The sequence below is a fragment of the Pleurodeles waltl genome, chromosome 11, assembly GCF_031143425.1.
Source record: "Pleurodeles waltl isolate 20211129_DDA chromosome 11, aPleWal1.hap1.20221129, whole genome shotgun sequence".
NCBI classification, from domain to species: domain Eukaryota; kingdom Metazoa; phylum Chordata; class Amphibia; order Caudata; family Salamandridae; genus Pleurodeles; species Pleurodeles waltl.
The window spans coordinates 448,883,405-449,027,583 of NC_090450.1; positions in this window are offsets into that span (position 1 = coordinate 448,883,405).

A 144,179-nucleotide genomic window follows, 5' to 3' on the forward strand; every position below is an offset into this window, starting at 1 on the left:
GAATGCTCTGAGTGGCCAGTGCCACCAGGTGACGTCAGAGACTCCTCCTAATAGGCTCCTTCAGGTGTTGCTAGCCTATCCTCTCTCCTAGGTAGCCAAACCCTCTTTTCTGGCTATTTAGGGTCTCTGTCTCTGGGGAAACTTTAGATAACGAATGCAAGAGCTCATCCGAGTTCCTCTGCATCTCTCTCTTCACCTTCTGCCAAGGAATCGACAGCTGACCGCGCTGGAAGCCTGCAAACCTGCAACAAAGTAGCTAAGACGACTACTGCAACTCTGTAACGCTGATCCTGCCGTCTTCTCGACTGTTTTCCTGGTGGTGCATGCTGTGGGGGTAGTCTGCCTCCTCTCTGCACTAGGAGCTCCGAAGAAATCTCCAGTGGGTCGACGGAATCTTCCCCCTGCAACCGCAGGCACCAAAAAGCTGCATTACCGGTCCCTTGGGTCTCCTCTCAGCACGACAAGCGAGGTCCCTCGAATCCAGCAACTCTGTCCAAGTGGTCCCCACAGTCCAGTGACTCTTCAGTCCAAGTTTGGTGGAGGTAAGTCCTTGCCTGACCTCGCTAGACTGCATTGCTGGGAACCGCGACTTTTGCAGCTACTCCGGCCTCCGTGCACTTCCGGCGGAAATCCTTTGTGCACAGTCCAGCCTGGGTCCACGGCACTCTAACCTGCATTGCACGACCTCCTAAGTTGTTCTCCGGCGACGTGGGACTTCTTTGTGCGACTTCGGGTGAGCACCGTTTCACGCATCCTCGTAGTGCCTGTTTCTGGCACTTCTCCGGGTGCTACCTGCTGCTAAGAGGGCTCCTTGTCTTGCTCGACGTCCCCTCTACCTCCTGGTCCAATTTGCGACCTCCTGGTCCCTCCTGGGCCACAGCAGCATCCAAAAACGCTAACCGCACGATTTGCAGCTAGCAAGGCTTGTTGGCGTTCTTTCGGCGGGAAAACACAACTCTACAAGGCGAGAGGCATCCGTCCTCCAAAGAGGAAGTCTCTAGCCCTTTGCGTTCCTGCAGAAACCGCAGCTTCTTCTGTCCAGTAGAAGCTTCTTTGCACCCGCAGCTGGCATTTCCTGGGCATCTGCCCATCTCCGACTTGCTTGTGACTTTTGGACTTGGTCCCCTTGTTCCACAGGTACCCCAGATTGGAAATCCAGCGTTGTTGCACTGTTGGTTTGTGTCTTTCCTGCATTATTCCTCTAACACGATTTCTCTGTCCTTAGGGGAACTTTAGTGCAATTTGCACTCACTTTTCAGGGTCTTGGGGAGGGTTATTTTTCTAACTCTCACTATTTTCTAATAGTCCCAGCGACCCTCTACAAGGTCACATAGGTTTGTGGTCCATTCGTGGTTCGCATTCCACTTTTGGAGTATATGGTTTGTGTTGCCCCTATCCCTATGTTTCCCCATTGCATCCTATTGCAACTATACATTGTTTGCACTGTTTTCTAAGACTATACTGCATATTTTTGCTATTGTGTATATATATCTTGTGTATATTTCCTATCCTCTCACTGAGGGTACACTCTAAGATACTTTAGCATATTGTCATAAAAAATAAAGTACCTTTATTTTTAGTATAACTGTGTATTGTGTTTTCTTATGATATTGTGCATATGACACTAAGTGGTACTGTAGTAGCTTCACACGTCTCCTAGTTCAGCCTAAGCTGCTCTGCTAAGCTACCATTACCTATCAGCCTAAGCTGCTAGACACCCTATACACTAATAAGGGATAACTGGGCCTGGTGCAAGGTGCAAGTACCCCTTGGTACTCACTACAAGCCAGTCCAGCCTCCTACATTGGTTGTGCAGTGGTGGGATAAGTGCTTTGAGACTACTTACCACTCTTGTCATTGTACTTTTCATAAGAGAAAAATATACAAAACAAGGTCAGTGTATATACACATAGCCAAAATGTTTTGCATTTCCTCTTTTCACTCTTTTCTAAGTGCAGAAAAGTACTTCTAAACTTTCTAAAAAGTTCTAAAAAGATGTACAAGTTTTTTTCTCTGTCTTTCTAAAAGCTCTGACAAACTTTTTTCTCTTTTTCTATCACTTAACTCTCTCTAAAAAGTCTGGCAGAGGCCAAAATGTTGATCTGTCCAAACTTGCATATGATCACCTTAGCTGGAAAGGAGCAAGGAGACTCTGCATAGAGAGAGGTTTGAGTGTAGGGAAGAATCCTTCCTTGGAACTGTTACTTAATATGCTTAGAGAACAGGATAAGGCTAAAAGTGCCCCATCTGTTGAAAAAGTAGCTAATGGTTCTCAATCTGATCCAGGGACTCCCCCAGGTAAAGGTTCAGGAAAGAAACTTCTTAGCCTTCCCATTACAAGACAGTCTAGCATAGTTGGTAATGATGAAGAGCCACACCATACAAATAGTGTTGTCTCACATCATAGCAAAAGCATTTATTCACACCACAGTGGTACTGATGTTTCTGTTAGCCAAGCTGTTAGGGTGCCCTCTGTAAGGGACAGGTCTCCTTCTGTTCATTCCCATCATACCTCTGTATCTAGAAATGTCCCTCTCACCAACCCTGATGACAGATTGTTAGAAAGGGAACTCAATAAGTTGAGGGTGGAACAAACCAGACTGAAGCTTAAAAAGCAACAGCTGGATTTGGATAGACAGTCTTTAGAATTAGAGAAGGAAAGACAGAAGTTGGGTTTAGAAACCCATGGTGGCAGCAGCAGTATTCCCCATAGTCATCCTGCAAAAGAGCATGATTCCAGGAATCTGCACACGATAGTTCCCCCTTATAAGGAGGGGGATGACATTAACAAGTGGTTTGCTGCACTTGAGAGGGCCTGTGTTGTACAGGATGTCCCTCAAAGGCAGTGGGCTGCTATCCTATGGCTATCATTTAGTGGAAAAGGTAGGGATAGGCTCTTTACTGTGAAAGAAAGTGATGCCAATAATTTTACAGATCTTAAGAATGCACTCCTGGATGGTTATGGCTTAACCACTGAACAATACAGGATAAAGTTCAGAGAGACCAAAAAGGAGTCTTCACAAGACTGGGTTGATTTCATTGACCATTCAGTGAAGGCCTTGGAGGGGTGGTTACATGGCAGTAAAGTTACTGATTATGACAGCCTGTATAACTTGATCCTGAGAGAGCATATTCTTAATAATTGTGTGTCTGATTTGTTGCACCAGTACTTGGTGGACTCTGATCTGACCTCTCCCCAAGAATTGGGAAAGAAGGCAGACAAATGGGTCAGAACAAGGGTGAACAGAAAAGGTCATACAGGGGGTGACAAAGATGGCAACAAAAAGAAGGATGGTAAGTCTTCTGACAAGGGTGGGGACAAATCTAAAAATGAGTCTTCATCAGGCCCACAAAAACACTCTGGTGGGGGTGGTGGGTCCAAATCCTCCTTTAATCAAAACAAAGAAAATAAATCATGGTGCTATTTATGTAAAGTAAAAGGCCATTGGACAACAGATCCCAGTTGTCCAAAGAAAAGCACCAAGCCTCCTACCACTACAACCCCTACTGCTACCCCTAGTGTCCCTACTAATAGCAGTGGTGGTGGGAGCAAACCTACTAATAGCCAATCCAAGGGAGTAGCTGGGCTCACTATTGGTAACTTAGTTGGGGTTGGCCTTGTTAGGGAGGCCACAGAGGCTGTGTTAGTCTCTGAGGGGGCTATTGATTTAGCCACCTTAGTTGCTTGTCCCCTTAATATGGATAAGTACAAGCAGCTACCCCTAATAAATGGTGTTGAGGTTCAGGCCTACAGGGACACTGGAGCCAGTGTGACTATGGTCACAGAGAAACTGGTCCACCCTGAACAACACCTACTTGGTCACCAGTACCAAGTAACCGATGCTCACAACAACACACTTAGCCACCCCATGGCTGTTGTTAATCTCAACTGGGGGGGGTTACTGGTCCAAAGAAAGTTGTGGTAGCCACAGATTTACCTGTAGACTGTCTACTAGGGAATGATTTGGAGACATCAGCTTGGTCAGATGTGGAGTTGGAGGCCCATGCAGCAATGCTGGGCATCCCGGGGCATATTTGTGCTTTGACAAGGGCTCAGGCCAAAAAGCAAAAAGGACAGGGAAGCTTGGATCCTGGAACAATGAACCAAGTGCTCCCTAAAGCTAGGGCTAGTGGAAGCAAACCACTTCCTACTATCCCTCCCTCTACAGTGGATTCAACTTCTGAGGAAGAAGAATTCCCTCCCTGTGCAGAACCTACACCAGAGGAGCTGGAAGCAGACACTGCTGAGCTTTTGGGTGAAGGGGGGCCTGCCAGGGAGGAGCTGAGTGTGGCACTGCCAACCTGTCCCACATTAGAGGGTCTAAGACAGCAAGCTGTCAAACAGGCTAATGGGGATGTCAGTGACTCTCACAGAGTTTACTGGGAGGAGAACCTCTTGTACACTGAGCATAGGGATCCTAAACCTGGAGCTGCCAGGAGATTAGTGATTCCTCAGGAGTACAGAAAGTTCCTCCTAACTCTTGCCCACGACATTCCCCTAGCTGGGCATCTGGGACAAATGAAAACTTGGGACAGACTTGTTCCCTTGTTTCATTGGCCTAGAATGTCTGAGGACACAAAAGATATTTATAAGTCCTGTGAAACCTGTCAAGCCAGTGGCAAGACCGGTGGCACCCCAAAGGCACCCCTTATTCCACTGCCTGTGGTTGGGGTTCCCTTTGAAAGGGTAGGGGTTGACATAGTTGGCCCCCTTGACCCTCCTACTGCTTCAGGCAATAGGTTTATCTTGGTGGTAGTGGACCATGCCACAAGATATCCTGAAGCAATTCCTTTAAGGACCACTACAGCACCTGCAGTGGCAAAGGCCCTCCTGGGAATATTTTCTAGGGTGGGCTTCCCAAAGGAAGTAGTATCAGACAGGGGAAGCAATTTCATGTCTGCATACTTAAAGGCCATGTGGAAGGAGTGTGGTGTAACTTACAAGTTCACTACACCCTATCATCCACAAACTAATGGACTGGTGGAGAGATTTAACAAAACTCTCAAAGGCCTGATTATGGGTCTCCCTGAAAAACTCTGCAGGAGATGGGATATCCTTCTACCATGCCTCCTTTTTGCCTACAGGGAGATACCCCAGAAAGGAGTGGGCTTCAGCCCCTTTGAACTTCTTTTTGGACACCCTGTTAGGGGTCCACTCACACTTGTAAAGGAGGGTTGGGAACAACCTTTAAAAGCTCCTAAGCAAGATATTGTGGACTATGTACTTGGCCTCAGATCAAGGATGGCTGAGTACATGAAAAAGGCCAGTAAAAACCTTCAGGCCAGCCAAGAGCTCCAGAAGTAATGGCATGATCAGAAGGCTGTTTTGGTTCAGTACCAACCAGGGCAGAAAGTGTGGGTCTTGGAGCCTGTGCCCCCAAGAGCACTCCAAGATAAATGGAGTGGTCCCCACACAATTGTTGAGAAAAAGGGTGAAGTCACCTATTTAGTTGACTTAGGCACTGCAAGGAGTCCCCTTAGGGTGCTCCATGTAAACCGCCTGAAACCCTACTATGACAGGGCTGATCTCACCCTGCTCATGGCAACTGTTGAGGGACAGGAAGAAGACAGTGATCCTCTACCTGATCTCTTCTCTTCCACAGAACAAGATGCTCTTGTGGAAGGTGTAGTTTTGGCTGATTGTCTTACTGCTGAGCAGAAAGACCATTGCATAAATCTCCTAGATCAATTCTCTGAACTCTTCTCTACTGTGCCAGGTACCACTTCTTGGTGTGAGCACACTATAGATACTGGAGACAGTTTACCTGTCAAAAATAAGATCTATAGGCAACCTGACCATGTCAGGGACTGCATAAAGCAAGAGGTGCAGAAAATGTTAGAACTAGGAGTGGTTGAGCACTCTGAAAGTCCATGGGCTTCTCCTGTGGTACTTGTACCAAACCCCCATTCCAAAGATGGAAAGAAGGAAATGCGGTTTTGTGTAGACTATAGAGGTCGAAACTTGGTAACCAAAACTGATGCTCACCCTATACCCAGGGCAGATGAGCTCATAGATACATTGGCATCTGCCAAGTATCTAAGCACTTTTGATTTGACTACAGGGTATTGGGAGATCAAATTGTCAGAAGATGCTAAACCTAAAACTGCATTTTCAACCATTGGAGGACATTACCAGTTTACTGTAATGCCTTTTGGTTTGAAAAATGCACCTGCCACTTTTCAAAGGTTGGTGAACACAGTCCTGCAAGGGCTGGAAGCTTTCAGTGCAGCATATTTGGACGATATAGCTGTTTTTAGCTCCAGCTGGGATGATCACCTGGTCCACCTATGGAACGTTTTGGAGGCCCTGCAGAAGGCAGGCCTCACTATCAAGGCTTCAAAGTGCCAGATAGGGCAGGGGAAGGTGGTTTATCTGGGACACCTTGTTGGTGGGGAACAGATTGCACCACTTCAGGGGAAAATCCAAACAATTATTGATTGGGTTCCCCCTACCACTCAGACTCAGGTGAGAGCCTTCCTAGGCCTCACTGGGTATTACAGGAGGTTCATTAAGAACTATGGCTCCATTGCAGCCCCTCTTAATGACCTCACATCCAAGAAAATGCCTAAAAAGGTATTATGGACAGCAAACTGTCAGAAAGCTTTTGAGGAGCTGAAGCAGGCCATGTGCTCTGCACCTGTCCTGAAAAGCCCTTGTTACTCTAAAAAATTCTATGTCCAGACTGATGCATCTGAATTAGGAGTAGGGGCAGTCCTATCACAACTTAATTCTGAGGGCCAGGATCAACCTGTTGCTTTTATTAGTAGGAGGTTGACCCCTAGAGAAAAGCGTCGGTCTGCCATAGAGAGGGAGGCCTTTGCTGTGGTCTGGGCTCTGAAGAAGTTGAGGCCATACCTGTTTGGCACTCACTTCATTGTTCAGACAGACCACAAACCTCTACTTTGGCTAAAACAAATGAAAGGTGAAAATCCTAAATTGTTGAGGTGGTCCATATCCCTACAGGGAATGGACTATACAGTGGAACATAGACCTGGGAGTAGCCACTCCAATGCAGATGGACTCTCCAGATATTTCCACTTAGACAATGAAGACTCATCAGGTCATGGCTAGTCTTATTGTCCTTCGTTTGGGGGGGTTGTGTAGGAAAGTACCATCTTGCCTGGCATGTTACCCCCATTTTTCACTGTATATATGTTGTTTTAGTTGTATGTGTCACTGGGACCCTGGTAACCCAGGGCCCCAGTGCTCATAAGTGTGCCTGAATGTGTTACCTGTGTAGTGACTAACTGTCTCACTGAGGCTCTGCTAATCAGAACCTCAGTGGTTATGCTCTCTCATTTCTTTCCAAATTGTCACTAACAGGCTAGTGACCATTTTTACCAATTTACATTGGCTTACTGGAACACCCTTATAATTCCCTAGTATATGGTACTGAGGTACCCAGGGTATTGGGGTTCCAGGAGATCCCTATGGGCTGCAGCATTTCTTTTGCCACCTATAGGGAGCTCTGACAAGTCTTACACAGGCCTGCCACTGCAGCCTGAGTGAAATAACGTCCACGTTATTTCACAGCCATTTTACACTGCACTTAAGTAACTTATAAGTCACCTATATGTCTAACCTTTACCTGGTAAAGGTTAGGTGCAAAGTTACTTAGTGTGAGGGTACCTGGCACTAGCCAAGGTGCCCCCACATTGTTCAGGGCCAATTTCCCTGACTTTGTGAGTGCGGGGACACCATTACACGCGTGCACTACATATAGGTCACTACCTATATGTAGCTTCACAATGGTAACTCCGAATATGGCCATGTAACATGTCTATGATCATGGAATTGCCCCCTCTATGCCATCCTGGCATAGTTGGCACAATCCCATGATCCCAGTGGTCTATAGCACAGACCCTGGTACTACCAAACTGCCCTTCCTGGGGTTTCACTGCAGCTGCTGCTGCTGCCAACCCCTCAGACAGGCATCTGCCCTCCTGTGGTCCAGCCAGGCCTGGCCCAGGATGGCAGAACAAAGAACTTCCTCTGAGAGAGGGTGTGACACCCTCTCCCTTTGGAAAATGGTGTGAAGGCAGGGGAGGAGTAGCCTCCCCCAGCCTCTGGAAATGCTTTCTTGGGCACAGATGTACCCAATTCTGCATAAGCCAGTCTACACCGGTTCAGGGGACCCCTTAGCCCTGCTCTGGCGCAAAACTGGGCAAAGGAAAGGGGAGTGACCACTCCCCTGACCTGCACCTCCCCTGGGAGGTGTCCAGAGCTCCTCCAGTGTGCTCCAGACCTCTGCCATCTTGGAAACAGAGGTGCTGCTGGCACACTGGACTGCTCTGAGTGGCCAGTGCCACCAGGTGACGTCAGAGACTCCTCCTAATAGGCTCCTTCAGGTGTTGCTAGCCTATCCTCTCTCCTAGGTAGCCAAACCCTCTTTTCTGGCTATTTAGGGTCTCTGTCTCTGGGGAAACTTTAGATAACGAATGCAAGAGCTCATCCGAGTTCCTCTGCATCTCTCTCTTCACCTTCTGCCAAGGAATCGACAGCTGACCGCGCTGGAAGCCTGCAAACCTGCAACAAAGTAGCTAAGACGACTACTGCAACTCTGTAACGCTGATCCTGCCACCTTCTCGACTGTTTTCCTGGTGGTGCATGCTGTGGGGGTAGTCTGCCTCCTCTCTGCACTAGGAGCTCCGAAGAAATCTCCCGTGGGTCGACGGAATCTTCCCCCTGCAACCGCAGGCACCAAAAAGCTGCATTACCAGTCCCTTGGGTCTCCTCTCAGCACGACGAGCGCGGTCCCTTGAATCCAGCAACTCTGACCAAGTGGCCCCCACAGTCCAGTGACTCTTCAGTCCAAGTTTGGTGGAGGTAAGTCCTTGCCTCACCTCGCTAGACTGCATTGCTGGGAACCGCGACTTTTGCAGCTACTCCGGCCTCCGTGCACTTCCGGCGGAAATCCTTTGTGCACAGTCCAGCCTGGGTCCACGGCACTCTAACCTGCATTGCACGACCTCCTAAGTTGTTCTCCGGCGACGTGGGACTTCTTTGTGCGACTTCGGGTGAGCACCGTTTCACGCATCCTCGTAGTGCCTGTTTCTGGCACTTCTCCGGGTGCTACCTGCTGCTCAGAGGGCTTCTTGTCTTGCTCGACGTCCCTTCTACCTCCTGGTCCAATTTGCGACCTCCTGGTCCCTCCTGGGCCACAGCAGCATCCAAAAACGCTAACCGCACGATTTGCAGCTAGCAAGGCTTGTTGGCGTTCTTTTGGCAAGAAAACACTTCTGCACGACTCTACAAGGCGAGAGAAATGCGTCCTCCAAAGGGGAAGTCTCTAGCCCTTTGCGTTTCTGCAGAAACTGCAGCTTCTTCTGTCCAGTAGAAGCTTCTTTGCACCCGCAGCTGGCATTTCCTGGGCATCTGCCCATCTCCGACTTGCTTGTGACTTTTGGACTTGGTCCCCTTGTTCCACAGGTACCCCAGGTTGGAAATCCAGCGTTGTTGCACTGTTGGTTTGTGTCTTTCCTGCATTATTCCTCTAACACGACTTCTCTGTCCTTAGGGGAACTTTAGTGCACTTTGCACTCACTTTTCAGGGTCTTGGGGAGGGTTATTTTTCTAACTCTCACTATTTTCTAATAGTCCCAGTGACCCTCTACAAGGTCACATAGGTTTGGGGTCCATTCGTGGTTCGCATTCCACTTTTGGAGTATATGGTTTGTGTTGCCCCTATCCCTATGTTTCCCCATTGCATCCTATTGTAACTGTACATTGTTTGCACTGTTTTCTAAGACTATACTGCATATTTTTGCTATTGTGTATATATATCTTGTGTATATTTCCTATCCTCTCACTGAGGGTACACTCTAAGATACTTTGGCATATTGTCATAAAAAATAAAGTACCTTTATTTTTAGTATAACTGTGTATTGTGGTTTCTTATGATATTGTGCATATGACACTAAGTGGTACTGTAGTAGCTTCACACGTCTCCTAGTTCAGCCTAAGCTGCTCTGCTAAGCTACCATTACCTATCAGCCTAAGCTGCTAGACACCCTATACACTAATAAGGGATAACTGGGCCTGGTGCAAGGTGCAAGTACCCCTTGGTACTCACTACAAGCCAGTCCAGCCTCCTACATTGGTTGTGCAGTGGTGGGATAAGTGCTTTGAGACTACTTACCACTCTTGTCATTGTACTTTTCATAAGAGAAAAATATACAAAACAAGGTCAGTGTATATACACATAGCCAAAATGTTTTGCATTTCCTCTTTTCACTCTTTTCTAAGTGCAGAAAAGTACTTCTAAACTTTCTAAAAAGTTCTAAAAAGTTTTAAAAGTTTTTTTCTCTGTCTTTCTAAAAGCTCTGACAAACTTTTTTCTCTTTTTCTATCACTTAACTCTCTCTAAAAATGTCTGGCACAGGCCAAAATGTTGATCTGTCCAAACTTGCATATGATCACCTTAGCTGGAAAGGAGCAAGGAGTCTCTGCATAGAGAGAGGTTTGAGTGTAGGGAAGAATCCTTCCTTGGAACTGTTACTTAATATGCTTAGAGAACAGGATAAGGCTAAAAGTGCCCCATCTGTTGAAAAAGTAGCTAATGGTTCTCAATCTGATCCAGGGACTCCCCCAGGTAAAGGTTCAGGAAAGAAACTTCTTAGCCTTCCCATTACAAGACAGTCTAGCATAGTTGGTAATGATGAAGAGCCACACCATACAAATAGTGTTGTCTCACATCATAGCAAAAGCATTTATTCACACCACAGTGGTACTGATGTTTCTGTTAGCCAAGCTGTTAGGGTGCCCTCTGTAAGGGACAGGTCTCCTTCTGTTCATTCCCATCATACCTCTGTATCTAGAAATGTCCCTCCCACCAACCCTGATGACAGATTGTTAGAAAGGGAACTCAATAAGTTGAGGGTGGAACAAACCAGACTGCAGCTTAAAAAGCAACAGCTGGATTTGGATAGACAGTCTTTAGAATTAGAGAAGGAAAGACAGAAGTTGGGTTTAGAAACCCATGGTGGCAGCAGCAGTATTCCCCATAGTCATCCTGCAAAAGAGCATGATTCCAGGAATCTGCACAAGATAGTTCCCCCTTATAAGGAGGGGGATGACATTAACAAGTGGTTTGCTGCACTTGAGAGGGCCTGTGTTGTACAGGATGTCCCTCAAAGGCAGTGGGCTGCTATCCTATGGCTATCACTTAGTGGAAAAGGTAGGGATAGGCTCCTTACTGTGAAAGAAAGTGATGCCAATAATTTTACAGATCTTAAGAATGCACTCCTGGATGGTTATGGCTTAACCACTGAACAATACAGGACAACGTTCAGAGAGACCAAAAAGGAGTCTTCACAAGACTGGGTTGATTTCATTGACCATTCAGTGAAGGCCTTGGAGGGGTGGTTACATGGCAGTAAAGTTACTGATTATGACAGCCTGTATAACTTGATCCTGAGAGAGCATATTCTTAATAATTGTGTGTCTGATTTGTTGCACCAGTACTTGGTGGACTCTGATCTGACCTCTCCCCAAGAATTGGGAAAGAAGGCAGACAAATGGGTCAGAACAAGGGTGAACAGAAAAGGTCATACAGGGGGTGACAAAGATGGCAACAAAAAGAAGGATGGTAAGTCTTCTGACAAGGGTGGGGACAAATCTAAAAATGAGTCTTCATCAGGCCCACAAAAACACTCTGGTGGGGGTGGCGGGTCCAAATCCTCCTTTAATCAAAACAAAGAAAAGAAATCATGGTGCTATTTATGTAAAGTAAAAGGCCATTGGACAACAGATCCCAGTTGTCCAAAGAAAAGCACCAAGCCTCCTACCACTACAACCCCTACTGCTACCCCTAGTCTCCCTACTAATAGCAGTGGTGGTGGGAGCAAACCTACTAATAGCCAATCCAAGGAAGTAGCTGGGCTCACTATTGGTAACTTAGTTGGGGTTGGCCTTGTTAGGGAGGCCACAGAGGCTGTGTTAGTCTCTGAGGGGGCTATTGATTTAGCCACCTTAGTTGCTTGTCCCCTTAATATGGATAAGTACAAGCAGCTACCCCTAATAAATGGTGTTGAGGTTCAGGCCTACAGGGACACTGGAGCCAGTGTGACTATGGTCATAGAGAAACTGGTCCACCCTGAACAACACCTACTTGGTCACCAGTACCAAGTAACCGATGCTCACAACAACACACTTAGCCACCCCATGGCTGTTGTTAATCTCAACTGGGGGGGGGTTACTGGTCCAAAGAAAGTTGTGGTAGCCACAGATTTACCTGTAGACTGTCTACTAGGAAATGATTTGGAGACATCAGCTTGGTCAGATGTGGAGTTGGAGGCCCATGCAGCAATGCTGGGCATCCCAGGGCATATTTTTGCTTTGACAAGGGCTCAGGCCAAAAAGCAAAAAGGACAGGGAAGCTTGGATCCTGGAACAATGGACCAAGTGCTCCCTAAAGCTAGGGCTAGTGGAAGCAAACCACTTCCTACTATCCCTCCCTCTACAGTGGATTCAACTTCTGAGGAAGAAGAATTCCCTCCCTGTGCAGAACCTACACCAGAGGAGCTGGAAGCAGACACTGCTGAGCTTTTGGGTGAAGGGGGGCCTGCCAGGGAGGAGCTGAGTGTGGCACAGCAAACCTGTCCCACATTAGAGGGTCTAAGACAGCAAGCTGTCAAACAGGCTAATGGGGATGTCAGTGACTCTCACAGAGTTTACTGGGAGGACAACCTCTTGTACACTGAGCATAGGGATCCTAAACCTGGAGCTGCCAGGAGATTAGTGATTCCTCAGGAGTACAGAAAGTTCCTCCTAACTCTTGCCCACGACATTCCCCTAGCTGGGCATCTGGGACAAATGAAAACTTGGGACAGACTTGTTCCCTTGTTTCATTGGCCTAGAATGTCTGAGGACACAAAAGATATTTATAAGTCCTGTGAAACCTGTCAAGCCAGTGGCAAGACAGGTGGCACCCCAAAGGCACCCCTTATTCCACTGCCTGTGGTTGGGGTTCCCTTTGAAAGGGTAGGGGTTGACATAGTTGGCCCCCTTGACCCTCCTACTGCTTCAGGCAATAGGTTTATCTTGGTGGTAGTGGACCATGCCACAAGATATCCTGAAGCAATTCCTTTAAGGACCACTACAGCACCTGCAGTGGCAAAGGCCCTCCTGGGAATATTTTCTAGGGTGGGCTTCCCAAAGGAAGTAGTATCAGACAGGGGAAGCAATTTCATGTCTGCATACTTAAAGGCCATGTGGAAGGAGTGTGGTGTAACTTACAAGTTCACTACACCCTATCATCCACAAACTAATGGACTGGTGGAGAGATTTAACAAAACTCTCAAAGGCCTGATTATGGGTCTCCCTGAAAAACTCCGCAGGAGATGGGATATCCTTCTACCATGCCTCCTTTTTGCCTACAGGGAGGTACCCCAGAAAGGAGTGGGCTTCAGCCCCTTTGAACTTCTTTTTGGACACCCTGTTAGGGGTCCACTCACACTTGTAAAGGAGGGTTGGGAACAACCTTTAAAAGCTCCTAAGCAAGATATTGTGGACTATGTACTTGGCCTCAGATCAAGGATGGCTGAGTACATGAAAAAGGCCAGTAAAAACCTTCAGGCCAGCCAAGAGCTCCAGAAGCAATGGCATGATCAGAAGGCTGTTTTGGTTCAGTACCAACCAGGGCAGAAAGTGTGGGTCTTGGAGCCTGTGCCCCCAAGAGCACTCCAAGATAAATGGAGTGGTCCCCACACAATTGTTGAGAAAAAGGGTGAAGTCACCTATATAGTTGACTTAGGCACTGCAAGGAGTCCCCTTAGGGTGCTCCATGTAAACCGCCTGAAACCCTACTATGACAGGGCTGATCTCACCCTGCTCATGGCAACTGATGAGCGACAGGAAGAAGACAGTGATCCTCTACCTGATCTCTTCTCTTCCACAGAACAAGATGCTCTTGTGGAAGGTGTAGTTTTGGCTGATTGTCTTACTGCTGAGCAGAAAGACCATTGCATAAATCTCCTAGATCAATTCTCTGAACTCTTCTCTACTGTGCCAGGTACCACTTCTTGGTGTGAGCACAGTATAGATACTGGAGACAGTTTACCTGTCAAAAGTAAGATCTATAGGCAACCTGACCATGTCAGGGACTGCATAAAGCAAGAGGTGCAGAAAATGTTAGAACTAGGAGTGGTTGAGCACTCTGAAAGTCCATGGGCTTCTCCTGTGGTACTTGTACCAAAACCCCATTCCAAAGATGGAAAGAAGGAAATGCGGTTTTGTGTAGACTATAGAGGTCGAAACTTGGTAACCAAAACTGATGCTCACCCTATACCCAGGGCAGATGAGCTCATAGATACACTGGCATCTGCCAAGTATCTAAGCACTTTTGATTTGACTGCAGGGTATTGGCAGATCAAATTGTCAGAAGATGCTAAACCTAAAACTGCATTTTCAACCATTGGAGGACATTACCAGTTTACTGTAATGCCTTTTGGTTTGAAAAATGCACCTGCCACTTTTCAAAGGTTGGTGAACACAGTCCTGCAAGGGCTGGAAGCTTTCAGTGCAGCATATTTGGACGATGTAGCTGTCTTTAGCTCCAGCTGGGATGATCACCTGGTCCACCTATGGAAAGTTTTGGAGGCCCTGCAGAAGGCAGGCCTCACTATCAAGGCTTCAAAGTGCCAGATAGGGCAGGGGAAGGTGGTTTATCTGGGACACCTTGTTGGTGGGGAACAGATTGCACCACTTCAGGGGAAAATCCAAACAATTATTGATTGGGTTCCCCCTACCACTCAGACTCAGGTGAGAGCCTTCCTAGGCCTCACTGGGTATTACAGGAGGTTCATTAAGAACTATGGCTCCATTGCAGCCCCTCTTAATGACCTCACATCCAAGAAAATGCCTAAAAAGGTATTATGGACAGCAAACTGTCAGAAAGCTTTTGAGGAGCTGAAGCAGGCCATGTGCTCTGCACCTGTCCTGAAAAGCCCTTGTTACTCTAAAACATTCTATGTCCAGACTGATGCATCTGAATTAGGAGTAGGGGCAGTCCTATCACAACTTAATTCTGAGGGCCAGGATCAACCTGTTGCTTTTATTAGCAGGAGGTTGACCCCTAGAGAAAAGCGTTGGTCTGCCATAGAGAGGGAGGCCTTTGCTGTGGTCTGGGCTCTGAAGAAGTTGAGGCCATACCTGTTTGGCACTCACTTCATTGTTCAGACAGACCACAAACCTCTACTTTGGCTAAAACAAATGAAAGGTGAAAATCCTAAATTGTTGAGGTGGTCCATATCCCTACAGGGAATGGACTATACAGTGGAACATAGACCTGGGAGTAGCCACTCCAATGCAGATGGACTCTCCAGATATTTCCACTTAGACAATGAAGACTCATCAGGTCATGGCTAGTCTTATTGTCCTTCGTTTGGGGGGGGGGGTTGTGTAGGAAAGTACCATCTTGGCTGGCATGTAACCCCTATTTTTCACTGTATATATGTTGTTTTAGTTGTATGTGTCACTGGGACCCTGGTAACCCAGGGCCCCAGTGCTCATAAGTGTGCCTGAATGTGTTACCTGTGTAGTGACTAACTGTCTCACTGAGGCTCTGCTAATCAGAACCTCAGTGGTTATGCTCTCTCATTTCTTTCCAAATTGTCACTAACAGGCTAGTGACCATTTTTACCAATTTACATTGGCTTACTGGAACACCCTTATAATTCCCTAGTAAATGGTACTGAGGTACCCAGGGTATTGGGGTTCCAGGAGATCCCTATGGGCTGCAGCATTTCTTTTGCCACCCATAGGGAGCTCTGACAATTCTTACACAGGCCTGCCACTGCAGCCTGAGTGAAATAACGTCCACGTTATTTCACAGCCATTTTACACTGCACTTAAGTAACTTATAAGTCACCTATATGTCTAACCTTTACCTGGTAAAGGTTAGGTGCAAAGTTACTTAGTGTGAGGGCACCCTGGCACTAGCCAAGGTGCCCCCACATTGTTCAGGGCCAATTTCCCTGACTTTGTGAGTGCGGGGACACCATTACACGCGTGCACTACATATAGGTCACTACCTATATGTAGCTTCACAATGGTAACTCCGAATATGGCCATGTAACATGTCTATGATCATGGAATTGCCCCCTCTATGCCATCCTGGCATAGTTGGCACAATCCCATGATCCCAGTGGTCTGTACCACAGACCCTGGTACTGCCAAACTGCCCTTCCTGGGGTTTCACTGCAGCTGCTGCTGCTGCCAACCCCTCAGACAGGCATCTGCCCTCCTGGGGTCCAGCCAGGCCTGGCCCAGGATGGCAGAACAAAGAACTTCCTCTGAGAGAGGGTGTGACACCCTCTCCCTTTGGAAAATGGTGTGAAGGCAGGGGAGCAGTAGCCTCCCCCAGCCTCTGGAAATGCTTTCTTGGGCACAGATGTGCCCAATTCTGCATAAGCCAGTCTACACCGGTTCAGGGGACCCCTTAGCCCTGCTCTGGCGCGAAACTGGACAAAGGAAAGGGGAGTGACCACTCCCCTGACCTGCACCTCCCCTGGGAGGTGTCCAGAGCTCCTCCAGTGTGCTCCAGACCTCTGCCATCTTGGAAACAGAGGTGCTGCTGGCACACTGGACTGCTCTGAGTGGCCAGTGCCACCAGGTGACGTCAGAGACTCCTCCTGATAGGCTCCTTCAGGTGTTGCTAGCCTATCCTCTCTACTAGGTAGCCAAACCCTCTTTTCTGGCTATTTAGGGTCTCTGTCTCTGGGGAAACTTTAGATAACGAATGCAAGAGCTCATCCGAGTTCCTCTGCATCTCTCTCTTCACCTTCTGCCAAGGAATCGACTGCTGACCGCGCTGGAAGCCTGCAAACCTGCAACAAAGTAGCTAAGACGACTACTGCAACTCTGTAACGCTGGTCCTGCCGCCTTCTCGACTGTTTTCCTGGTGGTGCATGCTGTGGGGGTAGTCTGCCTCCTCTCTTCACTAGAAGCTCTGAAGAAATCTCCCGTGGGTCGACGGAATCTTCCCCCTGCAACCGCAGGCACCAAAAAGCTGCATTACCGGTCCCTTGGGTCTCCTCTCAGCACGACGAGCGAGGTCCCTCGAATCCAGCAACTCCGTCCAAGTGGCCCCCACAGTCCAGTGACTCTTCAGTCCAAGTTTGGTGGAGGTAAGTCCTTGCCTCACCTCGCTAGACTGCATTGCTGGGAACCACAACTTTTGCAGCTACTCCGGCCTCCGTGCACTTCCAGCGGAAATCCTTTGTGCACAGTCCAGCCTGGGTCCACGGCACTCTAACCTGCATTGCATGACCTCCTAAGTTGTTCTCCGGCGACCTGGGACTTCTTTGTGCGACTTCGGGTGAGCACCGTTTCACGCATCCTTGTAGTGCCTGTTTCTGGCACTTCTCCGGGTGCTACCTGCTGCTAAGAGGGCTCCTTGTCTTGCTCGATGTCCCCTCTACCTCCTGGTCCAATTTGCGACCTCCTGGTCCCTCCTGGGCCACAGCAGCATCCAAAAACGCTAACCGTACGATTTGCAGCTAGCAAGGCTTATTGGCATTCTTTTGGCAGGAAAACACTTCTGCACGACTCTACAAGGCGAGAGGGATCCGTCATACAAAGGGGAAGTCTCTAGCCCTTTGCGTTCCTGCAGAAACCGCAGCTTCTTCTGTCCAGTAGAAGCTTCTTTGCACCCGCAGCTGGCATTTCCTGGGCATCTGCCCATTTCCGACTTGCTTGTGACTTTTGGACTTGGTCCCCTTGTTCCACTCGTACCCCAGATTGGAAATCCAGCGTTGTTGCACTGTTGGTTTGTGTCTTTCCTGCATTATTCCTCTAACACGACTTCTCTGTCCTTAGGGGAACTTTAGTGCACTTTGCACTCACTTTTCAGGGTCTTGGGGAGGGTTATTTTTCTAACTCTCACTATTTTCTAATAGTCCCAGCGACCCTCTACAAGGTCACATAGGTTTGGGGTCCATTCGTGGTTCGCATTCCACTTTTGGAGTATATGGTTTGTGTTGCCCCTATCCCTATGTTTCCCCATTGCATCCTATTGTAACTATACATTGTTTGCACTGTTTTCTAAGACTATACTGCATATTTTTGCTATTGTGTATATATATCTTGTGTATATTTCCTATCCTCTCACTGAGGGTACACTCTAAGATACTTTGGCATATTGTCATAAAAAATAAAGTACCTTTATTTTTAGTATAACTGTGTATTGTGTTTTCTTATGATATTGTGCATATGACACTAAGTGGTACTGTAGTAGCTTCACACGTCTCCTAGTTCAGCCTAAGCTGCTCTGCTAAGCTACCATTACCTATCAGCCTAAGCTGCTAGACACCCTATACACTAATAAGGGATAACTGGGCCTGGTGCAAGGTGCAAGTACCCCTTGGTACTCACTACAAGCCAGTCCAGCCTCCTACACGCTGTGTGAAGTGCTTTATTTGGAGCCCCTAGCATTCCCCCCGGTGCCTCTGCCTGTGAAAATCACAGCCGCAGCCCGGGTGCCCCATTTGGGACTGAGGCGCGAGGATCGCGCTGCCTCCAGTGCCCCCGGGCCACTTCCTGAATCCAAACAAAGGACCAAGACCGGAGCGAGTACATTCCAATCGTGCCCCCGGGGCGAGGCGCGCTTTATGACGCGCCCCCAGGGCACAGGCAGGCACCATCCTTGGTGCCTGCCCCACGGAACAGCCAAGGTCGGGCTTTACCGCAACGCGCACACCGGATCGGGTGCGGCCGCATCAGGGAGCAGGACGGAAACCTCATCGGAGGCCCCTGCTCCTCTCCCTTCTGTTTGGCAGCCGCGCAGCGGACAAGGGCGGCTGCCTCCCCCCCTGAGCAGGACGCGGGGAGGGAAGGGAGTTCCCTTGCCCCCCCCGGTCACTGCGCTAAGGGTGCGATCGCCCCCACCACTCGACTCTGGTGGCTTTTGGGCCCCCTCGGGAGAGGGCAATCCGAGGCCCAGGGGGCCCCACCAGGATCACGGGACCCCAGAGGGTCCCGTTCTACACACCAGGGAGAGGGCGCTGATCCACCCCCCTCACCCACATACACCGCGTGGCCCCCATCGTGCACCCAGAAGCGCCGGGGGGCCCCCGTGTTCATTTCTAGGCACTGGAAGTGCCTTTTCCACCAGCAAGCAAGTACTCTTTAGAAAACCTAGGCTCTTGGAGCCCAATACCAACTTACAGATGTTTGCTAATTCCTACTTGTTTACTGGTGATACATATATGTGCTAATGTTCCTTTTCTAGGCATGTCTAGCTGATATGTATGTATATGACTTGTGGTAGATTCTCTAATGTTCCTTTTTATGGGTGTTTAGGAATTGTTCATGAAAAGTGCATATACCTTTTACTATACTTCCTGACTACTGCTCATGTTGCAGAATCCTGAGTACTTACGTGTTCTAATGTGACCACTGCATATTCCTGCAGAGTATTAGTAACTTGTGTAACATTCTGACAACTACTAAGATAGCAGGGTATTATTCACGTGTAATGTTGGTCTAATTATGTTTTGTGCAATACAGAATATGTTTACATAAGCTCAGTGTTGTGTTTACTTTGTGGTGTACATTGTGCGTCACGTGTGTTGTGTGTTGTGCAAACGCTTTACACATTGCCTCCAGGTTAAGCCTGACTGCTCGTGCCAAGCTACCAAGGGGGTGAGCAGGGGTTATCTTGGACGTGTAACTCCCAAGCCCTGACTAGAGTGGGTAGGTTCTGCCTGGCTGAGGTGCATACCCTAGCCAACCAGAAACCCCATTTCTAACACCATCTGTATGTAGCCTTCATGGATTTGAGGGCTGCATTTGATCTGGTACCAAGAAATACTCTCTGGGAGGTCTTGACCCAAATGTGATTCCCTCATGACCTTCTTTTCCTCCTCATTAGGCTACACACTGCTGCCCAGGTCAGATAGAATGACCAGGGTGATTTGTCTCACAGAATTCCCATGCAGCATGGGGGTGAAGTAGGGGTGTGTACTGGCTCCTACGTTGATCTCTCTGTTTATGAATTGTGTGGTTGAAGCATTCAGCAAGTGTCAGCAAGATGCCCCCAAGATAGATAGTACTTGTATCTCTGTTTTGATTTTGCCGAAGATACACTGCTGCTCTCTCATACACCTATGGGCTTGCAGGAATTGTTAAATTATTTGGTGGTACTGATCAGGAGCAGGAGTCTAGAGATCAGCACTGGGAAATCCAAGTACATGGCCATCAATCCAAATCTCACCTTTTGGAGTAAAATGAACACGGAGGGTGTGACTATAGCTCAAGTTAGGGGCTTAAATTACCTCTGACATAGTCTTACAGATAAGCTCCCTGGGACCTACAGCTGCAAAAAAGTAATTCTATACCAACACATAGATCAGCAGCCATAGGGAAGAAGCACAAAACGTCGATTAATAGGCAGAGTCCCTAGCCCTTGAGGCTGATAGAGCTTTGGCCACAGGTGGTGCTTTATATGGGGCAGAAATCTGGGGTGCAAGTGTTGCTTCACAATTATTTGTCACCCAAAATAAATGTGTTAGATCTATCCCGAATGTACCTGCAAGCACACCACTTATACTGCTAAGATGGGACTTGAAGCTCAATAGGATTGACTAAACTGCCCATTTTAAAACTTTGACTTATTGGGCCAGAATTTAGCAATCCTGTGAATTGACCCCCTATGGAGCTGTCCTACCGGAATTAATAATGCTACATATGCGCAGTAACATACCCTGGTTGAAAGCTGTGCAGTGAGCTAAAGCTTAAGGGCTTGTGGCAAGAACCCGGTAGATGACGAGTAATTCAGCTATGCAGGTCAAGGAAATTTACTGAGAACATACTCACCAGAAGGTATGGTGGGAGGTGAGGCGATATGGCTTCACTGATAACTATCTAAGTCACAAATGTACGCCACATTTTCAGACGTTCATGGATAGAGTTATGACCACTGTGGCAAAGTTCTTGTATATTTGTTTTAGAGATGGTGCTTTACCCTTCAGGGTTTTTATCTCGAAGTGGGGTAATGAGGGAGAAAAGACAGGAGACTGCCCTTGTTGCCCAACACAGCAGAAACGAAGGCACACTTCCTGCTATTGTGTCACAAATTCAAAACCCTGAGGTCCAGGTGGATCCTCCCATTACATCGAAATACAGGAATAAGGCTATGTCTGTGTGCTTTGCGCATATTTAGATCTGACACATCAGAGCCTACTGTGTTTGCTCTTTCAAGATTCCTACAATGGGCATGGTCTCTTAAAGTAACGGCGGTGCAGGCCTCATTTAGAGGCACTATAACTTCCTAAACAGCCATTGTTTCTGCTGCTATGTAACTTCGGAACCAATGTGTGCTGCTACATTTTTCTTGCTTTGAAAAGAAAAGAGAATTGCCCACTGGCATTAGGTTTATATTTTGCACTTTTTCTCATTTTAACATACAATACTTCTGTATGATGAGTTAGATTTGTCAGGGGGTTCTATCTGTCTGATATTGACTCCCACGGGATGTCTTGAACCTATGTTTGATGCTATCATTTATCTAATGCATTTTTAAAGAGTATTGTCATGATCATTGGAATCATTTTTATATCATATTGTATATTGATTTTTATGAGTTCTATGAGTCTGTTTTACATGTGGTGTATTGTATTTTTTAAGGTTATTTGTAACCGAAATAAAGGATTTCTGATGATGAACTTGTGACATAAACTTGGCTACTGGACTATTGTACACTACAGTGACCGATGCCCAAACAGCATGGTGAACTGGAAGCAATATTAACCAATGAGGTAGTCCACATATCCAGTAAACCCTGGAATCTGGTAAAACACAAGGAGGGATGGTATGCCAATGGAATGGTGTTGTATGAGAACACAACAGAAAGAAGGGTCTGACTGAGAAACATAAGGGAAGCAGGATTGTTGGAGTACTCGCACTGAACATGGATGTTTCCGATTAGAAGTCATATGTCGATACTCTGCATGCACAAACTTCTCTTCTAGGAACTCTCTAAGTTTCAGAAAGTAGCCACTGACATGAACTTTACATGTTGGAATCAGGGTTCGATGGGCCTACTTAGAGATGTTTTCGTAAATTCATCACATTTCAAGAGGCACAGCAAATATTTGGAGTTTATGGGCATCCAGTATCTACGATATGTTAGACTACTCAGGGAAACTAAGAGCACATGATTCTCTTTTCCTGATATGGCAGCTACTGCTGACACATTGGGGGTCATTACAACCCTGGCGGACGGTGTTAAAGGTGCGGTAATACCGCAAACAGGCCGGCGGACAAAAAAAGGGAATTATGACCGTGGCGGAAACCGCCAACAAAGACAGCCACTTTAACACTCCGCCCGCCACGGCGGTAGAGACAAGCAGCGCGGCAGTCACCGCCAACAGACAGGCAGAAGACAATGTACCGCCCACAGTATCACAACCCGCCAATCCGCCACCTTTTCCGGGGCGGATTCACTGTGGATAAAAACACGACGGAAACAGCTTTTGCAATGGGAAAACGCTCACCTTAACACATCCCACGAGGAAGGAGGACACCATGGAGCCGGAATTACAAATCCTACCTGCCCTTGTATTCCTACTCATCTACCAACACCAGCGTCTGCGGCGGCGAAGACAACGGTGAGTACTGCACCTACGACATAGGGGAGGGGGAGGCAAAAGTCAGGGACACACACACGCAACACCCCCACCCCCACCCTTGCACATTACAACACACACACCAAGGCATCTCCAAACATCACAGTAACAACCCACAACCCCCCCGGAAGAATGCAAACACAAAAGGAAATCAGTCCAAATATTGTAATGTATCAAAATACATGTGTCAAATATATACAGATATATATAAACTCATACAAAAGTATATACATTACGAGAAGTAGTGCAGATATGCACATCTCAATGTCCGTGCACCACTGGTCCAAAAATGCATGGGCGAGGCCCACACAAGATACCTGTCCACAAACGGAGAGAACACTGCTGGGGCATCAGAGAGAAATACAACAGGCACCTCAGGGGGAAGGGAAGGGGAGGCACCTCAGCTGGATTACAGCACCACGCCAAATCCACGACGGGGCTCCATGCCCATTGATGTATCCTGGGGAGTGCAAAGCCACAGTCTCTCAAGTCTCTACAGTGGGTGGGTTGCCCACTGTTACATCCTGGGGAGTGCAAAGCCACAGTCTCTCAAGTCTCTACAGTGGGTGGGTTGCCCACTGTTCCATCCGGGTGAGTGCAAAGCCACAGTCTCTCAAGTCTCTACAGTGGGTGGGTTGCCCACTGTTACATCCTGGTGAGTGCAAAGCCACAGTCTCTCAAGTCTCTACAGTGGGTGGGTTGCCCACTGTTACATACTGGGGAGTGCAAAGCCGCAGTCTCTCAAGTCTCTACAGTGGGTGGGTTGCCCACTGTCACATCCTGGGGAGTGCAAAGCCACAGTCTCTCAAGTGGATAACAGTCTCCACTGTTTCTGGAGGGGGACTGGTGCCTAGAGTGCTTCGTCCTGTGCAGGACAGACAGAGTGGATGCAAGTCTCCACTGGTTCTGGAGGGGGACTGGTGCCCAGAGTGCTTCATCCTGTGCAGGACAGACAGAGTGGATGCAAGTCTCCACTGGTTCTGGAGGGGGACTGGTGCTCAGAGTGCATCACTCTCCCCGTGACGGTCCCAGTTGCGTCACTGCCCCTGCCGCTCATGGGCTAGCGGTGCTCGCCATGGCGGTCTTTGCCCTGTTCAGCGGTGCTTTGCCATGGCGGACTCTGGGCTGTTCAGCGGTGCTCTGCCCCGTTCAGCGGTGCTTTGCCATGGCGGTCTCTGACCTGTTCAGCGGTTCTCTGCCCTGTTCAGCGGTGCTTTGCCCTGTTCAGCGGTCTTCACCGTGGCGGTGATTCTCTTGTTCAGCGGTGCTTTGTCATGGCGGTCTCTGACCTGTTCAGCGGTTCTCTGCCCTGTTCAGCGGTTCTCTGCCCTGTTCAGCAGTGCTTTGCCCTGTTCAGCGGTCTTCACCAGGGCGGTGATTCCCTTGTTCAGGGGTGCTTTGCCATGGCGGTCTCTGACCTGTGCATTGGTGTGTGGCATGACGGTCCCTCATTGCCCAGCGGGGCTGTGGCAGCCGGGGCCCTCCTGGGCACTGACTCCGGCGGTGGTCTCCTGACCAGTCACAATACTTGTGCCCTCCTGGGCAAAGACTCTGGCTGTGGTCTCCTGACCAGTGACGATACTTGTGCCATCCTGGGCAATGACTCTGGCGATGGTCTCCTGACCAGTGGCGATACTTGGGCCCTCCTGGGCAATGACTCTGGCGGTGGTCTCCTGACCAGTGACGATACTTGGGCCCTCCTGGGCAATGACTCTGGCGGTGGTCTCCTGACCAGTGATGACGGTGCTGGCAGTGGCGGCCCACCCGCCGGGATGGATGCCGCCCTTCTCCGCCGTGCTGCTCACACCAGGCTGTGCAGACTTCTTCTGGCCCTTTCCGACCTTTGGAGGAGTCACAGCTGACTCTGCAATCCCCCTGGGACCCTTGTGAGTAGTTTTTCCTCCAGGAGTCTTCACCCGGTCCCGTCGGCCACTTTCCAACTTGAGATGCTTTACAGGGGGTGGACTGGCAGTGCCTTGGCTCCGTGTCACATTGCCTGCCCTGGTGGCCGGTGCACTCCACACACCTTGAACATGCACCACTGGTAGTGGAGTCTTTTTGGCTGAGGCGCTACAATGGGACTGATGACTTGGAGGGGTGGGGGTGGGGGCAAAGAGGTCAACGTTGCTGAGGGACAGTTTCCTAGCGAATACTGGGATGGGTAGCTGGAGGGGGTCTGGGAGTGGAGGAAGAGGAGGTGGTTGTAGGAGGTGTTACTTTAGGTGTTTTGGGTGCAGGTGCAGGTACTGGAGGCTGTCGTGAGGTGGATGGATGTTGGGTGTGTGGGTACCCGCGTTTGTGTACTTTGGGAGGGGGCGTAACAGACACACTGGGAGAGGACACAGGGGACGTGTAAATGGGAGTGGGGGTGGTGAGTGCAGGTGAGCGGGGTGTGGTGCTGGGTGTTCTGGTGCGAGTCCTAGTGCCTGTAGATGTAGTGCATGCAGGTGAGAGTGTAGACGATACTGGGAGGGAGGAGGGAGACCACGAGGAGGGGGACACAGTGGAGGCAGTGGATGTTGGTGTGTCTGCATGTGGGTGATGCTTGTGTGTGTGCCTGTGGGTTGTGTGGTGCCTATGTTTGCCTGAGCTACTTTTGGGTGTTGAGGTGTATGCATGCTTGTCTGATGGTGTGCTTGGGACAGGCTGGGGTACAGGGGACTGGGTCTGGGTGGAGGAAGTTGGAAGGGGGAGGCTAGACACAGGGACAATGGCTGCCATCAGTGCTGAGGCCAGAGATTGCAGGGTTCGATGATGGGCAGCCTGACCAGAATGAATGCCCTCCAGGAATGCATTAGTGTGTTGCAACTCCCTTTCTACACCCTGGATGGCATTCACAATGGTAGACTGCCCAACAGTGAGTGACCTGAGGAGGTCAATGGCCTCCTCACTGAGGGCAGCAGGGGTGACTGGGGCAGGGCCTGAGGTGCCTTGGGCGAAGCTGATGCCCACCCTCCTGGGTGAGCGGGCACGGGGCTAACGCTGAGGGGCTGCTGGGAGGGCGGTGCTGGTAGGGGAGGTGGCTCCCATCAGCGGACGAGTCTGTGTCGCTGGTTGGTGATCCGGTGACCGGCGTGTAGCTCCCCTCGCCCTCCGTCCCACTGGTGCATTCTGAGTCCGTGGTGTGGCCCTCCATGGCCATGTGGGATGCAGCTCCCTCGTGCCCCGGTGCCACTGTACCTCCGCCTGATGATGCTGATGCACAAAAGAACAGGGGGAGCACAAAAAGGGGGAGGGGACGACAGAAGAAAGACAGGTTGAGTGCATGGCTTACCGCTACCGTTGGCGGACAATACGGACACAGCAGCCCCCTGCACTACGCCGTGCTCTTGGCCTCTACTGATGCAATTGCTGGGATCTGGCCTACATGGCTATGGTGGACATCTGCACACATGGATGCCACAGGGGCACCTATACCTGTACTTGGCCCACTACTGAGGTGGGGTGGAGTGCCACATGCCCTGCATTACGGAGGGGCCTAGCCTACGTATATCTGCCTGGCCTAGGTACACCCACAGCCATCCTCCCCCACCCAGACCCCTCAACTGCGCGCCAAATCCCCAGAATGAGAGTGTACTCACCCCCTTGTGTCTGCTGTGATGCCCTCAAGTGCCCATCCAACTCCGGGTAGGCCACCAGCAGGATCCTGAACATCAGGGGGGTCATGGGGCGACGGGCACCCCTCCCACGTTGGGAGGCCATCCCCAGCTGGGCCTCCGCCGTCTTCTTGCTCCAGCGGCGAATATCCTCCCATCTTTTCCGGCAGTGGGTGCCCCGTCTCTGGTGGACCCCCAGGGTCCGGACGTCCTTGGCGATGGCACGCCAAATGTCCTTTTTCTGGTGGGCGCTGACCTACATGACATGCACAAGGGAAGAAGAGAAGTCATTACCAACTGCACTGCCCATGTGAGTGGCCCCCATCCCTACCCTTGCCATGTGGCACATGCATTTACAGTCCTTCATGTTTACTGCACTCTGCCCCCTTCCCTCTTACAACCAGCCCCCTCCACCCAGGCATAGCCCATACAACCTGCTCCCTGTGTACTTACCTGTTGGTCTGGAGGACCGTAGAGTAGCGTACAGGGGGAGGACCCCGTTGACTAGCTTCTCCAACTCCTGAGCAGTGAAGGCAGGGGCCCTTTCCCCAGATGCAGCAGCCATTGTCTCTTCCAGACCAAGGTCACAGCAGCACTTGCAGTGTAGGTCCTCTCCTGTCGAAGATCAGGTATCGAGTGATTGAACAGATAGAAAATGGTGGTCACGTCCGCGGGGGTGACGTCTGCGGCGGTGCGTATCATCACCGCCGGCGCACTTCGTCATTGGCTCCTGGGACCCAAAGGGTCCAATGTTAACCAATGCAGCATTGCGCCGCGGTCTACGACCGACTACCGCGACGGGGTACAACGCCAGCGCAGTGACCTCACATTCCCATTGTCCCAGTTTAGAGGTCAGGCAGCCGCCATTTCAGGGGCCCACATGGCTTCATTTACTACTGCGTCACACATAGCTAGGCCTACACTCAACACACATACAGGAAGTGTTTTGTGTCGTGTTCTGTCTATCTGTGGGTACATACCTGGGAATTTGTTGACTCTGTGGTCGCTGTTGCCCTTCCTAGGCACCGTCAGCTGGGACATTTGAGAAGATGGTGGAATCCTCCAGTGTACCGACCGCTGGTGGACATGTTGACAATGGAGGAGCGACATTTAATCGTCACCTACAGGTTTGACCGTGCCAGTATCCAGGAACTATGTACCCAGTTGGAGCCAGACCTGATGTCACCAATCCGCCATCCCATTGGAATCCCCCCTGACGTGCAGGTGCTGTCAGTGCTCCATTTCCTTGCTAGTGGGTCTTTTCAGACAACAGTGGCCATGGCATCAGGGATGTCCCAGCCTATGTTTTCCAATGTGTTGTCCAGAGTGTTGGCTGCACTGCTGAAACACGTAAGGAGATACATCGTTTTCCCTCAGGTGGAGGATTTGGCTACAGTGAAAGGTGACTTCTATGCCCTGGGACATATCCCTAACATCATAGGTGCCATTGATGGGACCCATGTAGCTCTGGTCCCCCCCCCACAGGAGTGAACAGGTGTACAGGAACAGGAAGAGTTATAATTCGATGAATGTACAGATGGTATGTTTGGCAGACCAGTACATCTTGCAGGTAAATGCTATGTTCCCTGGCTCAGTGCATGACGCCTACATCCTGCGGAATAGCAGCATCCCTTATATGATAGGTCAACTCCAGAGGCACCGTGTGTGGCTATTAGGGGACTCTGGTTACCCCAACCTGTCCTGGCTATTGACCCCAGTGAGGAATCCCAGGACCAGGGCAGAGGAACGCTACAATGAGGCCCATGGGCGGACTAGGAGGGTGATCAAACGCACCTTTGGCCTCCTGAAGGCCAGGTTCAGGTGCCTCCATATGACAGGTGGTTCCCTATTCTACTCACCGAAGAAGGTGTGCCAGATCATCATCGCCTGCTCGATGCTTCACAATCTTGCTTTGCGACGCCAGGTGCCTTTTCTGCAGGAGGATGGTCCAGATGACGGTGTTGTGGCAGCTGTGGAGCCTGTGGACAGTGATGAGGAGGAAGCTGAGGAAGAAGACATCGACAACAGGGAGTCAGTCATACAGCAATATTTCCAGTGACACACAGGTGAGAACATATTCATTTTTACCATTCAATTAACTTTCACACGTCTACCTCTCTCCTGTATGTAATTTGATAGCAGTATTTGGTCACTGAGTTGTACCTTTCTATTACGGTTTCACAGGTGTGGTTACCAACGTGTGTCATCTGCTTGCATCCTTCAAGGACTTGTGATGTGTGACTTAGGTATGTTGGCTTTACAATTGGAAACGCATTATGACACGGTCGTTGATAATACATATTTTCCAAATCACAGACTGACTCCAGATTTTTTTGTGGTTCAAGGGTGTTTATTGAAGTGCTAAAAAATGGAGTGGGGTTGTAATATGGTGATGGGGGGCGGTGGAGGAATGTCCATGGCAGAGTCCAGTCCATTGGTCACACAGGTGCACTGCCCATTTGGGCATATGAAGTGGAGATGGGGCAGTTTAAGTATGGACAGGGTAACAAAGTGGGACAGTGGGAGGACAATCAGGGAGGTCTCATTTCCTGGCGGGGGTCTTGCCATCTTGCTCTGTCCTGTTCCTGGATCTCAGGGACCGCTTGCGTGGTGGTTGTCCGTCTGCAGGGTGTGGGGTGCTGGTGTGGTGGTCCTGTGGTGGGGCGTCCTGTCCACTAGCGCCGGAGGAGGTGGTGGGCAGTTCATCGTCCATGCTAGTGTCAGGGGCCCCTTGGAGTGCCACAGTGTCCCTCATGGTCTGCTGTATGTCCTTCAGCACCCCTACGATGGTGCCCAGGGCGGAGCTGATGGTCCTGAGTTCCTCCCTGAACCCCAAATACTGTTCGTCCTGCAGGCGCTGGGTCTCCTGAAACTTGGCCAGGACCGTTGCCATTGTCTCCTGGGAGTGGTGGTATGCTCCCATGATGGAGGATAGGGCCTTGTGGAGAGTGGGTTCCCTTGGCCTGTCCGCCCCCTGTCACACAGCAGCCCTCCCATTTCCCCTGTGTTCCTGTGCCTCCGTGCCCCCTACCACTGCCCCCAGGTCCCTGATTTTCTTGGGGTGGTGGGTTCTCCTGGGTTCCGTGTAGTGGTGGACACACTGCTGATTGACGTGTCCTGGGTACGGAGGTATGGGCCCGCTGGGTGGGTGCTGTGCTGGTGTTACCAGAGGGTGGAAGGTCAGTGTTGGGCTGTGCCTGTGCAAGGGGAACCGACTGTCCCGAGGCCCACGATGGTCCGGGCTGGTCATCAGGATCCAGTAAGGCAGAGCTGCTATCGTCACTGTGGGCCTCTTCTGTGGGTGGAGTGGAGTTGTCTGGACCCTCCAGTGTGGTGACGTTCCTTAGTGGTCCTGCAGGGACATAAGATCATGATTATTGCATGTGTGTGTGTAATGGTGTGCAATGGGTGGGTGGGTGTGTACCCCAGTGCAAGCATTCCTGTGTGTAGGTTTGTGTGATGATGGTGAGGGGGTTGTTCTGGGTATGTGCAGTGAACATGCTTTGGTGAGGGGTGACCATGCTTAGTTGTGTCATGCAGGGCTTGGTGTTGGGATGGGTGGTTTGTGTTATTGGTACATTAGTGAGGAGTTGGAGTGATAGGGGTGGGGGTGAGGGTGGGGGCGTGTGATAGCATGCAGGTTGGGTGGGGGATATGATAGTTAAGATTTAACTTACCAGTGTCCCGTCCTCCACCGACTCCTCCGAGGCCCTCTGGATGCATGATGGTCAAGACTTGCTCCTCCCATGTAGTTAGTTGTGTGGGAGGAGGTGGGGTTCCGCCGCCAGTCCGCTGAACCGCAATGTTGTGCCTGGAGACCACTGAACGCACCTTCCCCCGTAGGTCGTTCCACCTCTTCCTGATGTCCTCCTGATTTCTTGGATGCTGTACCACTGCGTTGACCCTGTCGACTATTCTGCGCCATAGCTCCATCTTCATGGCTATGGATGTGTGCTGCACCTGTGAGCCAAATAGCTGTGGCTCTACCCGTAGGATTTCCTCCACCATGACCCGGAGCTCCTCCTCGGAAAACCGGGGGTGTCTTTGGCGTGACATGGGGTGGTGTGGGTGATGTGTGGGGTGGTGTCAGTGTTGATGTGTGTGGTAATGTGTAGTGGTGTGTGGTGTATTGTGTGTGTAATGTTGTATGTGTTATGGTGTTGTGTGCCTCTGTGTGGTGGGGTTCTCAGTTGCTGTGCTCTCTGTCTCTCTGGCCTTCGGTCATGAATTGTGGTCTTAGAGGTTTGTGGGTGATGTGGGTGGGTGTTTTATATTGTGTTGGGTATGTGGGAGTGGTGTTTGTATGTGTATCAGGTGTGTGTATTTGGAATTGTCCAATGTGGCGGTGTTTTGGAGATGTGTCTGTATTTTGAGCGCGGCGGTGTGTACTGCCAATGGAATACCGCGGTTGAAAGACCGCTGCGTGGATTCGTGGGTCGTAATAGCATGGGCGTGTTTCTGTTGGCGTGGAAGTGGAGGTTTTGTTTTCGCCAGTTTTCCACTGACCTTTGGTGTGGCGGACTTCTGTGGGTGTCTGAATTTTGGCGGATTTCGAGATGTGTGTCATAATAGTTGTGGCGGAATTCCTCGGCCGTGGCGGTGTATTGGCGGTCTTCTGCACGGCAGTAAGCGGCTTTTACCGCCGATGTTGTAATGACCCCCATTATGTGTAATATGAGTATGGATTTCAGAATTCTCCAGGACCACTAGATTTAAGCTCTCACAATTCGATGTATTGCACCATAGCTAGGTAGCCCTTGTGATTTTCATGTGATAATGAATTATAGAAATGGATATGTCCTAATGGCTTCTGCAACTTTCTTTTGTTTAATCGGGGACCTTCTGCAAATACTGCTGTACTGAGAACAACTAATAAAGGCATTTTCCTCAATCTCAAATCTATATATTGTGAAATCATCCAGGGCTTGTTTACTTGGCTTGTGACATTTCAAGTCCAATACAAAATGAAGAGGAGGTTTGGCTATTGGCATTGGTGCTAGTGTTAGCGCGCCTGATCTTAATAAATAAACTTACAAGGGGACACAAATAGGTAGATGAACCTTTTGATTCACAATTAAGATGTTCCTATCATAGCTCCAGTACATAATCAATACACAATCATCAATAATTATTGGTAATCACTAACATCAATAATCAATCGAGTCAGTAATTGTCACGCACCATTATCTTTCAGTCCTGAATAACCGCACCTTTAATAAAAGTTTAGAATGTTTATTTGCCTATATTAACAATTCTAAGGTCATATAGATTAATCTTAGTATCAAATGGAACACACACAGAAACAATACTGGTTGTCCGAAGTGGCGGAAGAAACACAATTTAATCAAAGCGTGAACTACAACACATTTTAAAGTTACGGTACAAATCAATAGCAAAGTCAGCTGCGTAAATGAAATTAATTACATGAAGTTGAGCAGAGAAATTCATCGAGCATTAGTCCCTATTTGTCATAAGTCAGGATCCTTAACTAATATCAGAATAGCATCAGCATGTTGGGCTTCATGCAAAACAATTTAGTGATACAAATTTGGAAAAACATCTAACTATAGCTCTTTCAAAACAGTGCAGTTGGTACCTAGAAAGAAAAAGCAAATATGCATAATAATCACAATTCACAAATAAACCTATACTTGGTTTGGATCAACAAAGCAGAATAAATCTTCGCCCTTAGGACATCAAGTTGATCAGCAAGGTATCAGTCTTCAGCATCAGAATATTAAAAGGGCAAAGTCATTAAGCATTAAAGTAAGCAGGTCTATAGTAAAGACGCTAAAGAAAGTAATAGTCTTTCGGTCAGTAATTGTGGGCAGAATGGACAGAATGTCGGAATGACCGTCTTCTCTCAGAATGAGCATTGTTATATTAAAGTCATTTAACTATCCACTTATTCCCTATTGGTCAATTAATCGTATGTTCACACTCTGTCCATTAAAACTAATATCCCAAATCTATGAATTCTAATATTTTCTCGTTCTCATATTGTTGATTGGTTCGTCTTACGATGTCCTCATCGTCCGGCTTGTCAGCTAACAAAATTGTTGCAGCTTCCACTCTAGTCAGTATCTTCATTGTTCTTGTCCTGGGAAAGTCAGTCTCACACACATTTCACATAAAATGTTGCATTAGCAAGAACATCATCTCCTAGCAATCGGTTCACACGAAAAGCTTCTGTTATGAGCACATTTAAACAATACAATAGACATTTCACAGTTTGATTCACTTGGTCAGCATTTGTATTAAATGCTCAGAAATACAGGGGCATATTTATACTCTGTTTGCGCCGAATGTGCGTCAAAATTTTTGACGCACAATCGGCGCAAACCCTGCCCCATATTTATACTTTGACGTCCGACCCCGCGTCAAAATTCCACCATGTGTGTCATTTTTTGGAAGGGGGAACCAGCCTTCGCGTTAATTATATGCAAGGTAGGCGTTCCTTTCCAAAAAATTACTTTAAGGCCTGTGCCCCTTATTTATACTCTGCCGTCATTTTGACGCACAAGAGGGGGTGGGCCTTGAAAAATGGCGCACAGCCTGATGTGCGCCGTTTTTTAACGCCTGGGTCAGGGCAGGCGTTAAGGGACCTGTGGGCTCGGAAGGAGCCCAGAGGTGCCCTCCCCTGCCCCAGGGACACCCCCTGCCCCCCTTTCCCACCCCAGGAGGACACCCAAGGATGGAGGGACCCATCCTCGGGTAAGTATTTTTTTCCGATTTGTTTTGTGGCATAGGGGGGCCTGATTTGGGCCCCCCTACATGCCACTATGCCCAATGACCATGCCTAGGGGACATAAGTCCCCTGGGCATGGTCATTGGGCAAGGGGGCATGACTCCTGTCTTTGCTAAGACAGGAGTCATGTCAATGGAGGTTGGGTGTAAAAAAAAAATGGCGCAAATCCGGTTTGAGGCCTGAATTTTGCCTCAGACCTGGCGTGCACCATTTTTTGACGCACAACCCCCATTTCCCCATACGCCGGCGCTGCCTGGTGTGAATAATTTTTTTTTACGCACACCAGTCCGCAGCGCCGGCTAACGTAATTCCATTAATAAGGGACCCGCATGGCGTGTTGGAATGGCGTTAGCCGGCAGTAAAATTTTTGACGCACAACTGCGTTGGCGCAGTTGTGCGTCAAAAAGTATAAATATGGGCCACAGTTTTTACATGAGGCCTGGCAAAATAGGCCAATACACTTGCTATGTTAAGGCATATAAATAATACAGCTAAAGGTAAATTCATAACCCTTAATATGACATATTACTGCGTTAGTCTAACACATATTCAATATTTCATAAGTATTAATCATTTGATAAGTATGTTTCGTTAACATTGGTGGCCATTCTTCGAGATCACATTTTCAAATGTTTGTGTTATTTTTCTAAGTTATTACTTTTTCTACATAAACTCATTACTTGAAATACATAAACACTCATTAAAAATTCTTATTAAAACACCTGCGCTAGCACTAGCTAGGCGAAGCACTGCTTAAGTTCAAAACCTCCTATATGGCAGAGGCGATGAAGATCTATCAGACCCCTTAGCTGATTGGAACAAAATCATGCAAGGGCCTGTAGTAGCTGCTTCTACCTGAGAGAGGACAAAAACTGGCTTTCGTGTGACTTCCCACTGGTGAAAAATTTCCAAGGGCTTGAATTGAGCTTGCCTCCTGTTGATGAAGACTCAGGGACAATAAAGACTTCTCTCTGTCAGCTCTTGGGCTTTCTGCTTAGAGTCCTGCCTTCCAAGTGGTGCCCTAACCTGTCTCTGGGCCATTGAAAGGTGCAACTGGTGGAAAAGGACAGAAATACACGCAAAGACGGCAGTACGGGGAAACATTTGAAGCACCATCCGATTTGTGGTTGAAAAATGAGGCGCCGCCGGCGTGGTGGCCAATATCGATGCTCCGCCTTCATTGCAGCTGGGAGATCGATGAAACATGGCTGGAGAAACAATGCGGAACACCCCCAGCGGCTGCTGTTAACGATGCAAGCCCACACGCAGTGTGGTTTCTTGACACTGTGCGACCAAATTTTGACATAATATCACTGGGTGCGGAAAATCAATGCAAAGCCTGCTCGGACCCAAGATGCCCGTCCGGATCGACGCATTGCTCTCTTGCAGTAGAGAAGAAACGACACACGCTGACCCGACCGGAGGAGGAACAACGCATGTGCTCGCCTCTGGGTAAGAAATCGACACATCGCTGGCCTTTTTCGAAACACCCTCGCCCATGTGGCTTCATTTTGACGCTACCCAGGTTCTCTAAAAGATGTAAGACTCTTTTGCTTTTTAAATTTATACCTTGTTTTGTGTATGTTGGATTTTTGTCATTTTGGTCTTGTTTTGTTTAGATCAGTACTATCTAGTTTTCTAAACCTGTGTTGTGTCATTTTACAGTGTTTTCACTGAGTTACTGTGTGTGTTGGCACAAATACTTTACACCTTGCTTCTGAAGTTAAGCTTTCCTGCTCGTGCCAATATACCAAGGGGATGTGCGGAGTTAACAGATGGTGATTCTTCTTTACCCTGACTAGAGTGAGGGTCCTTGCTTGGACAGGGGGTAACCTGAGTGCCAACCAATGACCCCATTTCTAACATGTATAATATGTGGGAAGATCAATGGGTTACTGCTTTGTTGCATAGTGGATCAAGCACCTGCAGCGGACACGGTTGCTGTGGGAGCAATGAGCATTGAGGCTGACAGTCTCACAAATACATATTGATGGGATGGTAAAAATATGTCATTGTTCTGTAGCTTAAAGCTGGTGGACATTTAGTTTCTGGTGGTCTTCAAAGACCAATAAGTAGCATTATTCTTCTGTGTCCGTTTCCTTTGCTCCTTTGAGTGGGTTGTTCACTTTCTATTTCTGGTGTTTTTTGATGAGGCTGCTTTATCTTACTACATGAAGCTGGTAAGTGCATCTGTTGTGTTTCTGACTCGGTAAACTCAATCAGTTCTACCACGTGCAAGATGGGACTGTGATGTTGTATGCTGGTGCTCCTAGCCCAGCTTCTCTGCACAGCTTGTAAATTTTCTTGGACATTACAGACAACAACGAGGCGTAATAAATCTCTCCATATCATATTTTTTATTTTCTCTTTGTGCTAAAATCAGAAACCTGTGCTCCTGATCCCAAACAGTCTGATCATAGCTGACCTTGTTCCATTTGGTAGTAGTTTGGGAGGCCATCTCTGATTCTGTTTTCAATGGCCTTTGTTAATTTTTTACATACTGTAGTATAGCATTCCTCTATAAAGAAGGGTGGTATGGAAGGAAGTGATAGGAATCATTTCTTGTGAGTTTGCAGGTGAGTGAGTAAATGCTCTCTCAACTTGAGTGATGTGCGTAGATAAAATATAACCAGCATTTCCATTGTGTTCATCCTAAGTGGCAGCGGCAGCCATCATAAATTATAAGTGGTAGGGCGGGTGGGGGGAGAGCGCAAGGGGGGAGCGATGCTGCTGCCGCCTCGCTCTGCTCTGCTTCCTGGTCCCAGCAGTACCTGTCACAGCATGAAAGACTTCCTGTTTAATCCCCACACTGCTCTCATGCTATTACCTAGCAGGAGAGCAGCGTCGGAATTGGCCAGAGCAGGCTGGTTTGCCGATCGCTCAGGCACAAGGAGTGTATGCTATTTCTCCGACGCTGTTGTCAAATACAGCTGGCTTGGTGAAATCTAACTACATGTCTGTTTGGCCGGCCTAGAATGGCCATCCAAACAGACATGCACAGTTAAGGGCACACTCCACTCTCCCTTTCCTTTGGGAATGCGTCAAAATACATGGGAGTTGCACGGGATCAACCACTCAGTGCTCATGGAACTCTTTCCAGAGCAGAGTAAGGCAATATAGTGGTTTGCGCTGCATTGCTTTACTTCAGATTTATGAAGCAATTTAGGGTCACACAAAGTAGCATTCTAAGGTTTAACAAATCACATTTGGGGTTTGTATTGCGCATGAACCATGCATTGTGCAAACGCGATGCAACCCTCCTCAGAAATATGCCTCTTTGTACTTAACACAAGGCCTATGGGGCAAAGGCCGAATCTACCTGCAGAAAGTACCCCAATGTCACGATAATAACAGGACCCTACATGCAACGAGTACACACCTAACACACAAAGGGGCATATTTCAGTGCCCCTACCTCCACCGGAGCGTCACCTTTTGTGACGCTCTGGTGGCGGTAAGCACTGCTCCATATTTACAAGGAGGTGTAATGCCACTTTTTTGTGGCATTATACCTCCTTGTAAATATGGGCCCCTCTGACTCAGTTTTCTGCTTCAGAGGGGCATGCGATGGGTGTTGCCCGGGGAGTTCCACCGCAACAGCCATTGTTTTTTATGCTGCCTCAGATCTAGCAGTTGTCATATAACTGAGGCAGCACCAAAAACTAACGCAGGCATGGCAAAACGAGGAGGAATGGTTTTATTCCTCCTCGTTGTTTGCTTTTTCTATGTGTGCTGTATTCTGCAGCACACATAGAAGAAGCAAAATGCCATGGATGATTGTTTACGTGCAGGCAGGGACACCATTCTGGACATAAACAATCTATCCCCTCAGCGCAGACACCCGTGCACTATGGTGCAAGGATGCCTGCATTGGTGCTAGGCAGCTTAGTTCAGCGCCTGCGCAGGGGGAAATGCAGTGGTGCTCCACATTCCTCTAAATACGGCATACCCCTGCATTTCAAAAGTGGCGCAGCGCTGTTTTTCTTGGCCCAGCATGAATCTGGGCCAAGGTTTCTTCCAAAGGATGAGATATTCAGGGAGGACCATGGGAGTAAAGATGAATGTTGAATGCTCCGTCGAGTAGTTTGGCAGCGGAACCGATCGACATGCACTCTAGAAAGGACCTGGAGAATAAACTATTTCAGCTCAGTCTGATGCAATTTTAAAATTATTTGATCGAGCTCACCTTTTACCTTATGACTATTAACGCTCTACTTTATAAAACTACTTAGTTACTCACTAGGAGTGGCCCGGTTTTATGTGCAATAATTATCTGTCACGATAAAAACCAACATCAATGTATACGGAATTTATAGTACATTAATATTATAGACTGCTACGAGTTTTGTCCGTGAAATGGGTCCCAGAACGTGGATTTCTGTGCTTACTGCATCTATGAGTACGTGCCGTATTTACTGGGCATTTTATCGCAGATAACATCGGCCAAAATGTATCTCGGAGATTTATAGTTCCAATATGTGTAGTAAAAGGAATTATTGGACCAGCCTTAATAATATTAAATGCAAGCCTTAATTATATAAAAATACATTAATATATTTCCAAGACTAGCCATGGGTTTCTCTAACTCAAGCATATTGTCAGTCCCTAAGGCACAAACATGGGCGATGTGTTTATAACAGACATTACTAAAATTCTGCCAATAGCTAATTATTTTCATGTTAGAATAACTTACCTATGGATCATATTATTTTGCACTGAAATGACACATACCTGAAGGTGAACTTTCTCCACTTTGAATGTGACAGCTGCATTTCTGAATTAGATGAGGATTATCAATATCACTGTGGCATGCATGGCAGTAAAACCCTGCCCTAGATCAGGAAATGAGATAATGGGGAAGAGAAATCAGATATTTTATCTTCTGCTGAACTGACAAATAAATTAATATTGCTGGCTGAAATGCAAACATAATCCAAAGAAAGAGTTTTTCAGGCTGCCTTATCGTGATAATTCATAGCAGGGAAGGTGAGAACGTGACTTTTGAATACGACCAAGCATTCTTTTTTTTAAATGGTTAAATCTCGAGAAAAGTATAACACAACTTTCTTAGTTTTCTCTGTATATCAACATACATAAACATCTCACAGCATCTAGTACAGTCCCTGTTCATGTTAAAACTGACTTACTTGCCACTTGTTTTGGAAATATGTGTTACAACACATGGTAAATAAACCGCAGTACTCCCACCAACCACCCCAAATTCTTTGATGTTTGTGAGGACAACCGCTGGCGCTATAATTGGGTTCCTCTAGCTTTGCCCTTCAATCCATTGCAGTTCTCCACTTCGTCACTGCAAGGGATCCCAAGACTTTCAACAACGCGTGATATCCCTCTTCTGTATAATAGTAGCCAATCCCACTGGTGTCCGCTCCTGCGGACCCCCCACCCCTCACAATCAAAGATCAAAACTGTGCCACTTTTGGAGATAAATCAATTGTTCGTACCAAAATACAGGTCAAATTTGTTTCCGATTTTCCTCCAGTATTTTGCGATCTTGCGAGCACATTTCCAACACATGTTGCAAAGGTCTGTGTTGGGCTCAGTAGAGCGCAATCAAAGGGGATAGGGAGGCGTCCAGTGAACCACAGGTGCCTGCATGTATAATATGTGATATTTAAATGCTTCACCTGCATCAGCCTGAGTATTGTAGGGATTGCAATTTCGTTTGGGGCGATCCACAGCTCCATCCAATTTGTGTCATCAAGAGGGCATATCCAGTCCTTCCACTACTTCCTAAGTGCCGCAAAATCATCTGGAGCATTAATGACAGTTAACTGTTAGGTTCCACCCTTACCCAAGGGGCCCATCAAGATGAGTGCTTCAAGCAGTTTATATTGTGCAGATGTCAGAGAGCTGTACAACTTCGAAGTGTATGATGAAGCTGTAAGGCTTTATAGAATTTGGTAAAGGCGAGGCCACATTGCATTCAAATAACCTGCAGTGTCTTTATGTGAGACCTTTGTAAGACACCCACCACATTTGTATGGCCAGTTGTGTCCCACTTCCTAAATCCCACAAGTTCGGTGGTTTGCCTCAACCACCATCTTTACCACAAAGACGTTTATTGCATCAGTTTGTGGCTCCAACCAATCAGGTGCTACACTGTGCCCCAATTCAAGAACTCCAGTGTAGTGACTTCTGGGAGATGTTGGGCAATAGGACTGCAAATAATATACCCGTAATGTTCTCTAATCCCATCAGGGATAATGTAGATTTTTCACAGCCTTGTGGGCAGAAAATCTGGATTTTATTAAGACATGGAGGCTAATATTATGCAATCTCCTTTATCGAAACTACTTACAGCAGCTACTTTCAAGAATTTAGAATATAACATGTTCAACTCAGTAAAAATACAGAACCTTCAATCCTCTTCCTTATTTTTTTTGGCTGTACCTGACATCAACAAACTTTAGAAAAGTCTGTAAAAGGAAAATATATCCAACTTCCAAATGAAATCCATGTTGATTGTTTGAAGACATGCTTTAAGACTGAGGCTTCACGTCTTCTCATAACAAAACTCCTTTGTCCCTTAAGCTGTCGTGGTTTGGACTCTTGCTCTAGGCAAGACTGCTGGTTTAAGGATGACAGTACTTATGTTTGTAGGCGACTATGCCTATCCTACAACAAGTCACAGCTGTCGTCCCAACCCTTCCGGCTCACTAGCAGCACCTCACCAAAAACCCAAATAGTAAAAGGTGATTTGTGGCAGCCTTTATGCATGGACTTGAGAGTAAGACATCTCAGGGAGTGTCGTGGTTAAACAGAGATTCCCCCTTTCTCACAGATACATCATGTCTCATTCAAACACAGGCAATAACGAAGATGCAGTAAAGTTTCAATAGTTTTTATTTAACACAGCTGCAATCTACGATAAGTTGCATGGGCTGCAATCATTAGGATAATGAACAGTGCAAGAAACAGAATTGTAAAGACAGGAGTCATTATTACAAAGACCCCCACCATCTTGCAATAGCATGAAAAGACATAAGGTGTGTAATATGTCCTAATACCCTAATATGATAGGCCTAACCTCCTACCTAAAGGAGAGCTGTTTTTTTAAAAACCTAATCTGCCAATGCCATGTCCATGAGAGGCGCCCCAACCCTCGTTACCTTAAAATGAGGTTTCTATCTCAAACTCCGCAGGGACACAAAGACTGGGTCAGCGTCAAGATGACGTGCAGCATAGATATCAGCGATGGTGGCGATGCCCTCTGGTCGGAATCCCTCTGATTATCTGTCTAAAGTGTGATGTATTTATACAGATCTACTTGGACCCCTGTGTTCCCAAACAATAGATAACGGCATGCTTGGGGCGGCTATTACTACAAACAATTCCCTCAAAAGGTATAGAGAGGGAAAGTCCCTAAAGGTGAACACCTACTGTTTGTTTGTCTTTGTCACTTGATCTTGACGCCTTAGTACGGTGGCACTGATAATGCAAAGCATAACAAGTGGCCTAACTATAAACAAGGCAGCCATCTTAGAAGAATTAAATAATTAAATGGGCTAAGAAAGAGCAAGCTAAGTAGGTTAAAAATCACTAGGTGACAGGGGCACAAGTCTGCAAGCTGAAGGCTAAGCTAACTCCTGTTATCTGATTAAAACAAACTAGGATTCACTACACCCTCCCTATTGCCGTACCAGGTATGACGAAGGTACAGGAACCCAAACCCTAAAATTGCTCTGAACTAAAAGCTAAAAGCATAAAACCTAGCTAAAAAACGTTTAAAATATGTTAAAAAGTAATAATTGTTTTTTAGCTAAAATACATACAGAGATGTTAATGTAAACCATGAAAAGCACAGCAGGACAAAGCAAAGTCAATTATGAATGCATACTTTTAATCGGGAATGGCAAGCCAATTCATCAAATTATTTGCTATAGTCATGATCTCGAAGAGTGTCATTGAAGTCACCAACCAAGGACCTAAAAAATGAGTCCACATCATCAGATGTTAAATCGATTGCCAGGCGGGCAAACGGACCCACAAAGCAGTAGTGTGTGTCAGTCTCTAGTGCAGAGCCATCTGCAGCAGTGCAATCTTCCATGGTAGATATTTGAACGGAAGGGTCATAGGTGGCCTCGCGGAGCAACCGTAGTCTCAAGGGGCATGACGGTTCGTGGTCCACAGGAGCTGCTGGTGCAACAGCAAGACATACCGTAGGCAGGTGTTCGAAAAGGCACCACACGCAGCGGAAAACTGGTTGTACGCACCAGAGAAGTGGCCAAAATGACAACGACCAATCCTGCTCCAATTCCACCAGCAAGGGGGCACCGAAGATCCGAACCATGCGTTCACGGCACAGTTGAGTTGGTGGGAGTGGCTCCATTGCTCTGCGTAGCTGGAAAGAAACAACCACTGGAATCAGAAGAAATAGCAGTAGTAGTCCACCAATCAATGCCAAAATAATCGGAAAACCACCAAACACCCTTGAAAAGAGCGAATGGATGGCTGATGGGATGACTCCGAAGACAGTCTGGAAGATGGACACGAAACCAGACCCAACAGCCTTAAAGAAATGGACAATCCCAGCAGTGCTTGAAGCATTGAATATTCTGGATACCAGTTCTCCAAAGTGCTTGGGGAAGTTGGTATTTATTAGGGATTGTATCTCGGCTGATGATCTCACTATCTGGAGAGCATACGTCTCTCTAGCAGATGTGAATGCAACCTGTTTTTGAAACAATAGCCCCTTTAGTCTGCCCAGCTTGTCATGATTTACATTAATATTATATATGGGGGGGCCACATGTCAGATACATTTATCTCATGTGGGGGGGAATAAAACATGTCCGCAACACGTAACGACCTTTGAGACCGTGATTGCGTATGCAATTCCTGGTCGCATGCCGCAACAACTTTGATCGCTCAGTACCACATAACTTCCATTGGAAAGTACATCAAATACCGGTCGAATCAAAGGGACAGGAGTACCCTTCAGAAAACAGGCCAAGTTTGCGACGCCCGCATTGCAAAGGCCATGAAGGAACACCTGCTTACATATCATTGAATGACTAACAGTAGTCTCACATTCGCTTCCGCTAAGAAAAATCTCAGTTTCACCATTCAAACATTTATAATCAAAGGGCAGGTCCCACTCTTCCCTAATATAGCTATCGCCTAGTTGCTCGAACCTGCCCACTGCAAGATGTTTCAAGCAGCTTGAGAAACAAAAGGTCGAAATGGGCAAGTTAATTATGCTATGTAAGAGCCAAATAGTTGAAGGACTCTCTGCTACCGTGAAGGGCAACATATCTAACTTCTCAATGTGAAGCATGGTGAAACTAGTTTCCCTTTTAGCCATTGTCTGTTGTTCCCCGGAAAAGTTAAAAGCAGTGAACAATTCACTACTGTTAATATGCTTCCATGGAATGTGGCCATTTTTCAGCGTCTGTAATGTCCAACCCAGCTGCATGATGGAACGTAGCTGTGTTTGTCCATAATATAACCGGGACAAGTCTGTCTGAGTAATATCAATAGCAGATGACACAATGTTTGATAATGAAGAAATTCTGTTAGACAGAGTGTTCATGCCGTTGTCGACAACAGCTAAAGCCTTCTCTAAGTTTTCCTTATCTAATTGCCTCAAACGTGCAGCAGCTTCTATCTGTGAAAGTTTCCAGATCTCATTATACATAGCATATAGGAACCCTTTTAGAGCACTGTTTCCTAGGACCTGGCAGAAAATCATGCAAGTCTACATCTTCAGAAAGAGTGTTCAGGTGTTTCTTAACTGCGGCTAGCGTGTTGGTCTGTACCCATTGTTGGCACAGTTTACCCACACTCTATGTCGTAATTATACCTGTATGTTGACCCGATACAAAGCAAGGGTCTGGCCTGTTAATTGAAAAAAACCCTGAAGAGTTCAAAAAACGTGCTTGACACCTATTAGTGTCAGTTGGCCATATTAACCACCCGCCGGGACTGGAAAGTGAAGAATTATAGGTACCAGTCTTAAGCATTGCATCTAGCGTTTCTCCAGTGATATTAAGGAAATATTGCCAATCATTAAAGTTTGCCGGTGTGGGGATACTGGGCGTGTTCATGTCTGTAATTTTTGCTAACCCCAGACAGGATGTCTGTTGAATGGTGTCATTTAAAAAATCATTTGCACAGGAATCAGGCATGCTCGAAATAAAGCCTCCTTACCCTGTATCTGCCACTCTTGCGTTCCTCATACACTTTTTAAGTCAATAGTGCTCTTCCAGTATTCATAACCTTCAACTGCGAGCCGGGAAACAAAGGGATCTGAATAGATCAGTTTTGTGTTAGTTAGCAAAATATTCCCAATCTGTGACGGAGGTAATTTGAAATAATATGACTACGCATTTTTTGTGTCATGCCCAGAGAAATATGTAAATTTATCTATACAGTGTTTTGGGCTCCCCACTGGTGGTGTTGAACAATGCTCCCATGTGTATAGTTCAATACTGGCCTTTATCTAGTGGCATTGTGTAGGTAGTAAGGTCCCCAATTGTTGTAATAGAACATTTCCCCATAATTCATTGTATGTTCATATACATCATCACTTTCAAATATGGAATAGTCCTTCATTTCAGCTAGCATGGAATCAACTGTTTGGACATCCCAATCATCAGATACAACATCAGGTGTAATCACATCTGTCATAGATACTTTGAACACGTATGGTATCTGAATAACCTCAGTAGGCCCGTATATATCAAAGGGAACATTGTCCCACACAATCCCACCAGAAATCGGTATTGCTGTAATATTCACAAGGGACAAGTCTCTTCGGACCTTATGTGAGGAATGATATGGAGTTAAGACCTCGTCCACAGGCTCAACAAAGGAGCGTTCAGGAATATAGGGCCTGATTATAACTTTGGAGGAGGTGTTAATCCGTCCCAAATGTGACGGATATACCACCAGCCATCTTACGAGTTCCATAGGATATAATGGACTCATAATACGGCTGGTGGTAAATCTGTCACTTTTGGGACGGATTAACACCTCCTCCAAAGTTGTAATCAGGCCCATGGTGACCATTTACGAGCAAAAAGAAAACAGTCACAAAACCAATCCCAAAAATAATGCTGAAAATGTCAAACAGAACCATAAATAGTTCCATGGGTAGTTCAAATAGTTCTTTTTCAGCTTTCGTATTTTTGGAACATTGTCAATCACAACAGTGGATGAGTCTGAAGAAAAGTCATCAATGTCTACGAAATAGCCAGAGGCAGTGTCTGCAAAAACTGGAGCCAGTGCATTACTTGTGCATTGGTCCACTTCACGTAGAGGCTCTTGGTAGACAGTGTCATCAGTCTGTGAAGTGTTCGTGTAAAAAACAGCCAAACCTTGGACAGTTGTTGTCATTGAAGTGGTAACTGGAACTAGCGAGAGTCGTTTTCGGTATCTGGAACAGTGCTGGACATTGTTGCATAGTCCGTGGTAGTGTTGTTCATCCTACTATGTAGAGGTATGTCCTGCTGGGTAGTGAGAGGGGATCGGGAACCACCCAAGGGACCTCTTGGTCTACTGTGAAGGATCGGCCACATGGTGTAGTTTGATGTCATCAATGGATATTAATCTGTTCGTTCGGGAACCAGGCAGTAGTGGTAAGATGACAGTTCTGGTATCTTGATTCGCCAAGACCGGTACAGATGTTCTGTATGATGGACCAAATTCCTTCTTCACAGTGATCTTCTCACAAACCAGATCCCCAACTTTAGCAATCCAGCCAGTCAAAGTTTTCGCAAAATCCTATATTCCTAAGGTGGCAGCACTGGTGGATGATTTATCATCACGAAATTGCTGAAGCTCCTGTAAGACAGTGAGACGTTCATTTATGTCAAATGGTGTTTCTGCTGCCAACAAACCAGAGGCATCAAGATCTGGGACATACATAGGTATCCCAAAGAGAACTTCATTAGGAGTGCGTTCCCCCAAGGATCGTCTTGGCAGATTATTCAGTGCTCTCTGGGCCCCATCTAGGTGATGAAGCCAGCTGCGGCCTGAACCTAATACCCAAGCTGTTAAGGACTGCTTTAGATCACGGTTCCGCCTCTCCACGACCAAATTTCCCTTGGGATGGTATGGTGAGGAGAAATGGAGTTCAACACCCATCGTCCCCATGGTGTCCCTGAATGCCTTAGAGGCAAATGCAGGGCCCTGGTCCGAATGGAATGCTGCAAATGCATATGTACCGATAAAGATCAGCAAGTCTTTAATAACAGTTCGAGCGTCAGCCTACCGCTGCGGCCATACCCACAGGAATCTAGAACAAGAATCTATAGTGACTAAGATATATTTGTATGCACCATCAGGTTAAAGTGGACCACAATGATCCAGGTACACACATTGTAGTGGCCTGCTGGACACTAAGAGTGATGTCTGCGGTGGCCGTTTGATATTAGAGTCATTTATTTGCTGGCAAATGTCACAACAAAGGACGTTTCTTTTTCCGTCTGCATAGACCAGGCCAACAGAAGCATTTCTGCAAGAGTGTTATTGTGGCTGAAATACCAGCATGTGCAGAAGCGACACCCTCATGCGCTGCTTTTACTAGATCTAATCTCTGGTCTTCGTTGGGGATCACTCGATCTCCAACCCCAGGAATTGTTGCATAGGCAACATTGTGTGCACTGATATGGTAAGAACAATTTGTAGGTTATCCTTTCAGAAGGGGCTTGCCTGCAGCCAAAGCTTTCACAGCAGTCAGTATTTTATTATCCAGTCTTGTTTGTGAACGAGTCACTGCAGCCACAGAAGCCGTAGCTGCTGCAGATTTGGCTGCTTCATCAGCCAAAGTGTTGGTGGTAACGTCTAATCCTACACATTAATGGCCCAATGTATGTACTACATGTGACTATTTAAATGTCTGTAATCAATGACTATTCAATAGGAATGGTCTGGCTTTGCAACGGGGAATAACGGGTTATTCATCGCAGATGTACAGGGCTCAATTACTCCCTGGTATTCAAGCTGGGTGAGGATCTCCCTCACCAGAGCTTTTGCTTCATGTTTAACAGGATATTGTGGCTGAGATTGGGGTGTAGACCTAACGGGAATAACATGAAAAGGAGACTCCTTGTCCCAGCCTACATAATTGCAGTATAACGCAGGTGCCTGCGCTAAAGCCCATTCAACAGCATAGGTTTGTTTTTCTGCTTCCGGAACAAGCTTAGAGAAAGAAGGCAAAATGACATCTTCCACATGCGGGAGCTTACGGACGTGCTCAGGTGGCCAGTCTCTTTCAGCCAAAAGGATGTCACTTGTGAGTTCATCCCAGAATATCACACCAATGGTGCGCTCCACGTCTCCCTCTATTTTAATTTTTAAATCATAAACACTATCTGGTGCGAGAACGCGGCCGTCCGCTGTCTCAACTGCTATAAAATCACTAGTTGCCATCGCATCCAGATGATCTTTCAGACTCAGGCGACATATCATGACCCCTGCTTGCGCTGTCTAACAGAGTCACTGCCCACGTCTTGTTCCTCAACAGTGTTCTCAAATGTACAGGCATTTTTAGCTGACAGTGCTGCCACCTTTTTCTTTTTAAACTGTGGCTTTTGCTGAGGAGTCTTTTCTTCTTTTTTAATTGTAGACTTCAACGAGTCTTTCTTTTGTTTCACGTATTCAGGACGTCGATCAGGACGGCCCCCTCTCTCGCTATGTCTATCCGGTGCGTCCTGAATGGAACGAGAAGGGCGTGAATCGGTATATCTGTCTGGAGTTTTAATATTCTCCCTATTTCTGAGATTGTATCTCCTTTCGGAGTTCTCCAGGTGTGGAGAATCAGCTCTCTTATTTCTTCTATCCTTAAATTCTTTTTGTTTTTCCCAGCGCTTTTTAGAGCCCTCTTATGCCTGCTTCGTACCTTCTTTAAGGGTGGTACCTTGTAATTCTAATTTCTTTGGTTTTGCTCCCAAACTATCCCGCCCTATACTAGTATAGGTGTCGGAAATTATTTTGGTAGCTGTCTCTCCTGTTCTGATTGTGGAGTTTCTCAGAGACGCTGGCGTATTGCCAGTGCTACCCCTTCCCCTTTAATATTGCTGAGTATTATTGAGGAAACTGCGTCAAAGTTACGCATTAACTTCATCCCCAACTCTAAGGCTAGTGCAGCCCCATGCTCATTCTGTATTTGTTTGAACACTTCCGGTAAATTGGCAAGTGTCGGAGTACCATGTGTGGTAGTATACATAGCAGCGAAGACTGTACCCCATGTGGCGCAGTCATCCACCGAGGGAAGCATCCCAAAGGGCAAGCACATAATGAGGAATCTATGTTTTTCCTGTGGTCCCGTATGGGGAAACACAGCTTCCAGCTGATTTGTTTTCTGGGCAATCCAGAACGGTATTTTTTCTCGTTCTGTGGGTACTTTACCCATAATAGTATGCACTGTTTGTGGATTAATCCCAGTAGCCAATTGGTATCCACCAGGTGCTGGCGGAGCTGGACGCGCTGGTGTTATGTTCAAAGTTCGCATTACGAACTGAACTAGTTGTCTAAATAATGTCACTAATTCATGATATAAATCTGGCAGATCTGCTATTGGCATATTTAGTATGCCTGGGTGAGGTGTGTATGTGGCAAACATAGGCCAGATTGGTCCATCATTACTTAAAGGACCTAGCCTCACTCTTTGTAATACATGTGATAGAGCGCCTTCAAACCAGTTCTGATGCTCTTGGTATGTGAGCGATATTTCATGATACTGGTATGCTCGGTACCATTGAGGTACGTTTACAATTTCGTATGTGTGGAATGTATGTGTTCTTTGGTCCACCTCGGGAAAGGTGACCCAACAATAAAATGTTTCTGTTTGGTATGCTTCATTAGCTTCTATTATCAGAGTAACATCCCCGCCATCTCCAGGAAGGCCATGCGCTAGTAGGTGTTGTGTTAGTGTTTGTCTAGCATTTTCAAGAATTTCTTTGGTGTTAGCCATATTTGTTTAGAGAAACAGAACACCAAAAGATGGGGAGTAAAGTCCTTTTATGAGTTCGAGCTCGAACAACCTACAGCTTAATCGGGTGTTACCTTTTCAGCTGAGGAGGATTTTCCCAAAGACCACGGACGTCTCCATATAACGGTACTTAGGTTACCTGTTGTCTGTGAGACAGTGTTAGTCGGGGTATCCGTAAATTAGTGCCTAAACACCATCATTGGTGGCGCCATGTCATAGTTTGGACTCTTGCTCTAGGCAAGACTGCTGGCTTGTAGGCCACTATGTCTATCCTACAACAAGTCGCAGCTGTCGTCCCAACCCTTACAGCTTACTAGCAGCACCTCACCAAAAACCCAAATAGTAAAAGGTGATTTGTGGCAGCCTTTACGCATGGACACGAGAGTAAGACATCTCAGGGATGATGTGGTTAAACGGAGATTACCCCTTTCTCACAGATACATCATGTCTCATCCAAACACAGGCAATAACGAAGATGCAGTAAAGTTTCAATAGTTTTTATTTAACATAACTGCAATCTGTGATAAGTTGCATGGGCTGCAATGATTAGGATAATGAACAGTGCAAGAAACAGAATAGTAAAGACAAGAGTCATTATTACAAAGACCCCCACCATTTTGCAATAGCATAAAAAGACATAAAGGGCCATATTTATACTCTGTTTGCGCCGGATTTGCGTCGTTTATTTTTACGCAAATTCGACGCAAAACGCACTCCATATTTATACTCTGGCGTTAGACGCGTCTGGCGCCAAAGTTCATGGAGTTCGCGTCATTTTTTAGCATGGACACCTACTTTGCGTTAATGATATGCAAGGTGGGCGTTCCCTTCTAAAAAATGACTCCGAGGCATGTGCGCCGTATTTACACTCCCGGGCAAAAATAACACCCGGGAGTGGGCGGGTCAAAAAAAATGACGTCCAGCCGCTTTTGCGTCGTTTTTTAGCGCCTGGTCAGGGCAGGCGTTAAGGGACCTGTGGGCTCGGAAGGAGCCCAGAGGTGCCCTCCCCTGCCCCCAGAAACACCCCCTGCCACCCTTGCCCACCCCAGGAGGACGCCCAAGGATGGAGGGACCCATCCCAGGGAACTTAAGGTAAGTTCAGGTAAGTATTTTATTTTTTATTTTTTTGTGGCATAGGGGGGCCTGATTTGTGCCCCCCTACATGCCACTATGCCCAATGACCATGCCCAGGGGACATAAGTCCCCTGGGCATGGCCATTGGGCAAGGGGGCATGACTCCTGTCTTTGCTAAGACAGGAGTCATTTCAATGGGGGTTGGGAGTAAAAAAAAATGGCGCAAATCGGGTTGAGGCGAAAATTTTGCCTCACCCTGACTTGCCCCATTTTTTGACGCCCAAACTCCATTTTCCCCTACGCCGGCGCTGCCTGGTGTAAGTCTTTTTTTTTTACGCACACCAGGCAGCTCCGCCGGCTAACGCCGTCTAACGTCATTGAATAAATACGGCGCCCGCATGGCGCTTCAGAATGGCGTTAGATTTTTTGACGCACAACTGCGTTGGCGCAGTTGTGCGTCGAAAAGTATAAATATGGGCCAAAGTGTGTAATATGTCCTAATACCCTAATATGATAGGCCTAACCTCCTACCTAAAGGAGAGCTGGGTTTGTTAAACCTAATCTGCCAATGCCATGTACAAGAGAGGAGCTCCCAACCCTCGTTACCTCGGAATGAGGTCTCTATCTCGGACTCCGCAGGGGCATGAAGACTGGGTCAGCGTCAAGACGACGTGCAGCATCGATATCAGCGATGGTGGCGATGCCCTCTGGTCGGAATCCCTCTGATTATCTGTCTAAAGTGTGATGTGTTTACACAGATCTACTTGGACCCCTGACGTAAGTGTGTTCCCAATCAATAGATAACAGCATGCTTGGGGCGGCAATTACTATAAACAATTCTCAAAAGAATCGAGAGGGAAAGTCCCTAAGTGTGAACACCTACTGTTTGTTTATCTTTGTCACTTGATCTTGACGCCTTAGCGCGGTGGCACTGATAATGCAAAGCATAACAAGTGGCCTAACTATAAACAAGTCAGCCGTCTTAGAAGAATTAAATAATTAAATGGGCTAACACAGATCAAGCTGAGTAAGTTAAAAGTCACTAGGTGACTGGGGCACGAGTCTGCAAGCCGAAGGCTAAGCTAACTCCTGTTATTCAATTAAAACAAACTAGGATTCACTACAAAGCCTGACCATGAGCTACAGAATTAAACAGACAAGAAATTAATCCAGGTATTGCATAAAGAAAGGGATAATATGAGCCTCCATGTCTTTTATAAAATCCAGGTTTTCTGCCCGCCAGTCTGTTTAAAATCTACATTTTATGGCAAGAACCTGGGGTTAACATTATGCAAGCTTTTCTAAAAATATACTTGCCAAACTTTCAACTGGTGTAAAATAAAATCTTTTAAAAGTTACAAAAGTTGACCAATCAGCACATCTCAAGATATCTTGCAAAGAATCTCCCATCAGAAAAGCTTTTGAAGCAGTTGCACCTCTCATTAGGGGGCAGATTTAAGAGCCCCTAGAGCCTTCTTGCGCCACATTAGCATCATTTTTTTCACGTTAATGTGGCCCAATGAGGCCAAAACCGCGGCACCAAATTTACAGAATGACGCAATCATGCATTGTGCCATTTTGTAACCCTTTGCGCTACATTATACCAGTGGCAGGCATAATGTATGCAAAGGGGGCCTTCCCCTGTTAGGAGGGGCCAAAAAAAGGCGTAAAGAAATGTAAGAGATTTCTTTGCGTCATTTTTTTCCACTTTTAATGCCTCCTTAGAGCAGGCATTAAAAGGAGGCACACCATTGTTTACAATGAGCATCAATGGGCTTTGCAGGATTAGCGTCAAGATTGTTTATGCTAATCTTGCAAAGCTCCGAAATAGCGTAAATAATTCTGACGCTAGTTCCCTAACTACCGCCATGGTGCCCTGTATCTTAGATACGGCACACACATAGTGGCATTAGGGGGGCACTAAGTGGCACAAGAAAAGTGCTGCTGCACTGGGTGCTGCACCACTTTAAAAACAGGCCATAAATGTGCTTCAAACATACTGACATCCACGGCAGCTCTACTCATCTAATTTCTCACCAATCTAGAAAGCGTAGGTGCCAACACAGCTTTGAATGGACTCCTAAAAGAGATAAGTAACTGACTCACACCTTGTGGTTGAACCGCCAAAGTTCTCTTCTCATACCGCTTCACACATTTCACTACACATAGATTGAATTTCTCATGAAAAGATGGACAGAAAAAATGGATAGCAAATAGAAGCAGACTTTGTTTTGGTTCTTTTTGACAAATAAAAACAGCCCCCCTCTGGGCAATACACCCTGCTTGTGATATTAAGCACTCTTGCATCAGACACTCTTCTATATGAAATCAAATATCGCAATTAAGTTAATTTCAAACATAAATCCTTTAGTGTCAGCAACTCATTTAAGCCCCAACTGTCCAGAAAATCAAAAAATTTTGACATCCGAAATTAGAATGCTTTTCACCAACCGTATTACCGTAACATCCTGACCCACTGAAAGACCATTGACTAACTCATGACCTGCAGCAACTGCTGATCTATGCACTTTACTGTCCTATAATATAATCAGTCCTCATACCTTTCTGAAAATAATGCACCACTTTCACTGAAGGGACAGAAAAATATTTCTTACAAACCCTCCTTGTTCTTGAAACACTTCCACTATTAAACATTTCCCTTTCAACTCCAAAACCGCTTCGTCTACCAACCTTGCTTGTTCTGCACTGAACTGAACTCCCCTCAGAACTCAGGACTGAAGTGGCTCCTTGATAAAGTCTATGCAATTACCTCTCACTGTTTGAAGAACCCAAGGTGCTCCTGTTACCTCTAACCGATTGTGAATTGGGCAAGTCTGCCACCCAACTTTATGGGAATAACAGTAAGGTCTAACCTTTCCTGATCCCCAAATCCCTCATTCACCACAAATATCTCATTCTCTTGGTCGCTGTCTTTGTGGATAAAAACTGGAGGATCTCCATGATCCTTGTACTTGCGAGGAGCCATAACTATGTAAAAACAAACCTCGTGAAATTTCCATTCATCAGCCAGGAAAACGACCCCTTGATCTCCCGGCCCATCCACAATCATGATCACTAAATACTTTTTTAGTGTTACACTGTGACTTCTGAAATGAGGAATGAGCCCCTACAAATGTAGACATAGATTTGATGAAGTCATCACAAAAAAACAAGTCTTTTGCAGACGGCCTGGCTTCATTATTTGCAAGATCGACCAACTTCATATCTATTTGGAATGATATACTCTTTCTGAACTCTACAGAAAGCACTGTATTTGCATTTCCCAGTAAACACACATCACGTTGAACCCATTGACATATTTTGTCAATATCCAAAGAATCTTTGCTAACGTGTGCCTAATCTACCATATCAAAAATGTTGGTCAAAGGACCAATAACACCCAAAAGTCTATCCTGGCAAATATGTAGGGCCATATTAATACTCTGTTTGCGCCGGATTTGTGTCGTTTTTTTTTAACGCAAATTCGACACAAAACAAACTCCATATTTATACTTTGGCGTTAGACGCATCTAGCGCCAAAGTTCATGGAGTTTGCGTCATTTTTTAGCGTGGACACCTTCCTTGCATTAATGATATGGAAGGTAGGCGTTCCCGTCTAAAAAATGACTCCGAGGCATGTGTGCCGTATTTATACTCTCGGGCAAAAATGACGCCCGGGAGTGGGTGGGTAAAAAAAAATGACGTCCAGCCGCTTTTGCGTCGTTTTTTAGCGCCTGGTCAGGGCAGGCGTTAAGGGACCTGTGGGCTCGGAAGGAGCCCAGAGGTGCCCTCCCATGCCCCCAGGGACACCCCCTGCCACCCTTGCCCACCACAGGAGGACGCCCAAGGATGGAGGGACCCACCCCTGGGACATTAAGGTAAGTGCTGGTAAGTATTATTTTTTATTTTTTTTGTGGCATAGGGGGGCCTGATTTCCCCCCCGCCACTATGCCCAATGACCATGCCCAGGGGACATAAGTCCCCTGGGCATGGCCATTGGGCTAGGGGGCATGACTCCTGTCTTTGCTAAGACAGGAGTCATTTCAATGGGGGTTGGGAGTAAAAAAAAATGGCGCAAATCGGGTTGAGGCGAAAATTTTGCCTCAGCCTGACTTGCCCCATTTTTTGACGCCCAAGCTCCATATTCCCCTACGCCGGCGCTGCCTGGTGTAAGTCATTTTTTTTTACGCACACCAGGCAGCTCCGCCGGCTAACGCCGGCTAACGTCATTGAATAAATACGGCGCCCGCATGGTGCTTCAGAATAGCGTTAGCAGGCGTTAAATTTTTTGACGCACAACTGCGTTGGCGCAGTTGTGCGTCGAAAAGTATAAATATGGGCCGTAATCTTTTATCAAGACCTTTACGAGGATCACAGCCTCATTTACCTAAGAATGCCAAGATTGTTTAGTTCAAATCTGGGGTTTCTGTGACCTTATCCTCTAAAGATGGCCCAGGACATTCTGATCTTACCCTGACACTAACCTCTTTAGGAATCTGTTTTCTGAACCAAGAATTCACATGATCTGCTACATGTTCCACTGGGACCCAATCAGGAGATAAGGGATGCCTTATTCAAATAGGGTCAAACATAGAATCCTTTATGGGATATGTTAAAATTTGCAGGTCTTTTTCGATTGATTTTTCTTTAATTTCCCCTTTCCTAGAAACCTCTTCATAATCTGACTAATTACAACTGAGAGGCTGATGAGCAACTCAATTCAACATCAGCACTTCCTGAGGATTCATCACACTGAACCACACTGTGCACACAACACTTCTTTATACCTTGTGCTTCTATTTCTGGGCCTTTGAAAAACCCACCATGTGTGTCCTCATGAACACCTTGTCTCATGCTAACACAGTCACCATGCTCTGACAGTGCAGATCTTCTTTCATTCTTCTACTATTCTGAGAAGAATCCACAGAAAGGTGTTTTCTCTTTTTTACTACTTTACCCCTCTTCTCCTTCTGAGAAGTCTCACCTGCTGACCAGAACTTTTCTTCTTCTGAGGCTATTTTCTTACTTTGTAACATACCCTCTCATCTTTTCTTCATCCTATTTCCAATTTCAGTTGTCATCTCATCCAAGGCTACCTTTATCCTTTCCTCAACCAAAGCCTCATCAAGGAAATTAGTTCTGTCCTCACTCATCTTAATAAACTGCACTAATTAACCAAACACCTAAATAACTTAGTAAACTTAAGCTAAACAAACTCATTTCAACAAGTGAATATCAGAATCTTCTCACTGCTGCCAAAAACCCTTCAGATACTGTGAATAACTGCCAGTAACTGTCATCTGTAACTGGCCATCTTAACAACCTTCAGTTAAGACATACTTCCATTGAGATCAAAAAGAAATTCCCCAACTTCCCAAAATTGGTGGCTTATGATGTCTCAAAACTCTTTACCAATCACTAAGCCATAAACCACAAACTAGTCCTTCCTCTAGTTCAACAGAGACTGCTGTCACTGGTATTTTTAACTTTAAGATATAGTAATCTGTCGTTATGCGGTAGAAAATGTATAGTGTGCAACCTGCTCTTGAAGAAAACAGGCCACCTGCGCAACCCGGTGAAGTCCTGGCATGAGTTATCGCTAAAATCAGATAACTCTCCAACAGCGCGAGGAACCCAGAATGGGTGCGGACATGTCATTTATGCCGAAGAAGCAGCACGCGGCTTGACTCAGTGGCAGTTGCTAAGAAACAAACTATAGCAACCCGATAAGTCCTGCACATGGCCTGACCCGAAGTCAGCTGCTAAGCAACCAACAAAAGCGGCCCAAGGCATTCAACACGTGAGCCCAATCCACTCAAGCAGGCTACCAAAGCCTGACCACCTGCTTGCGCAACAACCATCTCAGTATAGCATAGCCATCAGGTAAATCCTAAGTAAATAAAATGAAGCATAAAACAGTAACATAAAATTACCAAAACCACAGAAACACACAGTAGCCTCCATACAAAACAATGAACCAATTAAAGATCTCAAGAGCCAAAACAAAGTTACCATAAACTAAGAAAACTCACTATGTTTAAACTATTCAAACAATATCGATATAGATATATAGATATCTATATATATATATATATATATATATATATATCAAACCAAGGCCCTTTCAGGGATAGAGTGACGCATAAATTATGCAAAAAACAAAGGAGAACTCTGGGAAGTTCCCAATTTTAGGTGGAAAGCTGCTCTAGTAAGGAGCACCCTGCAACACCAGCGACACTCTAGATTTGCTCACCTCAAATGTCTGCTTATCTAGCAAAATCTTTAAGCATAGGATTAGCACAGTGCTATCATTGCCGAGCTAGATAGTGACAAAGTCTTTTGCCATTTTTACAGCAAAATCTTTAAGCATAGGATTGACATAGTGTCATCCTTGCCAAGCTGTAAAATGACAAAAGCCATTTACCACTCCAGGCACAGTATTACGGCTTTGGACTGGTCAAATACCATCCAAGCCAACCTGGAATGAGTAAAGCAACCCCTGACACTTGTTTCGCTCTCATTAGAGCTCTTCAGAGGGGTATAGCTTTGTCCAGACACAAGGGAGCACCCAGTATAAGTCAAACCAAGGCCCTTTCCGGGATAGAATGACGCATAAATTATGCAAAAAACAAAGGAGAACTCTGGGAAGTTCCCAATTTTAGGTGGAGAGCTGCTCTAGTAAGGAGCACCCTGCAACACTCTAGATTTGCTTACCTCAAATGTCTGCTTATCTAGCAAAGTCTTTAAGCATAGGATTAGCACAGTTCTATCATCGCCGAGCTAGATAGTGACAAAGTCTTTTGCCATTTGTACAGCAAAATCTTTAAGCATAGGATTGACACAGTGTCATCCTTGCCGAGCTGTAAAATGACAAAAGCCATTTACCCCTCCAGGCACAGTATTACGGCTTTGGACTGGTCAAATACCATCCAAGCCAACCTGGAATGAGTAAACCAACCCCTGACACGTGTTTCGCTCTCATTAGAGCTCTTCAGAGGGGTATAGCTTTGTCCAGACACAAGGGAGCACCCAGTATAAGTCAAACCAAGGCCCTTTCAGGGATAGAGTGATGCATAAATTATGCAAAAAACAAAGGAGAACTCTGGGAAGTTCCCAATTTTAGGTGGAAAGCTGCTCTAGTAAGGAGCACCCTGCAACACCAGCGACACTCTAGATTTGCTCACTTCAAATGTCTGCTTATCTAGCAAAATCTTTAAGCATAGGATTAGCACAGTGCTATCATCACCGAGCTAGATAATGACAAAGTCTTTTGCCATTTGTACAGCAAAATCTTTAAGCATAGGATTGACATAGTGTCATCCTTGCCGAGCTGTAAAATGACAAAAGCCGGTTGGATGGCATTTGACCAGTCCAAAGCCGTAATACTGTGCCTGGAGTGGTAAATGGCGGTTGCAAAGCAATTGCTGTTACCACCAGTGTCACACTGGTGGTAACACATTCGCAAACGTGAAGGGGTCCCCCTGGGACCCCTTCCCCTTTGTAAATGTCACTGAAAACATTTTTTCAGAGCAGGCAGTGGTTATACGGACCACTGCCTGCTCTGAAAAAATGAATCAAAAACATTTTATTTTTTGTTTTTGTATTGTATCTCGTTTTCCTTTAAGGAAAATGGGCTGCATTACAAAAAAAAAACTGCTTTATTGAAAAGCAGTCACAGACATGGTGGTCTGCTGTCTCCAGCAGGCCACTATCCCTATGAGGGCCGCGATACCCAAGGGGGTCGCAAATTGCGACCTACTTCATGAATATTCATGAGGTGGGCATTTGCAACCCCTTTGCGAGTCGCAATTAGTGTCAAGAACACTACCCTATATTTGGATTTGCGAGTCGCAAATCAGAACTTTGCTACATGTGGCCCCTAATCCTGCAGTGAATTAGCTATTCTGCCTTCTCACCCGCTGGTGCCCTAGTGAAGTGAATTGTGGGGTTGAGTGGGGCATCAAACGCTCTACCTTCTACAGTAATGCCTGGGGGAAGATGAAATACTACTGCCTCAAACACCTTAAAGGCATGTTTGGATAATTGAGCATGTTTGCAAAAGCTAAGGAAATTATGTTGGAGACCTTCCAGCAGAACAAAAGCCCTCACGTATCTACTGTGTGTTTTACACTTTTAGTAGAGTTTTAGTAGAGAAAACAAAGGGAAAACTCTTGTGCATTATGATGGCCACACCTCTGGATCCCCTGGTAAACCCAACATGCAAAAATCTATCACACCCAAACTAACCCAAAAAGAGGCATCTTGAGCCCAACAGATAGGTCTCCTATGGTATGAGGACAGTAGGAGCAACCTTCTTAGCATAGCGCAGAACCGCCACTTTTCTATTACGGTCTTTTACACCGCTGCCATTCCAAGACATAACTAAGAATTCAGCCACAGAATCTATCTTCTGGCAGCCAAACCATTTTCTACGTGAACTGTACCTCAGCTCCGTCTCCTCCACATGTTGTGCTGGGTGTCACATAAAGTGTTACTTTGTAGCCAGAGGACTTTGACTGAGGATGTCTGGGTGCAAGCAACATTTGGAGTGAAACGTTGAAACAAATACTCATCTCCAATCAGGAATAAAATTAGGAGAATGTGGACAAGCTCTGCAGATACACCTCATTCATATAGGAGGAGTCATTTAATAATAATTGCACTTTGGCTGGCCATGTGCACCAGCCCAGAGAGACATTTAATAGAAGCAATCTGGCCCTTAACGGTTAGGAAGAAAAAAAACAAAGGTTGCACTATCTTAGTAAACATAATACATTTCTGCTTTCTATCTGGCACCTCTTTCTCCTGGTCGGAGTAAGTAAACAACACAGTAAATCTGAGAACTCGTGATGACTTTTGAAGGCATCAAAACGTCCTTGAATTCCTTAATAATGAACCTAGGTGCCATGCTGAAAGACATATTTGGGGAATTTTGCAAACATAAATTACACATGAGTAAATCTACATATGCACTTTTACTCTCACAGTTTGTAGTACATTTCCTAAATTAGGCTACTCACCATTTATGAGTGCAAATTTCCTACAACGTGTAATCTTACATGTTGTTGGACTTTGCACTTTCTGCAGGGTCACCACAAATATTTTTGTCTTTCTTTGCTTAGCTCATTTTTGCTGGCTTTTAGGGCTCTGTGCACTTTTTCACCGCTGATCAGTGGAAAAGTGCCTGTGCTTTCTTCCTTAAAAATGGTCCTGTATGGTACATTTAATCTAATTATAAGTACCTAGTAAATTGCATTACATGTACAAAGGGCACATAAATTAAATACTACTAGTGGGCTTCTGCATTCATTGTGCCACCCACTGAAGAAGCCCTTTACAACATGTCTGAGGCCTGCCAGTGCAGCCTATAGTGCAGTTTTAAACTGCCATTTCAACCTGGCAACATAAACTATTGCCAGGCCTAAAGTTTCCTTTCTAAAACTTATAAGTCGCCCTTAAGGTGGGCCCTAAAGGCTTAAATCATTACAATATAATTCATATTCCATGCTTTTGTTTGTAAATATTGATCACTTGGCACCTTTTATTTGCAGTTTTTCACTTGATGGAGCAAACATTTTCGCACTTTTTCACTTGATGGAGTTTTCAATTATTTGCATACATTACCAAAACCTGAATATAGACAATATTTTGCGTATTTCTTGGCTCAGGTATTTTGTTCTCTCTTTTTGCCCACAATGTTCAGCATATGAATAATTTGTCTCTCCTATAACAATACATTTTATAGTCCCTGTTTGAGCCATTTTGCTCTTTGTGCTAAAGGCCCATATGGCAAGGTTCATGGTGTTTGCAAAGAAGGAAATGTGTACTTAATTTTTAAGTGTCCTGACAATCAAAAACTCATAAACTTGTTTTTCACTGTTATAAGGCCTATCTCTCTCATATATTAACACTGGTGTGCCTTATTAAACTTAATAAGTGTGAACTTCAGCTTGAGAGCAGATTGAGATATGCTGTGTACACTGAAATAAATTGTAATATAAAATCCTCTTTAATGCTGAATTTGGATTTTAATTTACTTTTCTGAAAATGCTACTTTTAGAAAGGTCAAGGCATACAAAAAAAGTTGTACCCGGCTTATGAGCCCATAATTAAGGCACAACAAGTTCTTGGTTGCTTGTCTCCTGGTTCAGGGAAGACCTTGTTGTTAGTTTGGCTGGACTGTTCTCATTGGAGCAGGGACAAGGCTGATTTGCATAAAGATGGATCCAAACTGAGTTGGCATGGTGTGCAAAATAAGGATGGACTGGGATCAGGCCCAAAGAAATGATCAGTGGCTGTGATTAATCAAGCATTCCATCTATGAAAGTTGACATTTTCCTGCCCAAACCAAATGTGACTTTCTGCCAGTGTACTTGGTCACATGACTGTAAATGGCTCTGCTGTTGAGGTTTGTGTATTGCTTCCAGACATGTGTATAAAGATGGTATAGGTGTAAGGGAAGTTGGTCTTCCTGACAGTAAAGCTGGAAAGGGGCTGTCATTTCTCTGATTACACTTCAAAGGGCTCAGCACTGTCCCCTAGATAGTTAGGAGCTAAACCTAGGGGAAGGGGATGAAGTGACCAGAACCAGTTTTGAGGGGATGTCAGGGAATTCCTCCACACTAATGCTGGCACCAGGGTTAAAAGTGGGACCTTCAGAAACTCCTGGAGCCGTTGAAAATTCACAAGAAGGACTGCTTTGTTGTCTAAAGGAAGGTTGGACCTGCTTGCCTTGATCCCAGGCTACCCAGTCTGGCTCCAAGAGTCTCCTGGCTGACATCCTGTGTGAGGTACATGGACAAAACAAGCTTCCAAAAACCTCCTTGTAACTGCCCAGCTGAGCAGGACCAACTAGACCTACCTGGCTTTGCCTGAGCACTGCTGCTGGCCTCTCCTGGAGCGAGTTCTGATTCTTAAGAGGTGCCCCCAAGTCTTGGACCCTTCACAGGTATCACTGGGAACTCTTCCTCATGAAAAGGTGAAAATAGTGAAGATTGGGCTCCTTGAAGTGAACTCTTTGCCCTGAGAATTGATCGCCTCTGTGATTACCAATTCCAGCTATAGCGGGACCTGCAGTTCACTTCAACAGCAGCCACCCACTACTAAAATCAAATGCAAAGCGCCAGCAATGACCGGCTCTCCGCTCTATGGCAACGACTATTCGCAATGCTCCACCTGCTCATCGTGCCATCAACCTCCTCCTTGCAGCCAATTCCAACACAAACTAAACTCTTTGCGTTGAACTAGAGAAAGCAACTCTTAAGCAGGACTAAAGTAGTCTCAGTAATCAACCCATGCTCCATTGCGATCGGTCTGAACTTATGACTTTCCCACGGTGTAGCGTGACCAGAAAACTGCAAGTGGTTCTTTGTGCTTCTTGGCACCATTTTTAACTAAAACTTAAAAAATTAATACCTTTGGTTCTAATGATTCTGTTTTGTTTGTTTTGTGTCATTGTATTTATTAAAATGTAATGTAAGGGCCTCATTATTAGTCTGGCAGTCTCAAGACTGCCAGACCTGTGGTAGTGGTTATACCGCCACACTCCTGGCAGTCTGACTGTCAGGTATGACCCAGACCAGGAGCATAGTTTCCGGCAAGGTGGTGGCAGTCAGAGTTGTGGTCAGCCACGTCAGGGCTGAGTTTAGCACTGCTGTGCTGATCATGGGTCCCCTTTCTGTCAACCTTGTCATGTGTGACAGCATTGGCTTCGGCTCCATGAGGAGCCAAGGCCAATGATGCTGCACTGTTTCCACTGGCTGACCGGTGGAAACCTCCTAATATGGTGGTTTCCGCCAGTCAGCCCAGTGAAAACATCATAAGAGGTCTGCAGCGGTCTCCCCTCCAGGGGTCTGGCAGGCCAGCGGTCAGCATGCCAATCTTTTAATGAGGCCCTAGGTTTCAAAATTGGTTAGGTATTTTTCTTGTGTTGTTTTTCTACTTTATTACTGTTTGTGTGCTGCATTAATACTTTAAAAATTGTCTCTAAGTTAAGCATGGCTGCTTTGTGCCCAGCTACCAGACGGTTAAGCACGGGTTAATTCAGTAACTTTTGTAGTTCACCCTGACAAGGATTTTGGTTGTTGCTTGAGCAGAGCTTCCAACCCTCTCAATCTATAACTCCAATTTCTTACACATATGTTTGCATGTGTTCATCACGTGACACCAAAAGAATCTAAAGTTACAACTTCGAAGTTTTCATCCATAGAGAAGATCAATGCCACAAGGGTGGAGATCACTCTATGGTAAAAAATAGGGAAACGTGAAAAAGGTTTAATACACTTTAAAAATAGCAAAAACAAAAAAATAAAGAAAATGTTACAGGATTTTTGGCTTTTAAAAAAATAAATACATATTTTCTCTATTTAAATATATATCAATTTAAATTAAAATTGTCTTTAAACATTTATTTAACCCCTTTGCTGCCAGGCCTTTTCCCCCTCTGGTGGTAAGCCTTTTTTTTTGCTATTTGGGGCAGTTCGAGCTTAGGCCCTCATAACGTTTTGTCCACATAAGCTACCCATGCCAAATTTGCGGCCTCTTTTTCCAATATCCTAGGGATTCTAGAGGTACCCAGAGTTTGTGTGTTCCCCTGAATAATATCAAGAAATTAGCCAAAATACAGAAAAACTTTTTTTTTTTTTAAATGGGAAAAAAGGGCTGCAGAAGAAGACTCGTGTTTTTTTCCCTGAAAATGGCATCAACAAAGGGTTTGCAGTGCTACAATCACCATCTTCCCAGCTTTCAGGAACAGGTGGACTTGAATCAGAAAGCCACATTTTTCAACACAATTTTGGCATTTTACTGGGACCTACCCCACTTTTAACATTTTTTGCGCTTTTAGCCTCCTTCAAGTTAGTGACAGAAATAGGTGTGAAACCAATGCTGGATCCTGGAAAGCTAAACATTTCTGAAAAAGTTGAAAAATTCTAAAATCACCAAGGGGTCATTTCTGTAGATCCTACAAGGTTTTCCTACAGAAAAAGCAGCTGAAATAAAAACAATATTGAAATTGAGGTGAAAAAAATAGCCATTTTTCTCCACGTTTTACTCTGTAACTATTTCCTGCAATGTCAGATTCTTTAAAGCAATATACCGTTATGTCTGATGGACTCTTATGGCTGCAGGGATACATAGGGCTTGTACGTTCATCAAGAACCCTAGGTACCCAGAACCAGTAAAGGAGCTGCACCGTGCAATGGGTTTTCCTTGTATACAGGGTACGCAGCAATTAATTTAGTGAAATATAAAGAGTGAAAAATAGGTATCAAGGAAACCTTTATATTTTCAAAATGGGCACAAGATAAGGTGTTGAGAAGCAGTGGTTATTTGCACGTCTCTGAATTCTGGGGTCCCCATACTAGCATGTGAACTACAAGGCATTTCTCACTAAGCGTCTTTTTTACACATTGACTTACATTTGGAAGAAAAAAATGCAGAGAAAGACAAGAACACTTGTTCTGCTTTTCTGTGTTCCCCCAAGTCTCCCAATAAAAATGGCACCTCACTTGTGTGGGTAGGCCTAATGCCCTCAACTGGAAATGCAACATGGACACATCACATGTTTACATTGAAATCTGACGTGTTTTTTGGAAAGTGCCTAGTTGTGGATTTTGATCTCTAGCTCAGCCGGCAGTTAGGAAAACTACCAAACCTGTGCATTTTTTAAAACTAGGCACCTAGGGGAATCCAAGATGCCGTGACTTGTGGGGCTCTCACCAGGTTCTGTTACCCAGAATCCTATGCAAACTTCAAAATTTGGCCAAAAAAAACACTTTTTCCTCACATTTCGGAGACAGAAAGTTCTGGCACCTGAGAGGAGCCACAAATTTCCTTCCACCCAGCGCTCCCCAAAGTCTCCTGATAAAAATGATATCTCACTTGTGTGGGTGGCAACAGAAAAAGGCCAAAAACATGTAGAGATTGAGGGGATGGTACAGCGAGTTGACACGCACAGTTTTTTCTTTTATACATCTTTAAGCTTACTCTGCTTTGGGGACCCACACAAGTGAGGTATCATTTTACTTGGGAGACAGAGGGAAACGCTGGGTGGTAGGAAATTTGTGCCGGAGCAGTGATCCTATAAAGAAAAGTGAGGAAAATATGCTTTTTTAACCAAATTTTGAGATTTACAGAGGATTCTGGGTAAGAAAATGTTGAGGGATCCACGCAAGCCACACCTCCCTGGGCTCCTTGGGGTGTCTAGTTTTTAAAAATGTCTGGGTTTGGTAGGTTTCCCTAGATGAAGGCCACACCTGGGACCAAGAACATAGGTGCACCTCCCCCTCAAACACAGGTAGTTTTGTAATGTATCATTTTGATGTGTTCACATGCCTCTGAGATGTTCCAAACACTAAAATTGTGAAAAGAAATGCACTTAGGTTATGTTAAAAAGACCCCTCACCCACCAACCAAGTTGGTGGCATGCTTCATCATCGGGGTCCCACCGAGATACCTAGCGTGTCACGGGTGTGCTGTGATGCCTGATTACAGCAGAGCAAGTTTTGTCAATTTTACCACACATACTGGTTGGATTTGGCACGAGGGTGAGTGATGGTTCAGTAGATCAAATTTTATTAACAAGAGATTTCACAAAAATGAAATGCACTGTTAAAAACTGAAAGGCCAAAAAACAGAACCAATGACTCACTACTCGTGAGCTGTAAAACCACGACAAAGCACCAACCGCTTTACAGTCCATTCACACACCTTTCATACATGACATGCAATCATGCCGCCAGCCACGGGCCCAGCACTTTACAACGCTCGCATCAACAGACAGCGCCACTCAAGGGCCCATCACTTACATACTCCCACATGCTTGATACCGCAATCACACCAGCTGATGGGAGTGTGTAGACTGACGATGGGCTGGCACCACCAGCCAAGCACCACTCCACGCACACCTCCAGCCAAGCGCCACCCCATACACACTGCCAGCCAAGCGCCACCCCATGCACACCACCAGCCAAGCGCCACCCCCTGCACACCACCAGCCAAGCGCCACCCCCTGCACACCGCCAGCCAAGCGCCACTCCACGCACACCGCCAGCCAAGTGCCACCTCATGCACACTGCTAGCCAAGCGCCACTCCACACACACTGCTAGCCAAGCGCCACTCCACGCACACCTCCAGCCAAGCGCCACTCCATGTACACTGCAATCACTTTTTTTTTTCTTTTTTAAACAACAAAGAAACCACTAATTTTAAATAGGTACAAAACTACAAACACCAAACCTCTCACTGAATACATGACAGAAATGCCAACCGTGAAACTGAACATATGAAAATAAAAAACAGACAGTTTACGCTCACTGTATTTCTCTAATTTTTTTGGGTGTGTGGTAACTCCTGAAACAGCTGGCCAAACACAGCCCAGGCTTTGAAGGCCAATCGGGGCAGTACATTCGGCTGTCCCTCCAGATACCTCTTCGGACACAGACTCTACATTTCTTAGTGGGGAAGTCTTTTTTGGGAGTGGGAGGAATGTGATCAGGAAAGTGGCAATCTTTCAATCTAGCCACTTCCTCCACCACTGCTACTATAGGAACTCTTGCCTGTTCCACCACAATAAGGCTCTCTGTCACTGACTCCTGAAATTTAACAAATTTCATCCTTTATTCAAGGGAACAATCCTTGAACACAATAAAAGCATTAAAAGTTGCCAAATGAAATGAATGATGGCCAACTTTTTATACCACAAGTAAGAGCAGTGTAAGGTTCCAACCTCTGATCTACTCTATCTACAACACCCATGTGCTTATTGTAGTCCAAAATGCATGCAGGTTTGCGCATTTCGGCAATCTGACCCCAAACAGTCACAGGGGAAGTACTCTCATCATGGATGGTAGTTAGCATGTACACATCCTTCCTATCTGAAAATTACAGAGCTAGCAGCTCATCATTCCGCAAGGCACTGCACTGTCCCCTCTCAAGTTTTTTACAGACAAGCTCCCTTTGATAGCCTTTCCGGTTAAAATGGATTGTGCCACAAGCAACAGTGTCCAGTCTGAACAACTCCTTGAACAACTGCACTCTAGTGTAGAAATTATCTACATACAAATGGTGACCTTTGTTAAACAGTCAGCTACCAAGTTCCCACACAATTTTCTCGCTAACTCCAAAAGTGGGGGTACAACCAGGGGAGTCAATACTCAAATCCCTACCAGTGTAGACCTGGAAATTATACACATATCCTGTACTACTTTCTGACAGCATATACAATTTAATTCCATACCTTGCCCTCTTGCTAGGAATGTACTGCTTAAAAACCAAACGCCCCTTGAACAGTACCAAAGACTCGTCTTAACTTATTTCTTTGCCTGGAACATACACCTATGAAAAATGATCTACAAAATGATCAAGGACAGGCCTAACCTTAAAAAGACGGTCACAATCAGGGTGATCTCGTGGCAAGGCTAAAGCATTGTCAACAAAATGCAGCATCCAAAGAAGAAGCAAATAGCAATTACAAGTCATGGTTGCAGGAAATATAGCCATTGCCATCAAGGGACTAGTAGACCACTAAGAAGCCAGTGACGGCTTCCTTATCAACCCCATCAAAAAAGCCAAACCTAAGAACTTTTTCATCTCTTCCACATTTGTGGGAATCCACTGAGTAGCACCTAGACTGAGGGCTAAGTTTGGCAGCTTTGTCCCTCAAATACTGCTCTGCATGCAAATTAGTCTGCTCAACAATCTCTTCCAAAAACATATTGTCCATAAACAACTCAAAGAAATTGACAGGCAAAAGGTTTTCCGTATTTACTCTACACCCTAGGAGACCACTAAAGGCAGGCAACTGTGGCTGCTCCATGTTTGGGGAAACCCAGGTGTCAGGTCTTCCAAAGGGAAACCTTACAGCCCCAGGCTGCTGCACTATTGGCACATCAGTGTCCTCCTCTAAAACAGGCCCCTCATCTGCACTCAGTGTGGCCTCCTCATCAGAAGATTCTTCTCCGACAGAAAACTCACTGCCAGAATCTCTCACTTCCTCTTCTGCCTCAAATGCAGAGTAAGTCTCATAATCATGGTCAGAAGATGACTCAAAAAGCATGCCAACAACCTGCTGAGCGGTAACACTGCGGTTAGCCATGATCCTTTCTGACAACAAATGGAATGCCAAAAAGAACCAGCACTGTCTAAAATAGGTAATAAACAAAGTGTGGCTTTATCACAAAGAGTTATGTACTAAAAAATTCTAGCAATTACCAATGATATCCAACTAAAAAGAAAAAAAGAAAAGCACATTAGACATAAGACAACACAAATATCATTGTGTACAAATCTAAGGAGAATTTCACACAGAAGGGGAAGAAAAAAAAAATCCCTGAATTCTTAGTGGCTGATGGACCTAAAAAAAAAAAAGACCGATCTGCCCCCAAGGGGGTGCAGAAATGGCCATTAGTAATGTGCCCCCTTTGGGGGGGCGACCCTTGCCAAAGGGGGCACCCCCAGCACATATAAAACAAAGAGGTACAAAAAAAATGTCCCTTGTCTTGGTGGCTTCTGCCCCCTTTGGGGGCACATGGGCCTAAAAAAATAGGCCGATCTGCATAAGGGGGGAAGAAATGGTCAACACTAATATCCCCCTTTGGGGGTGGCGACCCTCGCCCAAGGGGTACCACCCAAGACACAAAACACACACAACACAATCCCTGGGGCCTAGTGGGTTTTGACCCCTCCGGGGAATAGATCGGCCAAAAACATGGCCGATCTAGCCTCAGGGAGGGCCGAAACATATAAAAAAATATTGCCCCCAGGGCAGTGACCCTTCCCTAAGGAGTCGATGCCCTAAAACATTATTTGAAACTGAATCCCTGGTGTCTAGTAGCTTTCGACCCCACCAGGGGCAGATCGGCAGGGGGGGCGAAACGTGGATATACTTATGCCCCCAGGGGAGCGACTCTTGGCCAAAGGGTCGCTCCCCAAAATAAACATAAAACACTCCCTGGTGTCTAGTGAGTAGATTCCTGGTCCACGATCGCAGGCCTCACCTGCGATTGTGGAGCAGGAATCCTGGCAAAACAGGCACAGGGGGAAAGGAAAAACTATTTTCTTTCCCCCTGTGTCTGTCCCCCCAACCACCCCGAGGAGAAGGACTTACCTTGAAGACGTCCTCTCTCTTAACGTACTGAAAGCAAATGGCTTCTAGCGCGTCCCCAGCAGCATTTGATGATGTTGGGGCACTGTGAGGGGGTTGGGGGTGGAAGGGGAAGCGATTCCCCTTCCATGCCCGACTGGAGGGTGTGGGAGGGAGGCCCATGGGCCCGGTCCAGGACAAGCTGGTCTTGTCTCCGGCATACGGCAACCATGTGCGAGGACGAGACCGGCTCACCCCGGGCACCGTACCAGTTAAAAAATCACCCAAATTAAAATGTTTCTATTTCATGTTCTATGTGGTAAAATTTGCTAAAAGGTATGTATGGAAATATTTAAATTAATGTGCTTATTCCTTAAAACAATTATTTTAAAAAAAAATGTATTCAAATATTTGAAAATAAAGTAATTATTGTTTTTAGAATATATATTTTTATCATTTTATTATATTTATATATATATTTACGAAGTCTATATACATTTATGTATTTTAACCTTATTTCCAATGTAGCTTGATTTTAAGTCTCTAACTCCATTATTTTCCATAGAAAGGTGTTGTAATGCCGGAGTTTGACCATGCATTGTGCTGAACTGTCCTAGAGTACATTTGCAACTGTTTTCGGTCCTTCTTGGCTTTATGAACTTCAGTTGTGCAAGTTGTGAATAGCAATGGGCTTACTCGTTTGTGTCCCTCCCTAAACTCCTACCTAGGCCTCTATTAACCCCTCTGTTTTAGTATTACGGATGCGCCTTTTTCCAGTCATTACCCGTTCCCACACACATTTACTATTAAAACATAAGCTTACATGTGCGGAAATTGCTGCATTCGGGGTGGAGATTTCCATGCATTAAAGACAGGAGAGGCAGAGATCGCCACATGTACGTCATTGAATACCATTTGCTAATATGTGATATAATTGAATAGTTCTGTTGCAGTACTGCTACTTAAAAATAATGCCAGAGAGCGTTTAGGGGAAGATTTATAAAGACGACAGGAGTGCAAAGTCATGCAAGGTCATGCAAACCATTACTAAGGGCCTCATTTTGACTTTGGCGGGCGGCGGAGGCCACCCGCCAAAGTACCGCCGTCAGAATACCGCTGCGCGGTCAAAAGACCGCCGCGGTAATTCTGAGTTTCCCGCTGGGCTGGCGGGCGACCGCCAGAAGGCCGCCCGCCAGCCCAGCGGGAAACCCCCTTCCACGAGGATGCCGGCTCCGAATGGAGCCGGCGGAGTAGAAAGGGTGCGACGGGTGCAGTTGCACCCGTCGCGATTTTCAGTGTCTGCTATGCAGATACTGAAAATCTTGGTGGGGCCCTGTTAGGGGGCCCCTGCAGTGCCCATGCCATTGGCATGGGCACTGCAGGGGCCCCCAGGGGCCCCACGACACCTGTTACCGCCAACCAGGTTCTGGCAGGCTGGCGGTAAGGGGGTCGGAATCCACATGGCGGCGCTGCCTGCAGCGCCGCCATGGAGGATTCCTCAGGCCAGGGGAAAACCGGCGGGAAACCGCCGGTTTCCCTTTTCTGACCGCGGCTTTACCGCCGCGGTCAGAATAGGCCTGGATGCACCGCCAGCCTTTTGGCGGTGCATCCGCGGTCCCCGGCCCTGGCGGTCCATGACCGCCAGGGTCGTAATGACCCCCTAAGTCTTGATAAGAGTATTTATTTCCAACGCAAAATGATTTTTGCACTGAAAACTAGTCCATAAATGTAGTGCAAAGAACGATTTGAGCTACTTTGTGTCATGGGTGTGTCCCAAGGGTGGTACACAGATGTTTCCACGCTACCAACTAAGGTTTTTAAAGGAAAGCCACACCCACTAACAGTCATAGACAGGGCTTTGTACCATACCATAATGCATCTTTGAGGAAGTCGCTAAGGAGGCAATATCGTTTCCAATCCACTAACTTTTCAGACATTGCATGTCTACCACACTGAACAGAGCACACCAAATGTGTAAGGTTTGTATAAGCAGAGTATTGTTAACTGAAAGGCTAACCTTCCAGTACAAAAAACTATGCTAGACATCATCTACCCAAGTTTGCACTATGATCCAAAGATATATGCGTGGCACTAAGCTGCCTATTTGCGTGTCAGCATGGTGACACACTTTCACTATTTTTCGTTTTCCTTTGACAACGTTAATGCACATCATTATAATCTTTGCTTGCTCACATTCAAGTATGATTGTATATTTAGATTGACAATAATGAAAGTTTTTCACATTATTTGTTCTCATAGCTAGAGTGTGTTCAGGTTAAGTTATCCTTAATTACCGTAGGCCTCAATATGAAGGGCCCATGTTAAATTAAATGTTGTGGTGCACTTAATGTGCATGTTTTTCTCGTCTCCAAAGTAAATTTTTAACAGTGTGCTCATTAAACTGTGCTGTTATTGTTAGTTTAACTCTTTGGGAAGAACGTTGAATGTTTTTTTCAGGAGCTGGACACTAAGGGGGTCATTACAACCCTGGCGCCCGGTGTTAAAGTGGCGTTACTACCGCAAACAGGCCAGCGGAAAAAAAGGGAATTATGACAGTTGCGGAAACCACCAACATAGACAGCCACTTTAACACTCCGACCGCCACGGCGGTACAGACAAGCAGCGCAGCGGTCACTGCCAACAGACAGGCGGAAGACAAAGTACCACCCACAGTATTACAACAGGCCAATCCGCCAACTTTTCCGGGGCGGATTCACCGTGGATAAAAACATGGCGGAAACAGCCATTTCAATGGGAAAACGCTCACCTTAACACACCCTACGAGGAAGGAGGGCACCATGGAGCGGGAACTCCAAATACTCCCTGCGATAGTCTTCCTGCTCCTCTACGAACATCAGCAGCGCCGGCGCCGAAGACAACGTTGAGTACTGCACCTACGACATAGGGGAGGGGGGAGACAAAAGTCAGGGACACACACACCCAACACCCCCACCACCACCCGACCCTCGCACACTACAACACACACACCAATGTATTTCCAAACATCACAGTAACAACCCCCAACCCCCCCGAAGACTGCAAAGACAAAAGGAAATGAGTACACCATTGTAATGTATCAAAATACAGTAAGCTAATATATACAGAAATATATACACATTACAAAAATATACATCACGATTAGTAGTGCACGTATGCACCGTTCAATGTCCGTGGACCACTGGGCCCAAAATGCATGGGCGAGGCCCACACACGATACCTGTCCAGAAACGGAGAGAACACTGCAGGGGCATGAGATAGAAATACAACAGGCACCTCAGGGGGAAGGGAAGGGGGGGCACCTCAGCCGGATGACAGCACCACGCCAGATCCACGACGGGGCTCCATGCCCATTGATGTATCCTGGGGAGTGCAAAGCCACAGTCTCACAAGTCTTTGCAGTGGGTGGTTTGCCCACTGTACCATCCTGGGGAGTGCAAAGCCACAGTCTCACAAGTCTTTGCAGTGGGTGGTTTGCCCACTGTACCATCCTGGGGAAGCCACAGACTCTCATGTGGATAACAGTCTCCACTGGTTCTGGAGGGGGACTGGTGCCCAGAGTGCATCACTCTCCCCGTGACGGTCCCAGTTCCGTCACTGCCCCTGACGCACATGGGCTAGCAATGCTTGAGTTGGCGGTGCTTGCCATGGCGGTCTTTGCCCTGTTCAGCGGTGCTTGCCCTGTTCAGCGGTGCTTGACTTTGCAGTTTCTGACCTGTTCAGCAGTGCTTGCCCTGTTCAGCGGTGCTTGCCATGGCGGTCTTTGCCCTGTTCAGCGGTGCTTGCCCTGTTCAGCGGTGCTTGCCATGGCAGTCTTTGCCCTGTTCAGCGGTGCTTAACTTTGCAGTTTCAGACCTGTTCAGCGGGTCTTGCCATGGCGGTCTTTGCCCTGTTTAGCAGTGCTTGCCATGGCGGTCTTTGCCCTGTTCAGCGGTGCTTGCCCTGTTCAGCGGTGCTTGCCATTGCCGTCTTTACCCTGTTCAGCGGTGCTTGACTTTGCAGTTTCTGACCTGTTCAGCAGGGCTTGCCATGGCAGTCTTTGCCCTGTTCAGCGGTGCTTGCCATGGCGGTCTTTGCCCTGTTCAGCGGTGCTTGCCCTGTGCAGCGGTGTGTGCCATGGCGGTCCCTCATTGCCCAGCGGGGCTGTGGCTGCCGGGGCCCTCCTGGGCACTGACTCTGGCTGTGGTTTCCTGACCTGTGACGATTGTGCTGCCCTCCTGGGCACTGACTCTGGCGGTGGTCTCCTCACCAGTGACGATTGTGCTGCCCTCCTGGGCACTGACTCTGGCGGTGGTCTCCTGACCTGTTACAACTGTGCTGCCCTCCTGGGCACCGACTCTGGCGGTGGTCTCCTGACCAGTGACGATTGTGCTGCCCTCCTGGGCACTGACTCTGGCTGTGGTCTCCTGACAGGGTGGTCTCCTGACCAGTGACGATTGTGCTGCCCTCCTGGGCACAGACTCTGGCGGTGGTCTCCTGACCAGTGACGATGGGGCTGGCGGTGGCGTCATGGGCAGCGGGGATGATGGCGGCCTTCACCGCCGTGCTGCTCTTCCCAGACTTTGGCGCTTTCTTCTGCCCCTTCCCCACCTTGGGAGGAGTCACAGCTGACTCGACACTCCCCCCGGGACCCTTGTGAGCGGTTTTGCAGGCAGAAGTCTTCACCCTCTCCCGTCGGGCACGGTCCAACTTCTGGTGCTTCACAGGGGGGGGACTGGCTGTGCTTTGGCTCCATGTCACACTGGCTGCCCTGGTGCCCGGTGCACTCCACATACCTCTAACAGGCACCAGTGGTACCGGACATTTTTTGGCTGAGGTGCTACTATGGGACCTATGAATTGGAGGGGGGGTGGTGGGAAAGAGCTCAACGTTGCTCAGGAAAAGTTTCTGATGAACACTGGGACGGGTAGCTGGAGGGGGCTGGGAGTGGAGGAAGAGGAGGTGGTTGTAGGAGGTGTAACTTTTGATGATTTGTGTGCAGGTGCATGTTCTGGAGGCTGTCGTGAGGTGGATGGATGTTGGGTGTGTGTGTGCCCGCGTTTGTGTACTTTGGGAGGGGGCATCACAGACACACTGGGAGAGGACACAGGGGACGTGTAAATGGTAGTGGGGGTGGTGAGTGCAGGTGAGCGGGTGTGGTGCTGGGTGTTCTGGTGCGAGTCCTAGTGGCTGTAGTGGTAGTGCATGCAGGTGAGAGTGTAGACAACAATGGGAGGGAGGAGGGAGACGACGAGGAGGGGGACACAGTGGAGGCAGTGGATGTTGCTGTGTCTGTATATGGGTGATGCTTGTGTGAGTGCCTGTGGGATATGTGGTGCCTATGTTTGCCTGAGCTGCCCTTGTGTGTTGAGGTGTGTGCAGGCTGGTCTGATGGTGTGCTTGGGATAGGCTGAGGTACAGGGGATTGGATCTGGGTGGAGAAAGTTGGAGGGGGGAGGCTAGACACAGGGACAATGGCTGCCATCAGTGCTGAGGCCAGAGATTGCAGGGTTCGATGATGGGCAGCTTGACCAGAATGAATGCCCTCCAGGAATGCATTAGTGTGTTGCAACTCCCTTTCTACATCCTGGATGGCATTCACAATGGTAGACTGCCCAACAGTGACAGACCTGAGGAGGTCAATGGCCTCCTCACTGAGGGCAGCAGGGGTGACAGGGGTAAGCTGAGGTGCCTAGGGCAAGGTGATGCCCACCCTCCTGGGTGAGCGGGCACGGGGCGAAGGCTGAGGGGCTGCTGGGAGGGCGGTGCTGGTAGGGGGGGTGGTGGCTGTACCTGTAGAAGTGGGGGGCACAGATGGTGCCACCACCACAAGGGAGCTCCCATCGGAGGGCGAGTCCGTGTCGCTGGTTGCTGATCCGGTGACCGGCGTGAAGCTCCCCTCGCCCTCCGTCCCACTGGTGTATTCGGAGTCCGTGGTGTGGCCCTCCATGGCCATGTGGGATGCAGCCCCCTCATGCTCCGGTGCCACTGTACCTCCGCCTGATGATGCTGATGCACAAAAGAACAGGGAGAGCACAAAAAGGGGGGGAAACAGAAGAAAGACAGGTTGAGTGCATGGCTTACCGCTACCGTTGGCGGACAATACAGAAACAGCAGCCCCCTGCACTACGCGGCGCTCTTTGGCTCTACAGATGCAGTTCCTGGGATATGGCCTACATGGCTATGGTGGACATCTGCACACATAGATGAGACAGGGGCGTGTATACCTGTACTTGGCACTCTACAGAGGTGGGGTGGAGTGGCACATGGCCTGCATTACGGAGGGGCCTAGCCTACGGAACTCGCCCTGGCCTAGGAAACCCACAGGGATCCTCCCCCACCCAGACCCCTCCACTGCGCGCAAAGTCAGCAGAATGAGAGTGTACTCACCCCCTTGTGTCTGCTGTGATGCCCTCATGCGCCCATCCAACTCAGGGTAGGCCACCGCAGGATCCTGAACATCGGGGGTCATGGTGCGATGAGCACCCCTCCCACGTTGGGAGGCCATCCCCAGCTGAGCCTCCGCCGTCTTCTTGCTCCAGCGGCGAATGTCCTCCCATCTTTTACGGCAGTGGGTGCTCCGTCTCTGGTGGACCCCCAGGGTCCGGACGTCCTTGGCGATGGCACGCCAAATATCCTTCTTCTGGTGGGCGCTGACCTACATGACATGTACAGTGGAAGAAGAGAAGTCATTACCAACTGCACCGTCGAAGTGAGTGTCCCACATCCCGGCCCTTGCCATGTGGCACATGCATTCACACTCCTTCATGCTCACAGAAATCTGCCCCCTTCCTTCTTACATCCAGCCCTCTCCACCCAGGCATAGCCCATACAACTTGCACCCTATGTACTCACCTGTTGGTCTGGAGGACCGTAGAGTAGCGTGTACTGGGGGAGGACCCCGTCCACGAGCTTCTCCAACTCCTGTGCAGTGAAGGCAGGGGCCCTTTCCCCAGACGCACGTGCCATTGTCTCTTCCAGACCGAGGTCACAGCAGCACTTGCAGTGTAGGTCCTCTCCTGTCGAAGATCAGGTATCGAGTGATTGAACTGATAAAAAATGGCGGTCACGTCCGCGGCGGTGACATCCGCGGCGGTGCGTATCATCACCGCCGGCGCACTTCGTCATTGGCTCCTGGGACCCATAGGGTCCAATGTTAACCAATGCAGCATTGCGCTGCGGTCTACGACCGCCTACCGCGACGGTGTACAACGCCAGCGCAGTTACCTCACATCCCATTGTCCCACTTTAGAGGTCAGGCATCCGCCATTTCAGGGGCCCACATGGCTTCATTTTCAACTGCGTCACACATACCTAGGCCTGGACTCAACACACATACAGACGACTTTTTGGATTTTGTTTCGTGTTCTGTGTAGCTGTGGGTACATACCTCTGAATTGCTTGACTCTGTGGTCGCTGTTGTCCTTCATAGGCACCGTCAGCTGGGACATGTGAGGAGATGGCGGAATCCTCTGGTGTACCGACCACTGGTGGACCTGTTGACAATGGAGGAGCGACATTTAATCATCACCTACAGGTTTGACCGTGCCACAGTCCAGGAACTGTGTACCCAGTTGGAGCCAGACCTTATGTCACCAACCCGCCATCCCACAGGAATCCCCCCTCAAGTGCAGGTGCTATCAGTGCTCCATTTCCTAGCAAGTGGGTCATTTAAAACAACATTGGCCATGGCATCAGGGATGTCCCAGCCTATGTTTTCCAACGTGTTGTCCAGAGTGTTGTCTGCCCTGCTGAAACACATGAGGAGCTACATCGTTTTCCCTCAGGTGGAGGATTTGGCTACAGTTAAAGGTGACTTCTATGCCCTGGGACATATCCCTAACATCATAGGTGCCATTGATGGGACCCATGTAGCTCTGGTCCCCCCCCACAGGAGTGAACAGGTGTACAGGAACCGGAAGAGTTATCATTCGATGAATGTACGGATGGTATGTTTGGCAGACCAGTACATCTCACAGGTAAATGCTTTGTTCCCTGGCTCAGTGCATGACGCCTACATCCTGCGGAATAGCAGCATCCCTTATGTGATGGGTCAACTCCAGAGGCACCGTGTGTGGCTATTAGGGGACTCTGGTTACCCCAACCTGTCATGGCTATTGACCCCAGTGAGGAATCTCAGGACCAGGGCAGAGGAACGCTACAATGAGGCACATGGGCGGACTAGGAGGGTGATCGAACGCACCTTCGGCCTCCTGAAGGCCAGGTTCAGGTTCCTCCATAAGACAGGTGGTTCCCTATTCTACTTACCGAGGAAGGTGCGCCAGATCATCATCGCCTGCTGTATGCTTCACAATCTTGCTTTGCGACGCCAGGTGCCTTTTCTGCAGGAGGATGGTCCAGATGACGGTGTTGTGGCAGCTGTGGAGCCTGTGGACAGTGATGAGGAGGAAGCAGAGGAAGAAGACATTGACAACAGGGACTCAGTCATACAACAATATTTCCAGTGACACACAGGTGAGAACACTTTCTATACTAATACATTTACTTTCACACTTCTACCTCTATCCTGTCTGTCAATTTCAAGCAGTATTTGGTAACTGAGTTGTACATTTCCATTACGGTTTCACAGATGTGGTTACCAACGTGTGTCATCTGCTTGCATCCTTCATGGACTTGTGATGTGTGACATAGGTATGTTGACATTACTATTGAGAACGGATTTTCACATTGTCATAGCTAATACACATTTTCAAAATCACAGACTGACTCCAGATTGTTTTGTGGTTCAAAGGTGTTCATTGAAGTGCTAATTATTGGAGGGGGTGGTAAAATGGTGAGGGGTGATGGTGGAGGAATGTCCATGGCAGAGTCCAGTCTATTAGTCTCACAGGTGCACTGCCCATATGGGCACAGGAAGTGGAGCTGGGGCAGTTCCAATAAGGACAGGGTTACAAAGTGGGACAGTGGGATGACAATCAGGGTGGTCTCATTTCTTGGTGGGGGTCTTGCCATCATGCTCTGTCCTGTTCCTGGATCTCAGGGACCGCTTGCGGGGTGGTTCTCCGTCTGCAGGGGGTAGGGTGCTGGTGTGGTGGTCCTGTGGCGGGGAGTCCTGTCCACTAGCGCCGGCGGAGGTGGTGGGCAGTTCATCGTCCAGGATAGTGTCAGGGGCCCCTTGGAGTGCCACGGTGTCCCTCATGGTGTTCTGTATGTCCTTCAGCACCCCTACGATGGTGCCCAAGGTGGAGCTGATGGTTCTGAGTTCCTCCCTGAAGCCCAAATACTGTTCCTCCTACATGCGCTGGGTCTCCTGAAACTTGGCCAGGGCGGTAGCCATCGTCTCCTGGGAGTGGTGGTATGCTCCCATGATGGAGGAGAGGGCCTCGTGGAGAGTGGGTTCCCTTGGTCTGTCCGCCCCCTGTCGCACAGCAGCCCTCCAAGTTCCCCTGTGTTCCTGGGACTCCGTCCCCGGACCGTGTGCCCACTACCACTGCCCCCAGGTTACTGTTGTTGTTGGGGTGGTGGGTTATCCTGGGTTCCCTGTAGTGGTGGACACACATCTGATTGACGTATCATGGGGACGGAGTTATGGGCCCGCTGGGTGGGTGCTGTACTGGTGTTTCCAGAGGGTGGAAGGTCAGTGTTGGGCTGTGCCTGTGCAAGGGGAACCGACTGTCCCGAGGCCCACATGCATGTGTGTGTGTCATGGTGTGCAATGGGTGGGTGAGCGTGTACCCCAGTGCTAGCATTCCTGTGTGGGGGCTTGTGTGATGATTGTTAGGAGTTGTTATGGGTATGTGCAGTGGGCATGCTTTAGTGATGGGTGTCCATGCTTTGTTGTGTCATGCAGGGCTTGGTGTTGGGATGTGTGGTTTGTGTTATTAGTACATTAGTGAGGAGTTTGAGTGATAGGGGAGGGGGTGAGGGTGGGGGGGTGTGATAGCATGCAGGTGGGGGGGGATATGATAATTAAGATTTGACTTACCAGTGTCCATTCCTCTACCGACTCCTCCGAGGCCCTCAGGATGCATAATTGTCAAGACCTGCTCCTCCCATGTTGTTAGTTGTGGGGGAGGAGGTGGGGGTCCGCCGCCAGTCCACTGAACCGCGATGTTGTGCGTGGAGACCACGGAACGCACCTTCCCCCGTAGGTCATTTCACCTCTTCCTGATGTCCTCCCGATTTCTTGGGTGCTGTACTACTGCGTTGACCCTGTCCACGATTCTTCGCCATAGCTCCATCTTCCTAGCTATAGAGGTGTGCTGCACCTGTGATCCAAATAGCTGTGGCTCTACCCGTACGATTTCCTCCACCATGACCCTGAACTCCTCCTCCAAAAACCTGGGGTGTCTTTGGCGTGCCATTGGGTGGTGTAGCTGATGTGTGGGGTGGTGTATGTGGTAATGAGTGTGGTGATGTGCAGTGGTGTGTGGTGTTTTGTGCGTGGATGTTGTGTGGGTGATGGTGTTGTGTGCCTCTGTGTGGTGGGGTTGTCTATTGCTGTGCTCTCTCTGTCACCTTTGTCTCAAATATTTTGTCATAGGGGTTTGTGGGTGATGTGGGTGTGTGTTTTATATTGTGTTGGGTGTGTGGGAGCGGTGTTTGTATGTGTATCAGGTGTGTGTATTTTGAATGGTCCAATGTGGCGGTGTTTTGGAGATGTGTGTATATTTTGAGCGCAGCGGTGTGTACCGCCAATGGAATACCGAGGTTGAAAGACCGCTGCGTGGATTCGTGGGACGGAATAGCATGGGCGTGTTTCTGTTGGCGTGACGGTGGAGGCTTTGTTTTCGCCAGTTTATCACTGACCTTTGGTGTGACGGACTTGTGTGGGTGTCTGAATTTCAGCGGATTCCGAGATGTGTGTCATAATAGCTGTGGCGGAATTCCGCGGCCGCCGCGGTGTATTGGCGGTCTTCTGCACGGCGGTAAGCAGCTTTTACCGCCAATGTTGTAATGACCCCTAAATCATAACACCTATGTTTGAAACAGACTGGCAGAAATAAATCATCCCTTGTGTCCGTTTTTCATAAAGGCTGTAATGCTGAAAATCTTCAACTGCATGATTCCTGGGAAGAGGGCCGGCATCGGAAGTTTGAGATTGCTTTCCTCTCTGTGGGAACAGTAAGTAGTGTCTAGACTACTGATTTCTATGTTTTCATTGTGCATCACCATTTTAGACAGCTAGATTTGCTCCTCTCCGCATTTGGATGCAGGACTCCCCCGCCCCTCATGCAACACTGCATTTTTTATTTCTGCTCATAGAGTTAATCTCAAGCACTTTCTTCTGTGCCTAATTAAAAGCTTCATTTGGTTCTACCTTAGAAGCTGTATGTGCTTTTACCTGGTACTTAAACTTCCCCAACCCCAGATGTGAAACTTTAGCTTGCCATTAGGGAGTTTCTCTTTAGGAGAGCTGACTCTTCAAGATTTGCCTACAATAATTTTTAAATCATTTGGCTTTTAATGAGCTATTTTGACTTGCTAGGATTATACCAATTTATGCTGAACCCACATGATTACTGATTAATGATTAATTTGACTGATTTAAATCTGTAACTTTGCTAATATATCAATAAATCTTCATGGTTTGCAAATCTAATACTATCTTCTTGTGGGGCAAAATGTGCTTCACTGCTATTGAAATGTTATTGAACTACTGATGTCAAGCACTGAGACAAAGACCCATCCACTCAAGTGCATTTGGGATTCAAAATATGCACCAACCTTTGCATGGTGCAGACCTGTCCTTTTGCTCTATCAACCAATGGGTAAGAGAGCAGCTGTACAAGATCTTATCTAGATATACCCCGCTTCCGCACCAGACATCGCCACCGCCATCAGCGAAGGTTACAAGATAACACACTGAGACCAAACCAACAAGCACGGAGGCAGAATCGTCATCATCTACCGGGACACTATCCACTACACAACATTTCCATATGTCCCAACACGGGTAATGGAACACCTCAGCTTCTAACTCCACACAGGTGGAAAAAGCACCATCATAGGCACTTCCTACAGACAACCACACCATGCCACAGCTTCTGCAAGGCCATCCCGGAACTCACCATCTCGCAAAGCAATTGACTCCAAGCACCACATAGCTTGAGCAACATCAGCCTCATGCTGCTCGTCACTGACCCTACCTAAAGCACAGGACACACGCTCAACCCCAACTTCACCTCCAGCGACAGAGTCAGGTACATCCACACCACTCACCTGGTCTAACCACCACAGTGTTCAGTTTACCATCTCAGGATCAACCTAGGCTGGCACCGTGTCCCCCCCAGACCCACACGAAGAAGACCAGTGGAAGAACACTGTCCGCTCCCACCTCACAGACTCTACACACCACCTTGAACAAGCAGCAAAGAGCTTCCCCCAGTAGATCACAGAATGCACTGACACCATTTCCTCCGCCAAGACAGCCAAGGTCAGAGAACAAAGCAAAAAAGCCAGCTGGTTCACCAAGAAACTGCACTCCACCAAAGGCTACTGCTGACAACTTGAAAGGAATTGGTGCACCAGCAAAAAAACTGAAGACTGCACTGCCTTCAGGTCCGTTTCCAACCAGTACCCCCACGTCCTGAAAGAAACCAAGAAAAATGCATTAACAGACTCCATGAACACCAGCACAAACCATGGCAAAGAAGTCTTTGCATCATGAAGGAGTTCACCTATCCCACAGCCACTGAGAATATCACTCCCTCCAGAAACTGTGCAACAACCTTGCTTACTTCGTCCACAACAAGATCTCTACCATCTACGAAAACTTTGAATGCCAACCCTCGGCCACAGACAGCATCAACCAGCTCACATGCACAAACACAAACCCCGAACACCTTCTCACCCACTGGGAACTCCTCACCACTCAAGACACTATCTCTACCATGAACTTTATGCATCAGGGAGCACCCACAGAGCCTTGCCCCCACCATATCTTCAACCTCAGAAGCAAGACAATCGGCAAAGAGCTCAGGAAGGTCTTGAATACCTCCATCACTTCGGTCTCCTTCCCGGAGGTGTAGAAACAAGCTGAAGTGAGTCCTCTCCTAAAAAAAACATCTGCCAAACCAGCCAAATTAAAGAACTACCAGCCCATCTCGCTGCTCCCCTATCCAGCAAAAGTCCTTGAGATAGTGATTAACCAGAAACTCATCCAACACCTAGAAGACCACAACCTCCTGGACCCCTCCCAATCTGGATTTCGAGCTCACCACAGAACCGCGACCGCCCTGATTGCAGCCAAAGGTGACATCAGAGCCCTCCTAAACCATGGGCGGAAACAGCAGCCCCCATCCTCCTTGACATGTCCGCCACACTTGACACCGTCTCCCACCTCAGCCGGATCAACAGACTCCACCACATTGGGATTCAAGGAAACGCCCTCAAATAGATCACCTCATACCTCACCTGCAGAAACCAAGGGATCTGTCTTCCACTGTTCACCTCAGTGCCCAAGAAGATCATTTGTGTAGTCCCCAAAGGATCACCCCTCATCCAGACCCTCTTCAACACCTACATGACCCCCCCTGGCAGTCACCATCAGATCACACAGACTCAACATCATCTTCTACACTGATGACACACAACTCATCCTCTCACTGTCCGAAGATCCCTCCACCACAAAAGCTAACTTCCACAGATGCATGATGAATGTAGCGGACTGGATGAAGGACAACTGTCTTAAACTCAAAAATGAAAAAATGGAAGTTCTCATCTTTGGCAACAACACCTTGCCATGGACTGACACATGGTTGTCCACAGAGCTCGGCACCCCCCACTGCAATAGACAATGCCTATCGTGGATAGCAAGCTATCCCTGAAGAAACAAGTCAACACAGTTTCATCCACCTGCTTCCCCACCCTTCGCATGCTCCAAAAGATCTTCAGGTGGCTCCCAGCAAACACCAGAAGGACCGTCACACAGACCCTCATCATCAGCAGACTGGACTACAGAAACATGTTCTATGTAGAAATAACAGCATGCCTCCGGAAGAGAATCGAGACAATACAATACAGCAGCAAGACTCATACTCGACCTCCCCTGAAGGACCCACATCACACTACTTGATTCAGAAGAGATGCCTGCTCAAGATGCTGACCCACGTCTACAAGGCCCTGCACAACAAAGGACCAGCATACATCAATAAATGCCTGACTTTCCACCAACCGACCAGACACCTTCAATCAGCTTCACTCTCCCTCACGGACACCTCATGTACCCATCGAGCCAACAGCAGAGGACGCTCCTTCTTGCGCCTTGCAGGCAAAGCTTGTAACAACCTCCCCCTGCACCTCAGGACCGCACCGTCAGTCCAACAATTCAGAAAAGAACTAAGGACCTATATGTTCAAAGGATCATACCTCCACGCAGCAGCGTACAGCTCTAGTGCCTCAAGACCCTCACAGGTGATTTGCTGCACTCTATAAATGTTTGGTTGATTGACTGAAATTTGGCTCTGTGGTGTTTCTACACCTACTTCAACACAGTGTAGCAAATTTGGTTGCTGAGCTGTGTTGTACTACTTTTTCATGAACATTCCTGTTTGGTTATTGAGTGTCCATTTTGTGTCTGGGTTTCCAGCACTTTACCACCTACTGGAATGAGCTTGGACTATTCTTCGACTGATCTTTGAATGTCAAGTTTCCAATTGGACATCCAATTTCGGTAGCTGAATCCTAGGGACATCAGTGCTAAACAATACAGACCATATATACATCCCAGTGGCCATAAGTGCCCGAGGACCAGCAAAAGAGCCCTGCAATAGCGCATCTCAAAAATGATAGTTTATTAGTTTCCTATTTGGACTGCCTCCCTATAGACCTAGACTTGCAAAACAGACTTTGGCCCTCATTATGAATCTGGCGGTCCACGAACCACCAGACTCACGTTGGCGGGTGGACTGCAGCGGTAGTGCCAGTCTGCCCGCCCTATTATGACCGTGGCAAAAATGCCACAGTGGAAACCCTGCCACCACCAGGCTCCCACCACCAGACAGCCTGGCAGTGGTGGTGTTTCAGATCCGACAGGCCTGGCCTGGGCAGTGCAGGGGCCCCCCTGCACAGCCCATCACGCATTTCACTGCCTTAATTATGGGCAGTGAAATGCGCGACGGGTGCTGCTGCACCCGCCGCACTGCCACATTTGCGCCGGCTCCATTGGAAGCCAGAGTCAATTTAAAGGCTCTGTTTCCCGCTGGGCAAGCGGGTGTAAACACTGTTTCCACCCTCCGGCCCAGAGGGAAAACCATTATAGGGCCAGCCGGGGATTCGCCTCGCTGGCGGTCTTCCGTCGACCGTCAGCGCGGCTGTCGGCGGGGTAACCCACAAAATTCAAAATGAGCCCCTAAGTTCTAAAACTCCAAAGCTGTGTGCCTCTGCCAAAGTTATGTTGTGTAGGTCTAAAATTCTGATGGAAAATGGTGTAATATCTGGAATATTTAGTAAAGGATATGGATTGGCTGGTTGTGTGCCTACCCCACCAACTCTCAGAATAGCTAGGGTGAAGAGGAGGTTGATATGTCAGTGCACATTTCACTCAACTTTACATCTTTTTAGAGTATACGTACTCAGTAATTAAGAAGTTAGTCGCTTTTGTTACTGTTTATTAGAGGAAGTTGATTCTTGGTTCCTCCTTTGATAAGAATACTGCTTTATTTTGTTATGCTGACAGCCTCTGCTGAGAGGACTGTGCAAAATATTTTCAATTTCACTCAGCATCTGAGGAGGACTGCTTATTAGTGTTAGATAGTTTTTACAATAGTGTCTTTAAAACTGGATGTCTTTATTACTTATCCTTTTCCACGCAATGCCTTTAACATGCATGTGATCACCACTAGCTAGTTATAGTTAGGACCTAGTTTCCATAGGAAAAGCATTTTTCGACTTCCCCATATCTTTGGTGCCAACTTATAAATCTTCATGATTTTTTTTTTTTAATGTGAGGCTTTCTGGAAGGTTTGGGTGATCTGTCAAGCAGGGATCGAGATAAGGGGGGGGGGGGTCTCAAAACCCATAGGGTTTTTTAACACAACTACAACCCGATCCACTGGACAGAACTTCTCCAAATTTGGCAGAAAGCTAGCTCTTGATCCAGAAATTGCCCTTTTAACGGTTGAGCCTGCAAGTGCATGCGCTAGAACATGCGCCTCGCATGCAAGACTCTTTTGTGTTCACTAAAGGGCTTGGAACCCGTCTGTCGTGCACCATTTCATGGAGAGCGTGCCACTATTCTTTAAAGCCTCGTAATTCGTCTAGGCATGCCTGACATTATTTCCACTCCTCTGTGTGAAGCAGAGACAAAGCATTAATTAATTCAACTTAATTAGTGCCAGTCTGCTGCTCCCACCATGTTTGAGGTACTGTTTTGTTCTTTATAACTTCAAGTGCCCTGCAAACAGCAGGCTTGTGACTGGCAAACACAATTGCAAAGTTTTATTTTTTTTAACTAATTTTCTTTTATTTTGCCAAGTCATCTTTTCTCACTTTCCACTCATTTTTTATTTTGTTTTTTCTCTTGGGTGCTCTTCTCAAAAGATGACAACTAACTTGTTTGAAATATTGTAATCATGCAGTATACCTCAATCTGCCCCACTGAAATCCACCCCACTACAATCTACCCTAATCCAACCCACTTTACCCCACACCTATCCAACCCACCCCAATCCAGTCCACTTCAACCCACTCCACTTCAATCCTCCCAACTCAATCTTTTCTGCCCGACTCCAATTCAACCCACTCTATTAAAAAACAAACTGCACTTACCAAAGCAATCTGCTCCACTCCAATCCAAAACAATCTGCACCACTCCAATTGTCTCACTGCAATCTAAAACAATCTGTCCCACTCCAGTCCAAAACAATCTGCTCCGCTCCAATCCGTCGCATTCCAATCCAAAACAATCTGCCCCACTCCCATACAAAACAATCTGCCCCACTCCAGTCCAAAACAATCTGCCTCACTCCAATCCAAAATAATCTGCCCCACTCCAATCAAAAACAATCTGCTCACTCTAATCTGGCCCACTCCAATACAAAACAATCTGGCCACTCCCATTAAAACCATTCTGCCTCAGTCCAGTCCAAAACAATCTGCCCCACTCCAGTCCAAAACAATCTGCCTCACTCCAATCCAAAATAATCTGCCCCACTCCAATCAAAAACAATCTGCTCACTCTAATCTGGCCCACTCCAATACAAAACAATCTGGCCACTCCCATTAAAACCATTCTGCCTCAGTCCAGTCCAAAACAATCTGTCCCACTCCTATCCAAACCAATGTGCCCCACTCTCATCAAAAACAATCTGCACCACTCCAAAGCAATCTGTTCCACTCCAATTCGCCCCACTCAAATCAAAAACCATCTGCACCATTCCACAGCAAACTGCTCTACTCCAATCTAAAATAATCTGCCCCACTCCAATCCAAAATAATCTGTCCCACTCCAATCCAAAACAATTTGCTCCACTCCAATCCAAAACAATCTGCCTCACTCCAATCCAAAACAATCTGCCCCACTCCAACCTTCCCAACTCCAATCCATTTCAATCTGTCCCACTTTAAGGCAAAACATCCTGCCCTACTCTAACCTGCCCCACTACAATCCTAAACAACCTACTCCAATTCAAACTAATTTGCCCAACTCCAATCCAATCCAATCCACCTCACTCCAATCTAACCCACTCCATCCCAATTCACCCCACCCCAATCAACCACAACCCACCACACTACAACCCAGTCCATACCAATCCAATTAACCCCAATCCAGTCCAGTCCAGTCTAATCTACCCCGCCCAAAGCAATACGCTGCACACCAATCCACCGCACCCCAATCCACTCCAGTCCAGACCACCCACTCAAGTTCACCCCACTCCAGTTCAATACACCCCACTCCAATCCAACCCACCCCACTCCAACCCACCATACTCCAATCATCCCACTAAACTCCAGTCATCCCACCCTACTTCAAGCCAACTCACCCTCTCTAATCAAGCCCATAGCTACTCAATCTACCTCACTCCAATACAATCCTCTCCACTATAATACAATCCACTTTAATCCACCCCACTCAGTCCAGTTCACATTAATCCACTCTACTCTTGTCAAATCCACCCCACTCCAAACCAGCTTAATCTACCTCACTTCAATCCAGTACACCCCTCTACAAACAACCCACCCCTCTCCAAGCCAATCCACCCCCCTCCAATCCACTCCACCCCACACCAATCCACTCTACTTCTAATCCACTCTACTCCACCCCGCCCCACACCAATCCACTCCACCCAATCCAATCCACCCTATCACCCCAATCTAACCATCACCCCAATCCAACCCGTCACCCTTAAACCAAACCATCACCCCAATCCACCCCATCACACCCCAATCACACCCCACTCAATCCAGTCCACCCTACACACTCCAGGGCACCCCAAGTCCATTCCACCTGCTCTAGTCCACCCCACTCCAATGCACCCCACCCCAATCCATCCTACTCACCTCATTCCAGCCCACCCTATCCCAGTCCAACACACTTCAATCCAATCCACACTATCCCTCCAATCCCAATCCAACCCACTCCAACACAATCTACTCCACCCCACTACAATCAACCCTAGCCCAATCCAATCCAACCCACCCCAGTTCAGTCCACCCCACCCCATCCAGTCCCTCAATCCGACCATACTCCAATCCACCCCACTTCTGTGTAATCCACCCCAATCCAACATACCCCACAGCAATCCAATCCACCCCACCCCAACCAAATCCACCACACCCCTACCCAATCCACCCCACTCCAATCCACCACTCTACTCCAGTCCACAAACTCCATCTCAATCTAATTCACCCCATCAATTCATCCATCCAGCCCACCAAAATCCAATCCACCCACTCTAATTCACCCCACTTCAATCCAACCCACCCAAACTCCAATCTAACCCAACCCTTCCACTCCATTCCAATCTAATCTAATCCACCCCACTCCAGTCTCATCCAATCTAATCCACCCACTCCAGTTCAATCTAATCTAATCCACCCCACCCCACTTCAATCCAATCTAATCTAATCAAATCCATCCCACTCCCCTGAAATCTAATTTGCCTCACTCCAGTCTAATCCATCCCACTCCAGTCCAATCTAATGCACACCACTTCAATCTACCCCAATTCAATCCACTCCTATCACTCCAATCCAAACCACCCACTCCAATCTAATCCACTCCACTCAAATCCACCCAATCCCATCCACCTCATCCCATTTCAATCCACCCCATTTCAATCCACCCCATTTCAATCCAATTCACCCCACTCAGTCCGCCCCATTCTACTACCGTCTAATCCACCCCACTACCTCAATCCACTTCAACCCATTCCACCCTATTCCACCCCAATCCGTTCCACTATACGACATTCTCTGCCACTGAATCCTAATCCCCTCTACTCAACTCTTATTCTCCTACTCCACTCTGACTTTCAAACAAATCCACTCTACTCCCCCACTTCACACTGACACTTCACACCACTTTTAGCCATGCTGAACAAGAGCCACTCTGGTGTACAGCATGGAAAAACATATTGGCAAAGCCAATAGCTCTTGTACAGGCAAGACCTATTGTCTTTGCCAATGCCTGTTATTATTTGGTGTAAGTCCTTTCATTAGTTTTTGAGTTATTAAAAGAAAACCACATTTGTATATATGGGGATGGGGATCCTCTTCAGATTTGTGAATCCACAAGCCAAAAGCAATGCCGTGATTGGCTGGCAGCAACCTGAGAGGAAAGTTGAGGCCCCCATTTTGTTAATTGGGACTCGGTTCTTAGCTGGGAAAACAAAGGTAAAAAGTGGTAGAAGGGGTTAGCGTAGAGGTACCCTGACCCCATGGGACTAATGGAGGGGTCTGTGAAGGGGCCCCTCATGGACAAGAAATTGTACAAAAATCCTATTTTTAACCATGTGAGAAGCCATGAATCCTCCCCGGAACCACCCCAGAGGGCGTAAGTTATAGTTACCTTAGAGCACGAGTCATAGTTACTTGAGATAACTATAACTGCTGAATATCAATGGTATTGTATGAGTGAAATTTGACCCTAACTATAATGTCCCTGTAACCTTTGTTTTTTTTCAGTGAATATAGATATATCACCCCCTTGGTAGCTTGGCACGAGCAGTCAGGCCTATCTCAGAGGCAATCTGTAAAGTATTTGCACACATACACACAGTAATACAGGGAAACACCCCAAAAGCACTCAGCACCAGTGAGGAACATAGCCAGTATTTATCTGAGTTAAGACCAAAACAACAAAAATCCAACATACACAAGTAGAGATATCACTTTTTAAATTAAAAGGGTCTTAATCTTGAAGAATCAGTGGATGTATACTTATGACACACAGTATCTTGGATGCGTCAAAAATCACAAAGACGATGCTGGCTGCAAAGGAAGTGATGTGTCGTAAAAGCAAGCAATGCATCAATTCTTTTCCCACAGGGTTGGCAATACAGCCATTCTTTCCTAGCAGGAAAGGCAATGTGTGAAATCCTTACTGTGGTGCAGCTCCAATGAAGAAAATGATACCCAGGGGTGATGTGTGGAAAATCCACATGCACAGCAAAGATTATTCCACAATGAAGCAGGAGATGCGTGGAATCTGCAGCCGCAAGACAGGGCATTATGTTGATTTTTCTTCAGGTCACCAGCTGCCACTTCCAAGGGCTGATGGACCGGATTTGGCACCACTTGGCAAGTCAGAACTCTTAGCAGAAGAGCCCATACACTTCTTTGATGTCCCTGAGACTTCTTAACAGGAGGAAAGCTCAGTTCAAGCCTTTGGAGCACCTTGGAAAGCAGGATGTATAAAGCAGAGTCCAGTTCTTTCACTACCAGGGCAGAAGCAGCAAGAAGCAGACCAGTACAGCAAAGCAACAGGCAGTGTGGCAGTTCCTCCCACCACATCCATCTCTTCTCCCTGGCGGAATGTCCTCAGCCCAGAGGTGTTCTGAAGTTGTGGTCTGAGAGGCTTAATACTCATTTCTGACTTTGAAGTAGGCAAACCTCAAAGAAAAGTCTTTGTATTGCACAAGACCGTGCCTTTCCTGCCGTGGCCCCAGACACACTCCAGGGTGTTGGAGACTGCTTTTTGTAAAGACAGGCACAACACTATTCAGAAGCAACTGTCAGCTCCTCCTACCACTCTAGCCAAGGAAGACCCATCAGGATATGCAGGGCACTCCTCTGCTCCCTTTGTGTCGACACATAGCATACATCTCATTCTGACCCAGACATGTTTTCCACAGACAGGCAGAGGCACAGAATGGTCAAGCAAGAACATTCTCACTTTCTAAAAATGGCATTTTCAAACTTACAGTTTAAAAATAAACTTCACTAAAAGATGTATTTTTAAAAAGTGAGTTCAGAGACCCCTAACTCTACCTCTCTATCTGCTCCCAATGGGAAATTACACTTAGAAGATATTTCAAGGCAGTCCCCATGTTAACCAATGGGTGAGATAGTCCTGTCAATAGTGAAAAACAAATTTACCAGTATTTCACTTTATCAGGACATGTAAAACACACTAACACATGTCCTACATTTTAATTACAATGCACCCTGCCCAGGGGGCTGCCTTGTGTCTACCTTAGGGGTGACTTACGTGTAGCGAAAGGGAAGGTTTGGGCCTGGCAAGTGGGTAACTTGCCATGTTCAACTGGCAGTTCAAAACTGTGCACACAGATACTGCAGTGGCAGGTCTGAGACATGTTTACAGGGCCACTCCTGGGGTTGGCACAATCTGTGCTAAAGGCCCACTTGTAGCATTTGATTTACATGCCCTGGGCACACATGGTGCACTATACCAGGGACTTACTATTAAATCAAATGTGCCAATCATGGATCAACTCCTCTGACCTTCTGGCCAGCCCCTGTCTTTTTTTCCCCATTTTGATTCTCTTTCCTTCTTGCCTCTTTCTCCCTCCCTTCACAATCCCTGTGTTTTCCTCGCAGTGCTGTTGCTCCTGCAGCCCTGCCCCTTCTCTCCGTATGAAGAGCTTTTTCCACCCTCAAACCTCCCAGTTGACCAGACACCCTGCCTCCCTCCCCTTCTTAATGGTGCCCGCTGCACACTGATAGGGTGACTCCTCTGACCTCCTGGTTAGCATCTGTTGCCCTCCTCTGTGCAGTTCGACCTGTTACTGCCCCGGCTGCCTCTGCCTCAAGCGAACTGAGACCCTGCCTGACTCTCAGTTTGAGGCCCACGTCCACCCACAGGCTCTAGCCTGCACCCCATCCCTGGTGGCCTAGTGACCATCTGTATGTAAGTATCTTCTTTCTCCATTTAATCCTGCTTTACTTCTGATTTACTTCTGTTTTTTTTTTACTTCTGTTTTATTTTTCTGTCTTTTTTATTCCATTTAGATTTTCTTTCCTTCTTTTCTCTTTCTCTCCCTCGTCACTCTCCCTGTGTTTTCCCTGAGCCTCTGCTGTTACTGCGGCCTCACCCCCTCCCTTCCTGCGAAGTGCTTTTCCCACCCTCCCACCTCCCAGCTGACCGGACCCCCTGCCTCCCTCCCCTTCTTAATGGCAGCCGCTGGCGCACCAAAGGCTAGCCTATCTGCACCCTTCCACACCTGGACAAGGCCCAGTGCCACGGACCCTGGTCCTCGCTCCATCCAGTGCTTCGATTCAAACACACTACATGCCCCCAACCCGGGAAGATCCTCAGCCTGCCACCTAGCCGACCCCACGGACCTTTTACGTACCGTGCATGCTCCTGTACCATCCAAGGACCTCTACACGATCCCATACCAAGCACAGACTACCACCTCAAGTGCACACTCCTCAACACAGTCTCCCTCGTTAAGCACACAGTGGAAGTCTGGGACCTCCTTGACTCGACCACCCCAGACGTCGCCTTCTTCACAGAGACATGAATCACCCCCATCTCGGTCCCGGACATTGCCACGGCCATCCCGGACGACTACAAAATCATCCACAAGGACAGAGCCAACTAGCCTGGAGGAGGCATAGCCAAAGTCTACAGGAACACCCCCTACCTGACAACCACTAATAAGTCACAGTTGCAATCACCACACTCCACCAGAACACCAGAGCTGCCAAAAAAGCAGCCATTCAAGAATGCACCAGCACTCACAACAGCAAAGAGCGCTTCGCCATTGTCAAAGAGTTCACAAACCCTGGACAAAGACCTCACCCATCTCTCCCTCCAAAGACCTCTGCAACAACCTTGCCTCCTTTTTCCACCAAAAAATCCAGGAAATTTACAAAGGCTTCAAGAACCAAAACTCGCCTACACCACCCACAAACACCACCAGGGACCCCGCACCACACCAGATTCTGAACTCCTGGACCCCCATCACCAAAGAGGACACCCAAAGACTCATGAACTCCATCCACTGAGGAGCACCCTTGGATCCTTGCCCTCATCGCATCTTCAACCTGGACAGCGCCACCATAGCACCTGAGCTCTGTCGAACTATCAGCCGATCATTTGAGACCGCCACCTTCCCATCAGACTGTAAGCATGCTGAGATGAACCCGCTGCTCAAGAAACCCACCAGCAAACTAAGGGAGGTGAAAAACTACAGACCCACCTCTCTGCTCCCTTTCCCAGCCAAAATAACGGAAAAGGCCGTCAACCAGCGACGCACCGTAGACACACCAAATTGCATCTACCTTAACATGATAAATGCAAATGACTGCGAAATGTAACATCTATTTGCATATAGTGTTCTCCTGCTCTCAAGTAAATATATGCTTATGTTTTCCAATTTTCATGAAGTACAGCATCCATAATGCTGCATGATGCTTCAATTAGGCGACTGTATTTAGGTTGAAAGTGAAAATTGACTCACTAACAATGACAAAGCACATCAAAGTGTGGCGAGACATATAGGATGGATAAATAAATTGGCGTAAACACAAGACCCTAGGAGTGCAGCATATTTCCTTTGATTGTGAATATTGCAGAGACTGGTCAATCTCCAACGTGTGCACTGACTAAGAGAGAGCACGCCGCATTGACTGCTTTGGGATAAACTGACTTTGTGCAGCGGCACCCCGTACTGACAAACCAACAGAAATTGATTTAAAAGGCAGTTTGAAGGAACCTAAAGTACCTGCATAAATGGTTTGAAACCCGCAAATGAAACCACGAGGAAGACGGTTTTTTTTAAACAATCCAAATGCCGTCAAATCAAGGAAGCACACCACAAGAGAGGTTTGAGCGCCTGAACAACCAGAGTCGGAGGCGGCCACCTGAATGGGAGTCTCCCTCAGGTACGAAGCTTTGTTATTGAAACAATGTATCCTGCCATTATCGATGCAGTCTAGTATAGGCGTGTTATGGCATTCAGCGCTTAGACCAGGATGACTTATTGCATTGCAATAAGTCGATACCAGCTATTCTGTGCTGTGACATAGTGTGAGTTGGCAGAAGGATTGCCTGCCTGTGTTTGCAATTCATTTGTTTAAACATGGAAGCAAGAGTGCCAAAATGAGTATTGAAGGCAGATGTACTCTTTACAAAAAAAAGTTATTCCAAATAAGGAGAACACAAACACAAAAATAACAATAGGAGAGCAAACTCTCAAACGAATGCTTAATCAGTTAAAGAAGCACTACAAGAAAGAAATCACCAAAAGCTGGGAAATTATTACCCTCAGTTAGTATTTGGGAGTGGGAAGAGTCCCCAGGGGTTTAAAGATTTTCACTTTACCAAATCATCTTGACACAGGACCAGAGATGTTGGAAGAGTGGAGGGTGGGGAGAATAGCATGCAATGCTTGAAAAATATGATGCTGACAAAAATTAAATATACCAAAATTGATATTGAGGATATTCAAACTCATCAAGGAAGTAGAGACACAGATGCAAGCAATGCAACAAGAAGAAGAAAGTACCAAACTGAGAAAAATCGTAGGAAAAAAACAGATAAATATGAAGTAGAGATAGATGGGTGAAAGCAAAGAAAGTTCATCAGAAATTAACAAGATTATGTCAATGAAACAATATTGATATTTGTCAAATGCTTTGACAATCAACTCTCAACAGGACAGATAACTATTAATGACTCACTCAATGCAACTGTAAGTGAATCTGACGTGGAGATGAGTGAAGGAACCTCTAGAACGATGATGAGGATGACTTTTTTTGAAGGCAATGAAGTTGATGTACATAGATCAATGACCACCCAAGGGAAGAGGACAAAGACATGGGCCGGGAAGATGCCATCCAACAAACAAATAATGCATTGAAAAACATGAAGAGGGGCTGGAAAAAAGATTATACCAATTTCACAACCAACAAAAGACCTAGGCCCTCATTACGACTTTGGCGGTCCAAGGACCGCTGCAGTGGAGGTGGTGGTCACACTGCCGCGGGCCCGGCAGAGCAGCCCACCATATTATGACCATGTCAGTTTTCCAGGGTGGATGTGCTACATGTGGGGCTGTTAACAGTTGTGCTGCGTGCGCATGTGGTGTATGGGATGCATGCATGAGGGTCTGCTTTTGTGGTGAAAATGTATGCATTTGTGGAAGGATCTGGGAGTGATGATGTGGTGACTGGAGGTATCAGCAGGGTAGTGTCTGGGAGGGGAGGTGTGGGGGGAGTCCATCTAGGCAGTGGATATTGTTGTGTCTGCATGTGAATATTGTCTGCATGTGAATATTGTGTGTGTGCATGGCGGTGGTGTCTTTTGTGGTGCTTATGTTTGTCCTTTCGATCTAGGTCTGTTGATGTGGATGCATCTTTGTATGAAGGTGTTCCTTGGATGAGTGAGGGGAGATGGATGTGGGATTGGGAACAGGTAGCTGGAGAGGGGGCGGAAGAAAAAGGAACACTGGCTGCCGTCAATTTGGAGGGTGGAGTCTGACACAATCTCTGCAGGGCAGCCAGGGCACTGTGAATGCCTTCAAGGTAGGCATTTGACTACTGCATCTATGATCCCTGTCCCTGGATGGCATTCACAATGGTTGACTGCCTCACAGAAATAGACCTCAGGAGGGCAATAGCCTCCTTATTGAGGGCAGCAGGGCTGACTGGGGAAGGGACAGATATGCCTGCAGCAAAGGAGATGCCCACCCTCCTGGGTGAGCAGGCATGGGCAACTGGGTGGGGAGCTACAGGGAGGGCAATGCTGGAAAGGGGTGACAGACAAGGATGGTGCTGGGATGGTACCCGATGGGTCTGCCACTGCCATGGAGCATCTATCGGAGGAGGAATCCAAAGATGCAGTCGTTGAGCCTGTCTCCCTCGTGGCACTCCCCGCTCCCTCCGTCACACTGGTCTCCTCGGCTCCGCTGGTATCAGCCTCCTGGGTCCTGTGGGCTGCAGCTTCCCCACTCGCTGGTGCCCCTTCTCCTTTGCCTGATGATGCGGATGCACACAAAGACAGCGGAGAGGAAGGCTGGGTGGCATTGATTGACAGTGTGAAATGGGTCAATACCAAACCTACATACACACAGAGTTTCAACAACATGATCTGCTGCTATGTCATGGCAGACCAGACCTTCACCTATACATGCCACAAGAGTAGGACACCAGGGGGGATAATACAGCAATGCTGATGGAAACTGCTAATGGTGGAACCTGATGAGGGACAACCTAGTCACACTTGCCAAGTACCTGGCACATTCCCATGGTCATGTGTGGAGACATTTCCTGTATACCTTACTCAACAGAATCCTGCATGGGTAGATAGCATGCCCACTAATCTACTGACAAATAACACAGTGGCATCTGGCCCCATTGTACCTATCTACACATACAGTGCATTGCAGTTGATTGAGGACAAATTAATTACCTCGGTCACAGTGGTAGGCTGATACTGATGGCAATGCTTTGACTGTCAACATCAGGACAGTGCGCGCTCTACGGGCGACTAAAATGCAAAACCCCACTCTTTATGCAAGAGCATAATTCATGCATTGTGTTTATATGCAGTTTGTTAACCTTTTGCATTGCAGAGTTTTACCTTGAAACCACTATTAATGATGTTTGCAAATAATGTTCATTTACAAGGTATTGCTGCAGGCTTACAGTGTGTATCAGGGTGTGGTCCCTTTCTAGGACCTTCTAGAAGCTTTCCCTGCAGCATGACTGGGTGTGTTTTGTGGGCTTCTCCAGACTCTATATAAGGGAGCCAGCCCAGCTCCATGTGCTCACTATTCAGAGGTCCCGGTGTAGAGCAGCAGCAATTTACTGAGCTCCTATTCCGGAGGCCTACCTTGACTTTCCAGGCCAGCCCCGCATTCTCTTAGTGATCCTTGAGCAGAGTGGTAAGACGGAGGTCAGGCTGGGCCCCCGACCCCGTTCTAATAGACTCTTGAGTTTTGGGACCTACTCATGAAACTTTTAGAGTGCACAATAATTTCATGCCATTTGCATATATATACTTGTTGGAATCGGCAGTGTGCGCGATTCATTTCCCGCATTTAAACCTTGATGTTCAGATCACTGACAGAGCGCGCGATCATTTCATGGCATTTGCATATTCTTGTTTGAATCGGCAGTATGCGCAATTCATTTTCCGTAGTTAAACCTTGATGTTGAGATCGCTGACAGAGCGAGCGATCATTTCATGGCATTTGCATATTCTTGTTTGAATCGGCAGTGTGCGCGATTCATTTCCCGCATTTAAACCTTGGTGTTCAGATGGCTGACAGACTGCGCGATCATTTTATGGCATTTGCATATACTTGTTGGAATCAGCAGTGTGCCCGATTCATTTCCCGCATTTAAACCTTGATGTTCAGATCGCTAACAGAGTGCGCGATCATTTCAGACAGAATAGTGAGCCCACAAATTTATTATCCTCCTGGTTTGAGTGTGTTCTCAGCATGACCACATTGGACGAGCTAGTCACAGTGATCACGCAGCTCTAAGCAGAGGTAGTGTCATCAAAGGATATAGCAGCCAGCTTAGCTGAGAGAGTGAGTCAGTTGCAGGAAAGAGTGGGAAAGATGGAGCAAGGTCCTTTGGGTGCGGGTTGGCTTGGTCCTCCTCCTCAAGGTACAAGAGGTAATCCTCCAACTAACATTTCTCTCAACGTTCCCTCAGCCATTCCTCTGGCTCCTCCAGAACGGTTCTCAGGTGATCCTTTGAAAGCGCAATCCTTTTTGATGCAAGTAGAATTGCACTTTAGCTGTCGACCAAGTGTTTTCCCTGATGCCCAATCCAGGGTGGCCTTCTTGCTATCTTATCTGACTGGAGACGCGGCCACCTGGGCAATTCCTCTTGTGCGTAAAGACAGTTCTTTGCTCTATAACTGGAGAAATTTTGTTCGTGAGTTTGAACGAGTGTTTGATTGAAGAACAGTGACATTGTCGGCAGATCGTGAACTATTAGACTTGCAACAAGGTAACTAAGATCTAGTTTCCTACTTAGCTAACTTTAATCGGCTGGTAGCCGAGACATCCTGGCCTGAAGAAAAGCAAGCAGCTTTATTTTACAAAGGACGTAAGGACGAGTTAAAGGACATTCTTGCTCAGATAGACCCACAGCCTATAGATTGTCAAGATCTAATAAACCTTGTATTGAGACTGGCTCACCGTCTTGCAGAACAAAGGGGAACACGCAAAAAAACTGAGAAATATTCCTGGCGTGTTCATGATCACAGAGAATCACAAGTTCAGAAAGAGAACAATGAGGAAACAATGGAAATTGGAACTATCAGGCGGTCCTGAACGAATGAAGAGAAAGACCTACACTGGAAAAAGAGACAATGCTTGTATTGTGGCCAGGAAGGTCATTTTGTTAAAGAGTGTCCAGTAAAACCAAAGAGCAAATTGGCTGTTGCCAAAAAGGTTGTGACCAAAAAAAATATTGAACAGGAAAAACTAAAATCCCCAAAGTGCAAGGGAGGGTTAGTCTTGGGAGCTACCACAGACCCTTCTCAGGAAGAGACACAACCGTTAAGAAAATCACGGCATTTGAAATTGGATCTAGAAATTCAAGTAGAAGAACACACCTACCTAAGAGAAGCTTTAGTGGACTCAGGTGCTACTGAGAATTTCATAGACACTCAATTGGTGGAAGCATGTGGGATCCCGTGTGGGAAAAATAAAACACAGGGGCTAGTGGAAACCGCAGATGGAAAGCTCCTAACTGGAGGTCCAGTGACTCTACAGACCCTGCCCTTGTCAATAATTTGTGAAGGACAAACTCATGACACTAAACACGTCGAGTTGGTAACCTTTGATGTTATTGACGCTCCTCAGTATGGAATCATTCTCGGAATGCCCTGGTTGAGTTACCATAATCCTCAGATAGACTGGGAGGAGAGAAAGATAATATTCCAGTCATCTCTTTGTAAGACAAGATGTCTTAAAACTTTTAATGTTCTAAATCTGAGTGAATCTCAATTAGCTATCGTCACTACAAAGGAAATGACATCGCCTTCACAAAACAGATCATTTACTGGTGTGGAGGGGGGAAGGAAGAACGGAGAGCCCTTCTTGTGGTCCCCAGAAGCCTATGAGGCCTTTTCGGTTTCAAAGGAAGTCTTTTCCAGTACTTCTGTCTTGACTCGTTCAGAGGCTGAAAGTCTCATTGTCACAGAAAGCTGTCTCCAGACATCCAGTGGTAAAGATCCTCAACAAGCCCACATAGCCAAGGATGCTGAAAAGAAGACTTCTCCATTGTCCCAGTCTTGACTCATCCCGATCTTGACCATCCAGTCAGAGTAGAAGAAGGTGCTTCAGATAGAACGATTGGTAGCGTGTTATCGCAACGCAATAAAGACAGACAAAAGCATGCAGAGCATCACAACAAGAAACACGGTGAAGGACTTCAATATAAAACTGGTGATAGAATGTGGCTTTCTACACGACATATTGACTTCAAGAAAAGACACGTATTTAGTCCGAAGTTCACAGGTCCTTACACCGTCTTTCAACAAGGCAACCCAATAACCTATAAACTGCAGCTCTCTTGGAAAAGTTACAGTCCTGAGAGTAACTCATGGGTCTCCGCTTCTGACATGCATGCTGCACGATTAGTGAGGCGTTTTCATTGCCTAAACCCAGACAAATCAGGCCCTAGAGCGGGTTTGGGAGAAGGGAGTACTGTCAACATCAGGAGAGTGTGCGCTCTACGGACGACTAAAATGCAAAAACCCAGTCTTTATGCAAGAGCATAATTCATGCATTGTGTTTATATGCAGTTTGTTAACCTTTTGCATTGCAGAGTTTTACCTTGAAACCACTATTAATGATGTTTGCAAATAATGTTGATTCGCAAGGTATTGCTGCAGGCTTACAGAGTGTATCATGGTGTGGTCCCTTTCTAGGACCTTCTAGAAGCTTTCCCTGCAGCAAGACTGGGTGTGGTTTGTGGGCTGGGCCAGACTCTATATAAGGGAGCCAGCCCAGCTCCACGTACTCACTATTCAGAGGTCCTGTGCAGAGCAGCAGCAATTTCCTGAGCTCCTGTTCCGGAGGCCTACCTTGACTTTCCAGGCCTGCCCCGCATTCTCTTGGTGATCCTTGAGCAGGGTGGTAAGACGGAGGTCGGGCTGGACCCCTGACTCCGTTCTAATAGACTCTTGAGTTTTGGGGCCTACTCGTGAAGCTTTCAGAGTGCACGATCATTTCATGCCATTTGCATATACTTGTGGAATTGGCAGTGTGCGCAATTCATTTTCCCGCATTTAAACCTTGATGTTCAGATCGCTAACAGAGTGCACGATCATTTCATGGCATTTGCATATACTTGTTGGAATCAGCTGTGTGCGCGATTCATTTCACGCATTTAAACCTTGATGTTCAGATTGCTAACAGAGTGCACAATCATTTCATGGCATTTGCATATTCTTGTTAGAATTGGCAGTGTGCGCGATTCATTTCCTGCATGTAAAACTTGGTGTTCAGATCGCTAACAGTGTGCGCGATCATTTCATGGCAATCAAAACTTTGATGTGTAGTGTTTCTTGACGTGCACACATTTATCCATGGCCTTTTTGATTTTCTGCAAAGATGCTAAATTCTAGATGTTACATTCTTTATGCATATTAAGTCACTAGTACAATTCCTATCGTTTTCCAGAGAATGTTTCAGATTGCTTTTTGTCCTCATGTAAAGATGCAATGTTTGTTCTGAAACAGTATTCTAGAAGGTTCTTGTATTTCTAGACTGTATGTGATATTTCATGAAAAGCTCATATGAAACATTGCATTAATCATTCTTGATTTGTTCCAGGTACCTAGAGTTCTTGAGGCCTAGTTAAAGTCTAGTGCTAGGCCATTCATGTTCCTTCAGTCAGAGTGTTATTTCATGTTCCGAGTATCATTGAAACCCTAGATTCAACAGAGTGTTATTTCATGTTCCGAGTATCATTGAACCCTACATTCAACAGAGTGTTATTTTCATGTTCCGAGTATCAATGGACCCTAGATTCAACAGAGAGTTTTTAGGAAAATCAATGTGATTATATCTTGATATTGTGTTGTTTAAACCTTTTGCTTCCTACGGGTCTCCTTCCCAGCTGTTCCCTTCCTAATCCCCTTTTCCCCACTTGGACTCTCTAAGGCTCTGTGATATTTCTATCAGAGTTTTGGAGCTGTCTTGTGGTGGACATGTTGGGAACGTGCACAGACCCCGACGTTTTGGTCTCCCTGACACTGACACTTCACTTGTACTGATGCTGATGGTAGCAGCTCGGCTCTTAAACCTTATTGAGCGTCACCACACAATTCCCAAATTGAAAGTTAATGCCCTCATAAGTCACTGTCTGCATGGTATGGGCACACATCTATGAACCAATCCTACCCATAGTTGATGTGCTACTAACATTGACCTATGCTACATCTTTTCACTAATAAGAAATCCAAAGCCATACAGGCAGAAAATCATCCAGGTGTCAGTGTGTACTGTCAAGCGCCCATCCACCACAGGGTGGGTCACTGCCAAAATGCGGGCCATTAAGAGGGCCCGGGTCCAATGGGAAACCCTTCCTTGTTGGGTGGCCATCCTAAGCTGTGCCTCTGTGGTCTTCTTGGCCCAGCATCTCAGGTCCTCCCACTGCTTTCTGCAGTGGGTGCTCTGCCGGCTATGGGCCCCCAGATTCTGCGCTTGCTTGGCGATGGCATGCCAAATCCCCTTCTTTTGATGGATGCTGAACTGCATGGGCGACACAGACAGAAGTACAAAGTAATGTAGACTGGCATTACAGGGTCAGCAGTGGACATCACATATCAGACACATTTCATGACCACAGTCATGTGTCATCATGCCATTGATGCTCATAGTCCTCACCCATCTCCATGCATCCACTCCGTCTGCCTCGTCCCAACTCCTTTCATCCTCTCACACATCACAATCACACATTACAGTGACATGAGACTCACCTGCTGCTCTGGTGCCTCATAAAACTGTCCATTCAGGGGTAGGACCCCGCCAACAAGCTTCTCCAGTTCTTCCTGGGTGAAGGCTGGGGCACTATCTCCTTCAGGACGTGGCATCTTGGCTTCCAGAGTCAGAACACAGCAGCACATGCAGTGGAGGCCCTGCTTGCACGAGTGTCAGGAGTCAAGTGAGCTATGGAACAGTAAATGGTGGTTACGGCGGCCGTGTACATGACCGTCACCGCCGGCGGTGATCACCATTGGCCCCAGTCTCCCATAGGCAACAATGTTATCCAATGAGGAGTTAAACTGCCTACTGCCATGACGTCTAACGCTGGCAGAATGAGGTCACTTCCAACTGCCCTGTGCATACAGGACAGGCAGCTGGCACTTTACATGCAATAAGTGTATAGTAGATTACTTTTACGTGTGCCATAGATGATATGTAGTGATTACTGCATAGATCGACAATGTCGACACATTGCATACATCAATGTTTGACTTCTCCTCTCTCCTGTACCCAGATATGGTGCAATGGTTATGATGAGACATGACCCTGTGTACCGGCCTCTAGTCGACCTGGCTACCCTGGAAGAGAGGCACGTCATTCTGACGTCATTGAACCGTCTGACCATCATGGAGCTGTGTAGATAGTTGGAGCATGATCTGTTGCCTGCCAGACGTCATCCCTATACCAGCCCTCCCTTATTGCAGGTGTTGTCAGTATACCACTTCCTTGTCTCAGGGTCGTTTAAGATGACAGAGGGCCTGGCAGCAGGGATGTCACAGCCGATGTTCAGCAATGTGTTGAAGGATGTACTGTGTGCTTTGCTCAGACAACTGCCCTGCTACATCATGTTCACTCAACGTGCAGATTTGACCACTGTTAAGGCAGCTTTCTATGATTTGACACATGTCCCTCATGCGATAGGGGCCATAGATGGCACCCACATTGCCTTGGTTCTACTCAGGATAAATGAACAAGTGTACAGAAACCGGAAAAACTTTCATTCCATAAATGTGCAGGTGGTGTGTCTCTCTGACCAATATATCTTGCAGGTTACAGTGAAGTTCCCTAGTTCTGTACATGACTCATACATTCTGCGGAACAGCAACGTCTCACACATGATGGCACAACTACAGAGGAACCGGACATGGTTCATCAGTATGTATCCAATAGGATGTGTGCCATTGTCATCTCACGTCACTTCACAATCTACCCTGTGTCCCCTTCGGTACTGAGATGTGTCCTACCTTTGTGCACACAGGTGACTCTGGGAAACCCTAACCTTCTCTGGCTGCTGACACCTGTGAGGTATCCGACGTCAGATGGAGAACACCGTTTCAATGAGGCCCACGGCAGGACGAGGCGTGTCATCAAGAGGACCTTTGGCCTACTAAAGGCCAGATTCTGCCGCCTACATGTATCCGGAGGTGCTCTACTCTACAAACCACTTAAAGTCTGCCAGATCATTGTTGCCTCCTGCATGCTGCACAATCTGGCCCGGAGGCGTTGCATCCCATTTCAGGGTGTAGAGGAGGTGGCAGCTGGACCAGTGGCTGATGAAGTGACATAGTGAGTGATGAGGAGGAAGATGACGAGGATGCAGCTGACTTCAGAGCAGAGTTATTTCAACAATACCTCCCACCAGAAACAGGTATGTGTTATGTGTAATGTATGTTACCTGTACTCCTGGATGCATTGTGCCATAGCTCCTCCTGGTGTCTTTCATCAGTGGAGGTGTTGAGTCCAGCTCACCCTCTGGGTGGGTTTGGGGGGGGGCATTTTGCCCATCAGAGGAGGTGTTACAGTTCAAATGTGAGCACTATTTCCACTGTGCTGTTGTGTAGCATCACTAATGCATTTTATTGTCCATGTGCTATGTTCCCTATACTGCTTTGTCCACTTCAATTACTGTGCCAAAGATAATGGTGTCATCAATATTCCTATTCATCCTCATAGTCCACAATGGGAGAATGTGTAACCTGGAACATACCTTTAGTTTAGAGTTCTAAGGTGTGAGGGAAGGACATATGGTTTATGATTCCACATGCTAAATCACGCTAGGGATTGACACATTGCTCAGCATGTGCGTTGAGTGGCTACAGTGTCTCCTATTGTGATAGTTATCCCTGTTTGGTCTATTTGTACGGCATTTGTTCAGTGCAACTCTGGTTCCTGCCTTGCCTGGTGGCTCCGTTGATACATGTATCCAGAATATTCCTGCTCTACCATCAACCTTGTGGCATATTGCTCCCCCTTCTGTCTATCTCACAGACATTTCCATGACAATGGTTTGACTGTAATTATTCAAATGCAGATCTTACTCATTACAATAAAGACACATAGGCAGTAATGGTGCTCGAAGGTGTTTAATGTTAATCACAAGTGTAATGTGTGATGAGTGTGGTCATTTTGGGTGTATTCATCAGAGTAGTTGTCCCAGCTACAGGTAGTTCAGGTCCAGTATCCAAGGGGCCATGGGACAATGGAGACATGACAGTGAACAGTGAACAGTCAACATGGTGTGTAAGTGGCAGACAATGGAGAATGTTCAGGAGAGGGTCACTTCTTGGCAGTGGTCTTGCCATCAGATCCGGATGGATGTCCTTGCTTCCATGTGGGTTTCTCAGCTACAGGGGAGGGGTGCTGGTGGTCTATGGGTCCCCTGGCAAGACCTCCATTCTACTAGCTGCTGCAGAAGTGGAGGGCTCAGTTGGAATGTGGCTAGTGGAAGGGGCATGTTGGTGGGTGAAGGGTGGGTGGTCAGTTCCTTCAGTATCTTTGCAATGGAGGCCATGGTTGCATTGAGGGTCTGCCGCTGCTGCATGGCCTCCTGGTGGTATTTCCTCTGCAGCTTCTGGTTCTCTTGGACGGTTGCGAGGATCTTGCCCATAGTGTCCTGGGACTGGTGGTATGTTCCCAGGACTTAGGAAATAGCCTTTTGGCCAGTCGTTTGTTGTGGGTGCCCCATCCTTTGGCCCACAGGTGCCCTCTCACTGCCCCTGGTCCCCTGTGCCTGTGCCCCTGGCACAGTGTGCCCATTCCCAGTAGTACCAGGGCCTTCATCGTCTAGGGTGTGTGGCCTTGACTCTGGTTCCTGAACTGTGGGGCAAACTGCTGATTGACCTGTCCCTGGTACAAAAATGTGGGGATGTAGTGTTGGCTGTGCTGTGGTAGCCACATGGGAGGGGGACTCAGATGTGTCCAGGGTGGGGCTCGTGGTGTTGGAGAGGCCAGTTGTCCCAGATGGACCAGGAAAGTCTTCAACATCCAGACATCCACTGGGGCCTTCATCCTGGGGAGGGCTATCTGTCTCTGGCATCGGCTGCTGAGTGGCAGTGGGACCTGAAGATGTGCTTAGAAGCACTCACCTGTGAACAAGGCAGTAATGCCGTAACGCGTCAGGACTATTATCCTGCAGCCACTTTACTTGAAAATAAACGTGCTTTTTAACAGGAACTGGGGCTCTGGTATTCTGTTTGTCTGTGGATGTTCTGAACGGGATACTCTGTCCCCGGCTCTTGGAGCCACCCTGCAGGGTTGGAGGCCCCCTCTGATGGAGACTACAAAATGAGTATATAAGTAGGGGTTTCACTTACCTGATATATACTTACCTTGCATTGTAAAGGCATGCGTCGTAAAGGTATATGTGTGTATAAAGACATGCTGGTAAAAGCATTCAGTGGTAAAGGCACTGCTTGGTAAAGGATGTGTGGTAAAGGCATGCGTTGTAAACCTACACTTTGGAATGTTATACAACCCTTATTAGCATGTCTTCTCTTTATCTGAAAATAATGACTTGTACCAGGAAGTGTTAACAGTATCTAGGTACATGGTAACTGTCAAAGGCTTCCATGTCCTGATACTTCTGTTTGTCAACGACTCTATATCGTTGACTCTGTATTAACTGCTAAGACACCCAAACCATTACAAGCACAGTTATAGGTCATGAAAGATATTGCACTCTAAAAGGCTTCAAAATAAACACCACAACTTAAAATAAATTACCTAGATTTACTAACCTTTGAGAGAGCATAACTTGGGCTGTGCCATTATACATTTCAGAAGTAACATGAAAACGTAATAAGTGGCATATATAACGAGTGAACTAATATATTAATGCTAATAATGTGGTGCATCAAAATCATACTACTCAAGGTGCACTCACATGTAGAAATATAGAAATGTTATATGTATGTTTCTGTAATGACATTTATTAACTGAAAAATAATACATATACACATTCATAATCAGTGTATTGGGAATTATGAAATTATAGTTAAACATTGTATCATAGCAGTTATTCATCCTTTATTGTACTTGTGATGAGAAATGTACATATATCCATGTATTCAAATGGGAAAACGCCCGGAACAACGACTCCGAAAACACAAAGGTGGTCATTCCAACCCTGGCGGTCGGTGTTAAACCTGCGGCTAAGCCGCCAACAGGCTGCCGGTAAAAAAAATGGAATTCCGACCCTGGCGGAAACCGCCAACAGAGACCGCCACATCAACACACCGGCCGCCACGGCGGGACAAACAAACAGCGCAGCGGTCACCACCAACAGACAGGCGGGAGTCAATGTACCGCCCACCCTATCACAACACACCAATCTGCCACCTTTTCCGGGGCGGTAGCCCTGCCGATAAAAACACAGCGGAAACAGCCATTTCAAACGGAAAACGCTCACCTCCATACACCCCACGAGGAATCTGGACAGCATGGAACCCGAACTCCACATCCTCCCAGCGATTGTCTTCCTGCTCCTCTACCAGGAGCACGAACGCCGGTGCAGAAGACAAAGGTGAGTACTGCACCTACGACACAGGGGAGGAGAAAATATTACGGGGACACACATACGCAACACACCCACCCCCACCCTCACCCACTACAACACACACATCAATGCACAGTAATACATCACAGTTACCCCCCCCAAGTCCCCCGGAAGAATGCAAAGACAAAAGGAAATGATTCTAAACATTGGAATATATTGTATTACTGGCTGAATTATATATATATATATATAAATATATATATATATATATCTACACATCAAAAACACTTATATACATATATGTACAAGTCAGAACATTGTAGCATGCATTGTCCGTGGACCACTGGGCCCAAATCACATGGGCAAAGCCCACACAGGATACCTGACTCCAACGGAGAGAACACTGCAGGGGCATCAGATAGGAAAACTACAGGCACCTTAGGCGGAAGGGAAGGGGGGCACCTCAGCCAGATGAGTGCACGACGCCAGATCAACGAGGGGCCTCCATGGCCACTGTTTAATCCTGGGGAGTGCAAAGCCACAGTCTCTCAAGTCTCTGCAGTGGGTGGGTTGCCCACTGTTCAATCCTGGGGAGTGCAAAGCCACAGTCTCTCAAGTCTCTGCAGTGGGTGGGTTGCCCACTGTTCAATCCTGGGGAGTGCAAAGCCACAGTCTCTCAAGTCTCTGCAGTGGGGGGGTTGCCCACTGTGCCATCCTGGGGAGTGCAAAGCCACAGTCTCTCAAGTCTCTGCAGTGGGTGGGTTGCCCACTGTGCCATCCTGGGGAGAGCAAAGCCACAGTCTCTCAAGTCCTGCAGTGGGTGGGTTGCCCACTGTGCCATCCTGGGGAGTGCAAAGCCACAGTCTCTCAAGTCTCTGCAGTGGGTGGGTTGCCCACTGTGCCATCCTGGGGAGTGCAAAGCCACAGTCTCTCAAGTGGATGACAGTCTCAACTGGTTCTGGAGGGGGACTGGTGCCCAGAGTGCTTTGTGCAGCCCTGCCCGACACAGATGCGGGCCTGCCCCTGCCGCTAATGGGACAGCGGTGCTTGAGACAGCGGTGCCCAGTGCAGCGGTGCTTGAGATGAAGGGCCCAGTTCAGTGGTGCTTGAGACGGCGGTGCCCAGTTCAGCGGTGCTTGAGACGGCGGTGCCCAGTTCAGCGGTGCTTGAGATTGCGGTGCCCAGTGCAGCGGTGCTTGAGACGGCGGTGCCCAGTTCAGCGGTGCTTGAGATGAAGGGCCCAGTTCAGCGGTGCTTGAGACGGCGGTGCCCAGTGCAGCGGTGCTTGAGACGGCGGTGCCCAGTGCAGCGGTGCTTGAGATGAAGGGCCCAGTTCAGCGGATCCGGCCATGGCGTGCAGGTCATTTGCCACCTGTCCTGTGGCTGGGGGGGCCTTCCTGCCCATCTGTCGGGTGGCTGGCGGGGCCTTCCTGGTCTGCAGTACCGGGCCTGTTGGTGTCCTCCTGCCCACCTGGGATGGGGCTGGCAGAGCCCCCATGGCCAGCTGGGCTGATGGCGCTCTCCTCGGGCGTGCTGACCTTCCCAGCCTTCCCTGGTCGCCTGTGGCCCTTCCCCACCTTGGGCGGTGTGCCATCTGTCTCCACACTTCGTGTCGGAGCCATGGTAGGGATTTTAGTGCCTGGTGTTTTCACCCTCTCGCGCCGGCCGCTGACTATCTTCGGGTGTTTCTCCGGGGGTTGGCTGCCCGTGCCTTGGCTCCGTACTGAACTGGCTGCCCTTGAGGGTGGGGGACTCCACAGTCCATGGCAGACTGTCATCACAGGGCCCGGTTTTGTGGTGGCTGAGGTGCTGACTGGAGTCCTATGAGATGGACGGGGTGGGAGAGTTGTAGGAAAGAGGTTAAGTTTGGACAGGAAAAGCATTTTAGGACCAGTGGGACGGGTAGGTGTAGTGGGTATGGAGGAAGAGGTTGTGGTTGTAGGAGTCTTAAGTCTGGTGTCTTTGGGTGCAGGTGCTTGGGCTGGAGGCTGTCGTGAGGTGGATGGCTGTTGGGTGGGTGGCTGCCTGCGTTTGTATATCTTGGAAGAGGGGGTGACAGACACACTGGGAGAGGACACAGGGGACGTGTAAATGGTAGTGGGGGTGGTGACTGCACGTGTGCGGGGGGTTCTGGTGTGTGTGCTGGTGATGGACGTAGTGGCTGAAGATGTTGTGCATGCAAGTGTGAGTGGAGACGTGACAGAGAGGGAGGAGGGAGACGAGGAGGAGGGGGACACAGTGGAGGCAGTGGGTGTTGGTATGTCTGTATGTGGATGTTGCTTGTGTGAATGCTTGTGTGATGTGTGGTGCCTATGTCTGGATGAGCTTCCCTTGGGTGTTGAGGTGTGTGCAGGCTGGTCTGATGGTGTGTCTGGGATAGGCAGAGGTACAGGTGATAGGGTATGGGTGGAGGAAGTTGGAGGGGGGAGGCTAGAGACAGGGACAATTGCTGCCATCAGTGCTGAGGCCAGAGTGTTGAACGATCGCTGAAGGGCAGCCTGACCAGAATGAATGCCCTCTAGGTATGCATTACTCTGGTGCACCTCTCTTTCGACACCCTGGATGGCATTCAAAATGGTAGACTGCCTAACAGTGAGCGTCCTCAGGAGGTCAATGATCTCCTCACTGAATGCAGCAGGGGTGACTGGGGCAGGGCCTGAGGTGCCTGGGGCGAAGGAGATGCCCACCTTCCTGGGTGAGGGGGCACGGGGCAAACGCTGAGGGGCTGCTGGGAGGGTGGTGCTGGTGCGCTGGGTGGCGGCTGTACCTGTTGTTGCGGGGGGCACGGATGTTGCAGCCACCACAAGGGAGCTCCCTTCAGAGGACGAGTCTGTGTCACTTATGTCTGCCCGAGTCCCGCTGTGGAGCTCCCCTCGCCTTCCGTCCCACTGGTGTATTCAGAATCCGTTGCATGGGCCTCCAGGGCCATGTGGGATGCAGCTCCCTCGGGCTCCGATGCCACTTCTCCTCCGCCTGATGATGCTAATGCACACATGAACAGGAAGACCACAAAAAGGGGGGGGGGAGAAAATAAAGACATGTTGAGTGCATGCATTGGCGACACCGTTGGCGGAGAGGACAGACACAGAAGCCCCCTGCACTACGCAGCGCACTTGGGGTCCACTACTCAATCTGTGTGACATGGCCTACAAGCCTATGGACGACATCTGCACACATAGATGACACAGGGCCATGAATAGCTGTACTTGGCACCCTACAGAGGTGGGGGGCGGGGGCACAGGCCCATGCCTTAAGGAGGGGCCTAGCCTACAGAAATCGCCCTGGCCTAGGGATACCCAAAGCCCTTCTCCCCCACCCAGACACCTCCACTGCGCGCAGTCACCAGAATGAGAGTGTACTCACCCCCTTGTGTCTGCTGTGATGTCCTCACGTGCCCATCCAAATCAGGGTAGGCCACCGCCAGGATCCGGGACATCAGGGGGGTCAAAGTCCGACTGGCAAACCTCCCACGTTGGGAGGCCATCCACAGCAGAGTCTCCGCCGTCTTCATGCTCCAGCGTTGGATGTCCTTCCATCTCTTCCAGCAGTGGGTGCCCCGTCTGTGGTGGACCCCCAGGGCCCGGACGTCCTTGGCGATGGCACGCCAAATGTCTATCTTCTGGTGGGCGCTGACCTATGTGAAATGTACAGGGGGAGAAAAAGAGTCATCACCTTCTGCACCCTCAATGTGAGTGGCCCCCCATCCCTACCCTTGCCATGTGGCACATCCTGTCATCCGTCGTTTGATGCATGCCTCATTCGCTCCCCTCCCCACCATCTTTCATCCACCCGACTCAACACAGGCATTGGCCACAAAGCATGGTCCCAGTGTACTTACCTGTTGGTCTGGAGGGCCGTGGAGTAGCGCATACTGGGGGAGGACCCCATCCACGAGTTTCTCCAATTCCTGAGCAGTGAAGGCAGGGGCCCTTTCCCCAGTCGCATGAGCCATTGTCTCTTCCAGACCGAGGTCACAGCAGCACTTGCAGTGAAGGTCCTCTCCTGTCGAAGATCAGGTATCGAGTAATTAAGCAGATAGAAAATGGCGGTCACACCCGGGGCGGTGCGTACCGCGGCGGTGCGTACCGCGACCGCCGGTGCACATCGTCATTGGCTCCTGAGACCCATAGGGTTCAATGTTAACCAATGCTGCTTTGCGCCGCGGTCTTCGACCGCCTACCTCCACGGTGTGCCACGCCGGCGCATTTACCTCACATCCCATTGTCACACTTCACAGGTCAGGCAGCCGCCATTTCAAGGGCCCACATGGCTTACTTTTAACTGCGTCACACATACCTAGGCCTTGCATCAAGACTCATACAAACCATTCAATGCATTGGGAATCGTGTTTTGTGCAAACTGTGGTTACGTACCTGTGGGTTGATTGACTCTGTGCTCGCTGTTGTCCTTCATAGGCACCGTCCGCTGGGACATGCGAGGAGATGGAGGAATCTTCCCGTGTACAGACCGCTGGTAGACCTGTCGACAATGGAGGAAAGACATGTCATACTGACATACAGGCTTGACCGAGCCACTATTCATGAACTGTGTGCCCAGCTGGAGCCAGACCTGATGTCAGCCATCCGCCAACCCACAGGGATCCCACCTCTAGTGCAGGTGCTGTCAGTACTCCATTTCTTTGCAAGTGGGTCATTTCAAACAACAGTGGCCATATCATCAGGGATGTCCCAGCCTATGTTTTTCAAGGTGTTGTCCAGAGTGTTGTCTGCCCTTCTGAAACACATGCAGAGCTACATTGTTTTCCCTGAGGTGGGGGATTTGCCTACAGTGAAAGGTGATTTCTATGCCCTTGGACATATCCCCAACATCATAGGTGCCATTGATGGGACCCATGTGGCTTTAGTACCCCCCAGCAGGAGTGAACAAGTGTACAGAAAGAGTTATCATTCGATGAATGTACAGAGGGTGTGTTTGGCTGACCAGTACATCTCCCATGTTAATGCCAAGTTCCCGGCTCAGTGCATGATGCGTACATCATGCGGAATAGCAGCATCCCTTACGTGATGGGTCAACTCCAGAGGCACCGTGTGTGGCTAATTGGTGACTCTGGTTATCCCAACCTGTCATGGCTACTGACCCCAGTGAGGAATCCCCGGACAAGGGCAGAGGAACGGTACAATAAGGCCCATGGGAGAACTAGGAGGGTGATCGAGCGGACCTTCGCCCTCCTGAAGGCCAGGTTCAGGTGCCTCCATATGACAGGTGGATCCCTATTGTACTCACCAAAGAAGGTGTGCCAGATCATCGTGGCCTGCTGTATGCTTCACAACCTGGCTTTGCGACGTCAGGTGCCTTTTCTGCAGGAGGATGGTCCAGATGGTGGTGTTGCAGCAGCTGTGGAGCCTGTGGAGAGTGAAGACGAGGAAGCCGAAGAGGACGACATAGACAACAGGAACACAGTAATACAGCAGTATTTTCAATGACACACAGGTAAGATTCCAACCCGGCATATTACATATACTTAACCCCTACTACCTCTCTACTGTCTGACCTTTTCCCCCAGTGTATGGTAACTGAGTTGTGACTTTCCCTTCCAATTTCAGAGATGTGGGCCATACTGCGTGGCATCTGCTTTGTTTCCCCATGGACTACAGCTGTGTGACAGTGGTATGTTGGCATCACAATGTAAATATGCATTTTGGGACGGTAATGTCTAATACATTAGTACAAAATCACAGCCAGACTCCTGATTGTTTTGTGCAATAACTGTGTTTATTTCAGTGCTCTATATTGGTGGGTGATTGCACATCGGTGAGGGGTGATGGTGGAGGATTGTCCATGGCAGAGTCCAGACTATTAGTATCACAGGTGCATTGTCCAAATGCCTGTGGAAAGTGGAGCATGGGCAGTATAAGGATGGACAGGGTGTCAATGTGGGACAGTGGGATGACAATCAGGGAGGTATCCTTTCCTGGCGGGGGTCTTGGCATCTTACTCTGTCTTCTTCCTGGATCTCAGGGCCCGCTTGCGGGGTGGTTCTCCTTCTGCAGGGGGTGGGGTGCTGGTGGCCTGTTGGTCCTGTGGCGGGGCCTCCTGTCCACTAGCGCCGGCAGAGGTGGTAGGCAGTTCTTGGTCCATGCTAGTGTCAGGGGCCCTTTGTCCTGCCGCAGTGTCCCTCAATGTGGTGACTACCTGAGTCAGAGCCCCTACAATGGTGGCCAGGGCGGAACTGATGTTTCGTAGTTCCTCCCTGAACCCCAAATACTGTTCCTCCTGCAGAAGCTGGATCTCCTGAAACCTGGCCAGGACCGTCGCCATCGTCTCCTGGGAGTGGTGGTAGGCTCCCATAATGGAGGAGAGGGCCTCGTGGAGAGTGGGTTCCCTGGGCCTGTCCCCCCCCTGTCGCACAGCAGCCCTCCCAGTTCCCCTGTTTCCCTGGGCCTCTGTCCCCTGGACCGTTTGCCCACTACCACTGCCCCCAGGTCCCTGTTGTTGTTGGGGTGGTGGGTTAACCTGGGTGCCCTGTAGTGGTGGACACACCGCTGATTGACGTGTCCTGGGGACAGAGGGATGGGCCCGCTGGGTGGGTGCTGTGCTGGTGTTCCCAGAGGGGGGAAGGTCTGCTGTGGCCTGTGGCTGTCTGAGGGGAACCGACTGTCCTGAGGTCCCCGATGGGCCGGGCTGGTCATCTAGATCCAGGTCGACAGAGGTGCTGTCCTCACTGTGGGCCTCTTCTGGGGGTGGAGTGGACATTTGTGGACCCTCCTGAGCGGTGACGTGGCGTTCGGGTCCTGTAGGTGTATAAAAGTATGGTTATTGCATTTGTGTGTGCCATAGCGTGTAATGGGTGGGTGCCCTTGTACCCCAGTGCTGGCATTCCCGTGTGGGGGCTTTTGTGATGGTGATTTGGTGGGGGATGGGTATGTGCAGTGGGCATGCTTTGGTGATGGGTGTCCATGCTTTGTGGTCGCATGCAGGGATTGGTGTTGGGATGGGTGGGCTGTGATGGTGAGACATTTGCAAGGAGCAGGATGTGATGGGGGTGAGGGTGAGGGTGGGGGTATGAGTTGGTATGCTGGTGGGGTGGGGGGGATGAAGTAGTGATGATTTGACTTACCAGAGTCCATTCCTCCAGATACTCCTGCGAGGCCCTCAGGATGCAGGATCGCCAAGACTTGCTCCTCCCATGTTGTAAATTCTGGGGGAGGAGGTGGGGGTCCGCCGCCAGTCCGCTGCACCGCGATGTTGTGCCTGGATACCATTGAACGCACCTTGCCCCGTAGGTCGTTCCACCGCTTCCTGATGTCGTCCCTATTTCTTGGGTGCTGTCCCACAGCGTTGACCCTATCGACTATTCTGCTCCATAGCTCCATCTTCCTGGCAATGGTGGTGTGCTGCACCTGTGTCCCGAAGAGCTGTGGCTCTACCCGTACAATTTCCTCCACCATGACCCTGAGTTCATCCTCGGAGAACCTGGGGTGTCTTTGCGGTGCCATGGGGTGGTGTGGATGATGTGTGGGGTGGATTGTGTGGTGATGTGTATTGGTGTGTTGTGTGAAGTGCGTGGAAATATTGCTGGGTGAAAGTAAAATGCGCGTCTGGGTGCTCAGTTCTCTTTTTCTCAGTGCGTGGTCCCGATTCTGTAGGAGTGGTGGTTTGTGAGTGATGTGGGTGTGTGTTTTATATTGTGTTGGGTGTGTGGGAGTGGTGTTTGTATGTGTATCAGGTGCGTGTATTTTGAATTGTCCAATGTGGTTGTGTTTTGTAAGTGTGTGTGTCTTTTGAGCACGCCGGTGTTTACCGCCAATGGATTACAGCGGTTGAGAGACCGCTGCGTGGATTCGTGTGTCGTGATAGTGTGGGCGTATTTCCGTTGGCGTGACAGTGGAGGTTTGGTCATCGCCAGTTTCTCGCTGGCCTTTGGTGTGGCGGACTTTTGTGGATGTCTGTATTTTGGCGATTTGCCTGTTGTGGGTCAGAATGACCGTGGCGGTTTACCGCGGCGGTATGTTGGCGGTCTTCTGACAGCGGTAAGCGGCTTTTACCGCCAAGGTTGGAATGACCCCCAACGTCAAGAAAAACAAACGTGAAACAACACTTTCGTTTTCCATGTCTTCCTGGTTTTGGTATCTTAACCACGCATTTCTGAACCACGCACATGTGTGGTTAAGGTACAGAAGAAGGGAGTCGGAGTCGACGCGGTGAAGGAGGAGGTAAGTTGGGCTGGGTTTTCCCCGAGAAAATAGGGCTAAATGGCTAAATGCTGGGATACACTCCTCGCGTTAACCACGTATTCTCACATAATTTTGCTGTAATTTTGTGTAATTACGCTAGAGTAAATTATGCATGCTACGCCCACTTGTAGTTAAAATGCATGATAAGACAACAGTGATTTTTAAAACAACAACATAAATTGGTGAGCAATAGTGTGTCTGAGTGGCAAGATACAAATTCTCAAAGGGAATGAAGTGCTTCCTGAATTGCTGGCAAATGCTCAACTAAGATTTATAAAAACATGAAAGGGTGCTCCTTAATGCTAACAATATATTGAGCGCAATCCAACATTTATTAAAAAAATTGGAGGATTATTATTTACAGTCCCATTATACAACTCCGCTTGATTAGCTTTTTAGGTTGTTTTTTTTCAAAAGATCTGAAGCTTTTTTTTGTAGGACACCTTAAAACAACCTAAAAAGCTAATCAAGCGGAGCTGTATAATGGGACTGTAAATAATAATCCTCCAATTTTTATTCAGTTTAAAGTTTTTTGGTAAAGTCTGATAGAGATCAAATTTTACTAATTCATTAGAGGCATAGAAGTTAGCATATGGCAACTTATAAACCTTCATTTAAAGTCTAACAGAATGGCAAAAATTTGCACACTTGAATTATGGTGGACGTTGTGACCTCCAATTGTTTTTGACACCGCGTTTTGCCATGAAAGATGTTGTTCATTTATATTTGAGTGAACTACTGACATGAACTAATACTAAAGTATTATTTTTTAGAAAAGCAGTAAGGATATATTATGAGTATTAAACAAACATGAATCAATCCTGCTTATATTGATTTTAATGATTTTTTTAACAAGAGTTGCAAGTGTGTAGAAGAAATATAAAGGCAAGATTAAACTGTTTCTAAGGTCAGGTACAAATAATGATTGCAATTGCATATGATTAAAATTGTAAGGTGCACAATAGGATTTATATATACTAATTGCATTAATATGGATTTAGTATTCCCTAACTAGACTAGGCCTGAGGATTCATTTTACCGAGGCAGAGGAAAAGTGCTAATTCATTCTGTTCCCTTTGACCTGAATTAATTCCTAGGTTGCTGATGTGTTGGTAAATGTCATATAGTATTAAAGACAAAGAACATGCCTTAACTAATAACAAATGTCAAAGTATTTGTTCTAGCAGTCGAGGAAGACAGGAAGCATTTCATTAAATTCATATATGAACTGTCCTGTGCACCCTGGGAAAGAATTGCAAAGTTTCAATCGATAAACAAGTGTTGCATTTTGGCGGAACTGTATGAATTCATCGAGATGACTTCACACACTCCCTGAGAAAATCCGGAGTAGTTGCAAAGTTGAAGTCGTCAATGATTTTCCATTGGATATTGATTACTTTGCTCAAGATGACCCCCCATGGATGACCAATCCGAAACCTGTGGGCATCCCTAGTTAGGGAGAGACTTTTGAAACTTTTAGTCAGCCAAGTCTTGCTGATGTTCCCTTGATGTGGGGCTGCTCTCTCTCTCTCCTGAATGCTCATGATCCTTAGATGTCTTCTGAGAAATTAAGAGCCATCTTTTCTATTACCTCCTTTACTTATGCTGTTCAGTACTAATATTCCCAATAATTTCTGGACTTATGACCTTCCCATTGTGCAGCTCGTGTTCTGCACTGCTCCTGATGCTGCTGTCTACTGATTCTGAGAAGCTGTGAGTGCTCTGGGCCGATGAATCTTTCCTGTCTGCTGTCCCATGAGGAGTGGTATATAATCTGCAATGTTGGTTCTTGCTTCCTTTTCAACTTAGATGATTACACCAGTTTATTTATATAGTGAGTAACCCTAGCACAATCATTTTTTTCAAATAGTTTTTGTCCACTCTTTTGTTTTGAACGTATGTGTTAGTAAATCACCACACATGCAAGTTCAAATTGGCATTTGGGATAAGGATAGCCCAGCCCCAAAAACTGATTGTTATTAATCAAATATTGATGATTTACTGATGCCCATATTTTAGTTCTGTTAATTTGTGTTATTCTGTTGGAGTGTTTGATAGTATTGATGTGTAGTAGGCCTAATTTCTTTAGATGTTTTGGCCGGTCTATGGTTTTCATGTATGTTTATAACTTAGTTTTGTGCACCATTTACGTTACATTAGCTTTGTGGTTGTAATAAAGCTTCGAAACTTGATTCAGTTTAAAGTCTTGTTTTGTGGTCAAATTGGTCATGGTGTTTAAAATTGTTTATGTTCCTTCTGTTATTGATTTCTGCTGAATGAATCTGATTACCCCACTCCTCACTGAGTCCACAGATCCAGTTGACCTCTAGTGTAGGTGGGAGAAGTTGTGGTGTCTCACCCAGAGCACATGCAGTTCCTGAATCCTAGGAGGGAGGAAGACCTCCGTGTGTGCTTCAGCAGTTTTGGTAGCAGAGTTATGGCTACGCCTCATGAGGAAGGGAGTCAGATTTTGCCCACATTGTGTGTTGTTCTTAGTGAAGTGTAGGGGTTAATGAAATTACAGCATTGTGTTACAGGTGTACGTTATGTGTTTTGAGCAAGGTTTGCACTTGCAAAGCTTTTGGCTAAACTGCGGTGAAGTGTAATGTGTGAGATGTTTGTGGAGTTTGCATACTATATGTGAATGTTGCGCTTTGTGCTCAAAAGTGCCCACGTACCGTAGAAGTCTATGGAGACCCTCTGTTAATTTATTGTTTCCAGTGAGTTGTTAGTTGATTGAGTGCTGTCAACAATACCAGGAGATTTCTTGAGTGTGTAAGTTGCTGATTGGTATTAGGTGAATCCTTAGTGCACAGAGAGAATCCTTATCAACCGGAGTGAGATTTGCAGGTCAAATCTTGCTTGCATATGTGCAAGAGCCACAGTCAGAAGTGTAACCATACAGCTTTCAAAAATTTGATTCCTATCCATAGTGAGTAGACAGGTTTGAGTTTAGTGTTCTCATTGTTTCTATTCAGGGTGTGTATGTGAGAAGTATATGACACACCTCTGAAGCGAGTTGCAGCTGCAGAGTGAAGTGAGTGTGACGTCATTTGGTCCATACTGGGATTGGTTGATTAGTGAGAAGAGCTGCACACAAATTTGTGGACAAGACTGCACTGCTATAGGCTGAGTTCAGCTTGTGAAAAGGATTGTGAGATTGAAAAAGTACATCCTGGTTTCGTAGAATTTGTTTGTGAAATAATTTGTGTAAAAAGGACATTTTTCAAAGCTTTAAGGAGTGCGTTAAGAGGATGTCTTTTTTATTCCAGTTCGAGAGAGTGAGCCAACTCTACCTAAGGGCACACCAGTATTTGAAGTAATAGAGGAAATAGGAGTTTCAGCGTGTCTTTGGGTAAAAGAGTGGTGCAAAATAAGTGAGCAGGAAGGGCTTTTCCCTGTTACGGAACTTTCAATTTAAGGGTAATAGAGAGTCTGAGGACTATGTTTTATGAATCAAAACCCCTTCCTAGATCTGCACAATTTCAAACACTCTCCATTTGGGAATTAGTTGTGAGGAAAGCAGAAAATACGTTGGCACAAGCTCAATGGGATAAAGAGCAGGCAAGTTGGAGAGAAGATACATTACATAGAGTGAAATTATTCCCTGCTGTAACTCAGGAAGGTGATGGAAGTGCTAGATCTAAAGCCCAAAAGAAACTTGCAGAAGATGTGGAGCAGAAGTTAGATGAAAACAAAAGGGAAACAACCACCAAAAGTGATCCCGATGATAAACTTATAAGGCAGCTTTTGCAGAATCATCCCCCACTGCAAAATGCAGGTGAATCAGTAAATCAAAATGTAGAACCGAGTATTGCCACAGCTCCAGTTGTTCAAAAGCAGGTTCAAATAGTTTCAAATGTACCTTCTGCTATGCTAGCACGGGTGCCAGTGGTTTACCCGACAGTTCCAGTTGTTAATACAGCCCAGAATATCACTGTTCTGGTTATGCCACAGCCAATTCAGAATTCAGGAATGACTCAAATGGAATCCATGCCTAATGTAAAGACACCTGCAGGTTGTGAATCAGCGGCTGACAATGCCCATGTGTTCCCCTATTCTCCACTAACGACCCCATAGAATGTTGTCCCAAATCAATCAAATCAGACTTTTGGTACAATATTAACTGGTAAAGGTACAGGACTGATGCTACCACCATGACAAACAAATTTGTCTGGACTAGGTACCTTGATAGTTCCCATGACAATAGGTCCAGTCATAATGTTGTATGCCTAGGGTAATATTGAGAGTGGTCCACATATTCCTAATTCGGTATCAGAAGTACATTCTCCTTTTGCAACTTATGCAGAAATGGAAAGACTGAGCACTACTGTGCCTGCCGTGACCCCTATAACATTTTTTGGTTCTAACCAAATTTGTGACAAGGTAGGTTCACTGAGTGATATGGTATGTCTCCCATACTCTACAGGTTCATCTGTTTTGGCTCAGGCGCAAGCTGTTAAAGCACCATGTAATACTCCACAGACAACATCTAGAAGTAATAATATTAGTTTACAAGGATTATCGGCACAACAATTAACTGAATGATTAGGTAGCCTAAATGAAGTATCAGTTTTGAAAATACACCAGAAGGAGAGAAGACATTGAATATGGCTAAACTAAAACTGGAACTGAATGAAATGATTGGGGGAACACTTGAATTGGACAGATTGGATTCTTACAATAAAAACGAATTGCATTTTATGTGCAAGGATTTCATGCATTGTGCAGGACAGATCTACGAGAAATTAGCTGATTTAGCAGAGAAATATGAAACTGAGAGGAATAAATCTAAACAGTTAAAAAGAAGTTACAGATTAGAATTTGATTCTAGAGACATTGCAAACATGAGATCACCAAGCATAAAAATTCACATTAAGGAACTGATTCAGAGCATCCAAACATAGGGAGCATTAGATAAATGGGAAGGCACATGAACAAAGGAAAGAGACCAGAAAGAAAAGCCGACTGCATCCTCAAATGCTGTACAGCAGGCTAAGTGGACTGCAAAAATGATTCCAATGAGAGAAATACCATGAGGGAATTTTGTTCATGTTCTGTGGAGCAGAAGTGACATATTGTCATTTACTAATGAGTACCTGAAGTTGGGGGAGAAGCCAGTGGAATGGTACCAACAAACAGAGGGGTTTGTTAAGCTTGAAAAGTGTTTGTGGGAAGATTTAAACACTTTGGTAGTCATTATGACATTGGCGGTGACTGTTAAAGTGGCGGTAATTACCACCAAATTAAGACCATGGTGGTGAGAACTCCCATAGACAGCCAATGTACCACACCAACCGCCAGGGCGCTAACACCACTCACCACTGCGGTAGCCATCGACAGCAAGGCGGAAGACAAGGTACTGCCCATCATATCATGACACAGCAAACCGTCACAATTTCCAGGGCAGTACCAACACCATCAAAAGCCTGGTGGAAACACATCACAGAAGACTACAGACTTACCAATGGAGACTCAGAGAAGATCAACGCCGCCATGGAATCGAAACTTCAAGTCTTCCGGTTGCTCTTCTACGCCATGCTCCACCTGGAACACTAACGCTTATGAAGACGACGGTGAGTACAGTCACCTAGTACACAAGGGAGGGAGGGAGGAAAAGGCGAGTGACACACTCATGCACAACACACCATTCGCACACACACCATACGCAACCAGCTGCAGAGGAAAACCAGTCTTACAGGACACATGGCATAATAATACAAAGACTACAGGTCAGCAGTACTGAGATTGTAATTGCATGTCAACAGCCACCATATGAACCAACTGGAGAAGAAAGATGTATGAACAATTGTCCAAAAAGGACCAATGCCCAGTCCAAAGTACATAAAGCCTACATGGCCACAGGGCACAGTCCAAACCCCAACTTGATCCTGACTAACTCCGCACAAAACTGTGCAGGGGCAACATCTCAGAAGTGGACAAGCATCTCAGGGGGTTGGGGGTGGGGGCACCTCAGCTGAAGTCGGGAATTTGCCCACTGGTTCTGGATGGGGCTCCATGCACATTCCAAATTGCTGGGGAGTGCAAAGTCACAGTCTCTGGGGTGGGGAACTTGCCCATTGGCTCTGGTGGGGGCTCCTAGTACACCAGTCCCTGGAGGATGGCCTACATGCCCTATGCTGGAGGTGAAGGCTGCTGTGTCTCTGCTGGGGGAGATGTCTCCTGGTCAGCCTCTGCTGGAGGTGAAGGGCTACTGTGTCTCTACTTGGGAGGTGTCTCCTGGGCAGCCTCTGCTGGAGGTGAGGACTGCATTGTCTCTGCTGGGGAAGGTGTCTCCTGGGCAACCTCTACTGGAGGTGTGGGCTGCATCTTCTCTGCTGGGAGAGGTGTCTCCTGGTCAGCCTCTGCTGGAGGTGAGAGCTGGTGTGTCTCAGCTGGAGGTAAGGGCTTTTTGCCTTTTATTGGTAGTTTAGTGGGAACCATTACAGTCATTAGTGGTTAAGTGGGAACCTCTTCTGTCATTGATGGTTGAGTGGGAACCTATTCTGTCATTGGTGGTTGAGTGGGAACCATTACTGTCATTGGTGGTTGAGTGGCAACCTCTTCTGTCATTGGTGGTTGAGTGGGAACCTCACCCCTCCTGGCTGGTGGAGTAATCCTTCCCTTTCCTGGCTGGTGGAGTGGAACCCTTCTATTTCCTGGCTGGTGGAGTGGGATCCTTCCTTTTCCTGGCTGGTGGAGAGGGATCCTTCCCTTTCCTGGCTGGTGGAGTGGGATCCTTCACTGTCTTGCCTCCACGACCAGGAGGTGCCTCCACTATCCCCATGGACTGTTCGGATGGGGTGCTGGGCTGGGTCATTGGGACCCTCCTCTTATGGGCAGGATGGGGAGGGAAGGGGGTGAGAAGAGGTCAAGATGGGCAAGGAAAAGCTCCTTAGGGACAGTGGGGTGGGATGAAGGAGGAGGGATGGGAGTGGAAGTTGAGGAAGTGGTTGTTGGAGGAGTACGTCTGCTGGACTTGGGTGCAGGTGCATGGGCAGTGTGCTGATGTGAGGTGGATGGCTGTTGGGTGTCTGAGTGCCTGCGTTTGTGTCCTTTAGGAGGCGGCAGACAGGGGGTAGAGGACACAGCTGATACGTGGATGGATGTTATGGAGGGTCTGCTAGTGAGGTGATGATGCTGGTGGTGGCTGTTGACGAAGTGCATGCAGTTGTGAGTGTGGACGTGACTGTAAGGGAGGTGGAGGAGGAGGGGGGAGACAGTGGAGGTAGTGGATGTGGATGTGTGTGCAACTGTCTATTGTTTGTGTGAGTGCTTATGGACTGAAGTGTGCTGCCTGTGTTTAACAGTGCCCCTCTTGTATGATGTCTTGTGTGTATGCTCGTCTGTATGTGTCCATGGGATGGGTTGAGCTTGAGGAGACTGGGACTGGGAAGTGGTAGCTGGAGGGGGACGGTAGGAATAGGGACAATAGCTGCCATCAGAGAGGAGCCCAGAGCCTGAATCGATCTCTGTTGGGCCGCCAATTCACCATGGATGCCCTCCAGGAATGCACTGCATTGCTTCATCTGCGATGCCAGCCCCTGGATGGCATTCACAATGGTTGACTGCCCAACATAGACGGATCTCAGGAGGTCAACAGCCTCCTCACTCAGGGCAGCAGGGCTCACTGGGCCAGGGCCTGAGGTGAATGGAGTGAAGGAGATGCCCACCCTCCTGGGTAAGGGGGCACAGGCAACTTGCTGAGGGGCTACTGGGAGGGCAGTGAGGGTACAGGGTGGCGCTGTACCTGCAGCTGAGATGGTAACAGAGGTGTCCACCACCACCAGGGAACTTCCATTAGAAGAGGAATCAGAGTCTGTGTTGTCACCTCCTGTTGCGGCTGTGGTGCTCCCCTCAACCTCCATCCCACTGGTTCCCTCGGCGTTGGTGGACTCCTCCTGGGTCCTGTGGGATGCAGCTCCCTCTATCGCCAGTACCCCTGCTCCTCTGCCAGATGATGCTAATGAGCACATGGACAGGATGACAGAAGGAGAAAGGGGGAGGGAGAGAAAGGGAGCACTGGGTTAATTACAGCACCAACACCACAGTTGGCATACACAGCACCGCCACACACAGGGATCAGGCTTGAGCACTATGCATTGCACTGGCATTCAATTGGCTATATGCCACAGCAAGATGAGGGTCAAACACCGCCTACTGCACCCCTCCTGGGACCCATAAAGCCCTGACTGACATGGAATGCAACCAAGCTAAGTTACATGCATTTGCCATACACCCATTACCCTTGAGTTGGGTCACACTGCAATGTCTGTCCTGGTATTAAGGGGCACCCACTAACTTTCACCCACCAGATCCATGCCACCTACCAATTATTGTAGTAATGCCCACTGTACTCACCCCCTTGTGGCTGCTGTGATGCCCTCAAGCGCCAATCTAGCTCTGGGTAGGCCACCGCCAGTAGGCAGTTCATCAGGGGGTCAGGTTCCGACCGGCACCCCTTCCTCGTTGGGAGGCCATCCCCAGCTGGACCTCCGCAGTGTTCCGTGCCCAGCATCTCAGGTCCTCCTACCGTTTCCTGCAGTGGGTATTCTGCCTGCTGTAAACCCACCAGAGCCGCACATCCTTGGTGATGGCATGCCACAATCCCTTCTTTTGAAGGGCGCTGACCTGATGAGGTAATACAGACAGGAGGACAGCATTACAAATACAATCCAGCCTGTCACACATCTGGCCCACAAATCTTGTTTCCAACTCCATTGGCACACACATCGCCTGGCACACACCATGTACACTACCACCAGACATTCCCCCACCCCCACAAATGAAACGATGCCCGCACACACATCTCCATGCAACCTTCCCAAATGTTTTGTGCCCAAGGTGTACTCACCTTTTGGTCTGGAGGCCCATACAACTGTCCATACTGGGGTAGGACCCCATCCACCAAGCGCTCCAACTCCATTGAAGTGAAGACAGGGGCCCTTTCCCCAGTCACACGGTCCACAGTAGGGCCCAGACACAGGCCACAGCAGCACACGCAGTGTAGGTGTTGTCCTGTGGAAAGTCAGCAATCAAGTGAGGTTATAGACAGAAAATGGCGGTCACATCTTCGGCGATGTACACTGTCACCGCCGTTGTGATCCCCATAGGCCATTGTACTCCATAGAGCCCCCTATTAGCCAATGAGGAATTGCCTGGCAGTGCAAGACCTCCTTCCGCCACAACGTCCAAAGTCAGCAGTGTTACCTCACTTCCACCTGTCCCTACATACAGGACAGGCAGTCGCCATTTCATGGTGGTGGACTACATTCAGATCTTCAATATCTGCGTCATTGCAGAAAATTGCACATACATTGCCATTCCTACTGTCCCATCACATTAATGCCGTATGCACACTGTGGTGGTGGTTCCATTGTTCAAATTGTGACAGCCTACTCAATCTTGTGTCCCTTAGATACCTACCACTGTGGATGAATAGGAAGAGGAGACAAATCCCCTTGTACAGACCCCTTGCAGACTTGGCTACACTGGAGCACAGGCACATAATACTCACCTATAGAATGGACAGGGCCACAATCACAGAGCTGTGTGCCCAATTGGAGCCTGACCTGATATCAGCTATCTGTCATCCCACTGGGATCCCTCATCTTCTGCAGGTTCTATCAGTGCTCCATTTCCTGGCAACTGGTTCTTTCCAAGTGACAGTGGGCTTGGCAGCAGGAATGTCACCGCCAATGTTCTCAATCATGCTGGCAAGGGTATTGTCTGCCTTGGAGAAACACATGTGCAGCTACATTTCTTTTCCCCAGGTGGATGATTTGGCCACTGTGAAGGCAGGATTCTACGCAATGGGACATATACTCAATATTATTGGGGCGACTGACGGTACACATATTGCGTTTGTCCCCACGCCAGAATGAACAGGTGTTCAGGAATTGTTGGAGTTTCCACTGGCTGAATGTGCAAATATTATGCATAGTGGACCAGTACATCTCCCATGTCACTGCCAAGTTTCTTGGGTCGGTGCATGACGCCTTCGTTATGAGGAATAGCAGCATCCCAAACATGATGGCCCAACTACAAAGGCACAGGGTATGGCTAATAGGTGAGCCAGAATCCACACCCACTGTATGTCAGTGTATGGCTCCAGGTGTTATCCCCATAGCATTGTTTAAGGCTAATGTTTGTCCCTCAATACTTGCAGTTGACTCTGGCTACACAAACCTATCGTGGCTCCTGACCCCTGTGAGGAATGGCATGTCAGTGGCTGAGAACCGTTATAATGATGCACAAGGGCGAACCAGGAGAATAATCAAAAGGACCTTCCACCTCCTGAAGACCAGGTTCATATGCCTGCATCTGACAGGTGGATCCCTGTGCTACTCACCTGAGAAGGTCTGCCAGATAGTAGTGGCATGCTGCATGTTGCACAACCTGGCCCTCAGACAACATGTGCCATTTCTGCAGGAGGAGGAGACTAGAGATGACCCTGTGGCAGCAGTGGACCCTGAGGACAGTGAGGATGAGGAGGCAGAGGATGAGGATGTGGACAACAGAGCATCAGTTATACATCAATACTTTCAATGACACGCAGGTGAGACAGTGGAACTGACCATTACTCTAACTATTGATTTATCTGTGTGGCTGTAGCATAAAGGCATTCACTTCCTTTGCATCTCAACTTACTGTCACGTATGGCTTGTCATTTTACAAATGTGTCCTGATGTGTTTACCACAGACAGCTACAGGTCATTATTTGTATGCTATCCCACTGTTCAGATCATTTGCACTAGATGTGACTGTTCCCATAAATGCACATTTTCATCACATAAAACAGTGTCACGGAAGTTGTGTTCAAGGGTGTTTATTGTAGTGCTAATAATTGATTGAAAAGTGTAATGGAATGGGGTGATGGTAGAGGAAAGTCCAGGGTATTGTTCCAGTCTGTTTGTATCACAGGTCCAGTGTCTAAGGGGCCATAGGAAGGGGAGCAAAGGCAGTTCAAAGTGGACAAGGTGACTGGGTGGGACACAAGGGGGGCAATCAGGAGAGTCTCATTTCCTGGCAGTGGTCTTGGTCTTGGCAAGTGTACCTGGCGTCTGTCTGGGTCACAGAGAACGTTTGTGGGATGGTTCACCTTCTGCAGGGGGAGGAGAGCTGTGGCCTCTGCGTCTTGTGGTGGGGCCACCTGCCCACTAGCTGCAGTGGCAGTGGAGGGCTGGTCAATAGATTGGCTAGTGGTAGGGACCCACAGGTGTGCTGTCCATTCCCTCATGATGTTGGCCATGTCTGCCAGGACCCCTTCTATGGAGATCAAGGTGGTGTTGAGAGCCTGCAAGTCCTCCCTGATCTCCTGATGGTGTTCCTCCTGCTGCTGCTTGTTCTCCTGCATGTTGGTAAGGATCTGGCCCATCATATCATTGGATTGTTGGTAGGCCCCCAGGATCTTGGTGAGCGCCTCCTGGAAAGTCAGTTCCCTAGGCCTTTCCTCCCCTGGTGCACAGCAGTCTTACCTGTGCCTGTGTCCCCTGAATGGTGTGCCCACTGCCACTGACCCCAGGTCCCTGATTGTCTTGGGGGTGAGGTGTAGACTGGGATCCCTGCACAAGTGGGCACACTGCTGATTGACGTGTCCTGGGGACAGAGGTGTGGGGATGCTGGGTGGGTGCTGTGGTGTTGGATACTGATGGGGGAGGCTCTGTGGTTGACTGGGAGTGGGCTGGGGTGACTGACTAACCAGTGGTCCCTGATGGACCAGGTAGTTCATCCAGATCCAGACGTCCAAAGTCACTGTCATCACTGGGGGCATCTTCTGTTGGGGGACTGGTTTGTCGTGGCACCTCCCCTCCGCTGACATTGGCTGGGGCACCTGTGGGGATGTAAGTGGTGTATTATGCTTCATGTCTGTGACATTTTGTACATACCTAACTATCCCTCTATTGTTGCTGTTTCCCTGCCACCTTTGTTTGTATATGGTGATGTATTGTGGGATTGTTAGTTCCCCTATGCTGGGCATGCTTTTGTGATGGGTGTCCATGTATTGGTATACCATGCAGGGCTTGGCATTGGGGTTAGTCATATTAGTAGGTGCAGTGTTTAGGATGGAGTGGAGTGGTAGGAGTGAGGGTGAGGGGGTGAGATGGGATGTAGGTATGGGGGATGATAAGTAGTAAATCTTGACTCATCAGTATCCATTCCTTCAGCTACTCCAGTGAGTCTCTTAGGATGCAGTATTGCCAAGACTTGCTCCTCCAATGCTGTGAGCTGTGAGCTATTGGGGAGGAGAAGGGGGGCCACCGCCAGTCCTCTGGATGGCGAGCTGGTACCTTATTGCCACGGAACGTACCTTCCCCCATAGGTCATTCCACCTCTTCCTGATGTTGTCCCTTGTTCTAGGATGCTGTTCCACGGTGTTCACCCTGTCCACGATTCTCCCCCATAGGTCCATCTTCCTTGCAATGGATATTTGCTGTACCTGTGCTCCATACAGCTGTGGCTCTACCCTGACTATTTCCTCCACCATGACCTGTAACTTCTCATCTGTGAAACAGGGGTGCCTTTGTGGGGACATGGGTATGGTGTGGTGTGTGTATGTGTGTGGGTGTTGGGTACTGTGGTTGGGTGTGTGAAGTGGGATGCGTGAGGGATGTATGGGTGTATATGGTGTGTGTGTCTAGTTGTCACAGTGGTCTTGGTGTCAGTCTTGTGGCAATAATTTGTATTCGCAAAGGGTTGTGGGTAATGCGGGTGTGTTTTTTATAGTGCTGTGGGTGTGGTGTGTGTATTAGTGTCAGGTGTGTGTTTTTGGTACTGGCCAATGTTGTGTAGTTTATTATTTGGGTGTCCATTCTGAGCGTGTCTGTGTGTACCGCCAATGGTTTACCGCCATTGAATGTCCGCCGTGGTGATTTGTGAGTCATGATGTGGTGGGCATTGTTTTGCTGGCATAACGGCATGGGTGTTCGTAACGCCACTTTAGCACTGACCTTTGGACTGGTGGATTTGTGTATGGGGCAGTATTCTGTCGGATCGGTGTGTGTGTGTCATAATTTGGTGAACGGATGTTCGCCTCTGCAGCGGTATGTTGGCGGCTGTCACCTCGTTGGTAAGCGGGATTTTGCCAACGTCATAATGAGGGCCTGTATTTGAAATTGCAGTTTCAGAAGATTTATGGGTTCAATGTAAGTGAAGTGTTGATTGGCCAACTCGTCAGCCACCAAGGAATAGAGTGACAGGTGCGCCGTCGGAAGAGGAGATGAAAAGACATTATAAGGTGATTGAATTTTTGAAAACTAGAGATGTTGATTGGCAGAGAATTGACAGGACAGCTAAGGAATCAAATGAGTCTATCCATACTTATTATGAGAGAATATTGCAAGCATTTAAACTCTACAATGGTACTCAGATTATTTAACCGAGAGATATGATTCATTTCGTGTTCAGATTTGTTCAAGGATTGAAGCCTAAAATTAGCAATGTGATTCGGAATCATTTGATCTTCTGGCAGGTTAACGGATTGATGAAGTACTGCAATACGTAAAATACTGTAGTGATGAAGCTGGAACTGAAGCAGAAGAGAGTCACGGAGAAGGAGATGGTGATGCAAATTAAATCTGCCCAAGCAGCAGGTGTGCAGGGATCAAAGGGGAAAATGAGCACAGGAGGATTGCAGGTAGTACAACAGCAGGGCAATATGATGCTTCAGTTTAGAGGCAGAGGTCGTAGAGTTCGAGTAGACCAGAATGTCAATGTGGCTGATGTTCAAAACATGAAGAGAATGCTTCCTTGTCATGCGTGCCACAATGTCAGACTTTGGAGGCAGGAGTGTCCATATAATGGTGTAAATAATTTGGTACAACGTGATGATGTTCAGCAGATGATCAAAGAGTTCAAAGGCCCCGAAATCAAAACATGAATGTTCTCACTGGAGCAGCAAAAATGCAAGTTCCCTATAAAAAAGAACGATTTCCACAACAGCAAATTCAGGCCCACAGCAAATGCAGATTCTGCAAGCTCCAATGGCACAGCAGCAGGTAATGGTTCCTCAGAAGAACGCAAACCAGAGAGCAAATGCCAAGGTAAATCAGTTAATCTCACAATACCTATTAATGGATTTCAATGATGATGAAGTGAGTGAAGAGTATCTGAGTGAGAGGTCCTTATATGAATGCTAATGTTACGGGTCATGATGTTTCGTTTCTGGTTGACACTGGAACAACCCGTTCCACTGTCAGATCTGCAGAAGTCCCTAATATGCCCCTTTCTGGAAGGACAGATCAGGTTGTAGGAGTGGCAAACCAGAATCTAGTAAATCCCATTACAGAGAACATCCTGATTAAGATAGGAACCTTTGCGGACTTGCACCAAATTGTAGACTGTGAGTCAACTCCTGTGAGTCTGTAAAGAAGAGATTTGCTATGCAAATTAAAATTCACCGTCGCTGTACTCATGAAGGGATAGCAATTCGAACAAATAGTGATGATGAAACTTCCAGCCAAATTGATGAGATGTATCCTTTCATTTCATTGTTACTTGTCATGACAGTAGGATATTTGCCTGATGAACTACAAGACATGGTAATGTGAAGAATAAGAGTTTGGGGTCTCTCTGGAAAGGATATTGGACTCATACAAGGTGTTGAACCAGTCAAAGTAACTGTAAAGCCAAATTCAGTCTTTTCCAGAAGGCAACAGTATAACATTAACCCAGAAGTAATTGAGAGAAATACTCCAATAATTACCGACTTTGTTGAGCAGGGAGTTCTAAAAGAAGTGACACTTAGCCCTTGTAATTCTCCTATTATGAGATTGCAAAAGCCAAGTGGAAAATACCACATAGTCCAGGGTATGAGAAAGGTGAATGAAATTGTGGTATCATGTTGTCCTAAGGTACCAAATCCAAGCAGCAATTTTATTTCAGATTCCATGTGAGGCAGAATGTTTTTCTGTAATTGATTTGTCCCAGGTTTCTTTTCAGTGCACTTACATGAAGAGAGTCAGTTTCTTTTCTCATTTAAATTTGACAACTGTTCGTACTTGTGGTGCCTTACTCCAGAGGGATTCTTGGACATACTGTTCATTTTTAATCAGATCTTGAAAAGAAAAAAAAATTGAGTCCTTAAACATGCCATTTCAGTCTGCTTTGGTACAATAAATTGATGTTATGGTTGTATTCAATACATGTGAAGCTTTTAGACAAGATACCATAGTATTGTTGAATCATTTTGGTGAGAAAGGACATAAGGTTTCCCCAACCAAATTACAGTATTGCCAAAAGGAAGTAAGATTTCTGGGTCATCAAATTGAGAAAGGTGCAAGGAATGTGTCTTGAGAGAGAGTTGCAACTATTATGCAGATTAATCCCCCAGTTAAACAGAGAGATGTCAGAATGTTTTTGGGCATGGTGAGCTACTGATGCCAATGCCTAATGAATTAACGCACAAAGACATCACCAACCCACTCCCATTTGATGAAGAATCCATGAAAGCTTTCACTGAGTTGAGGGAACGTTTGTGCAGATCTCTGGCTTTGGGAATGCCTGAATATACAAAAGGTTTTTCACTGTTGTGCTCTTTCTGCTTTGACACAGTTCCATGGAGGAACTAACAGACCTGTGGCATATTTTTCCACCACATTGGATCCTGTCGCTATAGCTTTGCCCGGCTGCTTAAAGAATATAGCTTCCACTGGTGTAAGTCTTGGTCAATGCGAAGGCATTGTGATGGGACACCCTTTAACTTCCTATGTCCCAAATTTGGTTGAGGTCCTTTTGACCCGAACCAAAACCCAATACTTGACAAATGCCGGACTTACCCAATATGAACTATGAATTCTTGGTTCTCCTAATGTTTATATCAAAATGTGCTCAGCTTTAAATCCTGTTACATTGTTACCTGTTAATGTTGATGACCCAAATGATGTTAACAAAGTGGAACATGATTGCCTTAATGCCACTGAACTATACACCAAACCCAGACCTGATATTCAGGATACTCCCAGGAGAATGCCCAAGTTCTATTTGTTGGTGGCTTCTGTTTAAGAGACAATGAGGAACTTCTGAGAGCTGGTTATGCAGTTTGTACCATCTCAGAAGTAGTCAAAGCTTCATGGCTTCAGGGAGCCATTTTTGCCCAAGTAGCTGAAATGGTTGCCCTTACAAGAGCATGCTGTGATACTGAACAGCTCAAAGTGACTATATTCACAGACATTCAATATGGATTTGGTGTGGTGCATGATTTCTGGCAGTTATGGCACCAGAGATGTTTTATGACCTCTTCAGAATCACCCATTCAAAATGGTGAGAGAATATACAGTTTATTAAATGCATTACAATTACCTGAGAGAACTGTGGTTGTGAAGTGTAGAGCACATCACAGATCAAATGATTATATCTCGTTGGGCAATGCCTATGCTGACCAAATTGCCAGATACTGTGCACTCCATTGCATCACCTTCAATGAAGAGTTGGGTGGTGGAAGTGATACTGGTGAGAAAAATCAATGTTTTCTAATGTCAGTGGTTGATGCCTGGGATGAAATTAAGATATTGCAGAAAGAGGCCACAGGGGTAGAACATAAAAGTTGGAGTACAACAGGTTGTGTACAAAGAGAGGAAGACAATGCCTTGATTTCAAATGAAGGGAAAGTAGTGTTGCCAAACTGTTTATTGACCTCTATGGCTAGATATTACCATGGTCAAGTTCATCTCAATAGAGATGCAATGATTCGCACATTTAAATAGATGTTACAACCCCAGATTTAAGTTAATTGCAGAAGCAGTATGTCACAGATGTGTTACATGTCAACAAATGAATGTAGAAAAATGCAATGTGGGTAATTTGAGCCACATAGGCAGACTGGGAGGTCCATTTTACATAATGCAACTTGATTTTATTGAAATGCCTGATTGTAATTGATTGAAGTATGTTCTGGTCATTGTGTGTATGTTTTCATACTGGATAGAGGCCTATCCAACACGCAGGAATGATAATCTTAAGGTAGTCAAGGTGCTGCTCAGGGAACTGATACTTAGGTTCTATTTCCCAAAATTTTGGGAATCAGATTGAGGAACTCATTTTAATAATGAGATCATAAAATTGTTATGTGCAGCACTGAATATTGAGCAATAATTGCACTGTAGTTACAGACCAGAGGCATCTGGATTGGTGGAACAAATGAACGGAACACTGAAAGATCAATTGGCAGAGGCTTGTTCCCCTACAACTTTAAAGTGGTCTGATGAATTACCACTAGTCCTGATGAGCATGTGTATCACCCCTGACAGGAAGACAGGATTGTTGCAGCATGAAATCCTTATGGGGCGTGCAATGAGTTTACCAGCAGTACCTGCCAATCTACTTGCGAGTATAACAGATGACTTAGTGCTGAATTATTGCAAAGGTCTGGCTGATGTGGTTCGCTCTTTATTTCATCAGGTTGAAGCAGAAACTGTTCAAACAGCTCAAGAATAATGTCACAGCTTGACGGCTGGTGAATGGGTGCTTAGCAAGAAACATGTGAGGAAGACTTGCCTAGAACCAAGGTGGAAAGAACCTTATCAAGTCCTCTTGGTGACGATAACAACTGAGAAGTGTGCTGGTGTTCCGAACCGGAGTCATTCAAGCCACACACGCAAAGTTCCATGTCCTCTTGAAGTCACAGGGTCTGATCCACTAGGAGTGAATGCAGACAAAGAAGGTTAACCAAGTTGTGAGGACTGAACAAGTGGCTAAAGCAGAACTTGTGCAAGATGGTGAAAATGCAAGCATTCCAAATGCAGATAAAGATGCATGAGAGCAAAGTCAAAGCCAACTGACTCCTGCCATCACAACAAACATTGTGAGTCCACTTGTACCTGAAAGGAGAACTGTAAAAGAAGATCAATGACCTGCATTCACACCTGACCTGGTTCCTGATAAACTCCCAACTATAACAGAAGCAGTTGAAGAATCAAATCAAAGTGAAGGTGACATTTGTGCAGGGAGGAGAACAAAAAGGAAAAGAGTACCAAGCTGCAAATACTCTTCACCTGAATGGATTTATCTTGTTGCAAATAAATGGGAGAACGAGTTTACAGCCTTTTGTTTTGACCATGAGTCAGTTAAACATTCTGGAGCTTGAAATAACATTTGAACTGAGTTTGAAATAACCTTGCCAACTGACCAACAGGGACACTACACACTAGAAGTGACAACAAGTGATTATGAGACTGTGATTTACTGAAGACAGAACATTTTGATCTGTTTTTGAGAACCTTTTTATTTGAAACTTGATGAACTTTCTAGAAGATGGAGAACTGTTGTTGAATTTGATTATTGCTTGCTTTTGCTTTTGAATTTTTTCCCCTTTTTCTTTTCCCTCTCTGATTCCACAGAAGCCATAAACCCAGAACAGTGTAAAAATAGTATATGTAAATATGTCTGCATTGGTTTAGTAATGGTATGTATGACTTTGTGCAATGCAGGAATTTGTGTTTCAGTGAAAGATGATATGCAAAGCACAACAACTCCAATGAGGGGAATGACACTATCTAAACAGGATAAGTTTCATATGGATGTGAGATTGCTTCATTTAGATGACATAAAGGAAGATTTGTCTTCCAATGTTTATTATAGTTTGCTGTATGAGTATGTGAATACAATGAATGTGCAGGACTGTTATGTGTGTACACAGATTACTTTGTAAGTACAAGAAGGGATTACATATCACAGTTTACTACTGAATTATGGCATTATTTGCAGTTTACTGTTAACATGTATGTAAAATCAAGAGTACATTCAGTATTTCTATTCAAACATTGACCTTGTTCTCTTTTTTGTCCCTGTTAATCAGCATTTGAGCAGCATTCCAAAGGCTAAGAACATAGTTATAGTAGGAGGATTCTTTGAACCTACACAAACGTATGGTACAACATACGTACACGGAAATAATTTAACATTTATTCTCACACAAGTAGAGAAAGAGTTAATTAATCAAGTTGATGACAGGAGGAAAGAAATGGAAGAAAACATAGATGAGAGCATAGTTTCACATGATTACAAAAGGACATATGCTCATAACATGCCTGAAACACAAGGACGCTTAGCTTGAGATTGACAACATGTAGGGAAGATTTGTCTATATGAGCGGCAATCAGAAACTGACAATAAGTTTGTACGGACTAGTGAATATAGACATGTTTTTGTTTAAGAATATATGGGATTTAATGTTAAATGGATAAGACCCCGCTGTGCCTGGTAAATATTATATCTGTGGGAAAAGCGCTTATTACAAGTTAGTAAAAGGTTGGTATGACACATGTTATTTAGGGGTGAGTTTTTAAAAAGTGTACTAAGTAGACAATTTTGACAACCCAGCAGGGAATGAGAGACCTAAGGTAAGGATTAAAAGAGGAGCAAGTAGTTCAGAGATTACCGGAGACATTTTTGGAGCTTTTATTCCATCAGTAGGTGTTACTCTAAATGACATTAAGATAAGGAAGTTATCAAGTATTGCAGATAAAATGTCAAATGATTTTGCAGGTGCAATGCTTCTAATGGACACAGAAATGGTTGCAGTAAGATCAATAGTTTTGCAAAATCACCTTGCATTGGACATTCTTTTAGCAAAAGAATGCTGAGTTTGTCGAGTTTTAAAGATGCAAAATTGTTGCATCTACATACCTGACAGCAGTAAAGAGATAAGGAGATACATTTCTGACATGGCAAGTCTAAAAAACAACTTGAATGCCTTGAAACAAACAAATATTTGGGGGACAAGACATGAATGATTCTGTAAAGTATGATCCTGGGTTGGAAATTTACATAATGGATTTGTGATAATGATCCTTAAACCTTTATTGATTGTGATAGTGCATAATTTGTACACTCAGATTTTACAAAACTTTCAATTTCTGGAAGATACAAAGAATAAACAGAGGAGGGAAGAGATTAAAATGGAGAATATGAGAAACAGATACTACAAGAACCTGAAGAGAATTGAAAATTACCGCAGGTCTATGTGCTAACATAATACAAGGCTTTGAGTTGTCTCTTTGTAAATGAGAATCTCCTTTTGTGATGGCACAAATTGCCGGCAGAGAAGGGACTAGTAAAGATCAAATTTTACTAATACATTAGTGGCATAGATGTTAACATATGGCGGCTTATAAACCTTCATTTAAAGCCTAACAGAGAAATTGACATGAAATGCGACAATGTGCACGTATAAATATGGTGGACATTGTGACCTCCAATCCTTTTTGACATTGAGTTTTGCCATGAAAGATGTTGTGCATTTATATTCATGTGAACTACTGACATGAATTAATACTAAAAGTATTATTTATAGAAAAACAGTAGAGATGAAGTATATAAGTATTAAACAAACATGAATTAATTGTACTTATACTGATTTAAATGATTTATTAAATAATAGTAACATACGTCTAGAAAAAAAGAAATGCAAGTTTAAACTGTTTCTAATATCAAGCACAAATAATGATTGCAACTAAATAATTTGCTTTGCATATTTGACTAAAATTGTAAGGTGCGCAACAGGATTTATATGTATTAATTGCATTAATATGTATTCAGGTTTCCTTAACTAGACTAGGCCTGAAGATTCATTTTACAGCAGTAGAGGAAAAGTGCTAATTCATTCTGTTCCCTTTGACCTGAATTAATTCCTAGGTTACTGGTGTGTTGGTGAATATCACAATTTATTAAAGACAGAGAACATGTCTTAACTAGTAACAAATGTAACAGTATTAGTTTGAGCCGTTGAACAAGACAGGAAGCACTTTAATAAATTCACATGAGAAGTGTTAGAATTGTCCTGTGCACTGTGGGAAAGAATTGCAAAGTTTCAATTGATAAACAAGTGTTATATTTTGGTGGAACTGTATGAATTCATCGAGGTGACTTTACACTCCCTGAGAAAATCTAGAATAGTTGCACACTTGATGTCGTCAATGATTTTTCATTGGATGTTGACTCATTTGCGCAAGATGAGCCCACATGGAGGACCAATCCGAAACCTGTGGACATTTACAGTTAGGGAGAGACTTTTGAAACTTTTAGTCAGTCGAGTCTTGCTGATGACCCCTTGATGTAGTGCTGCTCCCTCTCTCTCCTGAATCCCTATGATCCTTAGATGTCTTCTGAAGAATTACAAGCCCTCTTTCCTATTACTTCATGTACTTATGCTGTTCAGTACTAAGATGGCCAAAAACATTCTGAACTGCTGACCTGCCCATTGTGCAGCTTGTCTTCTTCACTGCTCCTGATGCTGCTGTCTACTGATGCTGAGAAGCTGTGAGTGCTCTGAACCAACAAATCTTTCCAGGCTGCTGTCCATAAGGAGAAGTATACAATCCGCAATGAGGTTTCTTGTTTCATTTACAGCTTAGATGATTACACCAGTGTATTTTTATATTGAATAACCCTAGCTAGATGATTTTTCCAAATTAATGATGTCTCCTCTTTTTTTTGTCTGCATGTGTTAGTCTGTTCCAGTGCTTAATTTGTGCTTGTTGGTTTTGGTGCGGAGCACCGGCACTTATTTTTGAGGGCCAGCGCTTATTCTTCTGCCTCAAGCATTTTCTGCGAGCAAAAGACACATATGGGAAAGACGAAGGAAGAGAAAAACAAAAAAGCGTCACAATGCGAGAAAGCAGAAAGCTGCAGGAGTAAGCTGAAAGGGCAGGGAGTGGCTGTAAATGGATTGAAGAGGCCCACAATGGCTTCAGGATTACGCTGCCTCAATATTCCATGTTCCCACATTTATTTGCAGCAGCAGCGTGTTTAAAAGGAGGGCTTTGGGCACCAGCACGTTTTTACTTACAAATTAAGCCCTGATCAGTTCTCACACATGCAAGTTCAAATTCATATTATGAATGAGGATGGCCCAGCCCCGAAAACTGAGGGTTATTAATTGAATTGTGATGATTTACTGATGTCACCGTCATCTGCTTTGAAGTCTGATTTCGATGTGCATACTATAGTTCAGTTCATTTGTGTTATTCTTTTGGAGTACTTTTATAGTATTGATGTGTTTTTCCCAGTCTATGGTTTTCATGTATGTTTATAACTTAGTTTTGCACACCATTTATGTCACATTGGCTTTGTGGTTGTAATATAGCTTTGAAACTTGATTCAGTTTGAAGTCTTGTTTTTGTGGTCAAATTGATCATGGTGTTTAAAATTGTTTATGTTCCCTGTGTTATTGAATTATGCTGAATGAATCTGATTACCATACTCCTCACTCAGCCCAAAGATCCAGACAACCTCTAGTGTAGGTGGGACAAGATGTGGTGTCTCATCAGAGCAAGAGCGGTTTCAGAATCCTAGGAGAAAGGAAGACCTCTGTGTGTGGTCCAGCAAGTCAGTGGAATAACAAGTCTAAAAAAAAAAGACTTACAAATTATAGAAGTGTATACTTCTTTTCCAGCAGAATCTGTGTATTGTACCTAATCTATAGATCAATTGAGAATCTCTGCCCTGTAAGTTGCAGTGTTACCAACAGTGGAAGCCCAGGTCAAATGAAGCCTGGCCTCAGAAGCTTTCTACAGAGTTCCAATAGGTGCAGGCATACACAAATGCCATGCATCATAGATTATATTCGATAACAACATCCTCTACGAGCACGGCGTAGAGCTTTGCAATTTCCATTAAGATCCAATATAAGTTCATAGCCTCCCTTAGAGGGCTATACCGGCCATTAAAAGCCAGCTCCAGTGTAAACAAGGTAGCAGGCCTTTAATGGCCGGTGTAGCCCAGATACAGAGAGCTTTAAAGCTATTAGAACATTCCACCCCATGAGGGCAGAATGTTCTAAATAGCAAAACAAAAGCTTCTCAGTGCCCGAGGAGGTTGACTTCACCGTTGGGCTCCAAAGAGTAGAGGGCCTATACATGCTCATATAGGCTGCTGCTTCTACAGTATCTTCAATGGAGGTCTCAGCATTCTAATGTTCTAATGGTTGCTATTGGCATAAGTAGGAAGAACCTTAGTCTAATACATTTAGCTCTAATTAATTGTTTCAGATTCATTCTTAGATAGTCCCCAGCTAACACTCAACTGTATGTGGGTAATAGCAATTTCCCTCCGGACAGGTTCGACAGTTCTCGGGCATCCTTAACAAAGAACATCCCAATTACAGTGTTTCTAGCCAAGATCTTAAAAGCACTATACCGCATGTTATTGTTCTAACCATCCATCAGCCCCAGGATGTTAAGTATTCTGTACAAGTTCAAAATGCTTGTGATGGTGTGTACTTTTGGTTGTTCAAAAAGCTCATTCCAATTTAGATTTTTTAAAGACCCTTCAGCTTAGTTTTTAAATGTTCAACATTATTTAACAAACTGAAGATCTGCTACCATGGGGAGATTTATCAAACCAAATATAAGTATGAGTTGGCAGGTGAGCGGGCAGGTTGGAAGCCCAACAATAAAGTGAACTGCAGCAGAAAGGATTTTTTCAAGGTCTTTATGTAATTTTGCTCCTTCAGTGGTGGAGCCATAGCTTATTCCTAGGATCAATTTTACTCTCAATAATCTAGAATACAAGAGACCGTGCATAAGCAAAGCACTGGGTGCTGTATACCAGGGGACGTCTGAGTCAAGTTTGGTTCAAGGGCACATGGGTGTGCATTTAGAGGGCATCCAGTAATGTACTGTTAGTGCACACAGTAGTATGAGTTGATGAGAAAATGTCCATAACCCTCATGTTATGTGTTGCACCTTTAGCCCGTCGTCATATTTGTGGTTAGTGTCAGTTTGCATCTTGGCATGTTTAAGCCAATATTTTCAACTGTATAAACAAAACTATAAGTCCCAGAATGCAAACTACACGTCCCAGAATGCATAGGATTCTTAGTCAATATCCAGAACTGCCGAAGCTGTTATACAAGGCATTGGCCACTTCATAGCTATAACCATGGACAAGTGAGGTAAAAAGCATAAAGTTTTTATTATGATAATTAGAAAAGTTGTTTGCTTTTCTTAAATTTGCTTCTTCCATTTTAAAAACATACTTGGTCCACTATATGAAATTTTTTTTTTTGCTGCTTTACAGTTTTCTATACTTGTTTTTAATGTCTCACAAAATGGCTTTTAAAGATGTTCATTTACTCTCCTCCTCTGAAAGTGTTTGCTGCACAAACACAATACAAGAACATTGTTATCTAACTGAAATTATTTCTGTAAAGACCAGACTGCTTTTAAAATAGAAGCAACCGTACAAAAACAGCAAATGCTGTTCAAAGAACAAAGGCCTGGATTTACAAATAAATTACGTAAAGCAATGCATAAAGTGAAGTTGCAGCGCTACGTGTGAACGGGACAGGGAACAGTACCATATCTACAAAGAAATGATGCTGTTCTGCTGTCTTCCTACACTGGCGCACTTTATGCTGCAATGCTCCAACACTGATACTGTTGCACCATACTGCAAGGGTGCCTGCATTACCGTCAGCATAGTTTTTGTGCAGGAAGGAGACCATTTGTGCACTAAAAACTATGATGAAAAGCAATTTCTTCTTTGTGTGTGCTGCAGAATGCAGCACATATAATAAGAACAAGCATCTGCAATGCAATAGGTCCAACATATTTTGAACAAGTTGTCATCTTTTGACAACAGCGCTCACGAGCAAAAATAAAAGAAACATGAGAATGAACTGAGAAAAGATGACCTGGCAAAATAACAGAAAGTTAGCTTTAAAAAATAAAACGTTGGAACTATGTGCCTGCTGGGCACATTTTTGCCAGTCACAAGCTTCTGTTTGCAGGGCATTAGAAATTAAATAGAGCAAGTAGTACCTCAAGCATGTCGGGAGCAGCATACTGGCACTAATTAAGTTGCATCAAATAGTGTTTGATCCCTGCTCCACACAGAGAAATGGAAACAGAAATGATACCACGCATGCCTTGATGAATTACGAGGCTGGAAAGAAGAGTGCAATGCAAACTAACAAATGGTGAGCAAAAAGCGGACTCCTAGCTCTTTACTGAACACAAGAGTCTTGCATGTGAGACGCATGTGCTTGCGCATGCCCTAGCAAGCTTGACCCTAAAAAAAAAAGAGAAATAAAAATATTTCACCTTGTTATGCCAGCCTCAGGGAGGCACAGGATTTGGGTGTAAATCAATGCATACAAGCCTTTGTAGATATAGATTTGTGTTGAAATCCATGGGTGGGTACAAGGGAATGCCCATGCACCACTCATGGATCGCCTCCACGCGTTGGATTGCACTGTGTTACAATCCAATGCAAATCGGGATTTGCATTGGAAAGTTAATACAAACCCAACAGTCTGCATCGGGTCTGCATTAAAGAAGTAACACAAACCTGATGCAGTGTTTGCAAATCTAGGCCACAGTATGGAAGCAAAAATCCATAGTTTGAATCTGGGAGCCCAACCAATCTCAAAAGTCAACATTACCATTTCATATGCTACAGCTCAAATTCAATATTATACCCATTAGGCTTTGGCACAGCATAGGTTAGTGAATTCTTTATACAGCTTGACGGTAAGCCACAAACTCACTTGTGAAACAACAATTTATACACAATTTTCAGAAAACTTCAATCAACCTCTGCAGAAACTGCTAACAGGTGAACCCATTTTATGCAAATTATCTACCTTAACTTTATAGGTATGGAGTTGTAGCAGAAATGGTGGTGGTGTGGTAAAAATTAAGAAAAAAGAGATGCTTTGTGGTCAATAGAGTGGGACAAAAGATTCCTGTTACAATAGGCGCATCGGAGCACACCATGGCCTGGGGCGTAGATTCGGTGGGTATCTGGGGTGTTACACCCCCTAATAAATGTACTTTTTGAGAAATAGTTGCAATGGCTTAAAGAAACTTGAGGGAGACCCTCTGCAAAGTCCATGGAGGGGACCCCTTTGCCCTGGACCCAGCCGAGAGCCTGCCGCCCGTGCACTGAGCTGAGGGAACCCCCTCGAGCTTGGCCGCCCCCGGCACTCCGGGGGCAGCGGAGGCCTTTCTTACACCATCGAATAGTTGGACACAAGTGCTTTCAGTCCGGTATGGTGAGGAGCATGTCCGATTTCGCCAGAAATGATAACATACACAAAGACAAAAATGCACATGCATTCTCTCCCTCTTTGTTTTGAAAGTCTTGAAAAATGTTGGTTATTTAACAAATTACTGTTTTTAATTTCACTTAGTACTATTATCAATCCGCATTCCTCCGACTTTTCACTGTCCCCTATGCCCCTCTATAATGTATTTTAACAAACATGCCAGTGTGATTGCTGGAATGTATTTTAACAAATATGCCAGTGTGATTGCTGGAAAATCCGACGCTCACACCCACTTAATCTTACTGACCAAACTACACCCGACTATGGATTATTCCACCTCTTGAAATTCAAAATAGAAGACATGGCTGCAAAATTATTTAATTTGAAACAACTATCATTCCTTTAGCCTAAAATATCAATGACTGGTAATAGGCCACACACACACACATCGGAAAATAGTTATCAGAAACAACCATATTTAAAAATATGATACCTCTCTAAAGTAAAAGAGCAACATATATATTTCCAAAACCTAAACAGGTTTTAGAAATAACCTCAGAATAAAATATTAGTATCGTCCCTTTACATAGGACTCAATGACACATTTTTTCCAAATCTAGCTAATGTAAATTACAGGTGCTGCTGGTCTTCCAATTCGTAGAATGTGGTGACTTCAGAAGGATAAAAGACTGAGTTAGTCTCACTTGTATTTGAATGTCAAAATGGAGAAATTGGTAGTGTTACAATTTATAATGGAAGGTTTGCACCCTGAGTATCAACCACAGAATATTGATGGGATTGAGTTTAAAAGCACCTGAATGTGATTATTTTGAAACCTTTTCCTGTGATCAAGGCATAATCGCTGAAACGCGTTAGGAAGGAGGATTTTAACTGTACCTGCCTTATTAAGAATAAATGCCCGAGATAACTGAATTTGGGCTTCAATATTTTCTTTTGTGTTGGATTTAAATTGGCAGGATGCTACTCCATGCTATTCAAAGCCACCCTGCAGGGTTGGGGGACACCGACGATGGAGGCGTTTGTGATGGAATTTAGGATGGGGGGCATGACCCGCTTGTCAAAATGACACGCATTTAACCGGATATTGTATTGTCACTGAGACAAGAAAGGGAGGAAGGAGAGATGATTTCACTCTCCCTCTTCAAGTTCGGATTCCCTGGCATCATAAAGACGAAAAAGGCAGCAGTGACTATTTTGAGGTTTGAAAATCGTCATAGGAATGAAAATATAATGAATGCACGAGGCCACTTTAATTTTAAATACATGCACCGTTGTACTTGGAATGTGTATAATGCGAGACTCTGCAGTGAAAAGACGAATTACAAATGAAGTGTCTGGGACACTATGAAAAAGGCTATTTAAGCAATATTTAATGACCTGCACCAGTAACAAGTAACATTGAGACACTGCAGTGAGAACATGAATTGATAAAGAATATGTGCGGTGCATTATGGGAAATGTAGGAAAGTATTTACTGGGTCACGTGACATTGGAGTTTAAAAGCACCTGAATGTGATTATTTTGAAATCTTTTCCTGTGATCAAGGCATAAGCTGAAACGGCGTTAGGAAGGAGGATTTTAACTGTGCAGGCCGTATTAAGAATAAATGCCCGAGATAACTCTGAATTTGGGCTGCGATATTTTCTTTTGTGTTGGATATATATATATATATATATATATATATATATAAATACAAGTTTAGATTGGCTATACCTAATTGCACATATATGTACCTACGCAATATGTACCTACGCAATAACTATATCTTCAAGGTATGTAGATGTGGAGTTGGAAATATTAAATTTATACTTCCCTTTAGGCAATTACTTTTTGATATTTTGTCACTTGATATTCTAGCCTTGATATTCATGTCAGTGGCATAACATAGGCCACAGCAGGTGGGGAGGAGGGTTGATGAGCTTCAGGAGCCCAGCTCAGCACAGTACCCTTGCCTCACAGCTCTTGACTGCTGACTGAGTCTGGAGTGGGAGCCCTCAATTTACTTTGAAGCCCCCCACTCCCCTCAAATTTCGTTACGCCACTGACTCATGTAGCACAATATTCTGGTGGCCGATACTCAGTAGTACAATCTAATGGAGGAAACATGCTGATAATGCATACTCTATGAAATAGCCTTTTTCCCATAGACAATAGCAATAGTCCGTGGACATTTCAAGGAAACAACTTTGTAATTAAAATCAATATATACAGTGACCCATTGTAATGGCTGCCCTTTAGTGCAACAGTATACAAAATGCAGTTTTGTAGGATGCGTACCTCCTAACCTCCTCCTGTGTTTTCGCGATGAAAAAGCCCATTGTGTTCGGAGCGATTCGGACCTCTCCGGGAGGGTTGATAATAATGCAACTGGAAGCCATTTTGAAAACACAAAAAAACACAAGTATATCAAAAATTCAGCATCCACCGTTCATTTTCTTCACTATTTTGTCTTCATTCTTTATTTTAATTCATCATTACTGCGTGATCCCGAAAAGGCAAGGTTTGTGCCTCCACCACTCAGGGAAATTTATGGCGTTTATTTCTTATAATTATGCATTTCATTTTCCAGCGCAGGCGACTAAGTAGGTAAATACGGGCTCATATTCCCCTTTGATCCTGTTCCAGATTTCTCATTAAGAAATGTTCTCTCTTCCCATTAAGGACATCAATATTCCTAAGGAATTCAGGACCTGCAGCGTGGCAAGTCGCGGCCTGTCACGGGTAACGGATAGTATCTTTATCTCAGTGCATTTAGAAGATGGATACATTCTCGCGCTCCCCGAGCATAACATTCCATGCTGCTCTTTTTAAATAATGCATAAGATAAAACATGTGCCGCTGCGTTTAATGCTCAACGTGGCCAGCGATATTGGCGTGATTCTATGGGCCAGATTTACCAATATAACACGGAACGCAGCGCAGCGCACCAGCTAAAACAAAAAGCTGAGGTGAATTGCGTGACAGGAAGGGTACAAGAGAGCGCTATATCTACCTAGCGCTGATGCACAGTTCTGCTGCCACCCACTACGCACACATCTTTGAGCCATAATGGCAGGGTGTGTGCGTGAGTCAAGCATAGATTTTGTTTTGGAAAGGTTCCCTTTCAGTGCAAAATACTACAGCCCATTTTTATGGGGAATTGGCATAGGGCAGCTTCGCAAGCCTTCTTGCAGCGCTGGACTAGTCAATGTGAAAGAGCAGGAATGCACCGTATTTAGTCAAGACAGTACATTCCTGTCCTTTACTGCTCTGCTGGCTCACAATTGGCTGCCTAGCACCAATGCATGGTGAAAGGGTGCCTGTGTTGCATACAGGATTCTTTTTGTGCAGGAAGGGGCACCTTCTTGCACAAAATCAATCCTGAGATGCATTTTCCTGTTTCTATTTGTGCTGAAGAATGCCGCACACATGGAAAGAGGAAAAAACGAGGAGAAAGAAAATATATCTCTGCATTATGCCTGCTCAGGGGAGGTGTAAGATTTTGTCTCTGCCCCAGGTTTAAGTGATTAAGTAAATCTGTGGCAGCGTCAAAATCCATGGGCGTTGCGTTGGAAAACCCACCGCAACACTAATAGAACGACCCCTGTGCAGTGCAAGGCACACAGCCACTTGCGCTGCTTTGTCTTACTTCTTATCTATGAGGCAATGCATAGATATGGTTGAGAGGCTTGAGCCCCCAGAGTGTCGAAAAAAGTGACGCCACAGCGGCGCAAGGCTCTAGTACATACACCCCATGCCTAGAAAAGTTTTACAACTTTTCCTACTTTGTACTTGTACTGTACAGTGCAACACACACACAAAGTCAGAAAAGATTTGAGAAAGAAAAACATTTTTCCTTTAAATCTCTGCTTTCAAATGATGCTCACTGTTGATGCAAAACCCTGTCTCATTTATGGTAGATAATTTTTTGTGTCAAACGCCCATGTAACTTGCCCTTGATGCCAAGTAATGCAAAGACAGCACTTTTTGCTACTTTGCATCACTTTTAGACAATTTCCAGCAGGAAAGAAGTTTTGCGCCGGAATGTAAATAATAAAAAAACATCTTGTGCTGGTTTACGTCACTTTTGTGACACGCAGTGCAAAATATTGGTAAATCTGCCCCTAAATTTGTAATTGGGAGTTTGTATAACCTGTTAATAACTCACCCCACTGCCTTGGAATCTTCCAAAATTTCGGAAAAATAGCACATAGCTGTGCAAAACACAAAAAAGATTTTTAGCAAATAACGTGTTAATTTTCCTAGTGATGGTTTATCTTGCACAGCACATTTGCTTGATATACAGGCGGAGGCTAGTTGGAGCTGAAAAAACATTGCTGAGGAAAAAACGACTCAGTGTTTCTGCCTATTCAATTTCATGTTGCAAAATCATGCAAATTTTAGGGTCACATTTGTAATAATGTAAAATTTGTGAATTACACAAGATTATGTTTGCATAGTGAAAACTACACATGGTTCAATTTATAAGCAGCTCAGTGGATACAAATTAAAATGACACCTCAATAGAACAGGCTATTTTCTCAGGCAATAGACATTGAACATAATTAACCCTGTTCAATAAGGTAAATCAGTTTTAAATGTATTTTTTATGACTACATTTACCTTACCTATGTCAGCCTACAATTTACACAGGGATTCCTGGCAAACGCAGCACCTTTTTTTATGTATAGAGCTCTTGACAATACCTGCAGCATTCTCTGCTAACGTAAACCCACTCAAGGGATGGATGTTTGAAGGCATGAGGGTAGTCTTTGAAAAGTATGAATTCCCACAAACATGCAAAAAGCTGGAATAAATCCTTTTTTTGGGGGAAGGAAAAAGTATCACCCCTAGATGTAGTAGGGGCGTAGGGAAAGTTGTTTCTCCATAGGAAAAACATGGGAATTTGCCTGGGGAATCATTTTAACCTATGTGGACCTCTCTACTATGGAGAACTACACACCGTGGGAATGGGAGTCCGCTGTGAATATTACATGACTTTCACAGAAGTACGCATGAAAACCGGAAATTGACAAAAATTACATCCAGAGATTTTTGCCCATAATGCTCAGACTTTCATAGTGAATGGGTCCATATTCAGTGGGGGCTTCACACCCCTTCCTTTGATAATTCAATATAATCATCTATCATCCATCTGCACAGGAAGTAACACCACTGGATTACCAATCATCTATCTGCAGGAAGTGACATCACTGGTTTTCCCATCATCCATCTGCATAGAAAGTGACATCACTCCTCCCCTCTCTCAGGATCTAATTAATGGCAGCCAAAGGCAAGCCAGTGTGTGATTTTGTGCACTTGGACCATGCTGAGGGCCAGAAACCCTTGTCCTCGATGACCCCTCTGCTACTCTACTGTGACCATGTGTGCCTTCAAACCTAGCTTAAGGTCTCCATGCTCCTGCCTTGCTGCTCCATACATGGGGTGAGAATTATTCTATGCTCCCTGCAAGTTTTCATACACTTAGCCACATCCAAAACACACCGCACCCACACCAACAGCATGCAACACCTTACTCTCGCACACTCATACAGTCCTGGAATCAACCACACAACATTCTGCACTCACATGCCTCCTCCTCAACACCCGCTCACAAGCTACAGAGATCTGGGTCCTGCTGCATGACAATGCTCCAGACCTACTTTTCCTCAAGGAAATCTGGCTGAACACTGAAAGTGGCATTGGACATCACCTCAGCCATCCCCTTTGGCTACAAGAAAGACTTCAAGAGCCTGGTCACAGAATCACTAATACCGCCATCAACTTCCACAGACATGTCATCCTCCAACATGGAACACCAGTTGTTCAAGTT